General features: G+C 34.1%; 4 protein-coding genes, 2 long non-coding RNA genes and 7 pseudogenes across 7 annotated transcripts in view; 7 read left to right on the top strand and 6 right to left on the bottom strand.

The window, feature by feature from the left end:
- Positions 1-3,683, bottom strand: part of LOC120151048 — an 11,566-nt gene extending 7,883 nt beyond the window's left edge. Inside the window, exon 1 of the long non-coding RNA XR_005518582.1 lies at positions 3,615-3,683. This is a non-coding gene — a long non-coding RNA (uncharacterized LOC120151048). The remainder of the gene's footprint in view (positions 1-3,614) is intronic.
- A 1-nt stretch (position 3,684) lies between these two features.
- On the bottom strand, positions 3,685-6,417 carry LOC120150937 (annotated as a pseudogene).
- A 938-nt stretch (positions 6,418-7,355) lies between these two features.
- Positions 7,356-12,046, top strand: LOC120150869 (annotated as a pseudogene).
- Positions 12,047-31,110: 19,064 nt separating this feature from the next.
- On the top strand, positions 31,111-34,304 carry LOC120150936 (annotated as a pseudogene).
- Positions 34,305-34,930: 626 nt separating this feature from the next.
- Positions 34,931-35,791, bottom strand: LOC120150935 (annotated as a pseudogene).
- A 2,044-nt stretch (positions 35,792-37,835) lies between these two features.
- On the bottom strand, positions 37,836-38,822 carry LOC120151116 (glutathione S-transferase U18-like). Its single transcript, XM_039163662.1, has 2 exons — positions 38,466-38,822; positions 37,836-38,372 (listed from the first exon to the last, which is right to left on the bottom strand). Exons 1-2 carry the CDS (start codon positions 38,784-38,786, stop codon positions 37,986-37,988), a joined length of 708 nt encoding a protein of 235 aa, XP_039019593.1. The 5' UTR covers positions 38,787-38,822; the 3' UTR covers positions 37,836-37,985.
- Positions 38,823-42,169: 3,347 nt separating this feature from the next.
- Positions 42,170-45,301, bottom strand: LOC120150934 (annotated as a pseudogene).
- Positions 45,302-69,453: 24,152 nt separating this feature from the next.
- LOC120150933 lies at positions 69,454-70,362 on the top strand (annotated as a pseudogene).
- Positions 70,363-72,667: 2,305 nt separating this feature from the next.
- On the top strand, positions 72,668-73,592 carry LOC120150932 (annotated as a pseudogene).
- A 4,718-nt stretch (positions 73,593-78,310) lies between these two features.
- On the top strand, positions 78,311-80,008 carry LOC120150795 (glutathione S-transferase U17-like). The gene is made up of 2 exons (XM_039163420.1): positions 78,311-78,710; positions 79,535-80,008. Exons 1-2 carry the CDS (start codon positions 78,384-78,386, stop codon positions 79,919-79,921), a joined length of 714 nt encoding a protein of 237 aa, XP_039019351.1. The 5' UTR covers positions 78,311-78,383; the 3' UTR covers positions 79,922-80,008.
- Positions 80,009-100,596: 20,588 nt separating this feature from the next.
- Positions 100,597-102,884, top strand: LOC120151036. Its single transcript, XM_039163592.1, has 4 exons — positions 100,597-101,314; positions 101,413-101,707; positions 102,639-102,770; positions 102,825-102,884. The coding sequence occupies exons 1-3, from the start codon at positions 100,736-100,738 to the stop codon at positions 102,674-102,676; spliced, it is 912 nt and encodes a 303-aa protein (XP_039019523.1). The 5' UTR covers positions 100,597-100,735; the 3' UTR covers positions 102,677-102,770; positions 102,825-102,884.
- LOC120151037 lies at positions 102,143-102,410 on the top strand. The gene is made up of 2 exons (XR_005518579.1): positions 102,143-102,248; positions 102,310-102,410. It is a non-coding gene; the product is annotated as an uncharacterized LOC120151037 (long non-coding RNA).
- A 905-nt stretch (positions 102,885-103,789) lies between the features above and the next one.
- On the bottom strand, positions 103,790-107,611 carry LOC120151035. 2 transcript variants are annotated; one of them, XM_039163591.1, is made up of 5 exons: positions 106,792-107,611; positions 106,524-106,717; positions 104,469-104,543; positions 104,252-104,384; positions 103,790-104,221 (listed from the first exon to the last, which is right to left on the bottom strand). In XM_039163591.1, the coding sequence occupies exons 1-5, from the start codon at positions 107,480-107,482 to the stop codon at positions 104,019-104,021; spliced, it is 1,296 nt and encodes a 431-aa protein (XP_039019522.1). In that variant the 5' UTR covers positions 107,483-107,611; the 3' UTR covers positions 103,790-104,018. The 2 variants fall into 2 exon arrangements, with proteins under 2 accessions (XP_039019522.1, XP_039019521.1); XM_039163590.1 differs by having other exon boundaries at positions 103,790-104,384.
- Between the last annotated feature and the right edge of the window lie 36,568 nt (positions 107,612-144,179).

Genomic DNA, 144,179 nt, shown 5'->3' with positions numbered 1-144,179 from the left:
GGGTTTACCTATGTTCTACGGAACATATGGACAGTTTTACCTATGTCTTTCGAGACATATGGACAGTATACCTATGTTCTAAGGAACATATGGACAGTTACCGAGGATCTTTATGACCTCTGGACAGTTACCGAGGATCTTTATGACCTCTGGATAGTTACCGGGGTCTTTGTGACCTCTGGATAGGTCCTTCGGGACATTTATATGAGCTGTGGTGACAGCATAGTGGTGCACAACCTCAATAAACTCACATATCTACAGTTCTCACAGGTGCACATGGGCTAATAAGAGATAACATGGAATGTACTGTAGATGATATATGTGTGTTAGTGATTATTGTATATGCTATAAGATATATGATATGAGCTTAATTGATTACGGGTCTTTGTGACCTCTGGATAGGTCCTTCGGGACATTTATATGAGCTGTGGTGACAGCATAGTGGTGCACAACCTCAATAAACTCACATATCTACAGTTCTCACAGGTGCACTGGGCTAATAAGAGATAACATGGAATGTACTGTAGATGATATATGTGTTTAGTGATTATTGTATATGCTATAAGATATATGATATGAGCTTAATTGATTATATGAACAAGAGAATAGAAATATGAAAGGTGCATAGTAGGAATCATTACATGTATATGTGGGTATGATGCTTACATGTGATATGTTAGTAGGAATTGTTCAAGCATGATTACGAGTTAGAGTTTTATTATATGTTTTATGCCTCACTAAGTCAACGACTTAGCGTGTGATTGTTTCACACGTAGGTTACAGAAGTGAGAAGAGTAAAGAGCTAAGAGGAGCAGGACAGGTCAGTTCTCCTTACCCATTGTCAGATCAGAAATATATGTACTGTATATAGTGTAGTTGGCATGTAGTCTAAAGACATAAATTGTATGAACTCTGATATATATTTTGTAAACGTTTTGAATGAGTTAAATGTTATCAAAGTTTTTAAATTACTCACTATTTTATACGAATAAATGTTTGAAAAGTCGATGTGACACTTCGGACTCGTATCCGGATCGGATACGGGTTGGGGGTGTTACATGATTAATAAATATAGGTTTTATTATAATTTTGGCTCGGGTTATATACTCAAAAACCAAAACCAGAAACCCCTTGCGTGAAATCCCTAACCCCTTAACCTTACCCTGTCAGACTCCCTCAATCCGCCTGTTCCGACCGTCGTCAGTGTGCACCGTTACCACCAGCGTGACCGGCGACCTCCCGCGACCAAAATCCCCTATCCCTTCGTCGAATGGTTGCGGCGTTCATCGGAATAGAACGGTTGATGTTTCGACAGAAAAGACCCCACCCGTTCGATTATTCGTGATTTCCACCCGAATTCGACGTCGTATTTCCTCACCGCCACCACCTCTACACTCCTCACCTTCGTCCGCTCAAAACTCGACCGGTGGGTCGAGTTGTCGTCGCCAGTGTGGGTAAGCTCGATTTTATATTTTTGACTAATTTTCTCAATTTTGAATGGATTTTGGTTGGATTTTTGGTTTGTAAATGATGGAGTATGGTAAGTGAAAGAGTCCGAAGTGTTCGATCGTCGCTGCCATGTGCCGCCGTGTGTGCGTGGGGCTCGTCATCACCTAGAAAAACTTCTAGAAACTGTCTAGGTGGACCGAACTGGCCCAAACTGGTTCGAACGGGTCTGTTTGACCCGACCGAGTCAACTTGGATCGAACCAAGTCCACATGAATCGGTCTGACCTGTTGACATTGACCCGAACCGTTGGCTTTGATCGAAACGTTAAATTTTTCGAAAAGTCATATTTTATGTTTTTCGACGTCCTAAGTCTGAATCCTAAGTCTGTTTTGTCAAATTCGAACCCAAAAGCCTTCAAATTGACTGTTAAACCTGAACGTGCATGTGTAATTTAAGTATTTATTTTAGTGTATCTAATTAAATTGAAGGCTCAAAGACTAATTTATGTTATCATTTATTTAAGGTACTCGCGATTCTCCTAACCATTCGTTTGCTCGACCAGATCCCTCCCGATATGTCCGACAACACGAGCTAGTGATTACTCGTATAGTTCTATAACCCTGTTAAATACTTAGTTTAGTATATTACTCTGAGTATAACAATGTTATGATATAATCTAGGTTCGCGTACAACAAAAAAAGCATAGTGAAGCCGGTGCTCGATGGATCTCCCGGACTATTTCATTTTGTGAGGCGTTTCTTGTGTGCCATATAACTGTTTTAAATATCTTTGTTAAATACCATGTGCACATAATTATTTTCTCTGAGTTGAAATGAATTGGTTGTTTTGATTTAACTACTATATGACTTATCTGATTTAAGTATGATTTCTGATTTACTGTATTTTAAATCATGCTTGCTTGACAGATGTTCTCTGGTTACTGTTTTACTGATAAATAAGTATGTTTGAACTCTGATTTCCTGCTACCACTTGTTACTATCTGAAAAGTATTTTTCTTCGGGGTACTCTTGGATCTAGTATGAAGTCTATGCAGGTTCAGCTTCGATCAAACTGGTAATTCATTATATAGGTTCAGATCGATCGAGTTGGTAATTTCTTATGTACCTAAAGCGACCCTTGAGTGGGCTCTTGGGCCCAATGGGCCTAGTGGTAAGACCTTATAGACCTTAAGGTACTCCCTTAGGGTGGCATGTCTGCTATATGCATTGGGTAAGTCCTTATGGGCTTGAGGGCACACCCCTCAGATGGACGCCTATGATTCGGCTAGGGTAAGACCTTATGGACCCAAGGTGCTCTCTTAGGTTGACACCTACACCCTTTGGGTCTAGGGTAAGTCCTTATAGATGCAATTCTGGAGAACTGCATATGGTGTTCGGTTGGAGGGTGATTATGTATTTTAAGCTTAAAAAATGCTACTGATGTTTTCACAACTTGAAACTGAACTGATTTTAGAAACTCAACTATATGTTTTATTTCTGCATTGTTGGAACACACTGAGGTCCCTAGCTCAATCCCCCAAACTTTTCCAATAGGCGACCCGAACCTGGCACTTGGAGGATCAACATATTCGTACATTACCTTTTTGTTGTAATTTTTTTATCTTCCGAGCTACATTTATTTTGGGTGACATATGCATATACTTTAAAAATATTTGTTTTACGACTTATACCGCTTTTGATATTGATGTTATATTTATTTCGAAACTGATTACGGAATATTTTTATTTTACTTAGCCCTTACGGCGACTTTAATTTATTGATATTGAATTTTTAATATTAACAACTTTATTTTTAGGGATGTTTATTCAAAAATATGATTTTAAGTTATTGAAAAATGTTTTGAAAATTTTTATTATCATCAGCTAGATCTGATCGTAACGTATAGACCGAGTCTAGGGGTTACAAAAGGTTACTACTCTTTCTGTGCAGTCGAGTGCGGCTCAAATAGGTCAGTTTTCTTTATTTACAAATTATCATAAACTGTTTTTATCGACTTTAGCTGCAGCAACTAAATATTCTAATAACTCGTTAGATAAAGAGGTTCTGAACTTAGAACAATGCAACAAAAATCAAACTAGATCATATAAAGCTCGGTTAGTCTCCTCAGGTTCCGACACTTCTGATAACACGAAAACAACATCTAACCTTTCCTGCTTGCTGTATAATATTGTTAGTCCTCGTGTGATGCCGTTTGTTTGAACTCGGACAGCACCCGAACTAGCAATTTGTCCCGGTCAGCATCTAAAATATGTCAAATTAATGAAAAACTGGTGGAAACTGTAAAACATACAAAGATGAAGGAAAGAAGTTCCACAGACTAGAAATATAAGGTATTCACATAGATCTATTAGTTAATAGAATGATCCTCTTTAACAAGACATTGACAAATATTGAGAAATAGCCAATACGAGTACCAGTCAAAACAACTTGATGAGTAACATTTATCCCCACAGTCGAAATATCTGCTCTTGTGAACACGATTTGCAGCATCTGATCTCCAAAGATCTGTTATCAATTCAGAATTTGAAGATGTCAGACAGTATATGCAGCCGTGACACTAGCTTACAACAAGATTGAAATGTCAAAATCAGAATAGAAGTTTATATTCAGATTTTTTCATTTCGTGAACACCACCTTCAACTGTTGAAATCATACAAACGTCTAACATCTAAGAAGTAAAAGTTGGATTGGGTAGAAAGAAATTGATAAGGCTAAGAACTGCATATACTCTTCCAACAGTTGCTACTTTTATTCAAGTCAGAAAGGTTTAAATATACTGTAAAAATATTCAGTCTGATGAATTGGTGTAGGAGACGGCAAATAGATACAAAGGCTTTGGGACACTTACATTGGCCTCTGCCGCTGGATTCACATTGCCATTTACTGCAAAAGCGCCACCAAGAAGAGCAATCTGCCCAATGTTTTTAGCAAATGATTGTCTTGTTGAATAGCCTACTCAACATAGAATCATCATGAAATATTAGGGATGTCATTTACAAAGAATGCGACGATAGTACAAATGATCAAGAATCGAACCAGTGCAATATTTGTTAAAGGTCCTAATGCCACCACAGTGACCTTCCCAGGATAAAGGTTTGGTTGCTCAATAAGAAAATCAGGAGCTGACATGTCAATAGGCTTTCCTTGCGGTGGAGGGAAATTTTTATTGCCATGCCCATCCGTACCATGGACAAAATCAGCAATATGAAGTTTTGTACCTTTCTGGATGTAAAACTATTCATCAGTTTAAGTAGAACGACACTACCATAGAAGTTATTGAAAAAATAGTTAATATATATATATTTTTGTGTTTATGGCATCCAACTGCAAAAGTGGGATGACATTTATGATTCATCATTTCATTCAAGTTTTTTATGATAGGTATAATAAAAAAAAGTACCGCACCATTTGAACAGAAACTAACAATTAAATTTAGAAAGTTTGATGTGCTGTGTGATACAGGCATACAGCTAAAGAAACATCTTAGTCACTCTCTAGTCTCAATCCCCAGCCTTGAATCTTATCGATCTTACCCCTTCCAACAACAACACATTCAAAACTTAATTGTTTATGAAAATTTAAATCCAAGAAATTATAATTTTGTCTCAGTTGAAGTTAGATAAAAACTTGGAATAAGATTAATAAATTGGTAGCACTTGCAAATATAATATTGGCCCTGTTAAAACTTCCACCCATCTAGTTTAATATAATAGTTAAAACTTGACAGTATTAAAGTGGAAAGGGTATATTCTTAAATATAGAAATAACAAGGTATGGAGAACACTTGTCAATAGAAGCAAAGACTATTTCATATCATGTTCTCTCTGATTCCAGGTTCAACACCGGCGAGAGAAGGTCAAGGATAATGGATTATGGACTAAAATATTAAATAATCTTATGGATGGCCACAATAGTGTGGATTAGGATACTTACATATATTCGACTTGCTTTTTACCGATTCAAATAACTCGAATTTGGATATTTTAATTAATAAAAGTAGAAGATTTGGTATTAATACTCGGATGCCCATTATCAGAATTTGCTTTACTTTTGGGGATTCAGATTTGGATATTCGAATCTATTATCTGTTTTACTTCTCAAAAAATTTATTCTAAAAATAATTTTGGACTTACTAAATGCAGACTTTTAGTGGATTTGAATATAATTCAATTTAATGTGGGATCATAAACGGATTGGATTTTAAATTGATTTGCAGATCTGGATTTAAATTTATTATTATTCAACCAAGAAATTTTAGGGATCATGAGATATGAAAGGCGAACAAACTAAAGACAGACAAAAAAATTGAGATAGACAAACGATAATAGCACATACAGTGATGGTAACATGTGATCCTTCCGCCACGGGGATATCAGTCCTGTCTGCAACCTCTAACTAGGAGACGATCACTCCAGCAGACAATCCATATCAAATCAATGCCAATCAGTTACAAAAGAAAGATAAATCAGAGCAGAAATAATGAAAAGTTACCAAGTGTAAGGCATTTCTAGTGGCCAAAGTAGCATAGACATTGCCATAAATAGTGGTGAGACCGATGACCTCCACTTCAGGAGATCTGAGTGCTAGAAATATCGCCATGGCATCATCTGCATATCCGATCGGATCACAAAAAACGAAGATCAACATAAGTTCATACAGAAGCATTTAAAGTATAAACAAGGAAGGATAAGTGCAACAGTAGAATTGAAATAGATTCAGAAATAAAATTTAGATTTCTAAAAGAAAAACAGATCAGATAGTTGAATTTGCAATAGTTCTACTTCTAATCGAGTGATATGACATAATTACCGATGCCAGGATCAATGTCTATATGATCTTCTTCGCTCCTTTTGCGCTTCTGCCATTGGATTTCAGAGATTTTTTCTACCTCTTTAGTTTTCTGTCAGACAAGAAAGATTGAAGATGAAGTGAAGATGAGGGAAGGAAAAGAGATAATACAAAAAGTGCTGCAGCTTAGGTGGTAAAGTTGGGTCTGGATAGAGTCTTAAACGGAACTTGTTTGGGTAGTTGGGACAAATTTTCGTGGATATGTTTATAAAATTTTGAAATGGAAAATATATTATTAATAAAAAATATAAAAAATAAATTAAAATATAAATAATTTTAAAATATTAGGGAGCGGTCGTCTTTAATTGCCCTCTCTCGATATATTTTCAATGAGTATTTGATGGAATTAAATATAAAAAATATAATTTATTCAGTTTATGAGTATCATTTTATTATTGAATTTTTAAAAAAATTTAAGTCAAATATAATAGACTCATTTGATTGATTATTTAATTTTATATTTAATTATTTTTTTTACGAATCAAACGATCTCAATAGTTAAGGGATTTGTTGTTAATTTTTAGAGTTCTTATTTTATATGCCGCGTATGTAGACATATGAGCTATTATTGTCAAAGAATTAGAATCTTTAAACAAATACACCTTATATCTACCTAAATTTATTAAAAAATCTAATCATTTATAATATTATCTCAAACTTAGATTAAAATTAAAATTAAAACTTTGGTGAATAAAAACTGTTCAAAGTAATATTATCAAAATACAACAAAAATGAAAGTTGGATGACCACTCTTTGTACTTTATCCAATATTTTCGTTCAAAGAAAAGCAGCAAACTGACACGTGCCATTTCCCTCAAGGATTTTGAATCGGCGGAGCCACCGGAGAGGGGAAAAAAAAGGAACAAAGCTTGTTCCTCGTATTGGCGTTGGCAATTTCTTCATTTTCCCCCTTTTTTTTGGGGGGGGGGGGGGGTGGGGGGAGAAAATCGAAGAGAGATGAAAAGATATAAAACGAAAAACGAATCCAAAACCTAATCTCAGAGACGTTACTTTATGAACCTAATCCATCCAGCTTCACGGATTTGAATCAACTGATCTGATCAGTTTTTATTTGTTTATTTTATCGACTCTACGGTCATTAGTGGAGGAGAAGGAAGGGATCAAGTGAACGGAAGGTGAGGAGTGGAGAGGATGCTGTCAACGGGAGACCTAGACCAGACCTAGACCGTCAAATCGAGCAGCTGATGGAATGTAAGCCGCTTTCGAGGAGGAGGTGAAGGCATTATGCGAACAGGCACGAGAGGTACTGGTGGAGGAATGGAACGTTCAGCGGTGAAGTGTCCAGTAACGGTATGTGGAGATATTCACGGACAGTTTTATGATCTAATAGAGCTGTTTCGGATTGGAGGCAATACGCCTGATACTAATTATCTCTTCATGGGAGATTATGTAGGTCAGTTTGTTTCTTAGTTTTTTTTTTTTTTTTTGCTTAAACTTTTTCAGGATTTGAATTTTGATGTGATTTTAAAATATTTTCAAGGCAGTGTTTCATATATTATTCTTTTTGCATTATATCTTTGTGAAGAATATTGGTGAATATGCTTTGGTCTCTGTTGTGCTTTGCTATTTTTCATCACATTTATGTTTTTCTTATGTAAAATTTTGTGGATTAATCAATGGAGTTTTATATAATCAGATTTGTAGGCACAGATATTTCCTGGCTTTGTTAAAAAGAAATAGGAGCAGTGTTTTGAAAATCAAACCGGACTGATCGGTTTAATCGGAAACAGTTGCCTAGTCCGGTTCAATCTAACACCAGTTGAACTGCTACTAGTGAACAGGTCAGAATCGCTGAACTGTTCGAACCGGACCGGCTGAAAACCGGAAAAAATTGCCAATTTTGTTTTTTTTTAATTAAACCAAACGACGTCGTTTGTTAAACGAGCCAAATCGAATTCGAGTATTGCTGAGCTCGACTCGAACTTGAAAAACTTTAAAAGTAAGCTCAACTCGACTCAAATTCACGAGCTAAAAATTATCAAGTTCGACTCAAACTCGAAATAAAACTTGAACTCAAAAATGCTTGAACTAAAAAAAAAAATTAGAAGATAGATTGAAGCCTAAAATTCGAGCTTAATTGAAATTGAGTAATAGTTCACTCAATGCTCACCAAAAGGCTTCATGATTTTGAATGCCAAATTACATCTATTATTTGTAGAAGTTAGTTGTGATACTATTCTATGTTTCTTAGCCATATGAGATTGTTTTGTTCTCATATTTTTACTCTTTAAACTTTTGGGATGCTCTTATATGTTTCTTAGCCATGTGAGATTATTTTTTTTTAAAAAATTAAACCAAACAATATCATTTTATTATGATTTTTTTAGCCCCAAATTTATTTTTTAATTATAGTTATATAATTATATTTATTATTTAATATGTTTTACCTTAAATATTATATTGTAGTTAATTTGAATCATTTTGTTTCACTTGATTTTATGGTTTTTAACTTATATATGTTATGACTTGCTTTGAATATGACTTGTGATATAAAAAATTATTTTTTATTAAATATTTTTGGTATTTTTATTTAATTTTTAAATAATTATAACGACGTCCGATTCTTCTGACCGATTAAACCAATAAACCAATAACATGGCCGGTTCGCTAACCGGTCCGGTTCTGAAAACCATGAATAGAAGGCATTGGTTACCTTCAATTCTTCATATATTGATAGATTGGTGAATTATTATGCTTAAATTATATGGTATCGAATCCAGTGGTTCTATGTTCTATCTTCATGCTACTGAGTTTGCTGCAAAATTATTGTTTAGTGTCCCTCCTTAGATGCTAAAATTGCTGAGAATTTGGGGTCGGAATAGTGTTTATGCTTCCGGAGCTCCATCTAACCCGTGATACCTAAATTCCTGTTGGGCCAAGTTAGGACATGTGCTGATATTGTCGAGGGATGTTGCTATGGATAAGAAATATTAGCCATTATTAGTGTTCTTGATGTAACAAAATGGTTGTGTCGATCGTCAGCAATTCAGCCCTTCTGTTTTGGGCGAAGAGTCGCAACCGATGGTTCAACGACGTTGGCCGGTGATGAAGAGTGAAGAAGAGTTGAGAGAGAGTCCAAAAGGAAGTGCTAGAAGGATCCTTTTTCTTTCCTGTCATATGGGTTTATATAGCAACCCCTTATGCGTGCTAACGTCAGACCTAAGATTATCATTACCTAGACATAGACCAATAAAGTATATAAATGCATCTGTTAGTCAATAGATTTGGACTCGATAAATCTTTTGGCCATTTGATTTAAGAAATGTTGTATTATGGAGAAATGGAATTCTTATTTTCTGTTTGATTGATCGGTAATCTTATTTTTGATAATTTTTTATTAACAACAATGGATTTTTTTGGGTATATTACCGGGAATGTGATTACCCCGTTCTCTTAGGTATTATTGGATTACCGGTATTTTGGACTAAAATACCTTTAATTTTTTTAAAAAAAAATATCATTCTTCTGTCGTTGAATAATAAAAATTCTACGAAAGTTAAATTACAAATTTATCTTTAAACTATTTTAGATTTATAAAAAAAATCTATAATTAAAATTTTATATAAATTTCAAAATTAAAATAAAATTTTACTCTTTCATTAAACCTATTTATCTTTTTTATTTTATAATATATATATATATATATAAATTTTATGAATTTAATTTTTTTAAAGAAAATATATAAATTAATTATAGTAATATTATAGTAAAATTTAACTTGTTAAAAAAATAAATAATATAAGACAATTGATTAAATATATATTTTAATAATCTTTTATCCCTTTAACCAAACAGGGTAATCTTATATTCTTCCTAAACCAACCAAACACAAAATACAACATTCTCAGTAATCCTATTCCCTAATAATATTTTATTATCACTGGTAATCTTTTATTTTCACTGGTAATCTTACATTCCGTGAACCAAATGCACCTTTGAGTTTAGCAAAGATCTTGTCGAGGGGTTTGTCGGTCGGAAACTTTGTGGGAGAGTCCCTCCAAATCCCCCAAATCCTGATAAACAGGTGGGGGATTTGTATCTCCGTAGGTATAACAAGTGTCAATTACTATATCAATTAAATTGTAGAACCTAGCCTAAGCTTTTAGATGGTTGAGCCTGTGAGATATTGCTAGAAATCAGTTCATTTTATAGTTCTTCCTATTAGTCAAATGACATTGCAGCCGTTTGCAAATTTTGTAATTTGAATGGACTGAGATGTTCTTTTAACCTTTGCTGTATTTGAGCAGATCGTGGATACTACTCGGTTGAGACTGTCACGCTCTTAGTGGCGTTGAAAGTCCGTTATAAAGAGAGAATCACAATTCTAAGAGGAAATCACGAGAGCCGGCAGATAACCCAAGTGTAAGCTCTTTTCACCCAGTTTTCCTCCTTTCTTTTAATGATGTTGTAGTATATACGATTACAAAGAAAACAACATTTAAGCTTTTCTTGGAAGGGTGAAAAGGTGTAAATGAAAAAAAAATTGTTGATCCAATGGTTAAGTTACAAGATTGGAAAGGTGTTACAAAACTTAATCATTGGTAAAAAAAATTTGCTACCATGTAAGGCCTTCATTCTTCCTTTCGAATACCAGCTGATCACCTTCTTTTCAGGTATGGTTTTTATGACGAATGCTTGAGAAAATATGGAAATGCCAATGTGTGGAAGCATTTTACCGACCTGTTTGATTATTTACCGCTCACAGCTCTTATCGAGTGTCAGGTTTGACTCCGACTTAAGCAGACTGTTTAAGTTATTATCATGATGGCTTCTCAAAACCATAGAATTTTGAAATCACAGATCTTTTGTTTGCATGGAGGACTTTCACCGTCTTTGGACACATTAGACAACATTCGAGCATTGGACCGTATACAGGAGTATTTCGAGCGATTCAACTTTCCTTAGTCAGCTTGATCCATTTTAAATTTGCCATATACTTTGAATCTTACACAACCAATAGTTGAGAAAAAATGGCCAACAATTCAAATCTGGACATTGAAATTTATCAGTTTTGTTGCGGTCTATGGTACCACTGAAATTTGTGGTTAAGTTGTCTCAGATCTTTGATGCATTATTTCAAAACTTTATGATGTTTATTCAGTATTTGGTTATTTTGTTTATGTAATCTGGTATTGTGTGGGTCTATTCATGATAGGTTCCCCGTGAAGGACCAATGTGTGATCTCTTGCGGTCTGATCCCGATGACCGATGCGGTTGGGTATATCTCCACGTGGTGCCGGTTATACATTCGGTCAAGATATCGCTGCTCAGTTCAACCATACCAATGGTGTCAGTCTGATTTCACGAGCCCATCAGCTCGTAATGGAAGGATACAACTGGTGTCAGGTGTGAAACCAAACGAACACAATGTTAAGACTTGTTTTCGGACATGTTTTACGGTTGTACAATTATATTGATTACTTATTATGTGCTTTCATTTAGGACAATAACGTGGTCACGGTCTTCGGTGCTCCGAACTATTGTTATCGATGTGGGAACATGGCTGCAATTTTAGAGGTTGGGGAGAATATAGATCAGAAGTTTCTTCAATTCGATCCGGCACCCCGGCAAATCGAGCCCGATGCCACACGCAAGACTCACGATTATTTCTTGTAATCATGTTTATAATATATATGCTAGTAGTTTCTACTTTTTCACCTCGTTTTACCGATGTATGTCTGTGAAAGCTAGAAGCTTTCACGTTGAGTTTTGGTTTATCTCCATTTCATTCTTTGGTGTTTAGAGTTCGTGCAGCTGCTGCGTTGTTAGTAAGGACGTTCAAAATTACTTGACTCGACCAGCCTATATGGATAAAAATTATCGGTATTATTTTTTAGGGTAAAATACACCATTCTTCATTGAACTATACTTTCTGTCTCATTTTATTCATTGTATTTTTAATTTTTCTAACTTATTGAACTTTTGAATTGTTCATGTTTTGATCATTCTGAGTTATTTTATTATTATTTTTGAATGATGTGGTATTTTTTTATTATTTAATTTAAAATAATTGAAATTATAAAATAAAAACAAAAGATGGTTGGACGATGGTTGTTTTACTAGAAAATGTCCCAAAACTCATGAATCTTGATTGAAACGTTTCAACTTCCTCACTTTCGATATCCAATTCGTGAACTTCAGAATAAGTTCCGGCAAAGTGGAGGACGGATTCAGACTCAGAGTGTTGAGATGAACAAGGCCCATGAAATTTGGGATTAAACGACCACCATCTATAGCAATCAGCGGTAGAGTCTGACCACATTCTGTTTTTATTTTATATTTTTAATTATTTTATATTAAATAATAATAAAAAGTTTCACATCATATAAAAATAATAATAAAATAATTCAAGGTTATCAAAACAAAAACAAATCGAAAGTTCAGTGAATAAGTTAAAAAATTAAAAGTGCAATAAATAAAATAAGAAATAGTATAATTTAGTGAAAAATTATGTAATATATTCTATTTTTTAAAATACTCAAATTCTCGGGTTGGGTATATGGTACATTATTTCCCACGGTCCACAGTTTATTTTTCTCTTTTTCACCAAAGAAAAAAAATTCTAATTTTTCAATTTCTCAAATTGTTTTATTTTTAACATTGTAAATTATTTTTAAAATTATTTTTTTTTACCTTAAAACATTCAAAATTTAGTTGTATTCCTTGAAGTCATTGAATTTTGTAATTTAAATTTTTAAATTGTAAATTTGGATTATGTAATATAAAGTTTTATATTTTATATTTTTTTCATGTGATTACTTTTAAAATAATAATAAATAAATATAAAGATAAATTAGATACCTCTTATTTGAAAATATGAGTAATCAAATTTTACGAGTACCTAAATTTAATTAGCTGGGACATTAAAAAAAGCATACATGAAAATTCTGAACCGGACTGATTAATGAACCGGTCATGCTATCGGTTTATTGGTTCAACCGGTCGAATCGGTTCGACTGGTCAGAAGAACCGGACGACGTCATAATTATTTAAAAAATTAAATAAAAATATTTAATAAAAAATAATTTTTTATATCACAAGTCATATTTAAAGCAAGTCATAACATATATAAGTTAAAAACCATAAAATCAAGTGAAACAAAATGATTCAAATTAACTACAACATAATATTTAAGATAAAACATATTAAATAATAAATATAATTATATAACTATAATTAAAAAATAAATTTGGGGTTAAAAAAATCATAACAAACTGATATTGTTTGGTTTAATTTTTTTTTTAAAAACAATCTCACATGGCTAAAAAACATAGAAAAGCATCCCAAAAGTCTAAAGAGTAAAAATATGAGAACAAAACAATCTCACATTGCTAAGAAACATAGAAGCGCATCACAACTAACTTCTATAAATAATAGAGGTAATTTGACATTCAAAATCATAGAGCCTTTTGGTGAGTATTGAGTGAATTATTATTTCACTTCAATCAAGCTCGAATTTTAGGCTTCAATCAAGCTTCTAATTTTTTTTGAGTTCAAGCCTTTTTGAATTCAAGTTCAATATATTTCGAGTTTGAGTTGAACTTGATAATTTTTAGCTTGTGAGTTTGAGTTGAGTTGAGCTTACTTTTAAAGTTTTCAAGTTCGAGTCGAGCTCAGCAATACTCGAGTTCGACTTGGCTCGTTTAACAAACGACGTTTGGTTTAATTTTTTTTATAAAAAAAAAACAAAAATCTCGGTTTTTCCTGGTTTTTTCCGGTTTTCAGCCGGTCCGATTCGAACGGTTCAACGGTTCTGGCCGGTTCACTAATAGCGGTTCAACCGGTTTAGATTGAATCGGACTAAATAACGATTCCCGGTTAAACCGGCCGATCCGATCCGGTTTCAAAACAGAGCCCAGGAGTCAAGTAGCAGCAGTACTGATAAAGGTCCAAATGGCCTTTTTGTCTTTGTTTATTTCTCACAGAAGACAAAAACAGCTACTTTTTTCATTTTTACACAATACTTAAATCATTTATTATTTTCCAAATCCTACACTATATAAATTAGAGGCAATTAGGGATTTGAATCCATTGCCTCTAATTGTTGCAATGAATATTACAACAATAATAATCTCAATTATCAAAAAATGTATAGTTTTTAAACGAGTTATAATATTTAATATATATTTCTATTAAATAATCTTATTAAACATAAAAATCTTACATCAAATGAATTTAAAATAAATATATATTTTATCAATCATAAAATAAATATTTAATTTGATTTATTGATTCAGTGTTGTACTTACACCACCTAAACCACTTGTTTGAATCCCCCAATCTCATGGAGAAGTTTCGTGTGGCAGCCTTTTAATATACGACTAAAGAAAGAGGCTATTAGTTTTGTTGTTTTTTTAATAAATCTGATAAAAAATTATCTAAAACATTATTATTTCTACCATTTTTGTTATTATTGGGCGTTTTACCGATTTTGTTAACATATCCGGTAAAACACTACCTAAAATATTATTTTTATATTTTTGTTGTTATTGGACACTTTACCGGAAATGTTAAAAAAATTAATGTTTTAGGTAGAAATAATAATGTTTTAGATAATTTTTTTACCGGATTTGTTAAAAAAATAAAAAAAAATCGATAACGACTTTCCTTAATTGTATATTAAGACTGGCATACTGTAAAACTTCCCCAATCTCATCCTTATTCATATTTTCCTAAAAAAAATACATCAAGTACAGTTTAAAGTAAATACAATTTTTCAACAATAAAATAAATATTTAATTTGATTTAGTAGTGGTTCAGGTTTTGAATTTAAACAGACATATTTGTATAGTTTGTGCACGTTGTTAATGACTAGAAAAGATTAGAAAAAAAATTATCTTATAATTATTCTAAACTATTCAAAAAAAGAAAAAAATTGATTTAGTGGTTAAGTGTGCTTATGCTTCTTGGGTGTGAGGCCCGTTCTCATCTTTATTTTCATTTTTTTCATCGTCATCATTTAATTTGATAATTAAATTTTTAATCGAAATTATGATCAAATTGATAAAATATAAAAATAATAAGGAATAAATATGTTATTCTCCTAATCAAGATTAATCGATAAAACATGTAAGTAACGATGTTCAAATATTTATTATATAAATTTACTTAATTGTTAATAGAATATCAACAATTTCGTTAACAATGAATTACTGGTAACTTGATTAAAACTAAATTGAAAGACTAGTAATTCAATTTATTTAATAATTAAAATAACATCGATCTTATTATTTAGTTACCAATAAGATAATTTATCTTATATCTTTTGAGAAATGGAATTTTTTGATTTATTAAAGACAACAATACTGTCAAATACCCGAGGAAAGTGACTTGTCCCTAAAGCAATGTAGAATTTATACGCCTAAATATGGTCCCAAATTGTTATTAGTTAAACACATATTCAATGACTCATTTAAGAATGGTCAAGTATAAGCTTGAATAGAACTCATCGAGTGTAGAAAAAGATAAAATTATTATTTTTAAAGGATCCGAGTTCGAATAAATATGTATGAAAATATGTACATTTTATCAATTAATTGAATTGAACATATACTAATTTATAATCATCTCGTACTATTAAAAAAATTTAATCTTCAATGTGAATAAAAGAACAATTAAGCTTCAACATTCAAATTCGTATTATGAGTCTATTATGAAACAATGTTTCATTTTAGAGTAAAAAAAGCTCTAACATTTTATTGATTTGTCATTTGGATCATTATTATTTTTTTAGAGTATTTTAGCCCTCATTGTTTCATTTGGGGGTAAAAGAGTGTAACATCCCAAAGATCGGGTTAGTGACTAAAATGAGAATTTTTGAAATTTGGGAATCAATTTAGGAAAAAATTGAAAAGTTCAAGGATTTAAATAGGAATATTTGAGTGTTAGATTAAATTGTAATTATGGAATGAGTAAGGGGCATTATGGTAATTTAAGCTTAAAAGATATTTTTCCCCTTAATAAAAGTGAAACACGTGGGCTTTGAAGAGTTATCTGGAACTCTTCTTCTTCTTCTTCCTTCCTTCTTCCCGTGTGCTTAAGCTAAAGCCTCAAAGGTGAGTTTTAATTTTGATGGTTAATTCTTGAATGTTTGAGTTGGGTTTTATTCTTTGAGTGTTATATAAGCTTAAGGAAAGCTTAAATTGTCTCAAAACAATAAGATGAAGAAAATACAAGGGATTAAACAGAGGAAGTGAATAAGTTAAAACTTGGAAGAGGGTTCTTTAATGAAGTTTGAGACTAAATTTGACTTGTCAATAGTTGAATTAAGAGATATGAAGTGATAGAATTAAATTTAAAACAAATAGAAATTTTAGTATAATTATTGAATTTCATATGGAAGATAGGATTTTAGGGTTAGAGATGTGATTAATGAGTAGAAATGGCTTTAAGCATGTGCATATGAGTTATGAATATGTAAAGGGTTGAATCATGAAGTATTTGTGAGGAATTGAGTGATTTTTTGGGCTCAAAACATGATTTCTGGGTAGGGTGTATCAGTACACATTCAACAGGTACCAATACACTAAGACCAATTTTGAAGAACATCTTCATGGTGTATCGATACCCCCTTAAAATGAAAATTTTGAATGTAATTTGTGTACCGATACATAGGCAGTGTACCGACACACCAATGAAGGGATGTACTGATACCCTATAGTGTGTACCGGTACATTTCAAAAGGGAAAATAAAAATAGATCTTTCCTTTAATCTAAGAAATGAAAGATTAGAGTATAACAATTGAAATATTGATATGTATCAATACATGATTGTGTAGACATCGATCGAAAGCAAAGTTCGGATAGGACAATAAAGTAAGATTCGCAAGAAAGAACAAGAGCTTGGTAGTGTTTATTGATACCATGTGAGTACATGTTATTAAGTGTACGTGATGTCTAAGGAATTAAGACTTACGATGAGTCTAATTCTGATAATAAATGGCATGAGTATAAGAATACAAGCATGGGGTGATATGATATTTATGAATACAAGAGCATAATTATGTAGCGATATATTGCTAGATGTATATGAGTAAATGCATGTGTCTAATTGTTGAGTGCATCATTCTATGTGAACTATGTGAATGTATGTATGTGTGATAATAGGTTAGGTGATCGTAAGAGATAAAATAAATGATAAAAGACATGTGAAAGTTATATGACTTATATGTGTTTCTATTAGAATGTTACATGATATATTATGTATATTAAATGAGTTATGTGAATATATGATAGTGTAATAAGCTATGTTAAAGATTATAACTGAATTATATGATGGTATAAAAAATGATATGAATTATATATGAAAACATGTATATGTTATGAGATAAGACATATGACTATGAGTTATGTGAAAGAGAATACAAGTAAATGTGAAAAGCTATGTCATACGTGAATGTGATTTACATGGAAATATGCTACGTGAAAGTAAACTATGTGTCTATGTGAAGATGTGAAATGGTATAAGAGATAATGCCCATGTTATGTGTTATGAGAGCTATAGGTATAGTTGGCATGCCAAGATTTGAGGGTTCTACGTGGTCATTCGGGACATATGTGTTCTACGTGGTCCTTCGGGATATATGTGCTCTATGCGGTCCTTCGAGACATAGTGGTCATTCGGGAAAAATTTCTACACGTCCCTAGTGGGATTTATACGAGTTGTGGTGACAGCATTGTACACAGCCTCTATGTACTCACATACCTTAAGTTCTCAGAAGTGTGCATGGGCTTTAAAGATAATAAATAACTTGCTATGTTAATATGTGTGTTCCTCGTGAAATTGTATATGTGATATATGACATGTATAAGTGATAAGTTTAGGATAATATGATGATAATGATAATAAGTGCCTACGTGTATTTATGATATGAGATGCTATGAGTTTGTGTATGATATGATCATAGTAATTTTTCATGTATTGGGTTGATTTAGAGATTATATAATATGTTTATGTCAAGTATATGCTCACATAAAAGAAATGAATTAATGATAATAAAATAAGTAATGATAAGCATGTTTATAATGGTTTAAATGTGTATGTAAGTAGAATGTGTATTATATGATATGTACATGCATTATTAGTTGCATACGTATTTACATATCTCACTAAGTCTATAACTTAGCGTGTAAGTGTCTTACACGTAGGTTCCGGAAAGCGAGAAGAGAAGAGGAGCAAGACATGTCAGTTTCTCCTTACTGAATGTCAGATCAAAAGAAAAATAAATAATATGTATTTTGTCATATATAATCTATTTGACATGTAGTTAAAAGATTGGAATTGTATTCGCTCTGATAAGTTTTAAAAACTCTTTGAGTTAAATTGTATAACTTATGCATTTTGATTTAATAAAAGTTAGAAATGTCATTCTTTTGAAAAAGTAATTGTTTTGTAAAGTCAATGTGACACCTCAGACTCGTATCCGGGTCGGGTATGGGTTGGGGTATTACATTTAATGGTATCAGAGCTAAAGTTTAGCCGATTTTAGGCTTAAACCGAAGGTAAAAGTGTTTTAAAAATGTGTACATGCCAACATAGAGTGAAAATTTCTGATCTGATAGTGTAAGGAGTATGTTGTATTGCTAATAGAATTAGATTGTTAAGTTATAATAGAAGTATGATTATGATGATTTCAAAATGAAGTGAGAGGCGATCATCTTGATTGTGATAACAATTCACCTGCCTTGGCCAGGCAGGATGAAGAGCGAACACCTCAGGAAGTGCCTCATAAGATCAAAGGTTGATTTCAGAAAGTTGAAATCATATTAGAATAGTGATAGAAGATCTTCATTGTTTTGAATCAGAAAAGCGACATGGAGTAGTTTTGTTAGTACGTGGATAAGATAGAATATGGTGAACAAGTGTCACCATAAGAACGTTAAAAAGATTAAAGGATATGGTGAGTATTTGTAGAAGAATTCAAGAATAAGTGCATCAGTGATAAGTGTATAAAATATATAGAGATAGAGTTTATGAATTGAAACAAGAGAATTGTAACGTATATGGATAAAAGTGCAGTTAGATAAGTTGAAGAAAGTGAAGGATTTATAAAAATTTTAAGATGATGAAAAAGGATATGTGTATTGTGATTCGAACAAGGATTTTACAAAGAATAACATTTGTGCAAGGATTGTTGACTATCCGAATTATGAAAATGTTATAAAGATTGATGATCAGGGATAAGTATGAAGGATATGAAAAAAGTACATGAGTATAAAGGAAAATATATGATCCATGTTTTAAGGAGATTTTGATTGCTGGAAGAATAGTTAAATGGAAAATTTAAGATGAAGTTATAGTTTAAAGGATCAAGTATGATAAAGATTATATTGAGACTTGGATTGTAAATATTATTAGAAGTAAGAATGGCATGTCAGATGATGTGAAAGATTAGTTGATTCAATAAAGTGTATGTTTTAATCATTTATGATGAATATTTATGATTTCATTTTGATTAATCATATTTAATTAGAGATATAAAGAAGGATTATATGTATTAAGGATGTTCAAGAAGTAGTCAAGGGATGATGAAATAAAAGTTGGTGATCATTCCAAGGCAATTAGAGGTTAATGAGGAAAGTGAGTAAGTGATGATTTTTTAGTTAAAGAATTGATGAGTAATGTTTACATGATAAATGGTATAATATTAATGTAGAAAGGAAAAAGGTAGTTGAAGAAGTGAAGCAATGAAAGCCAAGTTTGTTAATGATAACTCAAAAGATTAAAGTGAGGAGACAACTAGAGAATATGAATAGGATATGGGTGGACAATATCTTCATCTATTAGTGCAATGAGAATATGAGGCTGAATTTTCTTAAATGAAGGGAGATTTGTAACATCCCAAAGATTGGGTTAATGACTAAAATGAGAATTTTTGAAATTTGGGGATCAATTTAGGAAAAATTGAAAAGTTCAAGGATTTAAATAGGAATATTTCAGTGTTGGATTAAATTGTAATTATGGAATGAGTGAGGGGGCATATGGTAATTTAATCTTAAAAGATATTTTCTCCCTTAATAAGAGTGAAACACGTGGGCTTTGAAGAGTTATCTGTAACTTTTCTTCTTCTTCATTCATTCTTCTCGTGTGCTTAAGCTCAAGCCTCAAAGGTGATTTTTAATTTTGATGGTTAATTCTTGAATGTTTGAGTTGGGTTTTATTCTTTGAGTGTTATATAAGATTAAGGAAAGCTTAAATTGTCTCAAAACAATAAGATAAAGAAAATACAAGGGATTAAAGAGAGGAAGGGAATAAGTGAAATCTTGGAAAAGGGTTCTTTGATGAAGTTTGAGACTAAATTTGACTTATTAATAGTTGAATTAAGAGATATGAAGTGATAAAATTGAATTTAAAACAAATAGAAAATTTAGTATGATTATTGAATTTTATATGGAATATAGGATTTTGGGGTTAGAGATGTGATTAATGAGTAGAAATGGGTTTAAGCATGTGTATATGAGTTATGAATATGTAAAGAGTTGAAACATGAAGTATTTGTGAGGAATTGAGTGAATTTTCGGGCTCAAAACATGATTTCTGGGTAGGGTGTATTGGTACACATTTAACAGGTACCGATACACTAAGACCAATTTTGAAGAACATCTTCATGGTGTATCGATACATTAAGGAGTGTATCGATACCCCCTTGAAACGAAAATTTTGAATATAATTTGTGTACCGATACATAGGCAGTGTACCGATACCCTATAGTGTGTACCGGTACATTTCAAAAGGGAAAATAGAAATAGATCTTTCCTTTAATCTAAGAAATGAAATATTAGAGTATAACTATTGGAATAATGATATGTATCAATACATGATTGTGTAGACATCGATCGAAAGTAAAGTTTAGATAAGACGACAGAGTAAGATTCACAAGAAAAAACAACAAAAGCTTGTTAGTGTTTATTGAAACCATGTGAGTACATGATATTAAGTGTACGTGATGTCTAAGGAACTAATATTTGCGATGAGTCTAATTCCGATAATAGATGACATGAGTATAAGAATACAAACATGGGGTGATATTATATTTATGAATACCATAGCATAATCATGTAGTGATATAGTGCTAGATGTATATGAGTAAATGCATATGTCTAATTGTTGAGTGCATCGTTATATGTGAACTATGTGAATTTATGTATGTGTGATAATAGGTTAGGTGATCATAAGAGATAAAATAAATGATAAAAGATATGTGAAAATGATATGACTTATATGTGTTTCTATTAGAATGTTACATGATATGTTATGTATATTAAATGAGTTATGTGAATATATGACAGTGTAATAAGTTATGTTAAAGGTTATAACAGAATTATGTGATGGTATAAGAAATGATATGAATTATATATGAAAACATATATGTTATGAGATAAGACATATGACTATGAGCTATGTGAAAGAGAATACAAGTAAATGTGAAAAACTATGTGATACGTGAATGTGATTTACATGGAAATATGCTACGTGAAAGTAAACTATGTACCTATGTGAAGATGTGAAATGGTATAAGAGATAATGCCCATGTCATGTGTTATGAGAGCTATAGGTATAGTTGGTATGCCAAAAGCCGAGGGTTCTACATGGTCCTTCGGGACATATGTGTTCTACGTGATCCTTCGGGACATATGTGTTATATGTGGTCCTTTGGGACAAATTTCTACGCGCCCCTAGTTGGATTTATACGAGCTGTGGTGACAACATTGTGCATAACGTCTATGTACTCACATTCCTTAAGTTCTCAGAAGTGTGCATGGGCTTTAAAGATAATAAATAACTTGTTATGTTAATATGTGTGTTCATCGTGAAACGGTATATGTGATATATAACATGTATAAGTGATAAGTTTAGGATAATATGATAATATGATAATAATGATAATAAGTGCCTATGTGTATTTGTGATATAAGATGCTATGAGTTTGTGTATGATATGATCATAGTAATTGTCATGCATTGGGTTGATTTAGAGATTATATAATATGTTTATGTCAAGTATATGCTCATATGAAAGAAATAAAATGATAATAAAATAAGTAATGATAAGCATGTTTGTAATGGTTTAAATATGTATGTAAGTAGGATGTGTATTATATGATATGTACATGCATTATTAGTTGCATATATATTTACATGTCTCACTAAGTCTATGACTTAGCGTGCGTGTAAGTGTCTTACGCGTAGGTTCCGGAAAGCGAGAAGAGGAGAGAAGAGAATAGGAGCAAGACAAGTTAGTTTCTCTTTATCGAAGGTCATATCAGAAGAAAAATGAATAATATGTATTTTGTCATATAGAATCTAGTTGGCATGTAGTTAAAAGATTGGAATTGTATTCGCTCTGATAAGTTTTATAAACTCCTTGTGTTAAATTGTATAACTTATGCATTTTGATTTAATAAAAGTTATAAATGTCATTCTTTTAAAAAAAGTAATTGTTTTGTAAAGTCAATGTGATACATCGAACTCGTATCCGGGTCGAGTACAGGTTGGGGGTGTTATAAAGAGCCCCTATTTTGGAGCGCTAATCATTCGTTAACTAATTGTTTCCTTTTACATAGAGATATTTTTGCCCTAAAATAAAACGTTGGAGATCAAAATGCTAAAAAAAGAATATGAACTAAAAGAACTATTTAATTAAATATTAGGGACCTCTTGTGATATTATGACTAAATATTATTTATGTTTATAATTATATTATATTATAAAATATTTAATTGATTTGATGTCATAAGTCAACATAAAATTATATCGATAACCGGTTAAATAATTAAAGTAGGAATAATTCAGAATTTTGATAATTAAATTGAAAAAAAAAATTAAACTCTACTGATTAACATAGGTGTAAAAACAAAGATTTGCGATGAAATTCGTAATTTATCCTTTTCTAATTTTATTTTTTTATTAGTTTGAGGTAAGTATAAGGTAATATCTGATCAAAAATATTTCTTAATCATTTGATATTGAAATGCTCATATCTCTGGCATTCATGGTGTGATGATTATAGGGTATTATTTTGTTTAATTCATTACTATTAAAAGTTACAAAATGATTTCTTATGACGCTGCTTTGTCAAGGCTCCACTATTAAAAATTACAAAATAGTCACCAAACTATTCATATGTTATCAACTCATTCTTTTTCCGTTAAAAAAATAAACGTCTGTCTGAGTTGGATGTTAACCTGGTGATTGTGATATGATAAAATTATATTTTAATGATGTTACTGGCACCGTTGTTGCTTTCAAGTACTAGCTCAATGACATAATGCTTCAAGCACTAGCTCGACCTATAAAATACAACTCAAACAATTATGAGATCAAATTTTTACCATATCTCAGTGAGTATGTTAATATCTAACTAAGACAACCGTCAAATTTTTAATGGAAAAATAATGAGTTTTAAACATACGAATAGTCAAGTGACTATTTTGTAACTTTTTTTAGTAGTCGATGACTCAACAAAACAACGTCTTATAATTCTAGAATCATTTTATAGCTTTTAATAGTCAGAAAACTCAACAAAACATCATCTTATAATTGTGAGATACTTTAACCTATTTTATTATTGTATTAATCTTAATTAATGATTAACATTTACTAAATTATTGACCTATGAATTATCATGAATTCTGACTAAAAATGGTGGCAGTGGCTGACATGAACACTGACACCTAGGTAAGATTTTATTTGGTGGTGTTTGTTTTTGCAGAGGTAAAATGTATTCAGTCTGCGGACCACATCTGCAGGCATATGCAGCAGAAGAGGTGGACTAAAAGTCTGCAGACTGCAAGAAGAAGACTGCTTGTTTTTTAACGTCTGTAGACTGCTAAAATAAACTGAAATATAAATAAACTGGATTTTTAAACTTAAAAAATTTTTGCAATACATAAATTTAAATAATTTTAGTTTTATAATACTGAAATTTAAATAATCCATACAACTACAATAATAAATTTTTTAAAATAAATCAATCCATATTTTAAAATAAAATTTTCCATATTTTAAAATAAATCAATCCATAATTTAAAATAAATCAATCCATATTTTAAAATAAATCAATCTATATTTTAAAATAAACTTTTCTATATTTTAAAATAAATCAATCCATATTTTAAAATAAATCAATCCATATTTTAAAATAAATCAATCCATATTTTAAAATAAATTTTTCCATATTTTAAAATAAATCAATCAATATTTTAAAATAAATCAATCCATATTTTAAAATAAATCAATCCATATTTTAAAATAAATCAATCCATATTTTAAAATAAATCAATCTATAAATAAATCAATCCATATTTTAAAATAAATTTAAATAATTTTAATTTCTTTGAAGAGGTTTGAAGACCTTTGAAGACATAAAACCATGTATGCACCAAGAAGACCTCGCGCAGACGTTAGAAGAGCTTCTATCTTCTAAAAAACAAACGGTCTACGAAGCTCAATGTCTGCGCATGGTCTGCGCGGCGCAGACATAAGAACTTTGCAGATCTCACACAGTAAAAACAAACACCACCTTAGTCTCTGGAAATCTGTAACTTTCAGTTTTACTGATGAACCGTCAGCTAATTTGGAAAAACCCCCCTCGATAACATTGCCGATTATTTATACTATTTTAATGTAATGTAGCACCAAAGACCCTCGCGCTTAGACTTCTATCTTCTAAAAAAACAAACGGTCTACGAAGCTCAATGTCTGCGCATGGTCTGCGCGGCGCAGACATAACTTTGCAGATCTCACACATAAACAAACAACCACCTTAGTCTCTGGAAATCTGTAACTTTCAGTTTTACTGATGAACCGTCAGCTAATTTGGAAAAACCCCCCTCGATAACATTGCCGATTATTTATACTATATTCTAATGTAATTAATTAAAGGGTAAATTTCACGTTTAACACCTAAACTATCACTATTATTCCGTTTTAATACTTAAACTTTATCTTTTTAAATCATACTTAATGTTTAGTTTAAGTTTCATTTTGATACTACTCCGTAAAAAAATTAATAGAACTATTAACATGATATTTTTTATTTTTAAATGATGACATGTCATTACCAAAATGAAATCTAAACTAAACATTAAGTATGATTTTAAAAAATAAAGTTTATGTATTAAACCAGAACAAAAATGATAGTTTAGGTGTTACACTTGTAATTTACACTTAATTAAATAATTGTTTTATATTATTTTTGATTATTTAGAGTTAATTACCTCACATCTCCCTAGGTTATGACTTTCCTTCTATGTTGGTATTTAAACTTTAGAATATTTTATTTTTCCTTAAACTGTGACTTTTTTTAAATTAACACTCAAACTTTTGATATTTTGGGATGAATTTAAAATAGAGAAAATAACTTCAGTGACCGAAAATACCTTATAATATACGATTTTAACTAACTTTTTTTTGGATTTGCGAAAATGACCAACAAATTCGCAACGCGATCTCGAATTCGCAACGTGAACTCCAATTCCGCAACTCAATTTCCAAATATTCAAAAATAAATACTAACCTTATCGACCTCCCACCACGCAAGATAAAGTTTAGCTTTTCCATTACCCAACATCCGGTCGAAATAGCCATTGTCTTCAACCCCTAATAACACACCCCACCAAGACCGATCAAGAAACAAATGCATATCATCGTCGAGTTTGCATATGTCAGCGTAACACCCCTGGCTCCGCTCATGTAGATAAAAATCAACTGCGGTCTTAGCCCAAAGGGTATTATCCAGAATTGTGTCCGGTAGTGTTCTCCTCTCCACTTCAAATACCGGAATGGTACTGACCGGTAACTCATACGAAAGCCAACTCTCATCCATCATGTCGGGCACTTGAGGGGGTTTATCAATATGTCGACATATTATGCCATGTGAATCGGGCTCTTGAACGGTGGGAGGGACCTCTTGAACGATGACAGGGACCTCTTGAACGGTGGGAGGGGCCTCTTGAAGGATGATAAGGGCCTCTTGAACGATAGGAGAGGCCTCTTGAACGATGACAGGTGAATCGAGCTTCTTCTTACAGAGTCTTGGCACTATTGGGGTGAACGGAGACGTAATGGCACGTGCACGACGTCTGATGCGTGAACCCCATCGTGCAAGAAAAACCCGACATAAAGCATCTACCTTATCGGGATGCTAAAAATAAATTAATACATAAATCAGTAAATAAACAAATAAATAATGCCTAAAAAAGGTTATTTGCATATAATATTAAACAAACTTACCTCATTCTGCAACGATGCAATAATCTCACGTAGAGCGGCTACCTCATCACGTAAAGTAGATTCCTCACCACGTAAAGCACCATTGTCATCGTGTAAAACCTCTACCTCACCACGTAAAGACTGTACCTCATCACGCCATGCATCATTGTCTTCACGTAAAGTACCGACCTCTTCACGTAAAACATTGACCTCATCACATAACTCTCCTAACTCATCCCGTGGAGGTGGAGAACAGGGAGATAAATGTCGTGGCATCTTTGCCGATTGCCTATCATGAGGTGATGGTGGAGAAGAGGCTCGATGATGTGACGGAATAGGTGATGGCTCTCATTGTAGAGGTGTATAATCGTCTCGATCAGGTGATGGCTCTGGGTGAGGTGATGGCTCTCGAAGTGGGGGCTTCTCATCATCTGTGCCATAAAAAAACGCTTACTAGCTTGCCACCAATCAGTGGCAAGCTCAGCCTCTGTGGGTGTCAGCCTCTGTAATGGATAGTTGGCCTCCTAACAATATAAAAGCTCAAACAAAGTTAAACGTCTACTAGTAATAACTTGTTTACATATGGTAATATTTGTGTTAACTTACATCATTCATCGTCGTATATGGTAGTAACTCTTCCCAATCCAACAGTTGGATCCTCTTCCAGAAAATAGCCCTAGGAATATCATTTGAATTTTTGATTGCATATGTCCGCATGCTGGGAAAAGCCTCAAATATCCAAATCTACAAACAATATAATACACAAACATTAGTAATTGTTAAATAATTAATTATAATTTTGAAAACATTATATAGAAATTCTTACCTTAAAGGCCCAAATAAAGCCTGCCAAAGTGTATTTGGAACCATGGCCATGCAAACTTTTTCGGTCCTCAAAGGCAGACGACAACTTTTTTCAGGTAGCTTTCTATATATATGAACCCCACAGAAATAGGTTCCATGCATTTAGGTCATCTACCAATAATATTAGGTCATCTACCAATAATATTAGGTCCTCGGAAATAGGTTGTCTGGCCTCTTTGCCTAAAAAGTCGGCATGCAAAAGTAATAAATGGCATAATCGGACAACATCGAGGTCATCCATCCGAGTAAAACCATCTTTAACAAATAATCTTTTCAAGTCGTCGACGTGTAACTTGGCTTCTCCTTTGCCAGCTCATGAAAAACCCGAGATAACCATGATGGGCGGGCGATATGACTAGTGTACCGACCTACATCATCGTGTCCGAAGCGTAGACCAGTAATTAAGCAAAACTCCTCCCGCCCAAAACAAGTATACGCCGGAGGAAAATGAAACCATATCTCTTCATCACCACGTTGTATCCTCTCGGGTAGATCGTTAGTCATGGTTTGAAGAAACAAATGGGTCAACATAGCATCTCCACCCAGATGTTGTACTTTCAGCCATGGCCCGAAGCAAGTATCCTCAAACAATTTTCTTTGTACAGGTGTAAGCGTCGACGCAATTGTAGTGGCTAGGCTTAATTTATTCCTTAAGGTCAATGAAGCCGAAAAAAATTCTACAAAAATAATAAACATACCAAGTTAGATATACCAAAAACTACAAATTATACACTATAAACAGACATGATATTAAACAGTGAAAACAAAGCCAAATATGTTTCAAACTTGCCCGGTATTCACCCAAATCATTATTCTATCATAGTTCACAAAATGCATCAGATAACATTCCAGAAGTAAGCACTTATATAAACATTTAAAAGGATAACATATAGGTTTAGTGTAGGTTCAAGGACAATATAAAAAGTAGTAGTTTATTCTTGAAACTTAAATTAGCAACACTGTGAAGTTAGTATTTGTCTTTGTTTTTTGGTTGGAGTAATGCAATTCATTAAAGTTTCAATTTGCATAAGAAGAATAGTTTTTGAAACTTAAAATCACAACGCGAAATGAAAATCGCAACGCGAAACTAAAATCGCGTTGCGATTTTCATTTTCGTGATGCGAATTTACGTTTCAAATAGTCTTCTTCAAATTGAAACTTGAATGAATTGCATTACTTCAACCAAAAGACAAAACAAAGACAAATACTAACTTTACAGGGTTAAAGACTAAACAGTTTAGCAGTATTGGCAGCAACCGAATGAATTTACTAAGCAATCTAAGTGAAATGGTTAATCTATTACTGAAATTACCAGTAAATTTATCATCAATTTAAATATGAAAAATCTAATAATAATATAAAAATTTCAAAATAAAAATAATTAAAAAAAACTAACCATCGGTGGTTGATTTTCTATTTTGACCATGGTTGTGATGGTGGCTCTGAGAGATGGAGATAGACAGATTTCGCCGGAGATAGGGACGGATTTTGTCGGAGATGAGGACGGATGTTGTCGTAGAGAGTGAGAGATAGAGATGAGACTGAGTTGTGATTTAGGGTTTTAGGTTATGATTTGCGATTATACTGTTTACATTTGTGTTGCTAAATTAATATTATGTTTCGAATTCGAAAATAAAATTCGCGTTGCGAAAATAAACGTGCTTTGCGAATTTGACTTCTGTGCTGCGAATTATAAATTCGCGTTGCGAATTTGGAAACTGAGTTGCGAATTTAGAGTTCACGTTGCGAATTTGTTGGTCATTTTCGCAAATCCAAAAAAAATTGGTTAAGATCGTATATTATAAGGCATTTTCGGTTACTGAAGTTATTTTCTCTTTAAAATATTCAAAACTTTAGAGATTAATTTTAAAACAAAAGTTACAATTTTAGGATGCATAATGTAATTAACTCGGTTATTTATCATTTTACTGACATATTTTTAAATTCATTAATGGTTAGTTAATTGAATAAATTCATCTACTTTGAGATTTTTTTAATCAAGAGAAATCTTTTTATTCGATTATTCTTGAACAGAGTTCGACCTATCAAACAAAATAAAATTTAATATTTTAATACCTAATTTACTAAGTTATATATTTTATAATTTATATTCACAATTTGTGATTATATATTTTATTAAAATTATTTTTAAATTTTATATTTATATTTTTGACATGTTAAAATTGATTTTGCCGACAAGGAGCCGGGGAAATAGAGAAAGGTAGGTCCACCGGAAACCACCTTCCTGTCCAGAGTTTCACCCCACACGTTTGCCTAACTATATTTAGCCACGTGGCAGTGATTCCTTTATTAATCTAAAATACAAGCAGATCATGAGATGCCTTATAATTAGCTCTACGCAGGCTGCGGCTACCAACCAACAACCATGCCCCATTTCCTTCTCTTCATATTAAAAATGAAATCAGATAGTGCTTTTTTTTAATTAACGTGGGTTGATTTCAAAATAATATTTGTTTGTAAAAATTTTATCAATTTGATAATGAAATAACTTAATATTCCTATAGACGTTGTGCTCAAACATAAAATCTCAAAGTATAACAATCATTTCTTAATTATTAAGGTTATTTAATTCGTACTAATACTTTATTTTTTTTATTGAATTTTAAGAGTATTTTAGTAAAGAGTATTTTAGATGAGATTATGAGAAGAGGGGAAAGTATAAACACATGTTTTAATTTTTTTACAATAAATTTAAATAGAGTATCTATTAAATATCATTTAATTTATTATTTAACCAAATAAGGAGCTTGGTTTAGTGACAAAGGTGGTGCCATGCTCATGTTTGATCCCCCTCTCCTTTTAATAGCTGCTTTAAACAAACATGAATCAGAGATTGACACTTGCCATTATCTTATTGGTCATATATAATTAAATATAAATAATATTAATCATAAACTTATTTATTTTATTTTTAAAAATTTTGACTTGACAGAGCCATCGTCATCATGATCTTTGACATGGACATGCCACGTTAGCTTCCACGTCCACGTGTGTTTGTTGCGTCAGCATCTAGCGTTGACTGTCAGTTAACTGACGGTTTCCATCCATCAAGGGTGATTTTTGCCCCAAAGTTAAATGTTCAGTGGTCAACTGTTCTAAAACAATACAGATAAATTTGACACTACTATCAAATGTTAAGGTTATTTTGTTGCATTATGCCATAAATATATTACAGTAGTTCTTCATTATTCACTTTATGTGATTTCTCTTTTTGTCTTCCTGTAGGTTTTTTTACATGTTCTATTTTCTGATATTAGTAACTTCTTTTGTTTGAATATATGACATTATGACTTACAAGCAAGTCACATTTTCTTTATCCGGATTCTCGTTTTTTATGTATTAATATCCAAAATCTTGCATTTGCTAAGTTGGGATGTGGCATCCAAAAGAACATTCTAGAACATCCCTCCCAAACCCATTTTTGATGGAATCATGATAGGGTAATAACCCTGCTTTTATATATTGGGACGATAATTATCCATATTTTTAGTATTTTATTTGTTTCACTTTGCCTGTTTAAAGATGGGTTTCTTCACAGAATTTCAGCTAGAACATTTTTATTTAGTTACAGGCTTACAGCAGAATAGTTGATGTTTCAAGTTATGAGTGAATATGGTTATTATAGAATTTATGATAGAACAGGTTTTCTTTTAGTTATCTGAATAGCTGATTTTTCAATGATGCCACCTGTGCAGGAAGCCAAGAGTTGTGGTTTGATCCAGTTGCAGGATTTGACTCTGACTGCGACGAGGAATTGGAAAGTGTTCAGGAGGGTATGATAGAGATATTTGTTATTTAAGTAAACTCTTTTTTTCTGTAAGATTATATGATATAGTCACCATTGATTACATACACGTCTATATATACATATATATCATCTTTAAATGGTATTGAAGGTGTATCTCGATCCAGTGTTTCATGTCTAAGAGATGCTAATTATGGAGAAAATTCTTCTTTACCTGGTAATTCTGCACGTAACTCTACTAGTGAGGCTACTAGAAATTCAAATAGTCAAGTCTCGAGTTCAAAGGATGTTAATCCTCAATCAAAGTATGATGGGCCATCAAATGAAGCAAAGCAACTTGTGTTCCTTGATGATATTGCCTCCTCTGTCGATGAAGGTTCCGAAAACGAGGTCGGATTGTTGGATAACTGTGGCATTCTTCCCGGCAATTGTCTACCTTGCCTACCATCTACTGTTCCATCTGATGAAAAGAGAAGATCGCTTAGCTCTAGCCCGCCAAGTGCAAGGAAAAAGGCTGCCTTAAAACTTTCATTCAAATGGAGAGAAGGCCATCCCAATTCTGCCATATGTGAGTATACATCTTATTCATTGAATGGAAATTAGTTGAACTTTATCACCAGACTACTGGATCCATGTAAAATGGTTTTCAGTGAATCATAGATGAGTTTTGGTGATGCATCCCCCCTGATTAGATATGTCTCCTGTTAACATTAGGCACTTCTTCAAGAAGCAGAAATGTTACCTAAACAATAAGTGTTTTCCTGTTAGAATTTTTTCTTTTTCTTTATTAACTCAGTTTCTTCGAAGACGGTTCTTCAGAGACCAAAAGCAGGGTTTCAAGTTCCATTTTGCCCTACAGAAAAGAAAATGTTTGATTGTTGGTCTCATATTGAGCCAGGTTCTTTCAAGGTTCGATCAGGAAATTATTTTAGGTATATAGAACTTTCCCTGGTTAAGTACTTTAATATATATATATATATGTTTGTGTAAATGTTTATTCAAATGGAATATTACTGATATTTATGAAGCAATAGTATACATGAGACTTGAAAGTTAATAGATTTAGACTTCATACAGTTTTTTTTATTTATTGTTAGACTTCATACAGGTGGGTCTTGTATTACATGACTCTTTCTCACTTAACTAGGTAACTATTTGTTTAATTGGCAGAGATAAGAAGAAGGATTCTGCTCCTAACCATTCTGCATATTATCCTTTTGGTGTTGATGTTTTCTTATCTCCACGAAAAATAGATCACATAGCTAGATTTGTTGAACTACCCGTTGTAAGCGATTCAGGGAAACTACCATCTATCCTTGTTGTAAATGTTCAGGTATCTCTCTTGTACAGCTGCCCGTTCCGAACAAGGTTTTATTTCCTTTTGTTCTGTTTTCCTTGGGATGGAAGTACTGCATAATGGTCCATCTCATGAAACATCATCTTTATTCTTATGTCTCATTCTAAAATGGTGCTACATTTTACGGCATGCCACATGAGAAGAAAACTTCTAACTATTTAAAACAGTCTCCCCCCCTCCCCGATCAGTTTAATGTTAACCATTAGTGGCTGTGCAGGTTCCATTGTACCCTCCTGCATTTTTTCATAGTGAAATTGATAGGGAAGGGATGAGTTTTGTTCTGTACTTTAAGCTTTCCGACAGCTACTTGAAGGAGCTTCCACCTCATTTTCTAGAAAACATCAGGGTAAGGCGTATACTTGCTAACTTCTAGATGTAAATTGTCGACAAACATTTTCCCAAGTAATCATGCCGCTAAGAACATAAATTCTATTAGAAATAGAATAGCTATCTCCACACATAATGTTTCAATCATTCCCTTAAATCTTAATTATCATGCCATAAGGCTTTATTTTTTACTAATTTTACTTTTCAAATGTGATTATTTATATGAAGTGTTTGTCTTATTTGTCCATGCTCCTTCATATTGTTGTATTTAGGTGTCGTCTTCATTGATTCTATATTTGTTTTCCTTAAAAACAGAGGTTCGTTGATGAAGTTGAAAAGGTTAAAGGATTCCCTGTAGATACAATTGTCCCATTTCGAGAAAAGGTTGAAAATATTAGGCCGTGTTGCAAATGTGGAAGATCTTCATCTGAGTTCTGCAGAGAGGAAGCTTATGCAGGCATATAACGAAAAGCCTGTTCTTTCACGTCCACGGCATGAGTTCTACTCGGTAAGTCCGTAGTTTATTGTTTCTTATGAATGCAGCATCATCCCGACTATATGTTAAATAAAGTTAGATGCACCTGATAGTATTTCATTCATAAATCCAATTTCCCGTCTTTTATTTTGTGAGTATTACAGCTCAGGAACATATATATACCCGCGATAATAAATTTCCCATCTATCTATACCGATGTTGTTTGGAATCCCCATTAACATAAAGCAAGAAAACATTAAAGAAACACTGTCTCATGATTTCTTTTCGGGCTGACAAAGTCATTTAAATGATTTTTTTTGTAGGGAGAAAATTATTTCGAGATCGATATAGATATGCACAGATTCAGTTACATCTCCAGGAAAGGTTTTGATGCATTTCTAGATAGGCTAAAGCTCAGCATTTTAGACGTTGGACTGACAATTCAGGTAAGTTTAGGTCCCTCCCCTAAACAAGGTTGTCGGAGACTTTTCTCGATTCTAACGTCATTTACTTTCAAACAGGGTAATAAACCCGAAGAGTTGCCTGAGCAGATCTTATGTTGTGTACGGTTGAGTGGCATCGACCACATGAATTATCATCAACTGTGTTTAAGTTGAGATCCCGCAGATATAAGTTCTGAAACATTATGTTTATAGCTATTACTTAAATAAAGAAAAAGGGGGCGGCTAACTTACGAGAAACTTGTGCACCTTCTTTGCTGGCAGTACAATTTCTGAGCTTGTTAGTCTCTAGTACCCAGAGACAAGTAGACTTCTTCATTTGCTTATCTCCCTACTCGGTTGTTATTTAGAGCCTCGCGCCCATTGCCGATGGTTCTTGTTCTCGAGTGTGTGTTTAACTAATATAAATCAACCGTTTTCTTAATCGAAATTCGTCTGTTAGGACCACAATAATTGTGAAGAGAACTGCAGAAATAACTAGTGTAAGCAGAGAGATGTATTGTGATTGTAGCATCTCAGTATTTACATATTAGAAGCATGGCTAGGATAAATATAATTGTGTGAATAATACAATACGTCGTCCGTCTTCAATATCCACCATTGCAAAGCATAGAAATATGGGGGGAAACACTTAAACCAGAGTCGGAACTGCTGAAATCCTTAACCCGAAATCTATTGAAAAAAATACAAATGATAATCAATTTCTAAAGAAACTATTTTTATTAATAAATATTTATCTTTTGCATTATTTGAAACATTTTTTTACTTATTTTTCTCATCAGTGCACAAAGTGAGTATTTTTAATGGGTTTAGATAATTGTTATTTTCTTAATTAATTGACAACGTATATTTATTTTATAGATACAGTTCAAATAATTTAGAAATGTATGTATTAATTTTGGAGAAAGTGCATAATTCAAATAATAATTAAAGCAAAAAAAAATTATAATACCAACTCGAAGAAACGTGCTAGATATCTAATTATAAATTCAAATCTAAAAATTACGATAAAACTATACATATTTTAAAAACACGAATTCATTCATAAAAGACTTGAAATACATAGATAATAATAAATGCACATTGGTTATTACAGATATTATTTTATTTTCTAATAGATCATAACATATTTCAAACATGATTCCTAGATTCATTTAAATAAAAAGTGGTGCAAACATTTTGGACCTTTTGCTCAACCGAATCAAATGGTGGCGGTTCCGCCGCAGCATTCAAGAAACTGGTTCTAAGCTCCATCCCAAAATCAGCAAGCTTATCAATGTCGGGAAAACATCCTTCACCGCCGCATTGGAGGAGAAGCAATCGGCCCACACAGCTAAGCTCGGAGTTTTGGCCTCAGAAAACATCTTGGTCTCCGTAAACTTCTCGATCGTTTTAATCCACGCCAAGAAACTGCCCACCGCAATATCCACGTACCCTAAGTCATCCCCACCAAAGTAAGTTTTCCCTTTGCTCCACTTTTTAAAGGCTTCCTCCAATACGACCGCACCTTCTACACCTCCGCCATCGCCGCCCTTTTGGCTTCCTCCGTTGAACCAACCAACACATTCCTCACGGCCGGGTAAAGCTAAATCACCCCAATAAAAATAAAACATGTTTATTGCGAGTACAAACATAACATATTATTATACAATTGTGTATAACATACCTTGTCGTCGGCATAGGCAGCCCAAAATCGAGAATGGGCGTGTTCGTAGAGATCGGAAGGGAGAATGGAAGGTGCGGAGGTCCAGACCTCGTCGATGTAGTAAACAATGTCAATGATAAGGGACTCCAGATGGGGTTATGGCCATGGATAAGGACGGGGACTTTCTTGTGAACAGGGTTTGATTTGAGAAGAAGCTCGCTTTTGCCTTGCATCATATTTTCTTGTACAAACTCGTAGTTGAGGGATTTTAGGTGAAAGGCGATTCTGACCCTCATCACGAATGGGCTTGACCATGTTCCCTGCACCTTCACTTTGCTGTTGGCCATTTCCTTTGCTCTTGGAACTGCTGCTTTTCGGATGTGTATATGGCGGTGGAGTGATCAGTTTCACACAGACTGATAGTTAGAGATATAAAGAATGTGATATTATTTACAAGTCTCGAGAGAATTTTAGAGATTGGCATAAATTAACTTTCGTGCATTCAACTTGGTTTTTGCAACTTGGAAGGTATTTGTAAGAACAAAGTTAATTGAACATGACCAGCCATTTAAATATTTTAAAGCTTCCGTGCATTTCATGCATTCAATTAATTTTATAAACTGAACATTTCATTCTAAATTGGTCCACAAACTTTTGAACATTTCATTTTCATCTTTAAATTATGACTCTCATTTTAAATAGGTCCCCAAACTTTTGAACATTCCACTTTTATCTTCAAACTATAACCCTCATTCTAAATTAGTCCTTAAATGTTTGAACGTTCCAATTCCATCTTCAAACTATGACTAATTCTAAATTAGTCCTCACACTTTTGAACATTTTAATTACATTCGCAATCTGTGACTCATTCTAAATCGGTCCTCAAACTTTCAAAATTTTAAACATTCCAATTTTATCCTCAAATATTAACCCTGTTCTAAATTATTTCTCAAACTTTTGAACATTTCAATTTCATTCCTAAGCTATCATTATATACTAATCACGTCTGATGTTAATAAAATTGTTAAAAAATTTAACTATCATGTAAATACTTAGGTGTATTATGCAATAATATGACACGACATAAATGATAATTAATGTAAGTTTTAAATAAAAGGCATAATGTCAAAATTATCCCCTAACGTTTGCATGAAGGGTCATTTTGGTTCATATTCTTTTTTTAAAGCACTTTAGCCCTCAACATTTCAATTTTTTGTCAAAATGACTCATGTTAGATGAAAACTGTTAGTTGACTAATGATCAATGCATGTTGCTAATGTGAAATTTCTACATGTGTTAAATTGTCGATGTGTCACATATCAGGTCACCCAATGTGATGATGTAACATATATCACGTCACCCAAATATGGTGATTTAGTATGTGTCACATCACACAAAGTGATGATATGGTATGTAACATGTCACATAAGGTGATGACATGACATGTGACATGTCAACAATTAAACATATGTGAAAATGTTGCGTCAATAACATTAATTAATTATTGATAGTTAGTCAACTAACGATTTTTATCCAACAAGTGTTATTTTAACAAAAAATTGAAACGTTGAGAGATTACTTTTGTCTTTATGCCTAAATAAAATAATGATTTAACTTTTAAACATACAAAAATTATAAATAAATTGAGAGAACAAAAATAAAAATGAATGTGATATAATGTTTATTATTTATGTCACATCGTATTATTATATAATATACATCAATATTTATATGGCAATTATTTTTTCAACTTTTTTTATTAACATGAGACTTGATTAACATATATCAATAACTTAAGAATGAAATTGAATCATTCAAAAGTTTGGAGATCAATTTAGAATGATGGTCAAAATTTAAGGATGAAATTGAAATATTTAAAAGTTTAAAGATTAATTTAAAATGATAGTCATAATTCAAAAATAAAATCAAAATGTTCATAAATTTTAAAATAAAAATCGAGAATGTATGATAGAATTAATTCACTCTATTAATATAAAGTAATTTTTATATTAATTCACTCTATTAAAATAATTGCATTTTGTTTTAAAGTTGCAACAAGTTACTATTAAACTGTTATTATACTAGAAAAGTAACATGTAAATAATATAACATTTATGGAAGAAGAACAATCAAATTTAGGAGAAAAATATAGACTAAAATGATAAATATTTTAAACATGAAATGTTAGATCCATTGAATTGTTTTAAATTATGATCAAATTGATAAATTGTATAAGTTTTAAGAACTACAACTATTATTATATCAAGTTACGCCGATATTATGTCTAATATTTAATGATGTAGTGACTTGTTTATAAGAATATTTTAATTGAGTGATTTATTTATAAGTTTTTAAAAAAGTAATATATTTATTACCAAACTCATAATTAAGTGACTTTAAATGTAGTTTACCCTTTTATTTTCTTTATCATAACATATCTCAAACATAATTCTCAGTTTCACTGAAAGACAAAGTAATGCAAACAAGATCAAAGAAGGTAAAAACACAGTCCAAGATTTTGGACCTTCTGCTCAACCCATATCAATCGGTGGTGGTTGCCGCCGCAGCTTTCAAGAACATGGCTCTAAGCTTCATCCCAAAATCAGCAAGCTTATCAATGTCGGGGAAAACATCCTTCACCGCCGCATGGGAGGAGAAGCAATCGGCCCACGCAGCCAAGCTCGGAGTTTTAGCCTCAGACACCACCTTGGTCTCCGTAAACTTCTCGATCACTTTAATCCACGCCAAGAAACTGCCCACCGCAATATCCACGTACCCTAACTCTTCCCCACCAAAGTAAGTTTTCCCTTTGCTCATCTTTTTAAAAGCTTCCTCCAACACGACCGCACCTTCTAACACCTCCGCCATTGCCGCCCTTTTGGCTTCCTCCGTTGAAACAACCAACACCTTCCTCACGGTAGGGAAAAACTACATCACCACAATAAAAATAAAACATATTTCTCGCGATTACAAACATAACAAAATATTAATATATATATACCGTTGTGTATACATACGTACTTTGTCGTCGGCATAGGCAGCCCAAAATCGAGAATTGGCGCGTTCGTAGGGATCGGAAGGGAGAATGGAAGGTGCGGATGTCCAGACCTCGTCGATGTAGTGAACAATGATAAGGGACTCACAGATGGGGTTATCGCCATGGATAAGAACGGGGACTTTCTTGTGAACGGGGTTTGATTTGAGAAGAAGCTCGCTTTTTCCTTGCATCATATTTTCTTCTACAAACTCGTAGTTGAGGGATTTGAGGTGAAGGGCGATTCTGACCCTCATCACGAATGGGCTTGACCATGTTCCCAACACCTTAACGTTGCTGTCGGCCATTTCCTTTGCTCTTAGATCTGCTGCTGTTTTGATGTGTATATGGTGGTGCAGTGTTGATTATAAGGGTGGAGAGAATTTTTCAGATTGGCCCAGCTCTTTAATTTCCACGGAATACGTGTGCAAGGGATTTTCTTTTTTATTTATAGATTGAGACATTATGCTTAAATATTCTCAAATCCTTTATTATATTTTTTAACGGTATTAATAACCAATACACTCCGTTGACTTTCTTTATGTATATAAAAACAATAAAAACACATATATATTTTTATAGTTAATTACATTATACATCCTCAAACTATGAATCTTATTCTAAATTATTCCTTAAATTTTTGAAAATTTCAATTTCATTCTCAAACTATGAATTATGCTAAATTGGTCCACAAACTTTTGAACATTCTATTTTCATCCTTAAACTGTGACTCTCATTCTAAATTGATCCCCAAACTTTTGAATGTTCCAATTCCATCTTCAAACTATGACTCTAATTCTAAATCAGTCTTCAAACTTTTGAACATTTCAATTTTATCCCAATTCTAAAATAGTCTCCAAACTTTTGAATGTTCCAATTTCATCCTCAATCTGTGACTCATTCTAAATTGGTCCTCAAAGTTTCAAAATTTTAAACATTCAAATTTCATCATCAAATTATGACCCTATTCTAAACTATTTCTCAAACTTTTGAACATTTCAATTTCATTCCTAAGCTATCATTTTATCCTAATCACGTCTTATGTTAACAAAATTGTTAAAAAGTTTAACTATCACATAAATACTTATGTGTATTATGTAATGACATAAATGATCATTAATGTAAGGTTTAAATAAAGGCATAATGCCAAAATTATCCCCCAACGTTTGTATGAATGGTCATTTTGACCCATATTCTTTTTTAGAGCACTTTAACCTTCAATATTTCAATTTTTGGTCAAAATGGCCCTGTTGGATGAAAACTCTTAGTTGACTAATGATCAATGTATGTTGCTTATGTGAAATTTCTACATGTGTTAAATTTTTGATGTGTCACATCTCAGGTCATCCAATCTGATGATGCGGTATGTATCACATTACCCAAGATGATGATATAGTATGTGTCGCGTCACGCAATGCGATGATATGATATATGACATGTCACACAAGGTGATGACATGGCATGTGACATGTTAACAATTAAGTACATATAGAAATGTATCGTTAACAACATTCATTAATTATTGATCGTTAATCAACTAACGATTTTCATCTAACAAGTGTTATTTGGACCAAAAATTAAAACGTTGAGGGATTAATTTTGGCCTTATACCTAAATAAATAACAATGTAACTCTTAAACAAAGAAAAATTATAAACAATTTGACATAATAAAAAAAATAGATGTGATATAATATTTATTATCATTTATGTCAAATAATATATTATTACATAATATACATAAATGTTTATATGACAATTAATATTTTGAGGATTAAGGGTTACTTTTGTCTTTATAATAGGCTCAATTTATCATTTTCACCCCTATCGTATTTTCGTATCAATTCAGCCCTCAAAGTTATTTAATTACATCATTCTATACCCTACTCCTAACTTAAAACCCTAAATCGATAACCCTAAACCCTAAACCCTAAACTCTAAACCATATTTTCTAACTTAAAACCTTCAATTTAGGGTTTTAAGTGAGGGGTATGGTATATAATATTATAATTGAGTAACTTCGAGGGCTAAATTGATGCGAAAATATGATAGGGGCAAAATAATAAATTGAGTCTACTACAGGGACAAAAGTGACCATTAATCCTATTTTTAATATTTTTATTAACATGAGGCATGGTTAACATATGCCAATAATTTAAGAACGGAACTGAAACATTCAAAAGTTTGGAGACTAATTTAGAATGATAGTCATAATTTAAAGATAAAATTAAAATATTTAAAAAAAATCATAATATTTAAAACATTAAAAATTTTGGGATTAATTTAAAATGATAATCATAATTCAGAAATAAAATAAAAATGTTCAAAAAAATTAAAATTAATATCATAAATTTAAAATAAAATTCGAGAATGTTTGATAGAATTAATTCATTCTATTAATATAAAGTAATTTTAATATTAATTCCCAACTGAAACTCACCACCAAAGGATGATGAGTTTGTGAATTCATCATTTATGGACTTAAATGTCTTCTTAAAAAAGTGGATACAAATTCGTAAATAATGTATATTTTAGGAAATTATTTTCTCTTAAAAATTAAAAAAAAAGACGAGTACATAATTTTTTTTATAAAGCACTCATATACGTGGAAGAAAATGTGATAGAAAGTAATACTAATTTAAACGAAATAAAACTATATATATATATATATATATATATATATATATGTAAATATATTTGTTAATTTTAATTTGATTGAATTATTGTCGATATAACATAAGAGAATGTGTAATTAACTTTATTTAATCAAAATATTTATAAGAGAATGTGTAGTTTACTTTGAACAAGTCTGAATAATTTTCTTTTCTTGAAAAAAACAAGTTTGAATGAGTGGATTCTTTATATATTGATCGAGAACATATAACATATAAAATCATTTATATTAAGATTATTCTAAAAATATTTTTAATTACTAATAAGATTATGTTATGTCATGAATTTTAAGAAGATCTAAACATGTTATTCTAAATTCATCTTTATTTGAAAAAAAATTATTGAATCTGTTGCTCCTATTGCTGACAATGTTGCATTATTATCTAAACTCATCTTAAAAAATTGATGATGTTTGAACAAGTCTGAATGAGTTGTGTATATATTGACCAAGAAAAATCTCATACATATATATATATATATATATATATATATATATATGGAATAACGGCTGATTTTTTAAAACCAATTTTTTATTTGAAAAATTTTAAGTCAAATTTATTAATAATATTAAATACTTTTCCTATTATTAACAATATGTTCATTTTTTTAACTTAATCTCATTTTATTCAACTTGATCATTTAATTGACTTTTGTAATATTCTTCTTCTTGTCGATTCGCTTATCTCTTTTATACATTCATCAATAATTTGTCATTAAAACATCTTATTTAAAAATAAAATTATAAATAAATACTATTAGTTTAGATATTATAAAAATTGTTTGATTTATTAAATAATATTACAGATCTTACTTATACATATAAAAAAATATAAATTATATTATTAGAAATTTTTTTATTGAAAACAATTCTGTAAAAGTTACAATTAAATTTAAAGAGAAACTCGAAAAACTCGACTATAAAATTTGAATCTTACAAGAAGAGCCATCAAGTCGATTGACTCAATTTTTTGACTCAGATTTGGTTGAATACTCGCCCCTTGGATAACTGTGGACATAGTTGTTGAAGTAATTAATTAACCAATTGGGGGGTGGGAGAGTTCCCACAATATCTGTCTTACACACCATATATACAGTTTTACCAAAAAGTTGTTTTCTCGAATTTACCACATTGCAAGTGAAAAGTATATCTATTGATTTGTTTTTGGTATATCTGTTGTCATCTCATGTTGCAGCATTGGGGCTTTACTTGATTTACTAATTTATCCCACATGCATAACATTTGTCTCGGTGATTGGTAATGCGCTGTGAAGTAATCCTCTATGCATCCGAACTGGCAAAAATTCAAGCTGTGTTGGTACTCCACTGCCTTTGAACTGTTGAATTTTTCCACCCACATTCCCATGCTCACATCTTCCATCTTGAATAGCTGCAACAATGGTGTTTTTAATCAACGAGTATCGAACCTAATGCTATTTAACGGCCGTTCAGAGAGTAAGTGTAATAAATGGTTCACTTACACGCAACTTGTGTTCCTCAAGCTCGGTTACAATGAACTGTGCAATGTCGGATGAGATTATGTACCCTGGACCATTTGCATAGGGTGGGTAGTCTTCTTCTGGCCATTCCTGGAAACCAAACAAAATATGCAGATTATGATGATGTGTGCATGATGTTATGCACTAAACATGATCGGGATAACGATTAAGATATGATAAGTAATTATAAGTCGGCTGAAGGCTGTGTCGACTCAGGTTAAGACCTAAAGATGTAATCACATGAGTAAACAGTAAGTTATGGCCAAAGCAAGGACATGTTTAGGTACCTACTACTAAAATTCTAAATTCCAAGCCAGTTTACTGTTGTTAAAAAGAAACCTTTCATGCGAATCAATCTAGAGCAAGTATACAAATATCACTAAAATATTACTGATTCCCGCATTTACAGCTCAGGTAGCTTCCGAGAAGCATCGGAAGCAAAATACGGTCCCCCCCACCCCCCAAAAGGATTTGCGGAGTACAGAACGGAAAACACATACCTCATATGCTACTGCCCATTTACCATCGCGCAGGGGTTTGTGGTAATAATTCATATTTCCAACATAAATGCTTTTATCTCCAAACTGCTTTGCTTCCTTAATCACAGAGTCACCTGAACAACTGTATCATCATCACACTTCATAATATATTTTGCTGCCATTGTACGGACCTGTGAACAAAAGCATACATCTGTTTAGGACTTGAGAGTTTACAATAAGAAACAATATATGGCAATTAGGTTTTTATATGCACTAAATCTTATGTTGCTCAAACACGAACTGCATCACGAATATTGGAATATGGATGTGACTGACAAAGGTATGTTCAATTTTGAAGTTTTAACATATATTTGGAGGATTACTCCAAACACCCATGGTTAAATTTGTGTATAACAGTCGTGTTAGACAACATAGACTATATCAGTTAACAAAATTTTAGCAAGAGTTGTCGGATCACCAGAGCGCTCACCCCGTATTCAGAAATGGCAACTGTCTTCAGAACAACTAGGTCATAGTTATCCAAGTAGGGAACTATAACAATATCACCAAAATACTCCGCTTCCTTTTTCAACTCAACATTTACTTCCTTTCTTCCACTCTAAAAAATAAAAGTAAATATATCAAGCATGGGAATTTCCAAAGGAAAGAACCTGTTCCTCCTTCATCTACGCTTACCAGTGCTACAAAAAAGTGAGCAACAACTTTCGAAGACTTTATTAACTGATGCTGCATCCACGACTTTCTCACAGCCATCCTCTCAGTAAAATGATTGCCGGCAGAAAGGATGCCGATAAAAAGCTCTACATCTCCTTCAGGAAGTGTGGGCGTCTTCCATTTACTCAACCTCTCAAGATGCTTTTGTGGATCCAAACTTGGATGTGAATTACGCAAGGAAGCAGCAAATACAGAGTGCACATCAAGGTCACCCTTTAGAGATAACCCGGCAGCATCCTCGAGCACAAATCCCTGTAAATGCCATCAAAAAGTTTACAAGGTGTCATAGCTTTCCATCAAATCATTAAGTCAAAAACATGATGTTACTCACAGTTCGATACGGAAATGAGGTCAGGTGACGCCCATCGACATTGACATGGTAGCCCTCCAAACCAGCTCTCAAAGTGAGAACAAATAACTTTTCCTCCACAAAAGGGTACTGCCAATCTAGTGTCACCTTCTTCTTCCTTCCTATCAATCTGTTTAACCACCATGTAGCCTTTGATTCTTCCGGGCCATCGTCATCGTCCTGAATCCACTTCTTACATTTAACTTCTCCATCAACTACCCAACGAAAGAACTAAACAATCAGCAAATCAGTAAAAAGCATTATATAACTATTTAGGTATCTTTTAAAACACCTCCTTCCCCACAAGATCATAAAGCAACACCATAACCGATTTCACTACCTACCATTATTAAAAAAAAAAAACCTAAAACAACACAACATTTTCAACCTTTTCTCAACCTACATTCTCTCTTTGTTTAGCATTGACTCAAATGCATTGAAAAGTATAAAAGCCATTAAATAAATAACCTGTTTCTTCATCAGCACTAGAATTCCACCCTTCGCACCTCATCGCCGATCCCCACCGCATCCGATAACAAGTATTCTGCTCGATTACCGGCTTCCCGCTCCAATCCCCTTTCAATCTCGGATTGAAATGAAGGATCCGAGGCGGATCCTCGCCGTCCACCGCCTTCAACCCTTGCAATTCCATCATGAACTGCGATACCATCAATGACTCGTCCCCTTCTTTTAAGACTGCAATTTTCGGATCATGTTCTGCATGCGCCCAATGCGGCATCCCGACCACCGTAATATGGGATCCTAACGTTAACCCGCAAGGAAGGACCAAGATCCTCCCCTGGTTCACGAACTCCGACCCGGATAAGGAAATTGAATCCGGGCATGACTCAGTTTTATTTTTGTTTTTGTTTTTCTGTTCGGGTTTCGAACCGGATTTCTTTTGACCTGATTGGAGGTCGTCCCATAGTCTCCTGCCGACAACGAAAGCGTATCGTACGGTTTTCTGTAGCACCGACAATTCGCCTTTGGAACCGATGCTGCCGACAGAGCTCTCATTAAAGAGGAGACCCGAAACTCCGTTGAACTCCCGAATTTTCCCCTCTCCTCCGGCACGACGGACACGGTTCGAAAATGAATTACATTTTTCGATTTTTTTTTAAAACGTTTTACAATATTCGAAAGATATTATTTAAATATTTTTTCACTAATTAATGAATTTTTAAAAATTTATTTATTACAAATATTAAATATAATAAATAATATTATTTATTATAAAATTTAATACTATTATTTTTAAAATATTAAAATAAGATATTTATTATTAAAATATTATTTTTATAATTTTATTAATAAAAATATTATAAATTATATAATTTATTTATTAAAGTAATAGTATTATATTATATTTTAAAAATATTAAGTAGTATATTTTAAATATTTTTATTAAAATATTATTAGATTAATATTAAATATATAATTAATATGATTCATTATTAATAATTTAATAATATTATTTCTATGAAATTAATAAATAATATAAATTTTATTAATAATTTATTATATATTATTAAAATAAAATATAATATTATATTATTATAATATAATTGATTATTTTATTATAACATTAAAAATATAATATTATATTATTAGAAATATTAATAAATATATTTTAAATATTTTAATAATTAATACTTTGATTAAAATGATATTAAAATATTTTATTAATATTAAATTCATAAAATAAAATTATTTTGAGTATTTATTCAGTGAAAAGTTCAGAAAATCAGACTGTAAGTCATTTTCCAGAAAACACAAAGGAAATTCTGTTAATTAAGAAAATGTTTTATGTTGACCAACCAGTTTTCCTCCAACCAAACACTGGAAAATGAGGAAAACTTTTATGTGAAACAAACGGAACCTTAATCATTTACTTTTATTTTCTTGAATTAATATCGTAACTTGTATGATTTTAAAAAATAAAATTTAATTAATAACATTATTAATGAACTTCCATTAAATTTAAATACATGATATTTTAATCATCAAATGTTTGTTTTAAAGATAAAGTTTAATTGTTAATACGTATTCAAATATAATAAAAATTACTTTTTTGAAATAAGAAGCGAGTTAATAATAAAAATTAGAACATTAGTGAGAATAAATCCATAAAATTTAGAGCAATGGGTTAAATCAAAAAAATTTAAAGTGTACAAATAATCATTAAACTAAAATAAAATGATCATTTTACATTTTTACTTATTGAAGTTTCTGAAGTGTCATTAAGCTTTAACAAACTATTATAAAATTATCATTAATTTTTTTGAACAAATATAAAATAATAATTAAATTTACCAAAAAGTATCACTATTTTATAACGTACAACAATTATTTTTATAGTAGTTCGATAAATTTATTGATCATTTTATCTTCCAAAATTTTAGTAATTTTATGTAATTAGGCGTGAGAGACCCTTTTGTAATGAATTCACTGCTAGTTGGTGGCGTTTTTCCCGTAAAATTATTCTAACCCTATATATTTTTCTGTTAGGCATCGTTCAAATTATATTTCTTAATCTAACACCCTTTGCAGTAAGGCGCGTCCTTGCACCGCGTTTTACTCCACGTGGTCGAAAGCGCGCCCCTGCACCGTGCTTTACCCAATGTGTAAAAAATATAGGTACTAATTTTGTAAATATTTTTAAACGAGTGCTAAATTTGTAATTAATTTTTATTATGGTGACATTTATGTAAAAACGTCAATATTATTTATGCTTGGTTTTGAATTGTGCAGACACCGCCCACACCTCGCCACTGTGCCATTTCCATTGCTTAGGCTTTGGATATATGATATAATAGATCAAATATTGGTTTTGGTCAGTCTACTGTGTTCGATTTTAAATTTAGTCATTTTTTATTTGACATACATTGATACTTTACTTCTATTAGGGATGAATAAATAAAAAACCAATTAACTAAATAAGACGAACATGTTTAAATCTATTCTTTTTTATTTCACTTTATTTAGTTTCAATGATCTATTTACTTTAGTTTTGATTTCAACAATTAAAATTAAATAAAATTTTAAGTAATATTACCTACGTTCCACTAACTATGTTCATTATTGGCTTTTTAAAAGTAAAAAAATTAAACTTTGACAACGATTATATTAAAAAAATTAAAAATAAATTGTATAAAATATATATTTCAAAATTACATTGATTAAAGGTTTCGAAATATATTTTTATGTTTTTATCAATAATAAAATTTTAATAATAATGAGTTAAAGTTTAAAAATTTTGACCTAACCGATTCTAGAATATTCTTTTATTAGCTTGGGCTCTATATCCCTGAACTAATATTTTAAATATTTTTTATATTTTTAATTGATAAACTATTTTCGTCTCCTAAAATTTTATAAATTGTTATCCTCCAAAAATTTTAGAATTTACCCTTGGAATTATTGAAATTTCATTTTAATTAGATATTATTTAAATCAAATTATAAGGTGGGCAAATAACTTGACAGACTTCTATTATAATAAAAAAAAGAAACTTGATGAAATAAACAAGATTTAATTACTTGTAAAATATTCAGATAGTTGATAAATAATATGAATTCGAGTTTGAGGCTAGAAAAGACAAAAAAACTTGCAAATGGCACACGTGGGGAGGCGTGGGCGGTTCTGCACAATTCAAAACCAAGGAGAAATAATGTTGACGTTTTTGCATAAATATCATCATAATAGATATTAATTACAAATTTGGCACCCTTTAAAAATATTTACAAAACTAGCACTCGGGTTTTTTACACATTGGGTAAGGCGCGGTGTAGGGGGCGCGCATTCGACCACGTGGCGTAAAACGCGGTGCAGGAGGCATGCCTTCTTGCAAAGGGTGTTAGATTGTGAAATATAATCTGAATGTCTGATAGAAAAATATATAGATTAGGGTGATTTTTGAGAAAAACACCCTGGTTGGCGGGGTTTTTAATAGTTGAAAATTATGTCTTTTTTCATCTATTTGGGAAATGTTCAATCCAAAATGAAAATCACCATATAATTTTATTTTATAAATTGGGGTAAAAGTAGGGCTAGTCCTCCAACCGTTCTTTAAAAATTACAAATTATTATATATTTTATTAATAATTTATTTATTTCTTAATGTTTTAAAAATTTATTTTTAACATAAGATTATGGATTCGTCTCACAATAATCTCATTGAGAAAACAAAAAGTTAAAAGAAAAGTAGGAACAAAAAGTGTCGGGAGTTTGTGGTTGCCATTTTAGTGGAAGAAAACAAAACCATAACTGTGGTTGAAAATAACACTCATCCCTTTCTCAAATAATTAACAACTGCAAAGAATGATAATGTACGTGTTGATGATGTATAAAGTGGGGCATTTCCGAAGAGAAAAATAAAGGGTAAACTACATGTTTAGTAGGTAAACTATTATTTTTATTATGTTTAGATATCTAAATTTTATTTTTTTCAAAATCATACTTAATATTTAGTTTATGTTTCATTTTGATACTCTATTGTTAAAAGCTTAATGGTGATGTCGATGTATCACTATAAGATAATGTCACATCATCATTGAAAAAAATAAAAATAATATCACATCAATAGTTCTGTTAATTTTTAACGGCAAGTGCCAAAATAAAACCTAAACTGAACGTTAGATATGATTTTTTAAAAATAAATTTTAAATATGAAAACGAAACAAAAATAATAATTTACATACTAAACGTGTAGTTTAGCAAAAAAAATTAAACTGAGAATGTTAATGGTAAAGTGTCTCCCTTTTTTTTATTTAACTAGAACTAAATACGGATCAATTTCATATTAGATAATTTTTTAAAGATTAAAATGAATAAAAATAAAGTGTAAAAGATTTAATTTATAATTTAATCTTGTCATTCAAGTTAGTAGATTAAAATGTAAAGTTAATACCCTTATAAGTTTTTTTAAACAATTTCTACGGGGAGGGAGAAGGATAATTTTTGCTCGTATTAAACCACAACCTGAAAAAAATATCAATTAAAAATTTTAACCATATATTCTAAAGATTATTGATTTAATACCTCTATAATTAAATCACTTAATTCTAATCTTAAACTCAGCACTATAATATAAAGTAATCAACATCGTGTTAATGAATATATTGTTTTTTTATATAACATACTAATATCAATATATTATGTTGTATTATTTCCAGATTATCTTTATTTTGATTTTTATATATGATATATATAATAAAATATACCTCACCTATTACTACATACATATAGAAATTATTGAATACCTTGATGGTTAAAGATATTATTATTCTCTTTTGAAGTTATATGTTCGAGCAATTGCCCGTAAAATATATACGTTATCAGTTATTAAAAAAACTTATAAACATATACTACTTTGTAAACTTATAAACATACACTACTTTGTAACTATCTCAAAATATTCAAAAAAATAATATAAAAATAATTTAAATATTATTATTTTTAATCAATCGATACATGCCGGCACAAAATGGCATGAGTGGTCGATAAACTAGTTTCTTTGAAAGGCTCGTATCATATGCCCACATCCTATAATTTATTTTTTCTTTCTATTAGTTTTAGGATTGTAAGTAAAATTTGACAAACTACCCGTGAATTGTTTATATATTATTTATAAAATTTTAAATTAAAAGTTTGTATTTTGAACTGGAAATTATACCGAGTATTCTTAAGACGATGATGCATAGGGAAGTGTCACCGGCTTGAATTATAGAGTGACAAGAAGAAAAAAAGCTTACTTTTTAATGTGGATTAGAAATCGGATTGTTCATAAAGGAATTTGGACTAATTACGTATAAAGGAGGATTTTTGTATAAGTGAGAAAGGTAGGAAAATTAGGAAAACCAAATGAGCAATTAGCCCTTGGAATTTAAATAGGTTGCTCACGTAATCATGTAATTGAGTCCATATTTGTATATTGACATGATATATGGTTAAACCAACTAATTGGCATAATTCAGTTCATTGTGTCAAGTTTGAACTTAATCGAGTGAGAATTCGACTTAATTATGAATAAAAATTAAAATTTTAAATTAAAAATAAAAGATGTAATCCTCCAAACTTGATCCAGATGTGGCGTCGAATCTCAGATATCACATTGACGAGAGTTTATAAAATAATAACCTTATTAGGGACCAATAATAGTTATTAAATCAAGCCTACTTATGTAGGGACTTCATTCTTCCAAAAACAACCATTAAGAGATTGACTCAACTTTGTTCAAGATTTTTCTAGAAGGATTGTGATCAGGGGGCTCGAGGAGCTAGGATTAGCTGGAACTGATTTACAAGCCTAAGAAGGAAAATAGTTTGGGGCTTAGAGAATTGGATACTCGGAACAATGCTTGTATTTTCCAACATATATGGACATTGGAAAGTTTCAAGTGAAAGAAGTTTGGCAAGAGGTGAGGAGAAAGCACGAGCAGGTGCGTTGTGGGGTGGGGGGGGTTCATTATTCCTAGGAATCACAATCTTCTCCTTTATCACATCCTCTTCTTCCCCACATCCCACAGCTAACATGAAATAAAACCTCAAAATTCGACTTGATTTTCTCACAAGGAGAAAACTGCACATTTTGTCCTCCTCATTCTCTCCCTTCTTCAAAGACACCCTTTTAAACTTACTAATTGGACTCCAAATCCCCTACAACAAAGCCCAATCCTTATCTAATAAACCCAACCGTTTGTATTGCGTTTAGAAATTCAAAAGCGCTTTTCTATTAGGCTCAATGGGAAAAAAACAAACAAACAAACTATATCATTTGCTCTCATTTTAGGTGGTTAAAAGCGTTCTTTTATTTCGTTTAATGTAGGTGTCAACGTTTTTAACGATACTATTTTAAGTGTTTGGTTTATTACGACTGTTAAAAAAATCGTTATTTAACACATATCGGGTATATATATTTTTAAATTTATATTAAAAGACTTAAAAATATTATTATTTTTTAGAAAAAATCCTATTTTTTCTAAAATCTAAGGGGGAAAAACTCAAATCCCCAAGACCCTAATCTTAATTCCATTCTCCCTTATTATAACCCTTCCCGGTCGTTGTCGCTCTTACCATCTCCTTTGTTGTGGACCACTTCATCGTCAGCACTTGTCGTGGCCCTTGCCATCGCTGCTCTGACTGTTCAACAACAACATATTTTTTCCCTGTAACTCGAAATGTGCGGGACGAAAGAACTTAACACGGATGCTACACGAGGTATACAATGGCTTTCTGAGGTCAAAATAAACCCACAGACTGAAGAGCTTTCTGATCTATTAGATTACAGTAAGTATACAATCTTCATTGAACAACTAGAGAACGTTTTGGGTGAAAGACTACATTTCCAGTCTATTAATGAGCAGCTTAATTCAGAATTGATGAATAGAACAAGAGACTTTGAGGAAATAAGCAAAGAATGCCTTGATTCAAATGCCATTCAAAAGCTCTTACAAATGTTTAAAAAATATAAACACGGCATGTGTTACATAATAATTTTTTTAATGGCCGTGACAGATCAAATGCCTAAAATAGTAACGTCGAAAATATTATATAATTATATTAAATAAAAAATATTTATACACCTAAAACAGACAGAAGATAGAGTTTAAAATTAAATCTTTTCATTAACAAGCAATAAATAACGCTCATAGATGAAATATATATTCTAAACGTGCTTTTTGAACCAAATTACCAAACGGAAAAGTAAAAAAAAATTGAGCTTTTGCGTTTTACAAAATGCGTTTGGGGCAATTTATATTTTTAACTCCGGCCTAAGAACAAAACTGACTATTTTTTTGGGTCTATTTTTTACTTTTCTTTATTATTATTATTATTAATCATTTTATTATATCACACACACATATTTTTTTTTTCGTAGATAAACAATTTTTTATGTTTGTTATTATTATTATTATTATCAAAATACTAGTAATTTAAAAAGTAATCAAGTTTTTTTAATAAAAATATTTTTTATTTTTAATAAAATATTTTTATCATAATTTAAATTAATATATTATATTTATTATAATATTAAAGAATCTAGATATCATTTAAATGTATATCTTTTAACTTATAATATACTGTCCAAAATAATCATTTATGTCCCTAAACACTTTTTTTTGACAACAATACTAAACAATAATTAATCTAAAAGTACTTCTCAAAAGCATATTTTAAAGCACTTCTCAAAGACAATGTTAACCCTTAAATGTCGACTCATAATTTCTAAATCATTACAAATAAAGATTGTTTTTATTATTTTATTTAAGTTTAGATATACATTTGTTGTTAATGTTATACTATATTTTTTAGATTTATTATTTTTAAATTATATTTAAACTTTTTTAATAAAAGTTAAATAACTTGGTTCCGTTTTCATCACCCGTTGTTAAAAAATTAAGGGTATTACTAACTTGTAATTACAAGATAATGTCATGTCATTATCGGAAAAAATAAAAAAAATATTGCCATGTCAATAGTTCTATTTACTTTTTAACAACAAATACAAAAAAAGAATCAAAATATAACATTAAATGTACTTTTATAATTGAATAATCAAAATAAAACCAAAATAATAGCTCGATGATTAAATACATATTTTACCTATATTTGATGCATGCTTATAATATATATAATTATTGTAGATACGTCATTTCGTCCATAACTTGTTATTATATTATATAATGTATTTACAGTGTAAATTATATTATATATATATATATATATATTTATATTTATTAATTATTTACATTTTTTGTTTTTTCTACAGGTCCAAACATCAAATGGCCCAACAGACCCATCACACGTTTGGATCCAGCGCACCCACACGTGACCAGAACATAACCCAGCTTTGAAACCGTAGGGCAGATTATGGTTTTGAGCGGTTCTCTACAACGCCGCACAGCAGCCAAGGAGCGTCCTACAACCGCACGTTACTCCTCCGACCTTTCCGGTGGACGTGACTCCAAGCCACCCACGTCACGCGGATCTCGCGAGCATCCCCAACAACCCAAACAACCAACAAGTATTAGGATTTCAGTTGAAGTAAAAGTCTTAAAATAGGGTTTTTATTCGATTATAAATAGCATGTAATCATTACTGTATGGGGACGGGGTTTTTTTTTACGAATAGTGAAGAGAAATACAAGCCTTTTTTTTTTTGCACGCATACACACTGCTTTACACGATTTTTTTTCTTTTTGTTCTTTTCTTCACACAAAAATACAAGATATATACAGAGATTTGAACGTTGAAAGAAAAGAAAGAGAAAAAGAGAGGAAGCTATACCTTGTTCCCATTTCGGAAGCCCGACGGTCACCAGAGTTCCAAACTTTCGAAAGGTAAAAGATTAGATCTAGGTGTTAGGGGTCGATTTTTAGCCGAAATAAGTTGGGAATCGGGTTAAGGGTGAGAAAAGGAAATTTTTGGGACCGTTTTGGTCCCTGCGACCGCCGTGCGCCGCCGCACCGGCCGCCGTGGTTATCGCCGTTGACGGGCGACGTTCCCTTCCCCGGCGAGGGAAGGTTGAGAGAGTTTCAACTCTCTCTTTCTTTCTGGTTTTGGAGAAGAGAAGAAAATGAGTTTTAAAGAAAAATGTTGACTTATATAGTAAATCCGCGAGACTTGAAACCCGACCCGTCCGACCCGTGTGACCCGCGCATTTTTAAGATTAAAAGAGTAAAATGTGTTTTGGTCCCCCTCATTTTTATTATATTTGTTTTGCCCCTATTTCTTTTTTTTTCCACGTTAATTTACTTCGAAATCTGGCCTCCAATTTTCGTTTCGTTCAATTTAATCCCCACGCAGTTTAATTCCTTTATTTATTTCTTTTAATTTTCTCATATTTATTTACATTTTACTGTATATACATATTTTTTTAATATATACATATTATTATTTATTATTTATTTCCCTCTTTTCTGATTCTTTCATGTATTTATTACTACTGTTTTTTAATATTTCGTTCTATTATCTATATATACTATTTTTTTTTCGTTATTTTATATATATACATTATACTTATTACTTCATCATCTTTATGTATATTATATTTATTTATGTATATTACCTCTTTTTATATCATTATTTCGTGTATATATATATATATATATATTATTATTATTTTCTTGTACTTTATTTATTTATCTCGTTTTTCCTGTCTATTTTTCTTTCATTTTCATTTTATGTATTTTATTTATTTATTTTCTTTTTACATTTTCTTCATTGTCATTTTGTTTATTTTATACATTGTTTATCTTTATTTTATTGTTTCCTTACCCTTTTTACTTTTCTTGATTCCATTTGTTTTTTTTATTTGTTTTTATTACATTTTTTATCTAACACGTTTCTCGGCTATTTAGGGACACATCTTCAAACAATCATTGGTAAGCAATTTGGATCAATATTTTACCTTGTAATTTAACTTTCAATTTTCTTAATTAAAGACAACTGGAAATTACACAGTACCGAAAGGGCAGTTCAAGGGTGCTAGCCCTTCCTTGACTGTAACCGACTCCCGAATCCGACACATCTCTGATAAGACGCAGATCAGGTAAGAAATAGGGTATCCGATCAACCCATTTATTTTTAAATAAATGATCGGTGGCGACTCCAATCCACATTTTCCTAAGTCGAAGCTCAATTTCGGGGCCCAACCGAAAGACGGTTGCGACAGCTTGGCGACTCTGCTGGGGACACAGGTAAGTGAGTCAGGCTAAGGTAATTTCCAGTTGTCTTTTTAATGAAAAGGGTAAGTTTGAACTTTAAGGTAACATTTCGATCCTTATTACTTACTTTTGGTTATATTTTTTCGAGTAAATAGTTGGACTGACCGTTTTCTAATGATTTCAGTTTTCCAAACTTTTTCATCCAAAGGCTCTATACCCAAGCTCCGAACCCTTTAAGTGGGGGTGAAAGCGACGCATTCATGTGAATTTATTCACCGCATATGCCTAGCAAGTAGCCTTCGGGATTCATATACCTTATGTCTCCGTGTGAATTTATTCTCCGCATAGACATAAGGGAATGTGTCCCCTCGAGTTTAACTTAGTCCACACAAGCCTGTGATGGGTTTAGGACTAAGGGTCTGGTAAGCCCAAGGGGGCACCAGCAAGGAGAACTCGGGTACCGTTTTTAGAACCTAAACCAGGAGACTTCGAAGAAATAGAGCCTACCCCAAAACCACATTCCAAAACCTAGGACAATTGTTTCCTAACCATTTGTTTTTTTCTTATGTTTTTATTGCCATTTATTTCTTGTTATTTTTATTTATTTTTATTTTACTAACCGTTTGCCTTTGTGTTTGTTTTTAGCATTTGCATCATAATAAGAGGCCATTGATCCCTAAAAAGACGTTCATTACGCACAAAATAATCTGAATTAATGGATAAAGGTGTTGTAATACAAGAGATTAAAAACCCTGAGGTACGACTATGGTCCGAGAAGACTCAGAAGGAAAAGGGAGACAGTCTTCAAGACAGCTATGTGTCAGAGCTGGTTAGCTACGCCTCGATCAGCCTAAAGCAGAATGATGTACAAGAGCTCCGGGACATCTGGGACAGTTGGAAGAATGAGGTGAAACAGAAGTTCAGCCAACGGTACGGTGATGTTGCACTTTTGCTTCATGTTAAGATTGATGAGCCCTTAATTAGAGCCTTGGTTCAATTCTGGAACCCGGGATACAGTTGCTTCACTTTTAACCGGGAAGACATGGTGCCCACCATAGAAGAGTACATTACACTGCTGCATTGTGAAAACATCAAACTCGAGCGGGCCTACCTTAAGCACATTAAAAGTCAACCTTTCAAAAATACACTAGCTAAGGTTGCCGGAGTTGATGAAAAATGGGTAACTGACCGAGCTCGATGTAAGGGTAGTGGAGAAGGAATCGCTTAGCTTCATATCAAACAACTAATGAAGCACCATCCTGATGAGTGGAAGACAATAGACCTGTTTGCATTAGGTCTGTATGGTCTAATTTTATTCCCAAAGACCTTGGGATACATCGATGCCACCGTAGTGGAGCTATTCGAACAACTCTCGAGAAGAGTCAATCCAGCACCAGCCATCTTGGCTGAGACCTTTCGATCTCTCAATCATTGCCGAAGAACTGGCGGAGGAAGATTCACCGGGTGCATTCAGCTCCTTCAAGTCTGGATTCACAGCCACTTCTGGAAGACTGACGGGGTTGCCTACCGCCGTTTCAGCACCACCTATTCACCTCTAGGTGAATTTATTACCTTAAAATGGCATGAAGGCGCCTCGAAAGAAAAATGGATGAAGGTCTTTACGCATCTTCAAGACCGAGATATTGTTTGGAGAGCCCCTTGGTTATTCCTCAGTGATGTTCTTTTTCGATGTGGTGACTCCGACACTGTGACCTTACTTGGACTTTGGGGAGCAGTCGGGTATGCTCCGCTATTAGCACTTAGACAATATGGAGCACGTCAGTTTGTCCCAGTAACATGCGGGTTAGCTAGGTCAGAGTTTGAGTATCACGGCGACAGCTATAAGAAGATGATCAAAGAAGTAGCCGATTCGTGGAGGAAAGTATTCCGGATGGATGTTGTAGCTGCCAGAAGTATGCTCACTCCGGATTATGGAGTGGCGAAGATTGAGAAAGAATGACAATATCCCTGTGCCAGACTGTGATGACACCCGGACCATGGAGGAACATCTCAGGCATGTCCCTTCTGAACTCGAGATAGCCAAGACCGAGTTTGAAGCCGTGAATAATGAGCTGAAGCAAAGGATAAAGGAACTTGAAGCTGAACGTTATCAGTGGAAGCTTGATGCTGACTCTCAGAAAGATCGGGCAGAAAAACTGGAAAAGAACAAAAAAGAGTCCGTTTTGAGCTCGAAGACTTGAGAAAGGGGTATCAAGACAAGGTCAAGGATAACTCCAAGTTGAAGGTAACCTCTGAATACTGGAAAGACGAAGCTCATAGCCTGAAAAGGAAGTTCGAGGGGCCTGATGAGAGAGCTTGGAAAGAACAAACAAAGACTGCCCAAAGACGCTTGGCAGATAGTCAATATCAGAACCAACGCTTGAGAGTTCGGGTAGCTGACTTAGAGAAACAGCATGAGAAAGATGGCAAGACGATAGCTGAGTTAGAAGCTATTATAGATGGGTTCAACAGGCAAGCAAACGAGCTTCAGATGGTGCCCTTCGACGGAGGACTACAATGGCGTTTCCGTTGGGAACAAGCACAACGAAGGGTGAGGGCCCGAGACGCAACCATCCGAGATTTCCTGGATCAAGTGCAAAAAGCAGCCCGTCATCTTCACGGCCTAGCAAGGGAAGCTGGTGTGGTTCGACAAGGCATTCAACCAGTGACAGATGAAGGCAGAAGACTTGTCAACATACTGGAAGCTGTTCGGGGTCTAGAGGATTTAGTCCAAATGTACCTTTAATCTGTTTTTATGTCTCTAAAAAAGATAAAATATTTTTGTCTGAATAAGGATTATTTATAATAATGAACACTTTTCTGGATCAATGCCTCCAATTGCATACATCATACATTGCATTTCTTGCATTTTATATCTCATGTTTATTTATTTTATATTTTCCATGTTTTTACATTCGTATTAACTAACAGAACATGTCTCAGACACCGAGCGTACCACCGCAAGCATCAGATACACATCACCCGCACAATACTCGAGCAAAAAAAAGACAAATGGAAGCCAGAATGGAAAAGATCGAAGAGCACATGGCAAGACTTCAAAAGGAACTAGAAGATAAGATGGCTCAGAACAGTGAAAGTACTCTTGAGTCCATCAAGAAAAATCAGGAGTCCTTGGTCGACCAAATCGTAGCCAAGTTATCGGGTCTACAGCAAGCTAGTGCATCAGGGGGCATCTCTTCCGAGGGGGTGGCCATACCACCAACCCCGCAAGTGGTTCTCTCACCCGGAATATTACCCGGGGACGCATCTGCTACTAAAGGGAAAGCAGCACTACCCGGGGACTCATTCGTTGCCAAAGCGAAAGTTGCACCTGCTGTGAAAATACAAACTTCTACAATCATCCCTGATGATCATCCGGATGATTATCACGTCCCAGACTTTGACGAGGAAGATAAAGCTAAAAAGATGGAAGAAAAGATAAAAATATTAGAAGATCAAATAAAGATGGTCCAGGGAGACCATGATTATTATGGAGTGGACGTAATGGAGCTGAGCCTAGTTCCAGACTTGGTGCTTCCACCAAAGTTTAAAGTTCCTGAGTTTGAGAAGTTCGACGGGAACAGTTGCCCTTCAGCCCATATTACTATGTTCTGTCGAAAGATGACAGGATATGGCGGGAATGACCAACTCCTGATCCATTGTTTTCAAGAGAGCCTGTCCGGTTCAGCTATTCGGTGGTACAACCAGCTTAGCCGAACTCATATCAAGACGTGGAAAGACTTAGCCAAGTCTTTCTTGGAGCAGTATAAGCATATCAACGATATGAGACCAGACCGGGTCATGTTACAAAGCCTAGAGAAGAAACACAATGAGAGTTTCCGACAGTACGCACAGAGATGGAGGGATTTATCTGTGCAAGTTCATCCACCTTTAGATGAAAAGGAAACAAGAAAGCTGTTTGTACAGACCTTGAAGGCACCTTACTTCGGGCACTTGGTAGCAATAACGTCGGGAAGTTTCTCAGATTTAGTCATGGCCGGTGAAATGATCGAGTTGGCCATTAAACAAGGAAAGATTGAGGGAGGAGACTCCAGTAAAAACCTCCCATGAAGAACAAAGAGCGAGAGATCAACAATGTAAACACCTACAGTGTCAGCAAGGGGGTTACGATCTCAAGCTCAAATTCCACAGCAGCTGTACCATCCGGTACTTCTAGACAGAACCAGAGAGAACCAAGAAGAGAAAGGGAGCAGTTTGACCCCATTCCCATGTCGTATAAAGAATTATACCAACAGCTCTTCGACACTCATGCAGTGTCGCCTTATCCTATGAATCCAATAAATCCCCCTACCCAAAATGGTATGACGAGAGCGCTCACTGCGAATACCATGGCGGTGTGCAGGGGCATTCGATTGAAAGTTGTCTCGCATTCAAAAGACTTGTGCAACGAATGCGAAACAAAAATTGGATCACTTTCAACTCCGGAGCACCAAACGTCGCCCAGAATCCCTTGCCCAATCATCAGGAGACATGAATCAATGCCGTTACTACCGAAAGGGGCAGGAAAGTTAAATCGAGTGTTTCAGAGATCAAATCTCCTTTGGCCTGGGTATGGAGCCAAATGGTGAAGGTAGGGCTTCTTGCACCATATCCAGATACGACAGAAAATGAAGATGGTAACCATTGTTGTTACCACAACGAAGAAGGACATAAAGTACAAGATTGCCCAGAGTTCAGATCGTTAGTCCAACTCATGATGAACCAGAAAGAGTTGGAGTTTTACGAAGAAATTCAAGATTCTTTGGAAGCAGATGTTTGTGCCACCGGAGAATCATCAGATAGAAAATTTGGTAGGGGTAGTCCTTTGATAATTACCCCTAAGGCAAGCATGACAGTAACAACACCAGCCAAGGTGGTAATCTACGCACCTCGGCCTTTTCAATATAAGGACAATCGGCAAGTGCCATGGAAATACGAGTGTCAGGTGAGTACTTCCGGAGGGGGTAATAGTAAAGTGGGGCAGAGACCACTGGAGCCGTTCAAAGAAGATGTGCTGGTCATCAATGAACCTATAAAGGAGGAAGAAGCTAAAGAGTTCCTCAAGATCTTGAAGCACAGCGAGTACAACATTGTAGAACAGCTCCACAACTTACCTACACGTACTTCAATGCTAGCACTATTTTTAAGTTCGGAAGCACACCGAGAAGCGTTGTTGAATGTCCTTAATCAAACGTTCGTGCCACAAGACATACCAGTCAGCAAGATGGATCGACTGGTGAACAATATTCAAGCTGATAATCTCATCTCGTTTTCAGATGATGAGATTCCATCAGGAGGAAGAGGCCGAACGAAGGCGTTACACATTACTACCTACTGTAAGGGGCACGCTTTACCAAGTGTCTTAATCGATAATGGTTCAGCCCTAAACGTGATGCCTTTGATTACATTGAAGAGGCTACCAATAGATACCTCTCATATGAGAGCTTGTCAGAATGTGGTCCGAGCATTTGATGGGACCAAAAGAGAGGTAATCGGAAAGATTGAGGTACCATTGACCATCGGACCAGCCACCTATGATGTTGAGTTCCTTGTGATGGATATCATGCCGTCCTATAGCTGTCTTTTGGGAAGGCCGTGGATTCATCAAGCAGGTGCAGTACCCTCCACGTTGCACCAGAAAGTTAAATTTGTCATTGACGGGGCCTTGGTAATTATCAACGCTGAGGAAGATATCGTGGCAAGCGTGACCACAGAGGCTCCATACATCGAAGTAGACGAGGAAGCGGTAGAATGTTCGTTCCGCTCCTTGGAGTTTGTTAATGCCACATTCGTGGCAGAAGGAAAAAGAATCCCAAGACCTCGACTCTCCAAATGCACAAGGATGGAGATCAAGCAAACCCTAGGCCGAGGCGCAAGAACCGGGAGAGGTTTTGGGAAATATTTGCAAGGAATGATCAACCCTGTCCATCCTATCCCAAAATTAGACCAATTTGGGCTCGGTTTTCAGCCCGGTTATCATGAAAAGAGAAAGGAAATTCAAAAGAACCGGAAGAGAAGGTTAGCCAGATTGACTGGAAACGAACTCCAATGGAAGCCTATGACATTCCCGCCGCTCTTCAGAACATTCAAGTCAGGTGGTTATGTGTTTGAGACCACCACATCCGAGTTAGAAACGGCTCTGGAAGATCTGAACGTTAATGCCGTGACCACAGAAGATGTTGACAACGGAGATAGATCCGGGATATGCCTTCTGCCACATGGGTTCGTGCCTAGCAGTTGGTCGGTGGAAGAACTACATGTGGTTTACAAGAATCTTTCAGAGTAATATTCGAACTATCCCTATTTGCCTATACCCGGGGCAATAGGTGATCTTTTGTAAGGGTGAATAAATATTTTGTTTAAGTTTAATAAAAGATGCATTTTTCTTTTCTATGGCAAACAAACTTTTCTTTTATTTTTGAATTCATTCTCTGTCTCCTTCATTCCAGTACTTCATTTCCAGTTACTCTCAAAGTTAGTTCTTGACCGTTCCGTGTGGGATATTATCCTCTCACACATGCACATTTTCCTCCTTTCAGGTTCCCAGATAACGATAATGGGGGCACTAATGATCCTGATCCGGAGGTGGATTTTGAATCAACCATTTGTCTTGGGGAATTTGAAGAATGCGATAATGAAGAAGAATACAACTTGCCTACCGAATTGTTGAGAATGATAGAAAAAGAAGAAAAGCAAATACTGCCACATGAGGAGGCGATCGAAATATTAAATTTGGGCACTGAGGAAGATCGAAAGGAGGTTAAAATCGGCACAACTCTTTCGACTGAAGCAAGAAAAAACCTGATAGCCTTACTTCAGGAGTACGAAGATGTGTTTGCTTGGTCGTATCAAGACATGCCGGGACTAGACACAGATATGGTAGTTCACAAACTGTCAATCAAACCAGAATTCAAACCTGTGCAGCAAAAACTGAGAAAAATACGACCAGAAATGCTCCTTAAGATCAAGGAAGAAGTCAAGAAGCAATTTGATGCCGGTTTTCACCAAGTGGCCAAATACCCTGAGTGGGTGGCCAACATAGTGCCTGTGCCGAAGAAGGACGGGAAAGTACGCATGTGTGTCGATTACCGGGACCTTAATAAGGCCAGTCCCAAGGACAACTTTCCTCTGCCACACATAGACACTCTGGTGGACAATACGGCCGGGAACGCCTACTTTTCATTCATGGATGGATTTTCGGGGTACAATCAGATCAAGATGCATCCCGAAGACATGGAAAAGACCACTTTCGTCACAATGTGGGGAACTTTCTGTTACAAAGTGATGCCTTTCGGATTAAAGAATGCTGGGGCAACATATCAGAGAGCTATGGTGACCTTGTTCCACGACATGATGCACAAAGAAATTGAGGTTTATGTCGACGACATGATTGTCAAGGCACAGACCGAGAGTGAACATGTCAAGAATCTGAGGAAGCTCTTCCAGAGATTGAGAAAGTTTCAACTGAGATTAAATCCTAGCAAGTGTACCTTCGGGGTAACATCTGGAAAACTACTAGGCTTTATAGTCAGCAGGAGAGGCATACAGGTCGATCCTGATAAGGTTAAGGCTATCCAGAATCTACCTCCACCACGAACCCAAAAAGAAGTCCGAGGTTTTCTGGGCAGACTAAACTACATAGCTCGGTTCATCTCTCAGTTAACCGACAAATGTGACCCCATCTTTCGTCTCCTCCGAAAGAATAGCCCTGGAGCATGGGATAAAAACTGTCAGACTGCATTTGAGAAGGTAAAAGAGTACTTGTCTCACACTCCTGTCCTGATGTCCCCTATCCTAGGAAAACCTCTGTTCTTGTATCTCTCCATATTCGAGAACTCCATGGGGTGTGTTCTGGGTCAACACGATGAGTCTGGGAAGAAGGAAAGAGCCATCTACTACTTAAGCAAGAAGTTCACCGATTGCGAGGTCCGATATCCTCCTATTGAGAAGGTTTGTTGTGCCCTGATATGGGCTACAAAAAGACTTCGACAATACATGTTGTATCACACCACTTGGCTGATTTCCAAGTTAGACCCACTAAAATATATGATGGGTGTACCTGCTCTATCCGGAAGGTTAGCCCGATGGCAGATGCTTTTGTCTGAATTTGACATCGAATACGTGAGCCAAAAAGCGGTAAAAGGCAGCGCCATATCCGATTTTTTGGCAAGCAGAACTGATGAGAGCTATGAGCCGCTGGACTTTGATTTCCCAGACGAGGACTTAATGGCCATATCTTTAGAGGAAGCAAGCATTTCAACGGATGGTTTCTGGAGAATGCACTTCGATGGGGCATCAAACGCACTAGGACATGGCATCGGGGCAATTCTAGTCTCCCCAGAAGGGAGTCACTACCCATTTACCAGCAGACTGAACTTTGATTGTACCAATAACATGGCAGAATATGAAGCATGTGTCTTGGGAATTCGGGCTGCACTGGGGCAAAATATAAAGACTTTACGGGTGTATGGAGACTCAGCCTTAGTAATCTATCAGCTCCGAGGAGAGTGGGAAACCAAGGATATAAAGCTGTTAGAGTACCGAAAACTAGTGTTGAATCTGCTCGAAGAGTTCGATGAAGTCACCTTCCACTACGTGCCTAGAGAAGAAAATCAAATGGCTGACGCTCTAGCTACCTTGGCAGCCACGTTCAAGGCTGGCGGGGAGTCTGAAATGATGCCAATTAACATGCAGTCGTATGAGTACCCAGATCATTGTTACCAAATTGAAGAAGCAAAGGACACTAAGCCTTGGTACTACGATATTCTGCAGTATATCAAGCATCGGAGTTATCCAGAAAAAACCACTGAAATCGAGAAGAGAACCCTTAGAAGGTTGGCAGCTGGATATGTCCTTGACAGAGAGGTTTTATACAAGAAAAGCCATAACCAAGTTCTGTTAAGGTGCGTCGATGCTGAAGAGGCAAAAATGATAGTGGAAGAAGTACATGATGGGGTTTGTGGAGCACATGCAAATGGGCATATGATGTCAAGACAAATAATGAGATGCGGATATTTTTGGTCCACACTGGAAAGTGATTGCATCAACTATGCTAGGAGATGTCATAAATGTCAGATTTATGGAGACAAGATAAATGTTCCACCCCATCCACTTCATGTAATGACGTCACCATGGCCTTTTTCCGTGTGGGGCATGGACGTTATCGGGCAAATCCATCCGAAGGCTTTGAATGGTCACCGTTTCATTCTCGTAGTAATTGATTATTTCACGAAATGGGTAGAGGCCGCGTCATACGCCAGTGTCACTCAATCCACTATTTGCAAGTTTCTGAAGAAAGAAATTATATGTCGGTATAGTCTACCTGAAAGGATTATCACCGATAACGCAACAAACTTGAACAACAAGATGATGAGTGCTGTTTGCGAACAGTTCAACATAAAACATCACAATTCCACTGCTTACAGACCAAAGATGAACGGAGCAGTAGAAGCAGCAAACAAAAATATTAAGAAGATAGTGGAGAAAACAACTGAAACCTACAAAGACTGGCATGAGAAGTTGCCTTTTGCTTTGTTCGCTTATCGAACCTCGGTACGTACATCGACTGGGGCAACTCCATTTTCACTAGCCTATGGAATGGAAGCAGTGCTACCCATTGAAGTCGAGATTCGTCTCTCAGGGTCTTGTCAGAAGTCAAACTAGATGATGCAGAGTGGGCACAATCCAGATATGATCAGCTTAATCTGATAGATGAAAAAAGACTGAAAGCCATTCATCATGGTCAAATCTATCAGAAACGAATGATCAGAGCACACGACAAAAAGGTGCGCCCGAGAATATTACGTGAAGGGGATCTAGTGTTAAAAAGAATTTGGCCAGTCCAGAAAGATTTCCGAGGAAAATGGACGCCAAATTGGGAAGGACCTTATGTCGTGAAGAAGGCTTTCTCCGGAGGAGCCCTTATCCTGGCTGAAATGGACGGACCTGAGCTGCCACATCCCATTAACTCGGACGCAGTCAAGAAATACTTCGCTTAGGATGAAAACCCGAGAAGGTGTCCTAAGTTGAAAAAAAAAAACGTTTAGGGTGAAAACCCGAAAGGGCGCCCTAAATTAAAAAAAGAAAAAGAGGAAAAAGAAGAGAAAATAAGGTGGGTTCAAGATGAAAACCCGCAAAGGGCGTCTTGCAACTAAGGATGGGTCCAAGTTGAAAACCCGGAAAGGGCAATTTGGATATCAACGGTGGAAACATCCCGGCACATGAATCTTCTACGAACCCAACAAATCGGAGAAATGTTGCACCCTCCCAAACGTTGTCGCATTTTCAAAGATCCTTTGGCAAAGGCTGCACTCAAAGTCACCAAACGGCTTTTCAACTCAGAAGTGCCCACGTTATCGAGATCTAAGACATTCATTTACACATCATTGTGTATTCGTTTTCTAGAATGTTTGCCATGTATTATTTGTTCTTCTCCTCCCTTATAATAAAGACCATCTTTCCTCCAATACCTTTTGAGCATCTTGAATTAGATTTAAACCTAATGGTTTATTTATTTTTATGAAAGATAATCGCATATTGCTGTACAAAGATTCATTGAAAAGCACAGGTACCCAGAAGCCGATCAAGGCTCATGCACATGCTTGAGATGGTTGAGGAGCATCTTTTTCAAAAAAAAAAAAATCATCAAACATTTGAAGAATTTAAGATCAGAGATCGGAACTTCAAGCTCAAGAGTCAACAACGACAGGCCACCGGAGATCGAGATTACTCTCCAGAGCTCAGAATAACATATGTTGCATATGCATTTTAGGCATACCTAAGAGCATGACATCCATAACATCACATATATGCATATCTTTGCAGGTTTTACCCAGAGCCAATTTCAACTTCACAACGAAGGATATTGGACTCCAGACAACGTAAGTTCAACTTCACGACGAAGGGACCGCTGGTTGTCAACAAACATTTCTCAATTTCAGAGCCAATTTCAACTTCACAACGAAGGATATTGGACTCCAGACAACGTAAGTTCAACTTCACGATGAAGGGACCGCTGGTTATCAACAAACATTTCTCAATTTCAGAGCCAATTTCAACTTCACAACGAAGGATATTGGACTCCAGACAACGTAAGTTCAACTTCACGACGAAGGGACCGCTGGTTGTCAACAAACATTTCTCAATTTCAGAGCCAATTTCAACTTCACAACGAAGGATATTGGACTCCAGACAACGTAAGTTCAACTTCACGACGAAGGGACCGCTGGTTGTCAACAAACATTTCTCAATTTCAGAGCCAATTTCAACTTCATAACGAAGGATATTGGACTCCAGACAACGTAAGTTCAACTTCACGACGAAGGGACCGCTGGTTTTCAACAAACATTTCTCAATTTCAGAGCCAATTTCGACTTCACAACGAAGGATATTGGACTCCAGACAACGCAAGTTCAACTTCACGACGAAGGGACCGCTGGTTGTCAACGAACATTTCTCAATTTCAGAGCCAATTTCTGCTTCACAACGAGGGATATGGACTCCAGACAACGCAAGTTCAACTTCACGACGAAGGGACCGCTGGTTGTCAACAAACATTTCTCAATTTCAGAGCCAATTTCAACTTCACAACGAAGGATATTGGACTCGAAACAACACAATTTGCTCGAGAGTAGATTTCAACTCCACGACGGAGGATATCTAACTCGAAGCCAAACTTTACAACGAATGACTCATACTCAGAATCTTCCAGTTTTGACTCAACCTCACGACAAGGGAATCATTTCATGATCAAGAATAGTTGATGTGGACGAAATTTGTGTCTTTTAATCTTTGCTCTATTTTCGTTACACGATAATGAGCAAAGAGGGGCAGCTGTAGACACGTCATTTCGTCCATAACTTGTTATTATATTATATAATGTATTTACAGTGTAAATTATATTATATATATATATATATATTTATATTTATTAATTATTTACATTTTTTGTTTTTTCTACAGGTCCAAACATCAAATGGCCCAACAGACCCATCACACGTTTGGATCCAGCGCACCCACACGTGACCAGAACATAACCCAGCTTTGAAACCGTAGGGCAGATTATGGTTTTGAGCGGTTCTCTACAACGCCGCACAGCAGCCAAGGAGCGTCCTACAACCGCACGTTACTCCTCCGACCTTTCCGGTGGACGTGACTCCAAGCCACCCACGTCACGCGGATCTCGCGAGCATCCCCAACAACCCAAACAACCAACAAGTATTAGGATTTCAGTTGAAGTAAAGTCTAAAATAGGGTTTTTATTCGATTATAAATAGCATGTAATCATTACTGTATGGGGACGGGGTTTTTTTTACGAATAGTGAAGAGAAATACAAGCCTTTTTTTTTTTGCACGCATACACACTGCATTACAGGATTTTTTTTCTTTTTGTTCTTTTCTTCACACAAAATACAAGATATATACAGAGATTTGAACGTTGAAAGAAAAGAAAGAGAAAAAGAGAGGAAGCTATACCTTGTTCCCATTTCGGAAGCCCGACGGTCACCAGAGTTCCAAACTTTCGAAAGGTAAAAGATTAGATCTAGGTGTTAGGGGTCGATTTTTAGCCGAAATAAGTTGGGAATCGGGTTAAGGGTGAGAAAAGGAAATTTTTGGGACCGTTTTGGTCCCTGCGACCGCCGTGCGCCGCCGCACCGGCCGCCGTGGTTATCGCCGTTGACGGGCGACGTTCCCTTCCCCGGCGAGGGAAGGTTGAGAGAGTTTCAACTCTCTCTTTCTTTCTGGTTTTGGAGAAGAGAAGAAAATTTTTAAAGAAAATGTTGACTTATATAGTAAATCCGCGAGACCTGAAACCCGACCCGTCCGACCTGTGTGACCCGCGCATTTTTAAGATTAAAAGAGTAAAATGTGTTTTGGTCCCCCTCATTTTTATTATATTTGTTTTGCCCCTATTTCTTTTTTTTCCACGTTAATTTACTTCGAAATCTGGCCTCCAATTTTCGTTTCGTTCAATTTAATCCCCGCGCAGTTTAATTCCTTTATTTATTCTTTTAATTTTCTCATATTATATTTACATTTTACTGTATACATATTTTTTAATATATACATATTATTTATTTATTATATTTTCCCTCTTTTCTGATTCTTTCATGTATTTATTACTACTGTTTTTAATATTTCGTTCTATTATCTATATATACTATTTTTTCTCGTTATTTTATATATATACATTATACTTATTACTTCATCATCTTTATGTATATTATATTATTTATGTATTACCTCTTTTATATCATTATTTCGTGTATATATATATTATTTATTATTATTTTCTTGTACTTTATTTATTTATCTCGTTTTTCCTGTCTATTTTTCTTTCATTTTCATTTTATGTATTTTATTTATTTATTTTCTTTTTACATTTTCTTCATTGTCATTTTGTTTATTTTATACATTGTTTATCTTTATTTTATTGTTTCCTTACCCTTTTTACTTTTCTTGATTCCATTTGTTTTTTTATTTGTTTTTATTACATTTTTATCTAACACGTTTCTCGGCTATTTAGGGACACATCTTCAAACAATCATTGGTAAGCAATTTGGATCAATATTTTACCTTGTAATTTAACTTTCAATTTTCTTAATTAAAGACAACTGGAAATTACACAGTACCGAAAGGGCAGTTCAAGGGTGCTAGCTCTTCCTTGACTGTAACCGACTCCCGAATCCGACACATCTCTGATAAGACGCATATCAGGTAAGAAATAGGGTATCCGATCAACCCATTTATTTTTAAAAAAATGATCGGTGGCGACTCCAATACACATTTTCCTAAGTCGAAGCTCAATTCCGGGGCCCAACCGAAAGACGGTTGCGACAATTATAATTAATGATTTTCTAACTAATTATTTAATTTAAAAATTCAAAATAAAGAAGAATGAAGGTAACAAAAATAAATAAAATAGTATTAATTAATAAAGATAAATTCGTTATATTTAAAATCCATTTAATTATAATACCTTAGTGGATTAATGTATTTCCATCAAAACTCGAGATTTGTTTTTTCAAACTATAAAAAGATTTTTATTAAGACATCAAGAGGTGTGAATATTTTTTTCTATCATAGAATTTTATATAGTAATATTCTACATTCTCATTATTGTTGAATAAACACCTTCAAATGAAAAAACATGTTACGTGAATATATACCACGTGTTTAATGATAATGTTTAATGCGTTAAACGTCATAAATTAATAAAAGATTAAATCACTCTTATGTAACATTTTAGACGAGAGAATGGGTGATATAATGATGTGAAAGGAGATATCCTCACATTGCTATTTGATAATGATACTTGTATAATCAATCTACCTTGTTTGCCTTGTAAGGTAATAATTGATTATGTGTGGCCTATGGGTATTTGTGTATGATGCAAATATGTAAAACATTCTAATAAATGTTTATAAAATTTGTTATTTCATTAGGGGGAAAATCAAATGCTTCAAAATTAAAGTTACCATCTCATTCTTTATCATTATATATCAATGCATCACCCTATTTTGAAGCAAACACTAAAATTTCCAGGGAGTTGTACTTCTGGTCAGAGGAAAATATTAGAGAATGGCAACGAGTGAAGTGAAAGATCTGGGTACATGGGGGAGTCCATTTGTGAGGAGGCCGAGGATTGCCCTTAACATCAAATGTGTCAAGCATGAATATATCAAAGAGAAGAAGCTATTCGAAGCCAAAAGCGAGCTTCTTCTCCGATCAAACCCGGTTCACAAGAGAGCAGGTTTTAAATCGCGGTCGCGGTCACGTTTTCAGTCAATTCTGATTTACCGTGATTGCGGCCGTCGAGGGCGCTATTACGGGTGTAGCGGATTATTTCACGGACGAAATCATGTTTTCAGACCGTGATTTGAAACCTACAAGAGAGTTCCAGTCCTCATCCATGGAGATCATGAGCCAGTCTGCGAATCTCTCATTATCGTACAATACATCGACGAGACTTGGTCTTCCGGTCCTTCCATTCTCCCTTCCGATTCCAAGGAACGTGCCGTCGCTCATTTTTGGGCTTCATATCTTGACGAAAAGGCCTGCACAATTTCTTCTTTACAAGTTTAGTTGTTTGTTTATGGGGGTTTTAAAACTTCGTTTGTTGTGCAGTGGTGTCCAGCCATGAAAAGCATTGTGACTCATGGAGAGGAAGTAGAGGAAGCAGCAGTAGCACAACTGAAAGAAGGGCTAACTCTAATGGAAGAGGCATTCGGCAAGCAAAGGGAAGGCTTTCTTTGGTGGGGATGAAATCGGGTACCTTGATATCGCATTCGGAAGCTTTTGGGATGGCTGAGGGCGATTGAGATGTTGAATGGGATGAAGCTACTTGACGAGTCCAACACACCAGCTCTGGTTAATTGGGCAGACAGGTTCTGCTCCCATGCCGCTGTGAAGAATGTTATGCCCCATACTCACAAGCTTGCAAAGTTGGCTAAGATGGTTCTACGCAAAGTATTTTTGTCCAAAATATGAGGAGTTAAAAGGTAAATCAAGCACTTTTGAGTTAGGTCTTTGATGCATCTTCTCTGCTTAAATCCATCTTCCTCTCTTATATGATCTTTAAAGATGGTGAATGTAGTTCCTTGATGTATGTTATTTGTATATGTTTTGCCTTTGAGAAGGGATTTCAAGTGGTCATTCAGTTTCTTGAACTGATTGCAGGTATTAGTATGTAGTTAAATGGATATTCATTGTTAGTAAGTATCTGTTCATAAATTTCTTAATTAATTGACAAATCACATACTTGATGTAACTGTTCGAATTTATGACTTCTAAGAAGAAAAACATTCTCTTTTATCACTGACACCACGATGAGTTCAAATGAATATTCATTGTTCATTGATAGGTTCGATTGATCCATGCATTAAACTTTTGTGGTTATTAGTATCTTTCTTCTTTTATGTTGACTTTGTGCTTTGCTTGAACTCATCGAATACACAATTATTCTGCACAAACTTTATGACATTGAAACAATATTAGAGATAATATGAGATCTAGAATTTTTTTTTAAAGTGAACATACATGCATTAATAACAAAAAAAAAATTATATGAGAAGAACATAACTGAAATTTCATAATAAACACAATTAATAAAATAATTAACTGATGGAAGAAAAATCTGATTTTAGAAAAGAGTGAATCTGTCAATTGGAGAAAGAACTTCATGACAACTACAATCACTTAATCGAAATAAAAAAGTTTACACCTAAGGTTGATCATAACATCAAAACACCAACTATAATCCATATTGTTTTGTATAAAGACAGTCCCATCAATGACATTGATTCAAGACAATGGTCACGTCGCCACACCAAAGTAACTCGCCAACAAAACAACACTACAAGCTTCTATAGACCATCCAGTCTAGCAAGTTCAAGCACCAATAAAGAGTTGGTCACGTCCTTTGGTGGGAAGAATGCCATGGACCATGAATTGGGCCTGAATGAATGCACATTTATATACCCAATAAGCTTTAAGTGATATTTTGGGCTTGACTTAATAAAAAGGTTGGTGACATCTTACCAAAGAATATTCTAAAGGATAGTATCTAGACCAATGTGCACATTCATGTGAACACAATACTAAAAAAATAAATGATGATGTGATATAGGTATTTAGAAAATTTATGGGTTTATTTAATCTTTAAGTAAAATTTAAAAATTATTGAAATATTAAAGATTAAAAAGATTAAATATTAAAAATATATTAAAATCACTTCTAATATTTTAATATTTTTTTTATATTTTTTAATATTTTAATATCTTTTGTTTTTTAAGATTAAATAAATCCTTGAAAATTAAAAAAAAGTCCTCGAACTTGTTAAAATAATTTAACTAAGACTCATATTGTATCATCATTCATATGTGGACCATCTCGTCAATATTGTAATCATCATATCAATATCATGTACTTCTACAACATCATAATGGACAACAATAATTTTCATCGATCAAAATATAATATTAATGCAATTTCCGAAATAAAATTAAAAGTAAGAATCAACATTATTTGGTTGACTACATAGAAAAATACTACCCTTAAACTTTATATATGTGATATATCCATAAATTATTATACATATTTTTTGTTGTATCCTCATATACAATAATCATATATATTTATAATTTTTTTTAAATATTTTAGGTGATTACAAGATAATATCTATTCAGAATATCTTTTAACCATTGAAAAACAATACTCCCTTTAACCACAAAAGCCATTTTATGAGTCTAGAACCCATGACCTAAATAAATATGAAGAACATAAATGAAAGCTTGGCCAATCAACCAAATATGTTTGCTATATTATCTCTGAATTTTTTTTTATAGAAGTAACTAGTTTAATTAAAAAGATGAAACATCTAGAATTAAAATAAATGTTTACAACCATAAACGTAAACTAAAACATAATTAGAATATTTTATAACATGGTAATCATATTTAATATGCTTTACATTTAAAAAAAACTTAACTTTATCTTAATAATTATTTATGTATTCATATAATATCATATATTTTGTGTATTTTTGGCCGGTAATAACGTCCAAACGACAAGTAAAAAAACTAAAACCATAGCCCCTCCGGATATGTACGTTTTACCTAACATTGTTCATTTAACAATCATCACAGAGGCATCTCTTCATTTCTATATAATAATTCAACGCTTCTATTTTGAAGCAAGCACTCAAAATTATGGGGATTTGTGCTTTTGTATCAGAGAAATTAAAGCATGGCAACTAGTGAAGTGAAAGTTTTGGGTTCTGGTCAAGTCCATTGTGATGAGGACGAGGATTGCCCTTAACATCAAATCCCTCAACTATGAATATATTGAGGAGAAGTTATCCCAAGGCAGAAGCGAGCTTCTTCTCAAATCAAACCCGGTTTACAAGAAAATCCCAGTCCTCATTCACGGCCATAAACCAATCAGCGAATCTCTCATTATCGTACTGTTGAAAAATCAGGTAAAGAAAACGAAAAGAACATAAGAATTTTAACGAGGTTCGGCAATATGCTTATTTCCTCGATGTCCTAGACGGCGCTAGAATTTTTATTCAATTTCTCATAGGTTTTGGTTACATCTCATTTTATAATAAATAAACTCTAGTATATATTTACAAAAATAATTCTTTACTTATGAGCCATACCTAACACTAACAATACATCGAAGAGACTTGGCCTTCTGCTCCTTCCATATTCCTTCTCACCCCTATGAACGTGCTGTCGCACGCTTTTGGGCAGCATATCTTGACGATAAGGTATTCATATTTCATAGTCTGTAGGTTCATTTTGTGGGGTTAAATTGTTTTGTTTTGCAGTGGTTTCCACTTCCCATCAATGAGAAGTAACTGGTTTGCTGATGGAGAGGAAGCAAAGAAAGAAGCAATAGAGCAGTTGGAAGAAGGGGTGGCTCTAATGGAAGAAGCATTCGGAAAGTGCAGCAAAGGGAAGGCTTTCTTTGGTGGGGATGAAATCGGGTACCTTGATATCGCTTTCGGGAGCTTCTTGGGATGGCTTAGAGTGACCGAGAAGATCAATGGGATAAGGCTGATGGATGAAGCCAAGGCTCCTGTACTGGTTAATTGGGCCGAAAGCTTCTGCTCTCATGCTGCTGTCAAGGATTTTATGCCTGATATCGATAAGCTTACGGAGTTTGGTAAGATGCTTTTTGCCAAATTAAGAGCTGCAGCTGAAACGCATTGAAGCAAAAACATGCTTCTTTGTTTCTTTACTTTTGTGAACAAGAGAGTAACGATTCAAGTTTTCATTTTGATACACCATCATATCTCCATCAAACTGTTAAAAGTAAGTGGGTGACTACCATATACACTACATCACAGAGAATCTCGTCAGTGTAATTCCAAAATTTTGAAAGTGATCAGGGATTGATTAGTTACATTTAATTCGTTATTGTCATTAAGCCACTAATGATATTGCTTAGGATTCATTTGCATGACAATCCACCTAGTATCTCATTATTGTATTGTTATATCTGAAGATTCTTCATCATTATATACGACGTCATCATCAATGTCATCATTATCACGATCAAAATCCAAAGTCATAGTACCATTGAGCCCACAAACATTTAGGTAGTTTTTTTTATTGGGTGTCATTTCGGCTCCCGAGTTTGGTTTAACTATCCAGAACGACCGGGTCGCACACTCGTTGCCTGTGGTGGGTGAGTTCCTAGCGAGGATTTTTGTATACACGATGACTCGAACTCGAAACCTATGATATCAAGCTACTTACTACTTGAATCAACCTCTATTGGTAACATTTAGATAGTTTTTATAATATCATTCGTTTCTTGACATACTATTCAAATATCTACAAAAAAAATAAATAAAGTACACTAACCACATTAATCAATCATTTTGCTTAAAATCAGCAAAATAATACAAACCAACCACTAAATATGAAAACATCATGTAAGAAATAGTTAAAAAAACTAATCAAACAACTTGAAAATAGAAATATAAACAAATACTATTGTGAAAATAAAAATAAAACAAATACTATTGTGAAAAATAGATATGGTCAACACTAGAACCCATCAAGTGACGGCGTTAAAAGAGAATGTTATTCTCTTAAGATCCTAGATTCGAACAATCACATATGTAGGGTGTACGTACATTATCAATTGATTAAGAAAGTTCTGAACAGATACTTCCTTATAATCATCTAAGACAATTCAAAAATTATTGTCAATAATAACATAAAATGAATATAAAAACAACGATATGTTAACAACTAACTTATCACAACTCAAACGAGATTATCTCTAGTGATTACGAGAATCTATCAATATACGGATACCAAACCAAAATTTCAAATCAATAGTAGAACAACAAGATAATAAAATAAAATATTAATTAAAGCATTAATGTCAAATTCAACCTAAAATAGAAAAAAATTACGATACCAAACTAACACAAAACTCAAATATACAAAATAAAAAACCAAATAACTCAACAATTTAAATTGAGTAATTATAAACAAATAGAAATTGATTACCCCGATTTATTTATCAATTTGTAATAGTAAAGTATATCTTATTAATAAATAAAATAAATAAAAAATCCAAATTATAAAGTCAAGAGTTGTTATTAACTCATCCTCATGCTCATCAGTCGTTAATACTCATTACCCAAAATAAATATGTTAGTTGGCATTATCTATCATCACAAATACTCCATACCAAAATAGATACGATAGCAGGTTGATCAATTTGTCCATCTTATTGTACCCACTAGAAATTATGATTCAACTCATTATTGTACCATACTACATATGGCCACTAATAGAAATAAATATTATATTCTGATAGTTAAACTGTGATTCCTCTCGATGTTGCTACTAACTACCGCAAATTAAAAAAAAAACTATAATATGACATGAAAATACATTTTTAAACATCAAGCTTTAAAACTTAACAAAATACATCTACTCTATTGTACTTCATTAAATTTATAAACATAAACATACACGTCACAATACAAGAAAGATGACATGATGAGTAACTTGTCTCAAAGATTAGGTTCTATCCCTACCAAGCACATGAACATAAAGGAAGACATAATACGAGTCTTATTGATTATTCACTTTCCATATTTAAGCATCAAGTGGTATCCATATCATAGTGTCATATTATCATAAATTATAAATCAAACAATCATTACTGATCAATATCACGGAAGAGTACATATACATATCACAATTCATTCCCTAACTAGCCTCCTTTATCTAGCTCATAGAATATCATAAGCCATAAGTAAACTTAAATTGTAACGCATTTTGCCACTGATCTATATCAGTAACATATTCATGTACTTAAGTCATTTTTCTTATTTTGAGTTTATGCGTATCAAATATTAATTAGACATCTGGATAATCTTACACTACTCATAACTATTCAAATCATAATATAATATGCAGTGTTTGTTGCGGAATACGGCTATCGGATAGAACAAAATCGCAATTGATAATTTGAGAAAATAAAAATGAAGATAAAGAAGACACAAACTTTACGTGAAAAACCCCTAAATAATATAGGGTAAAAATCACAGGCAACGGTAGAAGAATTTAACTATGAGAAAATAGGAATTACAACCTCTCTCGATCTAATAAGGAGAAAACAATAACAATTCTCTCTTGATAAAAAGGTAAAAACAACTCTAAAGAAAACTCTCTAAATTCTCTAGTATTGGGAGAAAGCTAGAATAATTTGGGATGATTTTGAAGCTAAATGGGTTAGGTATTTATAGTTGAAGCTTAAGGACTAATCTTGTAAATATCCTAAAGTGCACGGACTAAATTTATAATTTTCTCATTACCCAAATTCAACAAAATCTGCACCTAATTCGGTGCCTACCATTTTTTCAACAATGCACTTTTGGTGCATTTGACTTTTAACAATCTCTCACTTGAAGATTTGATTGGAACAATCATATCTTAACACCATTCTTTCTACCTTATACCTCTTTGTTGTATTCCAATGCTCTTTGCCTGGATTAGCCATGTATCGACTAACCACTCCAACTGCTTGTGCAATGTCTGGTCTTGTACATATCATAGCAAACATTAAACTTCCCACTGCTGATGCATACGGTACTAGAGATATCTCCATCCTCTCTTGTTCACTGCTAGGACTCATACTGGAGGATAATTTGAAGTTAATAGGAAGAGGGGTAGAAATTGGCTTACAATTTTGCATGTTGAATCGTGACAATATCTTTTTCAAGTAATTCTTTTGTGAAAGCCAAATCTTCCTATTACTTCTGTCTTGGTGAATTTGCATCCCTAGAATCTTGTTTGCTGATCCCAAGTCATTCATTTCAAATTCCCTAGCCAAATGTGCCTTCAATTCTTCAATATGATATTTGTTGGGTCCTACAACCAACATGTCATCCACATACAACAACAATATAACAAAATCGTTATCACCAAACCTCTTGAAATAAACACAAGGGTTTGCATTAAAATTGTTGTATCCAAGGCACATAATGAAGGAATCAAATATCTTATACCAACACCTCAGAGCCTGCTTTAGACCGTACAGAGATTTGTTCAACCTGCAAACTAACTTCTTCTTCTTCAAAACGTTCAGGCTGGAACATATAAATATCTTCTTCAAGATTTCCATGAAGAAAAGTTGTTTTAACATCCATGTTGATGATCACTTTGCGAGCAATGGGATCCCACAAGCTATACCCCTTTACTCCATCATCATACCCCAAGAATTTGTATTTATCACATATCTCCTTAGTTGTCTTCTTATCCTCAATGATTCATCTTCAATTTCCACAATGAGATATTTTTTCCATTGAACTTTTCAATATCAAATTTCGTTGACATAACTTTTATTACGGATAGCTCTCACTATTTCACTATTGTGAATAGTTCTCTGGAACCTTTAAAGAATGAGTAATATCTTGTTACTTTCTTATGTTGGAGGATCCACCTTTTGGTGGCAACAACAAAGACAATAAGTAGATATTACACACTCTAATCTGGCTCTGATACCAATTATCGCGGAATACAGCTATCGGATAGAGCAAAATCGCAACTGATAATTTGAGAAAATAAAAATGAAGATAAAGAAGACACAAATTTTACGTGAAAAACCCCTAAATAATATAGGGTAAAAACCATGGGCAACGATAGAAGAATTTAACTATGAGAAAATAAGAATTACAACATCTCTCGATCTAATAAGGAGAAAACAATAACAATTCTCTCTTGATAAAAAGGTAAAAACAACTCTCAAGAAAACTCTCTAAATTCTCTAGTATTGGGAGAAAACTAGAATAATTTAGGATGATTTTGAAGCTAAATGAGTTAGGTATTTATAGTTGAAGCTTAAGGACTAATATTGTAAATATCTTAAAGTACACATACTAAATTTAAAATTTTCTCATTACCCAAATTCAACAAAACTTGCACCTAATTCGGTGCCAACCATTTTTTTTCAACACTGCACTTTTGGTGCATTTGACTTTCAACAGTGTTTATGTTGTTTTCTTAATTTTCAAACATACTCCCTAATCATATCACAATATTGGATTTTTAAGTGTTTTATCGATCATTACTCGTATGGATAATTATCTCAGCGTATCCATAAGGCAACATAAAATATAATATCACTAATGACAAATCATCAACATAATATGGCCACCAAGGCTAATTATCAAAACAGTCACTGAGGCGCACCAAAGCACGCACGGCCACTAAAACCCACTTTCCAAGCACACATAATAAAAATCATTTTATAAATTTTAATAGTTAAAAGAATTAATAAAATAATACTTCATAGTATGGGGACCATTTGTGTATTTTTCCCTTAAGAAAATACTTATTGACAGCAACTTGAGTCTTCCCTGTTTTACTTGTCGGTCACATGCTTTACAACTACAATTCAGCAGGCCCTCATTTCTATATAACCATCACTTCTAGTTTGACCAAACACAAAAAGATAAAGAGATCGGTGGTTCCGATATGGCGAGGAGTGAAGTGAAAGTTTTGGGTACGTGGGCGAGTCAATTTGCGATGAGGCCGAGGATTGCCCTTAACCTCAAATCTGTTAACTATGAATTCATAGAAGAGAAGAAGCTGTTGGAAGACAAAAGCCAGCTTCTTCTCCAATCAAACCCGGTATACAAGAAAGTCCCGGTCTTCTTTCATGGCGATAACAAGCCAATCTGCGAATCTCTTATTATCGTACAGTACATCGACGAGACTTGGTCTTCTGGTCCTTCCATCCTTCCTACCGACCCGTATGAACGTGCCGTCTCTCGTTTCTGGGCTGCATACCTTGACAACACGGTATTCATAATTTCATATTTTTGTTTGTTTGTTTGTTTAATAAATAATTATTTGAAGAAAATCCAACTACTATTCATTTTGGAGATGAGGTAGATCCATCACTTTTTGAATTGTTTTGTTGTGCAGTTAGCGGCGGATCTATGTTTGTTGATTTTGGAATTCGATTTTTTTTGTATTATTTATTTTATTGATTGTATTCCTCCTTAATTTTATTTTTGATTATTTCTTACAAAAATTTTATAGGGTAAAGTATAGAAATGACACTGATTTTAGGATATTATTTTGTTGAGTCATCTGACTATTAAAAGTTATAAAATGATCCTGATAATGATACACTTTGTTGAGTCTCCAATTATTAAAAGTTATAAAATGGTCACCGATTATAGGGTGTTGTTTTGTTGAATCTCTCGACTATTAAAAGTTACAAAATTGTCACTCGACTATTCATTATGTACCAAACTCATATTTTTTTTGTTGAAAAATCGTCTAAGCGAATCGTTAACTGATGAGATAGGATAGTCGTTTGAGTTATGAGATTATATTTTATCATATCTCAGTCAATAGGTTAACGTCCAACTCAAACAAAAAAATTTAACGAAAAAATGACGAGTTTTGGAATTAAATGAATAGTCGTGTAGTCATTTTGTAACTTTAATAGTCGAGGGATTCAATAAAGTAACACTTTATAGTTAAGGATCATTTTATAAATTTTAATAGTTAGGGGACTTAACAAAAATTATCTTATAGTCGGAGGATCATTTATGTATTTTACCCAATTTTATATTGTTAATTTACATTTAAAAATATTTGTGAATCCGTTGTAGTGGTATCCGGCGGTGCAAAGCCTTGGGATTCCACAAGGAGAAGAAGCAAAGAAAGCAGCAATGGCGCTAGTGGAAGAAGGGGTGGCTCTAATGGAAGAAGCATTCGGAAAGTGCAGCAAAGGGAAGGCTTTCTTTGGTGGGGATGAAATCGGGTACCTTGATATCGCTTTTGGGAGCTACTTGGGATGGCTTAGAGTGGCCGAGAAGTTCAATGGCAAGAAGCTGATGGATGAAGCCAAGACTCCTACTCTGGTTAATTGGGCCGAAAGCTTCTGCTCCCATGCCGCTGTCAAGGATTTTATGCCTGATACAGACAAGCTTGCTGAGTATGCTAATATTGTCATTGCCAAAATAATTGCCCTCGGCGTTGCTCCTGAAACGCTTTGAAAACAACACAAAAGTTGTCGAACTAAATAAATATTATATGTGTTTCTTCACTTTTTGTGATGATAAAGGATATATCCCATTTCTCAAGATTTCTTTCCCCTTTTATGATGAATGCAGGGATAGACACAAATGATCCTACGTTAGAGGGCCAACTACGAAAATTTTTGTAGAACAAGAATTTTAATAATTTTAGGGAGTAAAAATAAATTATTAATTGAAAATATAAAAAATATACTAATTTAAAAATTTTAACAGCTCACTCATCCTCATTCAATTAGTCCCTGAATGAATTATCTTATACTAGTTTGGATTGAGGTTGAGTAAGAATATAGAAAAGAAATTAAGTCATGCCTAATTATGATGTTTTTTATTTTTCTTAAGTAACTGAAATTCATCTGACAACATGCATGTTGCTTGGAGATTATGCAAATATTCATTTGTAGTTAGTGCATTTAACTAATGTACAATTTATTCCAATTAATTGCATGTGAAATGTCGAGTTAAGAAGCCAGCTACTAAGCAATATGCAATTTAAATTATATTCCTAGGCAATTGCATGATCTTTGCCCTTGGTGAGCAAAGATGAGTAAAGTTTAAGGTGTGAATTCTTTCTGATGCTATTTAAACTGAATAAAAATATTAAAATTTTAAATATATTTGATTTTATATTTTTATATACTATATTAATAATATTAAACTTAATCAAATAATTTTAGTTAATCAGTAACGTACACATGCATTAGGACAAGTTCTGCATCAACCGCAACCAACCTAAACCTTTTAGTCTAGAAGTATAATTATACCCAAACAGGTATGTAACTATGTAGCATTCTTAACTAGTAATGAGTAGAAGGAAAGCCATAAGATGACCATGTGCGTTTATTCCATTCACTAAACATTGTTTAAAGACTTAGGTATATACATCGAGGGCTCAACTTGTATTAGATATTGTCCTTGCGTGAGTAAGTTCACTATTAACGATCAATTAATCTAATAAGATAAAATACTAGTGTAACATCATCAATACCGGGTTAGTGACTAAATTGTAAGGTTACAAAATTTGATGATTTAAAGTAGAATAATTGAATAGTTCAATGACTTATATGAAATGTTATGTGGGATCAAATTGAAAAGGAGGAATAAAATGATAGTATGGTCTTTTGCAAGGAAAATAATTAAAGGAGATATATATATATATATATATATATATATATATATTAGCTACACGTGGAAGTGAAGGAAGCAAAACACAAGGTTTCCAGAGTTCTCTTCTTCTTTGTACGTGAAGGTCCAAAATCAAAGGTGAGTTCTTGGTTAGTTCATTTCTTGCTGAATTTAAGATTGGTTTATGATTATTGGATGATAATTAAGCTTAAGGAAAGCTTAAATTATCTTAAAGTTAAAAGATGACGAAATTAGGAATGATTAAAGAAAAGAGGTGAATAAGTGAAATCTTGATAGAAATGTATTAATTAGAATTCAAGACTAAATTTGACTTGTCATTAGTGGAATTAAGGAATAGGAAGTGTTAGAATAGGAATTAGAACATGTTGGAAATTTAGTGTGATTCTTGAATGCCATGTAAATGATAGAATTTTGAGTTTAAAGAAGTGATTATGGAGTAGAAATGATTTTAAGTATGTGTATGCAAGTTAGGGATATTAAAGGAGGTGAAAGATGAAGAGTTGAGCTGAAAAGAGAGTGAATTTCTTGCTTAAAATGGAATTTATGGGTTGTGTGCATCGGTACATCTTCAATGTGTACCGATGCACTCTCAAATAAATAAACATCGAATGTAATTAGTGCATCGATGCACCCCCTTACAATGAAAACATCGAATGTGATTTGTGTACCGATGCATAGATAGTGCATCGATGAACATGTTAAGGGATACATCGATACACTGTATAGTGCATCGATGCATACCTTCATTAAGAGATGATAATAGCCTTTCTTTTAGTGTAAGAAGTGATAGTTTGGAATATATCAATTAGTATACTGATATGTATCAATGTATTACGATGTAGATTTAGAGCATAATTCTATTCCGAAACAATCGAAGGATTAAGATTGAGTCAAATCAGACAAGGCTAAGGTGAGTGCATATCCTAGATAGAATTGTATTGAGATAAGACTCACGATGAGTCTATCTCTTATAGTGATTCCATGCATAATTCATTCATGCTTTAACATGATATCATATGAATGAATGTCATTATAAGAGAATCCTTCCAGGTATGTGAAATAATAGAAATGATCATATGAATTGACTTATGTGTTTACATGGACAATGATGAAAGTGATATGAAATGAGGAATATATTTATAATTAAGCCCATGTTATTTAATATGAGAGCTGTATGTATAATTGGCATGCCAAGAGTCGAGGGATTTACAGTGGTCCTTCGGGACATAGTGGTCCTTCGGGACATAGTGGTCCTTCGGGACATAGAGGTCCTTCGGGACATAGTGGTCCTTCGAGACATAGTGGTCTTTCGGGACAAATATTCAGTGCCTCTAGTGGGATTTTATTCAAGTTGTGGTGACAACATTGTGCACAACTTCAGTGTACTCACGTACCTTCTGTTCTCAATAATGTACATGGGCAATCCAAAGATAAATTAAAGTGAAACTGGCATAAGAATATAAGCTTCATATGTGCATGGCATAATCATATATATTATAGTGTAATAGATGCATGCAAGTTGAAATGTCATGATCAAATGGTACGAATGCATGTTCATTAATTTAGTGTTATATCTATATATTCATATTATGCCTCACTAAGTCTATGACTTAGCGTGTAAGTGATTTACACATAGGTACCAAGGAACAAAAAGAACAGAATTAGGAGTGGCAAGGATTGCGTCACTACTAGAAGATCAGATCAGAAGTAACTGATATAGTATGTATTTTATTGTGTATAGTGTGTTGGCATGTAAGAAATATATTAGTTACAAATGCTCTGATCTGTTTTGTTTTAGTTTGGTTAACTTATGTAAATAAACCACTTTTATTTTAATGAAAGTTTTAAATTTCCTTGATTTTCGTCAAGAGTCAATGTTTGAAAAGTCAATGTGACACCTCAGACTTGTATCCGGAGTCTAGTGTGTCCTATAAAGTATACATGCCAAAATAGTGAAACCTGATATAATAGTAAGTATGATGTTTTGCTAATAGAATATATATGGTTATGTTCTTATAGATGTCCAAACATGGTAGCTCTAGAAGTGAAGCGGGAGATGATAGGCCCGCTGAAAGTAGTAATTCACCTGCTTTGGCCAGGTAGAGTGAAGAACAGGCACCCTCTGAAGTGCTTGTGAGTGATCAAAATGTGTTATTCAGAACACTGGACGCGGTATTGGCGCGATTCCAACCTTCTGTTACTTTAACTCCAAGAATGAATATTGTAAAGGAGTTGAAGGGTTTAAGAGCATTAGAGTTTAGAGGTGAAGCCGAAGAAGGTCCTGTTGCTGCGGACCTTTGGCTTAATGATGTGAAAATTATGCTTGAGGGACTTCATTGTTCTGATGTTGACAAGCTGGATGGAGTAGTCTCCTTGCTCCGAGGGCAAGCAAAGATTTGGTGGACCAACGTTACCTTGAGAATGACAAGTGATTAGGTAACTTGGTCCTTGTTCTTAGAAGAGTTCAAGCATAAATATATCAGAAATCAATTCATCCGATAAATGAAGCAAGAGTTCATGAATCTGAAGAAATGGAACTGTACAGTGTAAGAGTACGAATGTGAATTCAACAAGTTAAGCCGCTTCGCTGTTGAGTTAATTCCTACAGAAAAGGATGCTTGCGAGTGGTTTATTGAGGGATTGCGTCCTCGTTTGAAAGAGATGCTTATTGCGTTGAACTTATATTCATTTCAAGAAGTGGTGAATCGTGCTAAAGCTCTGGAAAGAGCTCAGAATGAGAGGTTCGAAGATTTCCAAGCTCAGACATCGAAAAGATCGGGTACACCATCGAGTGTTGCACCATCAAAAAGGGGCAGAGATGCTGGTTCTCGACCTCAAGCTAGATCAGAGTCAGTGGTATCCTCTGCGAGGGGATCAAATCCGATGAGGGGACAACAAACTCAGTCAGCGGTATTGAAAACATTTTGATGTTTCGATATAACAAACTAAGTATAAATGAATTTTAAGATTTTACAAAAGATTTTCTTAATATATTCGATTTAATTATTCGAATATCAAAATATTACTCCAAGTCTTTTAAAGATCTATTTCAATCCTTACTAAATTGTAAAATTGTGTTTTAATCTTAAAATGTTTTTTGAAACAATTTTCACAAAATATTTCGAACAAAAAACAAGCCTAAAATCAATTTTTCAGGTAAGTGTACCGATGCATAAATCAATGCATCGATGCACCCTTATTTAATTGAACATTGAATGGCTTTTATGTACTGATTCACATACCATGCATCGATGCACTCCATGTATTATTAAACATCGAATTGATTTTATGCACCGATGCACAAGCAATGCATCGATGCACCCCGGCTATTTTGAATCATCGAAGTATATTTGTGCACTGATGCACACCCCAGTGCACCGATGCACTTGGTCAGCCAACGGTCAAAATATTTGAATTTTACACTTGGTGCACCGATGCACCTTGTCTATACATCGATGCATCCCACGCTCCCAACCAGATTATTAATTATTTTCACAAAAAAAATGGATCCATTGACTCCACTAATGATCCCCAACGTTCAGAATCAATTGAAGGAGTATTTAAACAAGCTTAGAAGCCATTGATCAACAATAAGAAACAAGAATCAAGAGAGAATCAAAGAGAAAGCATCAAACCTCAAGTTTGAGCAATTTCAAGCCAAATTTCATTCAATATTCATCTTTGCTTTCAAGAACACTTATTGTGCTCAATTATATTATTCTTGAGTGTTCTTTCTTTGTTCTAGAATTGTGCAAACATCTTTCCTTGTGAGGATTTTCTTGTAAGTTTGCAAAATTTGTATTATTCTCTTTGGGGGAGAGTGTTCTCAAGAATTTGGGGTATAATTCTTGAGGGATTTGTAAGGTTACTCTTTGTCCTCAAAAGAAAGACAAATTAGTGAATTTGTGGAAAATCCTTAGTGTGGATAGCTAAGGTAGTGGACGTAGACTTTGGTTGAGAAATTTGAACCACTCTAAATAGTTGTGCAGTTATTTTCAATTTTCTGCAAAAGCTTCCACCGAAATTTTAATTGCCAATTCACCCCCCTCTTGGTTATATTCGTCGATCGATTAACTCAACAATTGGTATCAAAGCCTCACTCATTTGAAGGTTTAATAACCTCTTGAGTCGATTCGGGAAGAGTTACATCGATATTCAAGTCATCAATGGCCGACGCTTCAAACTCCGACTTCGTTCTCGATTCAATGCCCGTCAACAAGCCTCTTTTCTTCAATGGAGATCACTATGCCTATTGGAAGAATAGAATGATGTACTTCATTCAACCAAGTGACATGGGAGCATGAAATGTCATAGAATATGGATACATCAAACCTTCAACTCACCCAAGATTGTGGAGAGAATAAGAGACAAGAATATTCCAGCTCAACTCCAAAGCCATCCATATTATTTTTGTGCTCTTGGACCAGATGAATATGGAAGAGTTTCATCTTGTACAACCGCCAAAGAAATATGGGACAAACTACATGTCACTCATGAAGGCACCTACGAGGTAAAATAATATAAAATTAGTCTTCTAACTCATAGTTATGAAAATTTCAGGATGAAACCGGATAAAGACATCAAAACTATGACGGATAGATTTTCCACGATTGTCATTGGATATCATTCAAATCTTGTGAGGAAGTTGGTTTAGTCATTTCCAAAATGGCAATGGAAATTATCGAGGCTATGAACTTAAAGTCCTTAACCCCTGAAGAACTAATCGGTTCACTCATCACTTATAAAATGATGCTTCAAGATGAGGTAGACCTTGATAAGATTGATGAGACGCCAAAGGAGAAGAAGAATAAGAAGAACGTTGGAGTTGCTCTCAAATCCACAAAAAACGAGAGTGATTCGGATGAAGATGACGATGATGAGGAAATGGCATTATTTGCCAAACGGTTCAGAAAATTAATGAGGCCCAACCGAGGAAGAAAATTCAAATGAAATGAAGGCTTCAAAACTGAACCAAATGAGAAGGACTTGATCATTTGCTACGAATGTAAAAAACCGGGGCATGTCAAATACAATTGCCCTCAATTAAAGAAAAATGGTCAATCAAAAAAGAAGCACAAGGCTCATGTAGCTACATGGAGCGATGAAGAAGGCTCCGATAAAGAGGAACAAGAAGCAACAAACTTGTTCTTGATGGCTATCGGGGAAAACTCTCAGGTAACCTCTGACTCATTCGATTTGGAAGATTTATCTTATGATGAGCTATTAGAGGATTATAATGGGTTGGCTTCGGATTATAAGACTCTATTTTCAAAATACAAAAATGATATTTCAAAATTGAAAAATAAAAACAGTCTTATGTCCAAAACCAACAAGGAGCTTGAAAGTAAGATTAAAGAATTACAAATCAAAATTGATGATTTTGAAAAGAAAAATAATGATTTGCATAACTTACTTTCAAAAGTTCATGATGATCATCAAAAGAAAATTGATGATCTTAAAGCTTCTTTTGATAAAGTTGGAACAAAACGTTTTGGAAATGGAGAAAGTTCAAACTCCAACTTTGTTAGAAAAAGTTTTAAAAAACTATAATCATAGAGGTCCCCGAAGAACCTCTAATGGAAAAATCGTTAGAAGTATATGGGTTCCTAAAGATCTCATTACTACTAAAGATAAGGATATCCTACACAAATGGATACCTAAGGGGACTAGGATTTTGGAAACTAATGAATATGGACCCAAAAGAATTTGGGTACCAAAAATAAAAAATTAATCTATGCTTGTAGGGAAAGGAGCATTGCTACAAGGCACGGGAAACAAACTCAAACTCATGGTACCTCGATAGTGGATGCTCAAGACACATGACCGAAGATAAGAGCCGGTTCATAGAGCTTAACACCAAAAATGGAGGAGAAGTGACTTTTGGTGATAATTCAAAAGGTCACATTGAAGGTATAGACACTATAGGTAATACCTCTTCCATACAAATTAAGAATATCTTATATGTGAATGGATTAAATCATAATCTATTGAGTATTAGTCAATTGTACGATATATATGGTGCATTAAGATTCTATATATATGACTAATTTATGCCTAGTTACTAAGGATGAGCATGATAATTGGTTATGGCATAGGAGACTAGGACATGCTAGTATGAGTGTTTTGCAACGACTAATTCAAGGAGATTTAGTTCGAGGGTTGCATAAACTAAAATTTGATAATGATAAAATATGTGATGCTTGTGCTAAAGGAAAACAAAAGCGAGTTTCTTTTAAATCAATTAATGACGTATCCACTAGTAGAGTATTACAATTGATCCATTTAGATCTTTTTGGGCCATCTAGAACTACTAACTTGGGTGGAAAACAATATGCATTTGTATTGGTAGATGACTATTCTAGATATACTTGGGTTCTATTCTTAAGTACTAAAGATGAAGCATTAGAAAAATTCATTACGTTTTCAAAAGTAATCCAAAACGAAAAAGGTTACTCTATAACTAGTGTTAGAAGTGATCATGAAACTGAATTTGAAAATCTTGGATTTACTAAATTTTGTAATTCTAATGGTATTAACCATAATTTTTCAGCACCTAGAACCCCTCAACAAAATAGAGTTGTTGATAGGAAAAATCGAACTTTAGAAGAAATGACTAGAATATTGCTTTGTGAAAACAATTTGCCAAAATATTTTTGGGCGGAAGCCACAAATACCGCTTGTTATGTTATTAATCGAGTAATGATTAGGCCTATTTGAAGAAAACTCCATATGAACTTTTTAAAATGAAAAGCCTAACATTAGCTATTTTCATCCTTTTGGATGTAAATGTTTTATTTTAAACAACGTAAAGACAATCTTGGAAAATTTGATGCTAAAAGTGATGAAAGATTTTTCTGGGTTATTCCTTAAATTTAAAGCTTATCGAGTATTTAATAAAGAACTTTAGTTATAGAAGAGTCTATACATGTTGTTTTCGATGATAATCTCCTTCTGAGGAAGGATTCTTGTGTGAATGATGATATATGTATTATAAACATAAATAACGTTGGACATGACGTTGGAGAACCATCATCAATGGAATAAATGAAAAATGAGGAAACTCAAGATCCTCTCGAAAATCCAACCATTGAAGAAATGGAAGTCTCTTATCCAAGGGAATACAACTATGTCAAGGATGGTGAAATAATAGGTGATCCATCCAAAGGGGTAACAACTCGATCTTCTCTTAGAAATATATGTAATTGTGTTGCATTTATTTCATGCATAAAGCCTAAGAATATTAAAGAATCATTAAATGATGAACATTGGATTATGGCTATGCAAGAAGAGTTAAATCAATTTGAGAGAAGTAAAGTATGAACATTAGTTGAAAGACCTAGTAATAAGTCTACTGTAGGTACTAGATGGGTATTTAGGAATAAGCTTGATGAAAGTGGTAATATAGTGAGAAACAAGGCTAGACTTGTTGCTCCATGCTATACTCAAGAAGAAGGCATAGATTATGATGAAACATATGCTCTCGTAGCTAGGATGGAAGCAATTAGAATGCTATTAGCATTTGCATGTTTCAATGAATTTAAATTATATCAAATGGATGTTAAAAGTGCATTTTTAAATGGTTTTATAAAAGAAGAAGTGTATGTGGAACAACCTCCTGGTTTTGAAGATTCAAAATTTCCAAATCATGTTCTTAAATTGACAAAAGCGCTTTATGGTTTAAAATAAGCTCCTAGATCTTGGTATGAAAGATTGTCAAACTTTTTAATTGAAAAAGGTTTTTCAAAAGGGAATATTGACACTACATTGTTTTTAAAGCATAAAGGTAAAGATTTATTAGTAGTTCAAATTTATGTTAATGATATAATATTTGGTTCTACTAATGATGTTATTTGCCGAGAATTTTCTAAGCTAATGCAAAGTGAATTCGAGATGTGCATGATGGGGGAGCTCTCATTTTTCTTGGGACTCCAAATCAAGCAAAGAAAATATGACATCTTCATCAATCAAACTAAGCACGTCAGAGATATGCTCAAGAAGTTTGGATTGAAAAATGAGAAACCTCATGACACTCCAATGAGCTCATCAACAAAGCTTTACAAAGATGAAGGAGGTAAATGTGTGGATATTAAATTATATAGGTCAATGATTGGCTCTTTGTTTTATCTAACTGCAAGTAGACCAGACATTATGTTTAGTATTTTCTTATATGCTAGATTTCAATAATGTCCTAAGGAATCACATTTACTAGCTGTTAAGAGAATCTTTAGATACCTTAAGGACACTCCTAGTTTAGGACTTTGGTATCATAGAGACTCTAACTTTAGCTTGTATGCCTTCTCTGATGCGGATTATGGATGATGCAAATTAGATAGGAAAAGTACCTCCGATACTTGTCAATTCATTGGAAATATGTTGATTTCTTGGTTTTCAAAAAACAAAATTGTGTTGCATTATCTACCACTGAAGCGGAATACATTTCAGCCGATAGTTGTTGTGCACAAGTTTTATGGATGAAACAACAACTTTTTTATTATGAAGTTGAAGTAGGTACCATTCCTATCAAGTGGGACAATACTAGTGTTATTTGTCTCACTAAAAATCTCATCTAACACTATAGAACTAAGCACATTGAAATTAGACATCATTTCATTAGAGATCATGTCACTAAAAAAGATATAGTTCTAGAATATGTTGATACTTTGCACCAATTAGCGGATATCTTTACAAAACCTTTAGACAAATAAAGATTTTGGACTCTTAGGAGGGAATTAGGTTTAACTGACCTATTTTCACTTAGTGTTTAAAATAATTTTAGCACTTTTAATTAGAAATGAAAAATGCTTATTAAAAATAACACTTTTGAGTGCATTCTTGCTATTAGTTAGGGGGAGTTTATGATTCTTAGTGAAAATTAACTACATGTCAAATAATGTTTAAAGATAGATATGATTGATTGAACATGATTAATTTTCAATATATGAGTCGCCTATACCACTAGAGCTAATTAATTTAGCACTTTGAGTGATTAAAACAGATTTTTGACATTTTTGTGCATAATGCATTGATACACTAAATAGTGCATCGATGCATCCCTTTGAATGTGCATCGATACATAATGAATATGCACCGATGCACTCCTTGAATGTGCATTGATGCACACTGCCTTGCGTCGATACACACTGCCTTGCATCGATACATACGTCGGGTTTTGGGTTTAAATGCCCTATTTTCTTCTTTGTTTTAAAACCTTAACCCTAAAACTCTCTCTATCGCCACTCCTCTCTCTCTCACCACTCTCAAAACTGCTTCAAAACCAACGTTTTTTTTATCGAAATTCGTTCACATTTCAACTACAAATCGTGCTTCAATCATTAAATCGAGCTTCAATCATTAAATCGTGCAAAACAACATCTCATTCTCGCAAAATAAAAAAATTTCAAGGTAAATATTTCAAAACCTCTATTTTAATGATTTATGAACTTAGAATTAGTTTTGATTAGTTCTAGGTTGAAAATATTATCGGGCATTGATTATTTAGTGTTTAGAAACTAAATTTTACAACTAATTTCATCAAAAACTCACAATTTATCAATTGATTTTTGAATTTTCGAAATAAAAAATCGAAAAACTTAATTTTAAATTTGATGTTTTTGTTATGATTTGAAAACTACACATTGATTTTTCAAACGATGTTTTCAAAAAATTTCAAAAACTTTTCCCATTAGGATTCGGTTTAGAGAACCTTGAAATATTGCGAACTCAATTGAGTTTTGGGATTGATTATATTGCATACATGTTTTTAAATTTGCAGGTTATCTATCCTATTCTAATTTCTCAAACCATGTCCAACCCTAAATGCCTTAGAACCTCTTCGAGTAGTTCTAACCGACCTCCTAATCCTATTTCTCCTCAACCTCAAAATCCAAACCCGAACATAACCATTATGAACTCCTGTTTTAATGTACCTGGTCATCATAGAGAAGAGCGATACCATAGGTACCATAACTGTTTTGAGTCTTATAAAATCCGAGAAGAGCATATACCCTCGATTCAAGCTATGGAAGATATAAATTTCCAATATCTTCCTATCCTTCGCTCTTAGAAATTTGATAAACTTTGTCACCTTCAACCTATTGTCTATCACCAATTAGTCCGCATTTTCTACTCTAATGCGACATGTATCCAAAACGAGCGACAAACTGGGACTATAGGAATTAGATCCTACCTTTTAGGACAATTTGTTCATGTCAACTCCGAGACTATCGCTAAGCAGTTTGGACTAGATGACGATGGTTTATATAATAAGAAAGAGATTGTGGCATCTTTTTATCTATCTAATGCTAGTGTTAGTACTTTACGGTCTCATCATGACTGATTCATTCATTTGATGATCTCTTGGTGGTTTAGACCATCCGGAGGTAGGTACTCCACTCTTCGTGTCAGGGACTTATGGTGGATAAATTGTATCCAACATGAAAAGAAAATAAATTTGCCACAGATTTTCTTTAGTGAGATAGTAGATACCATTAACGTTGTTCCCCCCAAACATGTAGAAACGTTAGTTTATGGATGTCTACTCAGTAATTTGTTTATCAAACTAGGTCTTAATGTTTCTCTCGACATCCCCATCCCTCTTCAAAACCAAATTAACCTCACTTCATTAAAGAAATCTGATTGGAAACAAGATGAGAAAACTGGCCAATGGGTTTTTTGACCTAATAAGCAAACTCCGGGAGCCAGTTCTTCACGAACTCCTCATGCACCTAGCTCCTATCATGCTCCACCTCCTCCGACACCCGCAGCAGACGATGATCCCGAACTTCAAGAGCTTTTTCATCATATCGACGATCACGTACAAGGCGATAAGCCAGCACCGGCACAGTAAGAGGATCAAGTGCCTCCTTACTTTTGGTCATTCATGGAGACATTTGATCTCAGGTTTGCATCCATCGAGTCCTAGTTATCTTTTATGAAGGCTCAACAACGGGAGATGAACGACCGTTTAGATGCGCTCACACTTGAGATGCGAGCACGTTATCCTCCTCTTCCCGATCCTCCGATGGAGTAGATCTTTCCTTGCCATGCTTTCTTGGATTTAGAACTTGCATTGATAAAACATTTTGATGTTATTGGATTGTTTTATTTTGGATGTTTATATGTTTGGATTTATGTTTTGGATGGTTGGATATTTGAACTTAATACATATTTGGTTTGTTTGAATTTTTATCTTAATTTTTGCATCATTTAGACATATATGACCAATACTCAATTACACATTTATTTATGAATATTGTTTTATGAAACTATTGGCTAACATTTCTCTTGCTTGTGATCTTATCAACTTAAAGTTTTAAATTACTAAAATCAATTGGCTAAAATTTTAAATTCTTGATTAAAAATGTTTTAGAGTCTTTTTTGATTTAACAAAAAGGGGGAGAAAGATATGTTATAGTAAGGGGAGTAAATTTTCAAAATTGTTTACAAAAACTATTTTCAAAGAAAATATTAAAAAATTACTCAAGTATGTTGTTATATCAAAAAGGGAGAGATTGTTGAAAGCATTTTGATGTTCCGATATAACAAACTAAGTATAAATGAATTTTAAGATTTTACAAAAGATTTTCTTAATATATTCGATTTAATTATTCGAATATCAAAATATTACTCCAAGTCTTTCAAAGATCTATTTCAATCTTTACTAAAGTGTAAAATTGTGTTTTAATCTTAAAATGTTTTTTGAAACAATTTTCACAAAATATTTCGAACCAAAAACAAGCCTAAAATCAAATTTTCAGGTAAGTGTACCGATGCATAAATCAAAGCATCGAAGCACCATTGTTTTAATTGAACATCAAATGGTTTTTATGTACCGATGCACATACCATGCATCGATGCACTCCATGTATTATTAAAACATCGAATTGATTTTATGCACCGATGCACAAGCAATGCATCGATGCACCCCGGCTATTTTGAATCATCGAAGTATATTTGTGCACCGATGCATACCCCAGTGCACCGATGTACTTGGTCAGCCAATAATCTAAATATTTGAATTTTACACTTGATGCACCGATGCACCTTGTCTTTGCATCGATGCACCTTGTCTTTGCATCGATGCACCTTGTCTTTGCATCGATGCATCCCACGCTCCCAACCAGATTATTAATTGTTTTCACGCAAAATCGGCTCCATTGACTCCACTAATGATCCCCAACGTTCAAAATCAATTGAAGGAGTATTTAAACAAGCTTAGAAGCCATTGATCAACAACAAGAAACAAGAATCAAGAGAGAATCAAATAGAAAACATCAAACCTCAAGTTTGAGCAATTTCAAGCCAAATTTCATTCAATATTCATCCTTGCTTTCAAGAACACTTATTGTGCTCAATTATATTATTCTTGAGTGTTCTTTCTTTGTTCTAGAATTGTGCAAACATCTTTTCTTGTGAGGATTTTCTTGTAAGTTTGCAAAATTTGAATTGCTCTCTTTGGGGGAGAGTGTTCTCAAGAATTTGGGGTATAATTCTTGAGAGATTTGTAAGGTTACTCTTTGTACTCAAAAGAAAGACAAATTAGTGAATTTGTGGGAAATCCTTAGTGTGGATAGCTAAGGTAGTGGACGTAGACTTTGGTTGAGAAAGTTGAACCACTCTAAATCGTTGTGCAATTATTTTCAATTTTCTGCAAAAGCTTCCACCGAAATTTTAATTGCCAATTCACCCCCTCTTGGCTATATTCGTCGATCGATTAACTCAACAAGCGGGATCTAGAGCTGGGAGATCTAACCTGAGCCAAGTTAGACAATGTCCACATTGTGGAAGGAATTATTCGGGGATATGTAGAATGATTTCTGGAGCCTACTTTAAATGTGAGGACACCGGGTATTTTGTTCGGGATTGTCCTATGATAGCGGGGGAATCTGCGCAGCCAGAGAGATTTGCTTCTGCTACTCAGAGGGGAAAATGTAGAGGCAGAGGAAGAAGTCAGTCAGAGTCATCAACTCCACAAGAGATACGCTTCACAGCTCGGGTGTATAATTTCAAGACTAGTGAGGATCGAGATGACCCTGAGATTATAACAGATACCTTTCAACTGTATGACAAGAATGTTTTATATTGATTGATTCATGGTCTACTTATTCTTACATTTGTAGTAAGTTAGTGAGAGAATTGAATATTCAGTTAGAAGCTACTAGCAATGAGGTGATAGTGACTACTCCATTAGGGCACAATGCTCGGGTCAATATGGTGTGTCGAGGGTGTCCCATACGGATTCAGGGAATTGAATTCCCTGCTAATCTGATGTAATTATCTTTTGATGAATTCGAGGTGATAGTGGGAATGGACTGGTTATATCGTTACTATGCTAATGTTGACTGTAGACTGAAAAGAGTAACGTTGAGAAGTCCAGAATGGATAGAAGTCGTGGTATTTAGTGAAGGATGAAATCAATTGGCAAACGTAATCTCAGTGATGTCGACAAAGAAGTTAATATTACAGGGATGTCAAGGGTTCATTGCTAATGTGCTGAATATTAGAGCTATATAGAAGGGGATTGAAGAAATTCCTATAGTCAAAGAGTTTCCCGACGTATTCCCTGCAGAGTTACCAGGCTTGCCTCCAGATAGAGAGGTAGAATTTCATATTGAAGTAATGTCGGGAACTGCACCTATTGTCATGGCCCCATACAGAATGGCCGCAAAAAAATTGTAAGAATTAAATAATCAATTACAAGAATTGCTGGACAAAGGGTTTATAAGACCGAGTGTCTCGCCATGGGGAGCTCCAGTTTTGTTCGTCAGAAAGAAAGATGGATTAATGCGTCTTTGCATTGATTATAGACAACTCAATAAAGTGACCATCAAGAATAAGTATCATCTCCCTCGGATTGATGATTTATTTGATCAGTTAAAGGGAGCTTCAGTGTTCTCAAAGATTGATTTACGTTCTGGTTACCATCAACTAAAGATTCAAGATAAAGATATTTCGAAGACAACTTTTAGAACGAGATATGGTCACTATGAGTTTATTGTGATGCTGTTTGGAGTTACGAATACACCAGCTACTTTCATGGATCTCACGAACAGATTATTCCAATCTATTTGGATCAGTTCGTAGTGGTGTTCATTGACGATATTCTATTGTATTCAAGGTCCAAAGAAGAACATAGTTCATACTTGACGATGGTGTTACAGATTTTACGAGAAAAGAATCTTTATGCTAAACTCTCTAAATGTGAATTCTGGTTGAATGAAGTGACGTTCATTGGACATGTAATTTCTGAACAAGGAATTCGAGTAGATCCTCAGAAAGTAAAATCTATTCTCGAGTGGGAAGTTCCAAAGAATGTGTCAGAAGTTCAGAGTTTTCTGGGGTTAGTTGGTTATTACCGAAGGTTCGTTAAAAACTTCTCGATAATAGCATTACCCCTAACTAAGTTATTGAGGAAAGAGGTAAAATTTTCTTGGACTCTGGAGTGCCAAAAGGGTTTTGAAAAGTTAAAGAAGATTTTGACAGAAGCTTCAGTGCTAGTTCAACCTGAATCTGGAAAGAATTTTATAGTGTATAGTGATACATCTTATAATGGCTTGGGATGCGTGTTAATGCAAGAAGGTAAAGTGGTAGCGTATGTATCAAGACAATTAAAACTGCACGAAAAGAATTATCCAACGCACGATCTGGAGATGGCTACAGTAGTGTTTGCTCTTAAAATCTGGTGTCACTATTTGTATGGTGAAAGATGTTATTTATATACATATCACAAGAGTTTGAAGTACTTGATGACTCATAAAGAGTTGAATTTAAGATAGAATAGATGGGTGAAATTCTTAAAGGATTACGATGTAGTGATCGATTTTCATCCGGGGAAAGCAAATGTGATAGCGGATGCCTTAAGTCGAAAGACGTTTGCAGCCTTATGAGCTATGAAGCCAGACTATCGTTAAGTAGAGATGGTGATATCTGTGCGGAATTGACTCTCAAGCCATCATGGCTAGATAGAATTAAAGAATTGCAAGCTAGAGATGAAAAGTGTTCAAAGAAGGTACATCAGATAATGAATGGAGAGTTTACTGATTATGAAATGAAGGCTGATGGGAACCTGTGTTATCATGGGAGATTAGAGATTCCGGACAATGATGAATTAAAGAATGATTTATTAACGGAAGCTCACTGTAGTTCATTGACGATGCATCCTGGAGGAAACAAAATGTATATGGATCTCAAGAATCGATATTGGTGGCCTGGAATGAAGAGGGACATTACGGAATTTGTATCCAAGTGTTTGACATGTCAGCAAGTAAAAGCTGAGCATCAGGTTCCGTCAGGACTATTGCAACCAACGTCGATTCCTCAGTGGAAATGGTAGAATGTAACAATAGATTTTGTAACGGGATTACCTTTAACTCCAAATAAAAGAGATTCCATATGGGTGATTGTAGACAGATTGACTAAGTCAGCTCATTTTATTCTGGTACGAGTTAATTTTTCCATGGATAAGTATGCAGAGTTGTATATCAGGGAGATTATACGTCTACATGGTGTACCTGTTTCTATTATTTCGGATCGAGATCCTAGATTCACTTCATGGTTTTGGAAGTCATTACATAGAGCGTTGGGAACTCAATTGAACTTCAGTACAACGTTTCATCCTCAAATCGATGGACAATCCGAGCGAGCAATCCAAATTTGGAGGATACGTTGAGAGCTTGTGTTATCGAGTTCAAAGGATCGTGGGAGAGGTACTTGCCACTTTCTGAGTTTGCTTACAATAATAGTTATCAATCAAGCATCAAAATGGCTCCCTATGAAGCTCTTTATGGAAGAAGATGTCGTACACCCCTAAATTGGTATGAACTTAAGGATCGAGAAGTTCTTGGTCCTGAATTAATTCAGGAAGTGGAAGAGAAAGTGCATGTGATCCAGAATAATTTCAAAGCTGCAGCTGATAGTCAGAAATCTTATGCAGACTTAAAAAGAAAAGAAATTGAGTTTCAAGTGGGAGATAAAGTGTTTTTAAAAGTGTCTCCATGAAAGAAAGTTTTGAGGTTTAGACGTAACGAAAACTTAGTCCTAGATTCATCGGACCGTATGAGATCATAAAAGAGTTAGACCAGTGGCATATCAACTGGCTTTACCACTTGAGATGGAAAAGATTCATGATGTCTTCCATGTCTCAATGCTTCAGAAATATCGATCTGATCCCTCCCACATTGTGACTCCAGAAGAGATTGAGATTCAACCGGATTTGACGTATAAAGAATAACTGGTTCAAATATTAGCTCATGAGATTAAACAACTAAGGAACAAGACTATTCCATTGGTTAAAGTCTTGTGGAGGAATCATAAAGTAGAGGAAGCAACATGGGAGCGTGAAGAAGCATGAGGAAGCAGTACCCCCATCTCTTTGTGCAATGAAAATTCGAGGACGAATTTTCTTAAGGGGAGATTTGTAACATCCTCAATACCGGGTTAGTGATTAAATTGTAAGATTACGGAATTTGATGATTTAAAGTAGAATAATTGAATAGTTCAAGGACTTATATGAAATGTTATGTAGGATCAAATTGAAAAGAATGAGAAATAGAAGGATATTATGGTCTTTTGCAAGGAAAATAATTAAAGGATATATATATATATATATATATATATATATATATATATATATACTACACGTGGAAGTGAAGGAAGCAAAACACAAGGTTTCCAGAGTTCTCTTCTCCTATCTTCTTCTTTGTACATGAAGGTCCAAATCAAAGTAAGTTCTTGGTTAGTTCATTTCTTGCTGAATTTAAGATTGGTTTATGATTATTGGATGATAATTAAGCTTAAGGAAAGCTTAAGTTATCTTAAATTTAAAAGATGATGGAATTAGAAAGGATTAAAGAAAAGAGGTGAATAAGTGAAATCTTGATAGAAAAGTATTAATTAGATTTCAAGACTAAATTTGACTTGTCATTAGTGGAATTAAGGAATATGAAGTGTTAGAATAGGAATTAGAACATGTTTGAAATTTAGTGTGATTTTGAATGCCATGTAAATGATAGAATTTTGAGTTTAAAGAAGTGATTATGGAGTAGAAATGATTTTAAGTATGTGTATGCAAGTTAGGAATATTAAAGGAGGTGAAAGATAAAGAGTTGATCTGAAAAGATAGTGAATTTCGTGCTTAAAATGGAATTTCTGGGTTGTGTGCATCGGTACATCTTCAATGTGTACCGATGCACTCTCAAATAAATAAACATCGAATGTAATTAGTGCATCGATGCACCCCTTAAAATGAAATATCGAATGTGATTTGTGTACCGATGCATAGATAGTGCATCGATGCACATGTTAAGGGATGCATCGATACACTGCATAGTGCATCGATACATACATTCATTAAGAGATGAAAATAACCTTTCTTTTAGTGTAAGAAGTGATAGTTTGGAATATATCAATTAGTATACTGATATGTATCAATGTATTACGATGTAGATTTAGAGCGTAATCTTGTTCCGAAACAATCGAAGGATTAAGATCGAGTCAAATCAAACAAGGCTAAGGTGAATGCATATCCTAGATAGAATTGTATTGAGATAATACTTGCGACGAGTCTATCTCTTATAGTTGAATTTGTGATTCCATATTCATGCATATGCATACATACATATATATATGTTAATGTTATAGTGATTCCATGCATAATTCATTCATGCTTTAACATGATATTATATGAATGAATGCCATTATAAGAGAATCATTCCAGGTATGTGAAATCATGGAAATGATAATATGAAGTGACTTGTGTGTTTACATGGACAGTGATGAAAGAGATATGAAATGAGGAATGTATTTATAATTAAGCACATGTTATTTAATATGAGAGCTGTAGGTATAATTGGCATGCCAAAAGTCGAGGGATTTACAGTGGTCCTTCGGGACATAGTGGTCCTTCGAGACATAGTGGTCCTTCGGGACAAATATTCAGCGCCTTAGTGGGATTTTATTCGAGCTGTGGTGACATCATTGTGCACAACATCGGTGTACTCACGTACCTTCTGTTCTCAATAATGTACATGGGCAATCCAAAGATAAATTAAAGTGAAACTGGCATAAGAATATAAGCTTCATGCATGGCATAATCATATATATTATAGTGTAATTTGAAATGTCATGATCAAATGGTAAGAATGCATGTTCATGAATTTAGTGTTATATTTATATATTCATATTATGCCTCACTAAGTCTATGCTTAGTGTGTAAGTGATTTACACGTAGGTACCAAGGAACAAGAAGAACAAAATTAAGAGTGGCAAGGACAGCGTCACTACTAGAAGATCATATCAGAAGTAACTGATATAGTATGTATTTTGTTGTGTATAGTGTGTTGACATGTAAGAAATATGTTAGTTACGAATGCTCTGATCGGTTTTGTTTTAGTTTGGTCAACTTATGTAAATAAACCACTTTTATTTTAATGAAAGTTTTAAATTTCCTTGATTTTCGTCAAGAGTCAATGTTTGAAAAGTCAATGTGACACCTCAGACTCGTATCCGGGTTGGGTATGGGTTGAGGGTGTTACAACTAGATTCGTTAAATAAGGTCAGGAGTTTGAATTCTGATGTTTGCGAATGGATCAAACTGAGTTGGGAGGATTGACCCCATAATACACTTATGTAAAATCTAATTGCATTAATCGGTAAATAGATCATATATTAATGATTAAATTCTCAAAAAAATTATTAACTTGGATTAAAATAATAATATCAAAATTTATCCTTAATCAAAATCTAAAATATAATTAATATATTTATAATATATATAAATATATAATCAATTTCAACCCCAATTTAATTTTAGTAGAATTGTTCATGGCAGGACAACTCTCAAACCAATTAATCTTACCCAATTGAATTTGTGTTCACATTTAACTTTATGACATGTGGATCAGATATGCTCGAACTAAAAACAAACTATTTAAATTATATATCTTATTAATGTATTAGTATTATTTTATTAATGTAATAAAAGTTAATAATTCAATAATTTGATTATAATAAATAATAATATAAATAATTAAAATATAACAATCGATAGATTGATAAACTTATTGAATGACCTACTGATAAAAAAAGAGAATGTTGATATGAGATTTTAAATTCCAATAATGGCGTTCATATGATATTTATGTATTATTAATAAATTAAATAAATTAAATAAATATTATTTTATAAATTCGATCAAGATAATAAAAGATATCAAACAAAAGTATCATCGGATATAATTTATCCTAATTTTCCCGGGTTACTTCGTTCTTACAAAACAAAGAAACAGTTGACTATTGGACAGAGGTGATCTAAACAGCCCAAAATGGACCCACCACGTGCGTAAAACACTGCTCGGAGCAAACTTAGGCGAAATCCTCGACATAAAAAATGAAGGTAATTTGCCGCGTTATTCCCCGGTATGTGCTTGTTCTTTTCTACAACGGCTGGCTCCCACTGTCATGGGATCTAGCTTCACACCACTTGCCCTCATTTACTAGGAAGTATCGCCATTTTTTGAGACACCGAAAAAAAAAACAGTTTTTGAATATATAAAGATCTAATCTTTGTTGTTTCACTTGCTCTTCGTTCTTCCTTTGTTTTCACCAGCTAAAATCCAACAACACGGGAACGGTAATGGATTTGTTCCTGAACGCCAAATCGGTGCGTCTACGCAGCCACCACGACAAATATCTTCTCGCCGAGGAAGACGAAGAATCCGTCACTCAAGACCGAAATGGATCCTCCAAAAACGCCCGATGGACCGTCGAGTTCGTGCCCGGTTCTCAAAACATTATCCGCCTCAAAAGCTCTTACAACAAGTATCTTACTGCTTCGAACCAGCCTTATTTACTTGGGATGACCGGTCGGAAAGTGATTCAAACACTGCCTAGGAGGCTCGACTCATCGGTCGAGTGGGAACCCATCAGAGAAGGATCTCTGGTTAAGCTAAAAACCCGGTACGGGAACTTTTTGAGAGGCAATGGAGGGTTACCGCCTTGGAGGAACTCGGTGACTCACGATATTCCTCATCGGACATCTACTCAAGATTGGGTATTGTGGGGTGTTGATATTGTGGAGATTCAAGAAAAGCCTCTGGCAAGTAATCAACAGCTATCGTTCCCTTCTACTCTTCCTCATGCAGATTCATTGGACTTTGAATCCACTTCACCTTCTTTGATTTCAGGCAAATCTGGGCATTTTTCAAGACAAGAGGTTTGAAGATCAGAACTTTAAACTTCGTTTTTACATAATTTAACTCTTTGGCTCAATTGGGTTGTTTTTAAATGATTCGATTTCCATTTTTTTTGTAGTCAAGTGATTCTTATGTGGGATCTCCACCAAAATCCGAAGGAAGAACAATATACTTCCATGTTGCAGATAATAGTACTGGTGAAGTTGATGATGAGGCTATTGAGGGATACTCTTTCAGTTTTAAGGGTAATGGTGTTGATGAACTGACTCAGAAATTAAAGGAAGAGACGGGGCTTGATGATGTTGTGGTGTGTACTCGCAGTCCTTTGAATGGAAAGCTCTTTCCTCTTCGCTTACAGCTTCCTCCTAACAATGCAGATATGCATGTTGTTGTAGTTCCATCAGCATCAAAGGGTTAGACTTCTCTTCTCTGATTTTTCTATACCACATGCATAGTAAATCCCTCTCTTCCATTGGTTATTCATGCCGAATTTCAAGGTCAAGAACTTACGAAGTCAATGCTTTAAACGATACACTATGTTCATATTTCGATATGGCTTCTTATGTAGCTGTTTTATTCATCTACCATTTCTGTTCTATTTGGTGATTGTGACTTGCAATGAACAACAATCGCATATGTCGACTTGTCAAGAATTCGGAAATGTGATTCTATCATGTTGATCCAAACACATCTTCTCAATCTTAGCATCAAATATGCATTTAGCATTAAGTGTTGAGGTATATGATTAGTACTCGAAAACATGTCTATCGGAGTGCAGTGGTTTTCCGTGCTTCTCGTAAGCCCATCTATCATATATGGTTTTAAGTCTAAGCACAAGTGATAGGCATTTTACCTTCTCTAGTTTATATTTTGTTTTGAGGTTTAATTATTTTACATAGGTTCTTTACTACTTTCCCTGGTAGCTTCCCAAAATTCTTAGTCATTTAAACTACAGTGTTATCCCGTGATTAATTTTATTGCTCATAGCATAGGCACTTAACTGTACTAAATGGAGGGTACTTTAATGCTATATAGCGAGGTGTTGAGAATGAATGTTTCGTGCGAGCATTAGCATATATGATCGGATTAGGCTTAGAAAACAGAGTTAATCTACTGCAGAAACTAAATTTAGTGATTCCATAATCAGTATGATTGTGCATTAGAAAGCTAAATAGACTAAAACTAGTTGTTTCATCATTTGGTACATGTCGAGCATTGAAAATTATTTAAACTTGCCGTGATAGACCAAACTTTTGACTGGAATTTACTCAGTTGGATATAACATGGTTTCTTGTGATCAACATTACTCATCTTGCAGTACCTTTTATCTTTTGTATGTTTCAGTGGCAAGAGATTTTGCAAAACAAGGAATAAATCCGTGAGCTAAATCCAGGTAATGCCACGGTTCTTCAAAATCAACATGCTCTGTACATCCTACTCAAACTCTTCTTATAATAGCTAAAGGTATTCGGTGAGGCTCCTACATTGTGGTTTTCTCCGGAAATAAGTCGGGTGAAGACCTGTAGAGAGTACTGATCCTGCTATGAGAGAAGGTCATCGTTTCAAGCTGCTCGATACTTGCTTCCTTACGTGCCTAGTTGATTGTTTTTCGATGAGATGTTTCTGCCAAACTCTTCGAATTCAAGATATTGATGATATGATTAATTATTTTTCTCCAAATTTTCGCATTTACTTAAAAAATTCCCATTCTTAAGGTCTTACACCGAGATTTTGTTGCAAATTAGTGCATATTTATTGAATGGAATTATATAGGTTGTTTTCAGTTCCTTCTCTGTGAACTTGTAATAATTATGTTGTCGTTGGCATTTTGGAACATAAAACTTGTGCAGCAGACTGCAAAAATCAAGAAGCTTGTAAGAACACCGGTATCCATAAGTTATCAACCAGAATATGGTTGAACCACTAGAAACTTCTCCCTGCAACAAACTCCCTGCAACAGAGCAGATACGACATGCTTTCGTGATGCAGAATCAGAACTCGAATATACGAATCAATATACAATAAATATTTCAGGATCATGTTTACATAAATCATGTAAATGATAAAATCATACAGATGCAGATGTCAACACATAAAAATATTCTTTTACAAGAATTTAACACATGATAGATATGAATAAACCAATCACCCTCAATGGTTAAAAGGATAATCATTATTCTTAGAGATCCAATGTTCAAGCACATCTACAAGAGTATTTAAATATTTATTGTTAAATGATTAAGAATATTTATGGAACAGATATATCTTGTGCACAAGGCTTTGGGTTGAGTGTAATGAGGTGTTGGGGTATTGCTGTGGATATATCAAAAGTTTCTATCAAGTATGGTGTCAACATTTATTGGATTCTGTGCAGAGTTATTATTTTCAGGTTTATTGCTATTCGAGTCAATATTATCCTGGACATTGTTCTTAGGTTTGATACATCTGCGGAATATATTATTAGCCGGGAAGGAAGCATAAGCATTTGGCATCTCAAGTGCTCAACGGCCTTGTATTGACAAATCTACAGGGAAATGGCATTTCATCATCCCCTGGAGATTCTTCACATAAATATTATTCAGTTGAACTACAAAAATGAAGTTAAAAGGGTGTTCCGGATATACGATATCGACATCAACCCACATTTAAACCATGTTTCACGCAAAAAGCACAAAAAAGTACAATTCTATCGCCGATCTGGAAAAATGGATCTGACGGACACTGTCATGAGGCAACTCCAACATCATCCGACGGATTACCACCCTGAACGGCTGAGCCCTGGTTGTAGGCATGGCCTCCGCCTCTACTGCCTCTGCCCCTGTTGTTATATTGGTTCCTAGAATAATAGTTGCCAGGCTGATCATAATATTGGTTCTGCCCATTCTGGTAGCTTACAGCTCCCCTCCCACTGCCTCGACCTCCACGACCAGCCCTACGGCCACCCCCAGTACCTCGACCACCTCTTTGGTTCTGATATGGTCTTCGAGGAACATATTGTTGTTCCTTGGATTCTAAATTATCTTCCTGTAGTTTGCCATGTTCTTGTTGAACTGTAATATCCTCTGCATGGTTCTCTTTCTCCAAATTATCCTGCAGAGTACAAGCCTGCAATATTAAAATTCAAATGTATAAAATCCTGAAGGAAGAAATAGCGTTAAAGCTAACTGAAAGAACCTGCTGAAATTCCTCCGTACTATTATATTGATTGTCACCAGTTTCAGCATCTTGATAATTTGACGAGTCGTCTTCCTACAGATCGTAAGAAAATAGCTTGAAAACATAACACAAATTGGATGATAAAACTAACAGGGTGACAGCTTCAAATGCAATTTTAACATTTATGCTAATGCCAGCACAAATGACAACGCGTGCCCCATCCTGATAACATTTCTACTTGAAAATTCCCAGTTACACGCTACATTTCTAATTTCTCACAGCTTCTTGGGACAATTCTCTGTGCTTATTTATGAATTCCTTCACAACGACTTGAATGCCCTGGACGATCTTGTTTTAGTTGGGTTCCATTAGTAAATCTTTAAGCCAAGGTACGAACCTATCCTACACAACCCAACCCATTATTCATTACCTAGTAATACTGAAGTGAAACCACGACATCAACTCTTTAGGCTAAAATACACCACCTCGCCAAAAATTTGCCGTCTTTTCTTACCGACTAAACTGCAAGATTTTGCAGCTAAAGAAACCAAATTTGTATACTTCCCTTTAGGGAAAAAAGGAAAAAGAATCTAAAACAAAATTTTCCTTTGCCAAATTCGCCTTATATAGATTGAACCTGTCTGGCACCAATTTTATCAGGAGCGACCAAAAACACAACATGCCTCTTGGAAAACAATTCTAAAGGACAGGATGGTTGCTAAGCAAAAATTCGTAGCAGGAATGAAAAATATTAGAAGTAAAGGGACAATCGAAAAAATGAATTGTATCAAAAATGTCATCCATTCCAATGATCAACAACAAGGAATGAATAAATTGCAAGTAAGATGAGTAAGAATCCCACCAACTGACAACTGCCCATTACATCAGATCTTTCATCAAGAGTTACCATTGATATAGCTGAGCTCCCCACAATATATGACCAACAACTACATAGAACTTCCAAGAATTTCAAATAACCATCCATTATGTATCAACCTTTTTACAAATCTTTCCACCCCAACCCAGTACTTTCCTCTGTAACTCAGGTTCCAACTATTTCCTATTTAGCTGTCTTACACTAGGTTTCATCGTTAACAAAAGAAAACCTTGCTTAAACAACCTCTTTCCTTCTAAGAAAAATAGAGGACAGTATATGAGGTTGATCTGTCATTACGGCTAAAAACATTTGTGTATCTTATTCATATAAAAAAGAACACTTAATAGAGTTCAATAATGTTGATGTCTGAAAGATTTAGCAACCAGTGCAAATGGTTAATATTTTCCTCCAGTCTTAAAGCATAAATGATCCATAGTTTCAAACAACACCAAATAACAATGATATTAACCAACACATATTGACCTGCGGCAAACATGATTATTCACAGTTTTAAAAACTTTTATCTGCTGTAGCACACAGGATAGGAATTTCTTTCTGAAGCATGGAAACACGAACACTCACTGTTTCAATCACTTGTATTTGCTATGGCACACAGGAACACGATATCTTGCTAGACATGCTGACTAAGTCTACTACATAGTCGTCTCAACCTTTTTTGCATAAATTCAAATCAAAAGAACTCATGTTTAAACAACCTTTTGTGCATACAGGATATAGATATAGATTCACAATCTAATTCTGATGCAGGATACAAATACAGGGACAAAGAAAACTGATAGCTACAATGATCGATAGACAATTAGAAATCCAAGAGAGGAAAATGCTATTACTCTAAAACATATATATGAATAAGCTTAAACTCTCTAATGTCAATGCAGTAACTCTTAACTTCACATATACAAAAATAAAAAAATAAAAAAATAATTTACTGGGTTGCTGCCACAATTTAAACTCTATTTCTCCAACATTTAGTAACTATTAACTTATATATAAAGAAACTTAAGGTATTTGCATCAAATGAAACAAATTAACATTAATTTCGGTGGCGACGAGCATAAAGGACAAAGGGAAGCCAAAGTTTTTATACTAAAACACATATCAGAAGCAAAATGCAAGTTAAATCCAATAACCAAATACCCTACACCCTTTATTTTAAACCAAAACAAAGTTAACACCTTTGGCTGGTACTGCTCGGTTGAATCTTCCACCTGGACAGGGACTGGAATGAGCACACTGTGCACTGGAACCTGGAAAGAAGTATAAGTCCCAGCAGCAGCAGCAGCCACTTCAACAGGATCCTTAATCTCCGGCGTTGTTGTAAAATAATCCAAAGACATTATCTTGTTAAGCCTCTGTCTCAACCCAGCATCTGCAGCAAATAACCTCCCAATTCAGAAAATCCAGAATTAAAATACCTACGAAATGATTAGATTCGATTATTACATGAAATGTCGACATTGGGATCAATCGGCTGGTCGGAGTTAGAAAGCCAAAGATTAGCATGTTGGGCGCAGCGTTGCAAAGCGTTTTTATGAGACACACTAGAATCAGTAGGTCGTGAAGTCAGATGTCCACTGAGCATCGCAATCAAATCCAAATCTTTCTCACTAAGCAGATCGGTAGCGTCGTCAGTCACGTAATCGTACGTTAAGCAACAGCCTCTCTCGTGGATTCTAGTCAGCATGGTCGAGGTAAACTGATTCTGAGACTTGACATCGAACAATAACCCGAAATAGAGAAGGTTAAGCAGATCCTCGATTTCATGATTGGGCTCATTGGATTGTTGTTCTTTGGTTTCGATTTTGTCCGGATGGGCTTCTGAAGTTGTTTCTTCAGGTGAGATGTTTTGTCGCTGTAAGGCGAGTGAGATTTCTTCGGAGACGGCGGCAGAAAGAGGCTGGCGAAGCTTCTCGAGTTCATCGATGAGGGCGGAGACGGCGGGTTTGGAACGGAGGACTTCTTCTTGTTCTTTGTTCAAAGGTTTGCCTTGGGAGACGGATTCTTCCATCTGGAGGATGCGATTGTATTTCTTGCGTAGGGCGCGGAGGCGTTTGCTGATGAAACTAAGGACGGGGCCCTCCGAAATTGTGGCTGTTGCGTCGGAAGAAACGGTTGCTGCGGCGGCAGTCGCCATTGCGGGATTGCTGTGTTGGTAGTGCTGGGTGGGTGATTGGAGTTTAGAAAGAGCACATGGGGGAGGCACTGGTGTGGTGGAGCGGCGGGATGAGGTACTTTTGGAAAGGAAGGGAACAAGTAAAAATTATTTTTATTTTTATTTTTAATTTGAATATACATTATATTATCTATCGTAAACTACCATAGCCATCATCGTTTTGATTTTGTTATTTTTTATTATTAAAATTATAAAATTAATCTTCTTAACATATTAAAAACCAATTATTTTTCAATTTTACCTCTAAATTAAAGAGAAAACAATTTAATCTTATATTTTTGTTGTATTCACTTTTACCTTCTTAACAAAAAGACTAAAAATTCTATTAATTTTAGAATTCAATCAAAATTTTCATCACCACTCATCATTATTATTTATAATTAATGACGTTATTTAAATTTTAAAATTTTAAATTCATTACTTTTTAATCTTTAAACGTAAATTGAATGTTCTTTAATCTTTCTGGTTGACAATATGTAATTCAACACTTAATGAATATAACCAATAAGAAGACTAAAAAGTATTAGTAGCATGTGGCACAAAGTAAATGACTGTAGCAAAGAAAATAGTGAGTTGTCATCTTTGATCAAGATTGTAAGCTTGGTAAGTAGCCTTAAACTTTAAATTAAAAGCTTGAGTCATCCACGTAAGTTGCCATCTTTGATTAATATTGTTTAATGTGGAATGTGTTGATAAAATGTATGATTTTTCTGGAAGCTCAAGAAGATTTGGTGGAATCATCCTGTTTATATGCTTTGTGTAATTGGTTTGAGTACATAAATTGTATTAAATGCTTAAATTATGGTCAAACTGATTAGCATACTATTCGATAATGTATGTGTTACATGTTTCATTGTTTTATTTCGATGATTGTATGTTTGATGTGTGAATTGTCATGTTCAATAAGTGTGAGTGAGCTTAATGCTTCATTCAATTGTTATTAAGATATATGCTGATACTGTGAAATGGTTATTTACCAATATTTCGATAAATTTATAATGAGTCTTTGGTTATTAGTTTAGTTTCGGGTACAACTACCATGTCATAAGGTTTAGTGTTTGTGTACAAATTTTTTATAGATTTCAATCTTGATGAGGCAGAGGGATTAGGACAAGATGAAGGGATGACTAGTGTATTTGTATCTTATCAATACTTGGTGAGGAGGTGAGATATGAGTATTCGAAAGCTACTAATAAATCATCAGACTAAAGTCGATAAAAATACATCTAAATACTCTGATAATACTGTGAAACTTATATATTACTATTTAGTGGTTGCTTTATTACGATATCATGCTAAATGTTTATGTTTTGTTATATAGTTATAATTTGATTTGTTTTATTTTAACTACCTCACTAAGCTTCCTTAAGATTATTTTATTTGTTTTACTATGTTTGCATAAGCTTGATTTTCATAGTTTAATTTAAATTGTATTTTAAAGTTCATAAGTTAATTTACACTTTTTACTATTAATTTTTATTTCTGAACTTATGGGATAGTGGCAATGGCTTGTAAAACTTATTATATTTTGAGTATTTCGTTAATTATGGTTGTGTTGCTATGTATATATTAAAGTTAAATGACGGACCCAATTTAGTTAAATTGTATTTTTTTTTACCACTTTTGAATGAACTACAATGGTAGGAACTAAAGGCCATCTCCAGTCCTCATCTCTACTGTACAATATCACTATCTCTACTGTACAATATCTATATCTTCACTTTAAAGATGAAACAATAATTCATCTCCAGTACTATCTTTACATTACCATCAACTCTACTTTATTCACAATATTTAACTATTATAATATTGATTTTGCAAATATAAAATAAAGCATATACATTTCTAATAAATATCAAGATAAAAAAACATAAATAAAACATTCATAAATAACATTGCGAAAATACAAATAAATAAGAAAATTACAATTCATAATAATAATGCGAAAAAACATAAGTTACATAATTATATATGTTAATTCTCGGAATTAGAATATTCATTCCACAAATGCTCAATTAGTGCATTTCGTATAGAAAAATGAGCAGTTGCATCTTTGATTTGTCTAAATCGGGTAAGGAATTCTTGAAATTGAGTCTCCTCATCTTCAACAAATTCGACATTCGGAGGTGGCCCATCTCTTTCTTCTACAATTGGAGAATTAAGACCTCGTTCATCCTCGATTATCATATTATGCAAGCAGCCATAATATCTTTCAAATCATTTTTGCTCCAAAAACATGCTGGATTTGTCACAATTGCAAATCGACTTTGAAGAACTCCAAATGCACGTTCGACATCCTTTCGATATGCTTCTTGTTTTGTCGCAAAATATTTCTTTTTGGGACCAATTGGCTCATGGATAGTTTGCACAAGAGTCGCCCATTTAGGGTATATACCATCAGCTAGATAATACCCCATATTGTACTCTTTTCCACAAACGAGTGCAGTTTCTTCACTGCCTCCAGAATATATTTCAGATTCCGTTAACCATTCGTTGTTTCATTTGAAATCAATTTAAGCAACGATGAAAATATTAGTACACGTGGTTCTTCTTCCCAGCGACCATAGGGTGTAAAAAAATCCAAAGCAAAAAGGAAGCAAATCGAAGAAGACTTTATTCTTGCAAATTCCTTCAATGAATCAACGGAAAAGCTTCGGGAAACATTATCTTTATCAAAGGCACAAAGGGATCTTGCTCTTCAACTGGAAAAGGAAAGAATAGAGGCCATAAATAGAAGGTCTGAAATTGCACAATTGAGGAGAGAGGACAAGATTCTAGCGATGGATCCAGATACCATTCCTGACCTCGAACGACGCTACTATTTTCGAAACGAACAACAAAAAATTCTTCAGAAATGAAAAGAAGAACAACCAACCTCTACTACTTTTAATGTGTTTGGAATGAACTTTGATGATCTTGGAGGGAGTCTGTCTGATTATTAGTTAAATTGTTGTGTTTGAGTTGTTGGTTAAAATGTTGTTTGAGTTTTATTAGTATTTTTTATGTTTTTATATTTGTTGTAGTTTTTATGTTTCAAAAAATTAGTATGTTTATTTATCTAATTTCAATGTATTTTTATCTATCTTGCAATTTAATATACTTGAATTTAAAAAAAATCAGAAAAATTACAAAAAAAATAGTTTTTTAACTTATCTAATTCCAATGTATTTTTATCTATCTTGCAATTTAATCTACTTGAATTAAAAAATCATAAAAAAATACAAAAATCATAAAAATTTAAAAAAAAATAGTATGTTTATTTATCTAATTTCAATGTATTTTTATCTATCTTGCAATTTATTCTACTTGAATTTAAAAAAATCAAAAAAATAACAAAAAAAAAAAAAGAAAAGAAATTGTAGCACAGCTACAGTGCCGTGCTACATCGCAGATCGCCACAATGAAGATGGTTTTTGGCGATGGGCTGGAGAGAATACTATCTCCAAAGTGTAGCAGCATTGGAGATGCCCAAATATATTTGATATTTTAGTTCTTAAATGAGTGTTTGATAAATATTTGAATGTTTAGTCGTGTAATTTAATTTTAATTCAACTTTAATTAAGTTCTAATTAGTTAATCTGAGATTCTTGATTTAATTTATAATTAAGTTAGGTTAGGGTGTTACGTTACATAAGTAAAGAATGCAATGATACATGTTTTAAATGATTGACCGGTAATTAAGGTAAAAAGACTAATGACTATACTTTGTAAATTTATAAAATGAATAAAATTTGATTGGAAATTTGACATAGTTGATGATCAAATTAATGAATAAAATTTTGTATATAACTTTCTTGTTAGGATCTAAATGTAAATGTATGTGGGGTGTATTCCGATGTTAAGAATTGTAGGTTGCTTGATGTTTAAGAAGATGTTTAGGATTTCTTGTGATTTAAAAAGGCCAAATTGTTAATCTAAGTATCGATGCCAGAAATTAATAAGAATTGTTTTCTCATTTTAAATATGGTTTTGGTATCAAAAATTGTGTAGGAGTATCGATATAATTGTGATAATATCAATACCCAAATAAGAGTATTGACTGTAGACACACATTTTTGTCCGGGTTATAAATATTATATTATAATTATTAATATTATATTATATTATAACTATTATTGTTATTATTATAATAATTAAAATTATAATTATTATTAATATTATTATTAATATTGCTTATGTTTTTATTGCTTGCAGGCTTTACTACAAGCCCAAATCAAGCCCAAATGAGTCCAAACCAGCTGGAGGCCTGTCTCAAGCCCAATGGACAACAGTTGCATGCAAAGAAAAAGAGAGAGAAGTTAACATTGGTTTTTAGCAGTTTGTAAAGATATACTGGGGGAGGGGGATTTCACACAAGAAACAGAGAGAACAAGAAAGGAAGGAAAACATTTCGAAAGAAAAATATATTTGATATCAGTAATTTTACAAGTGCAAAAAAAGTGCCAAAGGAAATATTGTTGTAATCTTACAATTGAAAAACAAATAAAGCAATAAAGGTATGTTTTTCGAGGAATTATTCTCCAATTTCTTTATTTTTCCAGTTCGTTTTTTTGTTTTTGTTTTTTTATGTATGTGTGATTGTTGTTTAAAACTAAAATTTGAGAGGGATTACGACTTACCTAGACTACCCGAAAACCAATGGTGCCTTGTTGACTCAATTTATTCTATGTGGTGGTTCCATTGTCAAGGAAAAGGCGAGATTTAATTTAGCAAAACCAGAATAAAGTAAGAAGAGAGCAGTCGATTTACTTAGTGGAGGAGTCGAACGCCAAAGTTGAAGTCATCGGCTCGAACGATTGGAAGGTTCTGTCCCAAATAGTGGTTATCTCCTTTAAGTTTTCTATAGTAGAGGGAATAAAAGAGTTAGTACGTTACCTTGCTAGGTCGGATTCTCGTCGGAGTAATGAAGTCTTGGTCGTGTGTAAGCTGAGTGGGAGTTGAATATAGCGTTGAGTCGGGGTTGACTTACAGTTGAGAAACAGTAGCGTTGGGGATCTCGGCCAGTAGTGTCGTGGCCTTTGGAAGTCGATGTTCACGTGAGAGGTATGCACGAGAGAGAGAGTTGTTGCAAACAATCACAAATTTCGTGCGTTAAACGTTATGAATGCTTTTGCTGAAGCCATTGTTAAATTGTATATTCGTTGGCAGATCTTAAGAAAGAGGGAAATGGAAATGCAAGAAAGGGAGGGGTGAGAAAGCCAATTGAGGCTGAGTTGTTTAGTTTAGAGTTAGGTTAGGTTTAGGTTTTAATTAGATTATATTAAAGTTTTGGGTTAATTATTCATTTGGTCACTAACGCTTTAGGTGTAAACTATCTCTAGATCCTCCTAAGTTTAACGTTTTTTCTTTATAATTTAGTCACCTGCAGGGCTTGATTTTTGAATTTTTTTATTTGTCTCGACTTAGTTATTTCCAGTTTTTGTTTTAGTTAATGTTTTTAGTTATTTAGGTTTAAGTTCCTTGTTCGTTTTTATTTAAGTCTCTGTTTTAATTTTTAGTCAGCATGTTTAATTTTACGTATGTTTAAATTTTTAGTTACTACTTTTGTTAATATAGATGTATATATATTTTTTAAAAATTTATAGTTTAATATGCCATGTTTATTTTTTATATTTGAGTCACATTTGTACATTATAAGTTAATATCACATTTGTACATTATAGGTTAATATGCATGGTTATAGTTTTTAATTTTAAATATATGTATATAATTGTTTTTGTATATCACGTTGTATGCTATTTTTAATTTTGTTTAGTTAATTTTGGCATGACATTTTACAATTTGTATGATATCCTCATGTGCATAACTCGACATATTACATAATTGGATTAAGGGTAATACACTTTTAATTTAAAATTGTTTTAAGTGGGTTGTCATAACGTATTTGAGGTCTGCTTTTAATGATTTTAAAATAAAAGTGTATCCCATTAGTGACGCTAAAAATTGATCCATCACTTTAAAATTTGGGAATGGAAGAAAAAGAAATGTTCGGCTATTTAAATTTATCAAGAAAAAGTTGTTATAGCTTTTAAGATCTGGTCTCGATATTTGTAAATAATTGAACATTCTTTATCTTTCTAAAACGACTTGGTAATTTTAATTTAATTTATTTGGGTGATTTTGAATATTATTAAATTCACATCTTTGTTTTATGGGATCAAAAATCAAATTAAGTTCGAATTTGTAAAGTTCATTGCAAAGCCGTTAATTAATCGACTGGGTACCGATTTAGGGCGTTGTGGGGGTGCTATTCATTCCTCACTCGTAACCGACTCCCGAACTCGATTTTGGTAATGCATACTTTAACTTGTTGTTTTAATTAATTAATTTTTATTTAAAATAAAAAAAATGTTTTTGGGTTCCCAATCACATCCTAATCAAAGATTGGTGGCGACTCTTCGAACCATATTTTTCTATTGTAAACGAAATCCCAAATTTTTCGAAACGAGAGGTTTTTTAAATTGCATTTGTTTTTAAATTAAAAATAAATTGAAAGAGATAAATCAAAAATTGATGTGGTTTCAAAATCTCACCTTCTAGGGAAAAAATCGTTTCGACAGCTTGGCGACTCTGCTGGGGATTTTTTTAAAGAGTCAGGTCGATAGTCAATTAATTAATTGTCTTTGCAATTGAAAATTATAAATTCGTTTTAATTTGGTTTTTGATCCCTTGTTTGGTTTTTAATAAGTTTTGTTTGTATTTTGATTTTTTTAATTTAATTCGATTAACTAATAAATAGTTGTACTGATTTGTTTGCTAATGGTTTCAAATTAATTGTGTGAAATGGGAATTGATTTGAGTGTTTTGTGATTGCGTGTTTTTCGCTTTTCCTCACACACTGCATAACTGCATTTTCATGACATGAGCTAAAACCCCGCTCCGTCCTATTTAAGTAGGAGTGAGAGACTATGCCCTCGTATGGTTTTCACATCAGCATGGGATAGTGGATTGCTCCTGGAGCTCACGCCTTATGGTCCTCGTGATGCTATTCACCTTCGCATGGACATAAGGAGGTGTGTTCCCTCGAAATTGAACTCGATCCCCTAAAGCCTGTGATGGGCCAGGATTGAGGGTTCGGCAGCCTAAGGGGGTACCAACAAGGACAATTCGAGAACCTATTACTTTAGAACCGAACCCAGCATATAGTGAACATAGAACCCGAACTTAGGTCGAGCCTAACCCGAACCTTAAGAGTCCCGTGAGGAGGGTACACAAGGAAAAGCTTTTTGAGTCATTTATTTTCACTTTTCGAATAAATACATGCGAACTAGAAATCATGTGGTTAGGTTTATTTGTCAAGCAAGCATGCAAATTAGATATCATGCGGTTAGGGTTTTAATGTTCAAACAAAGCATGGGGGTAGATAGCATGTTGGGTAGGATCTACTAAAGTATGATTGGGTAGCCAGCATGTGAGGGTAGGTTTTATTTAATGATTATGATACTTATTATTGATATTATGTGCACTAACCCATTTTTGTTCTATGTCTATTTTATTTTGATTTTATTGCATTCGCATCTTCATGTCATCACAAGGTGTTAATTCGCAAGTGATTGACTAATAAGAAGGTTGGACATATTGAAACAAGAAATTTTCAACCATGTAGTCAAAACCGGGAGATCCAAAGATGTTCAAATGATCCATGAAGAAGGACATCCGATGAATGAAGAAATATGAAGCTGATTGAAGACTTTCTTTAAAGGAGTGAAGGCCAAGATATTCCCTCAGAAGATAGATATAGTTATACCAAGGACAAGAAGACCCTTCACAAAGACATGAAGATCACTTTGTATTGAAAGTAAAAATGAATACCTCAAGATTCAATTTAAGGACATCTGGCCTCATCAAAGGTGATAAAGTACACCGACAACTTTGGGTGCAATATTAGATTCCATGAAGAGTACGGCTCAATGAAATGAAGAAATGAAAAATCACATTTATATTTTGACTACATGGTATACTGAATTCTTGTTATCTAAATGAAGGTTGTTCTATGGTGGTCACTTTTGGAATTAACACCTTGTGCATTTGCATTTGCATTCTTATTAGCATTAATTTATTTATTATTTTGTTATTGTTGCCTTTTGTCATTTTGTTATCTCATTTGTACTAACTTGTTTCTATGTTGTTTTTTCTCTTTGTCCGCATTGCATAATCATGACATATTCAAAAGTTGTTGATTTGTGAGTGGTCATCATAGTAAAATGTTTTCATGACGGACAGGGGGTTTCGTGATCAAACAGACTATAACACAGTCAAGAAATGGCATCCTGAGAAAGCTTAGAAAATAGTGGAGAGTTGCACACATAAAGATCATATGTTTGACGAAGAGCACAATAAGATAAGAGAGATAAAAGAGCAAATGTCCAAGATGATGGATAGAATAGATATTTTGTCCAAAGGAAGAGAGACTTCTACAAAAGTAAAGAAAGAACTCAATGAAAACAATCTCCAGGTGTCAAATACGCAAGGGACTACTTTAGAACCTGTTGATTCTAGTCAGTATGAGAAATCACGCACAATCATTGTTCATATCAACAAGTTGTTTGAAAATGCCAAGGAAATAGTGGCAACTATAGAAGTTCATAAGGATAAAAAGAAGCCATGCAGTCAGAACTCGTTGGTGTTTGATAGTCTACTCCCAACATCGGGAGAAATAAATTTGGAAACTCCAATTCAACCCAAGTTGAGAGGTGGCTCTCGTTGTGATTCCATCCCAATATCATATAAGGAATTGTATGATGAACTGTTAGAAGCCTGAGAAGTGGCCCCGCATTATGTGAAACCTTTGCAACCTCCATATCCAAGTTGGTATGACGTCAACGTTCATTGTGAATATCATACTGGAGTTCAAGGACATTCTATTGAGAATTGTTCTACCTTCAAACGTCGAGTCCAACTTCTACTAGATCATGGAGTATTGGAGTTTGAATAGAAAGGACAACCTAGTGTGGTAACGGATTATCCTGTTGGGCTCGAACCAAAAGTGACCAAAAGTAAGGGTATCAGTGAGGACATCCAGAAAGAAGATTATTTGCCAAAATATGAGGTTTAGATTCACCATTTAAGGAGTGAAAATGATAAATTGAGTAGAGAGATGGAAGCCATGCGGGATAGTTTTCAAATGATCAGTCAAGCTTTTAAATTTGCTGGTATAGGAAATGTCTCAGAGGAGTGGATAATAGGGGTCACTAAACTTAAAAATGATGTTGAACAGTTGAGAAGAATTGCAAGGTGCACGAAGGTCGAGCCGAGAATTTTTCTCATGATTTACAAATTGCAGAAAAAGACGCAATATAGTTATTGATAATTTGGGAAGATATCAGGCCGAAAATCAGATGTTGAATAGGTCCATTGCCAATATGGAAATGTCATATCAACGCCACAAGCGAGAGAATGGCGCTGAGCTAGAAGCCATTAGAGCCAAGAACAAGAAGTTGATGAAGATTGTGGATGATTGTAGTGATCTTATACAAGAGCTTCATAACCACAATGACTTTTTTACAAGGAAGATTCAACAGCAGTGTCTACAGCTCCGAGAATCGGCACTCAAGATAGAGAAAAGAGACAACGTCATGAAAGAAGCTATGACCCAAGCAAGCAATGTGGCTCACAAATAGGTTGATTTAGCTGGCTTTGCAAGAGAATTGAAGAAGATTGACAACTCGACCCCCGAGATGAGTGGAAATTAAATTGGCTTCTGAAGGAGATAAAAAAAATTAGATTGAAAGTGTCCGTTATATGTAAAGTTTGTTTGATGTACCGAAACTTTTATGTTCAATGAAAATTATTTTAAGATGATCACTCTGGATGACACCTTTTGTATTTGCATTTGGCATTTTCATTTGCATTGCATGTATTTATTTAAGCATTTTACATGCATTAATTATAAAAACACGAAATAACTTATGGAAGGTTATGTGACAGTAATAGCAAGATCATTCATTCATACTATTCCTCATCGTCATGAACAAACAAATATAAGCAATGGAGCAATCTAATGAGAAATTACAAGATCAGCTACAAGAGTAGTTAGTCGGGTCACAACAAGATATGAGGAATCAAGCATCGGGTTCTCTGCAAGGGGTATCAAATCAAATGATCCAGATGTTGGCAACTAAGGCTGTTGATAGAGAGGAAATCGTTGATAAAGGATACCAGTTTTACCAAACTAATACGTCGAGAATCATAACCTACCCTGGAGCATCTAACTCAAACCAAGGGAAGAGCCTCGTCAATTATGAGCAATTTAAAGACAAATTCAGGTGGTTGAATAAAGCCATTAAAGATATGAAAGTTGTTAATGCCCCTCACAAGGAGTTAGAAGCTAGAGAACTCAGTTTGGTCTCTGATTTGGTCATCCCATATGAATTTAGGGTGCCTAATTTTGAAAAATATGATGGAACTAGTTGTCCCCTAATTCATCTAAAGATGTTTTGTAGAAATATGGAAGGGTACCTAAATAATGACAATCTATTGATTCATTAATTCCATGATAGTCTTGCTGGGCCAGCTATAGTATGGTATAACTGTTTGAACAAAGAACAGATCAAGGCATGGGTTAACTTAGCTGATGCTTTTTTGGGACAATATCAATATGTTAAAGGCTTAACCCCAAAATGTCATGACCTTCAAAGGATAAGAATAAAAGCTATTGTGAGCTTTAAAGAATATGCCGTGGCAGCACAAGTTTAGCCTCCTTTGTTAGAAGAATAAATATCATATATGTTTCACGAATCTCTTCCAGCTCCTTTCTTTGAGTTAATGCTGGGAAAGTCGACGAATAACTTCAAGGATCTTATGACAGATGGGGAGTTAATTGAGGATGCAATCAGTAAAGAAAACTTGAAAGACACTTCTAAAAACCCAACCGATCAAAAGGAACAAGCTGATGAGGTGAATGAATGTTACGTCTAGAGCTCTCATAGCCGTAAAAGAAAAGGGGCAGCGGTTTACTCGAGACGTCCAAAGAAAGTCCCAAGATCGAAAAATGCTTTGAAAGTGTTCCAAACTCCTATCTCATATCTGTATCCTCATTTGATTAAAGGTCAATACCTCACACCGAGACCAGTGAAAGTGCAACCAGGCCCTTCTGCTCACAGTTATGATCAAGATAGTGTCTGTGATTTCCACTTGGGGGCATTGGGACATTGTACGGGAAATTGTAGGCCACTGTTAAAGGAGATAGAGATGCTTGTGGAAAATGGGACGTTGACAGAGGAATTGGTGGAACAGTGGATAACGAGCTTGAGTGGGGCATCAAAGAACAATATGTAGCATCTGTTTGAGTTAAGTACCACGATATTAGATGGGTAATGGGGCATCCTAGGTAGGAAGAGATCATTTCATTCTATCATGAAGCTTTATTCCATTTGCAACATCATGTTTGAACTTGTTTTTCATCATTTCTCAGTTTGTTTTTTATAATGACATTTAAATGAATTCATACTAATTTAAAGATGGTGAGCATTGAATTAAATTTGCGATTTGAAATTCTTTGAATATCAATTGAATAAAAAAAACTCTGTAAATGGTCAGAGATATTGTTCTTTGACAAAGTGACATGATTGAAACCTGATAAAACAAGGACCCTGGACCTTACCCCTAGAATATAAATCGAACACCATTCCCTTTCTTGTAGGATATAACCTTCTCCTCTTATAAGGGAATGAACAAGAGGCTTGATATTCAGGTATGCATAGGAACGGACAACATGGGGCATCTTTTGTGTATGATGTTACAAAACCGACTAGATTACACTTTTGTTGATGACGTTCAATGATAATTATGATCTTTACGGATGGAATAGTCGAGTAGATGAGTCTAGTTTAGGTCAGTTGCTTGGGAACTGAACTCTAACGATGAGATTTTCTGACTTTCAACAACACCTAGACTATGACAAGTTCTTCTTGACAATCATAAGAAATTGGACCCATATACCATATTATAATATTATATGTATACAATAAAGCTTGAGTTGTCCCTCTAGAGCAATTGGTTAAATGCCCCAGGCTTAATGGATAGAATTTAACTACCCTGATAAAGGTGATTATATTATATGTACACAATAAAGCTGAGATATTCCGCTAAGGCAATTGGTTATAGAGGAAATTCGAAAGCCCTGACTTTATGAATAGATTATATTCAAACCATGACCTTGATGGGTACTTGGCAATTCGATGTATACTCTACTGTGATTGTCAAGTCAAAGACTTCGTGATGAGATGAACCCTTCAGCTAGCCCGATAAAGGCAAATTACAATAAAATTGATTTCAGCTAGCCAGGCAATGGAAAATTAAATCAATTTTATGAATAAGGAGTTTCGGTAAAGATGGACTAAGGGAGTTGAGGAACACCTGTTATAGTCAATTTCACACGAGCACTCAGGAATTTCATTTTTAGACAGATATTTTTGCACTGCCTTTGTTAGAGGAGTCTACAAGCTTGAACAAATGAAAGATTTCAGAGAACTGAAATAGAAGTGTTCTAGAAAGTCTAGTAATTGATTATGCTAGTTGCGTCATTTTGTCTGTATCCGATTAAAATACCAAGCCAGAAGGAGGAGTATGTTGTGATGTTCACAAGGACCGAGAAAGAAATGTAATTTTGTTGGCCGAGACCTTAAAAAATAGAGAAAATAACCTCAGTGACCAAAAATGCCTTATAATATACGATTTTAACCAACTTTTTTTGGATTTGCCAAAATGACCAACTAAATCGCAATGCGATCGATAATTCGCAACGCGATCTCTGGTATCGCAAATCAGTTTCCAGATTCGTAACGCGATTTTGACTATCGCATTGCGATTTCCCAAATTTGCGTTGCGATTTTCCTGATTCGCAATGCGAATACGTAAATCGCAACGCGATTACGTAAATCGCAACGCGCGAATACGTAAATCGCAATGCGAATCTGTAAATCGCAACGAGATTTTGACTATCGCAATACTGAATTTCAGATTCGCAACGCGATTCTGACTATCGCATTGCGATTTCCCAAATTCGCGTTGCGATTTTCCTAATTCGTAATGCGATTACGTAAATCGCAATGCGAATACGTAAAATCGTAATACGATTACATAAATCGCAATGCGAATACGTAAATCGCAATGCGAATACGTAAATCGCAATGCGAATCTGACTATCGCAATGCGAATCTGACTATCGCAATGCGATTTACATAGCGCCATTCGTATTAACGCGTATTTTTTTTTTCAAATTCCAAACACGAATATATTAATATATCGGAACGCTAAACCGTCCATAGTATATCCCGTAATCGCAACTCATAACCTAAAACCCTAAATCACAACTGAGTCTCATCTCCATCTCTCACTCTCTAAGGCGACATCCGTCCCCATCTCCGACGAAATCAGTCCCCACGACAATAACAATCTCCATCTCTGGCGAAATCATTCACGGTCAGAAATGGAAAATCAACCAAATCAACCACCGAGGGTTAGTTTTTTTAATTATTTTTATTTTGATATTTTTGTATTATTATTAGGTTTTTCATATTGAAATTGATGATAAGTTTACTGGTGTTTTCAATAATAGATTAACCATTTCACTTAGATTACTTATTATATTCATTCGATTGCTGCCAATACTGCTAAACTGTTTAGTCTTTAACCCTGTGAAGTTAGTATTTGTCTTTGTTTTGTCTTTTGGTTGAAGTAATGCAATCCATTCAAGTTTCTTTCAATTTTAGTATTTGAAACCGAGAATGACTATCGCAACGAGTGAATCGCAACGCGAAAATAACTATCGCAATGCGAATTTGACTATCGCAACGAGAGAATCGCAATGCGATTTTTATTTCGCGTTGCGATTCTTCCGTTGCGATAGTCAAATTCGCGTTGCGATAGTCATTTTCGTGTTGCAATTTTCATTTTCGTGTTGCAATTTAAAGTTTCAGAAACTATTCTTCTTCTGCAAATTGAAACTTGAATGAATTGCATTACTTCAACCAAAAAAATAAATACTAAATTCACAGTGTTGCAAATTTAAGTTTGAAGAATAAACTACTACTCTTTATTGTTCATATCTTCACAGTGTAGTTTTTGGTATATCTAAATTGGTATGTTTATTGTTTTTGCAGAACTTTTATTCGGCTCAATTGAACTTAAGAAATAAACTAAGCCTGACCAAAATAATTGCGTCGAAGCTTTCACCTGCACAAAGAAAAATATTTGAGGATACTTGCTTCGGGCCATGGCTGAAAGTACAACATCTGGGTGGAGATACTATGTTGACCCATCTGTTTCTTCAAACCATTACTAGCGATCTACCAGAGACTATACAACGTCGTGATGAAGATATATGGTTTGATTTTTCACCGGCGTATACGTGTTTTGGGCGGGAGGAATTTTGCTTAATCACCGGTCTACGCTTCGGACACGATGATGTAGATCGGTACACTAGACATATTACCCGCCTATCATGGTTTTCCCGGGTTTTTCCTGAGCAGTCAACGAAGAAGTCGAATTTACACGTGGAAGACTTGACGAGATTATTGAATAAGAAAGATGGTTTTACTCAGATGGATGACGTCGATGTTGTCCGAGTATGCCTTCTAATACTTTTGCAAGCCGACTTTTTAGGCAGAGAGGCCCGACAACCTATTCCTAATGATCTAATTAATTGTAGAGACCTAATGCAGAACCTGTTTCCGTGGGGTTCGTATCTATGGAGAGCTACATGGAATAAGTTGTCGTCTGCCTTTAATGATCGGAAAAGTTTGCGTGGCGATGGTTCCAAATACACTTGTCAGGCTTTATTTGGGCCTTAAGGTAATAATTTTTATATAATGTTTCCAAATTATAATTATTCTTTAACAATTATAATGTTTGTTATTATATTGTTGTAGATTTGGATATTTGAGGCCTTTCCCGCCATGCAAATATGCATTAAAAACTTCTAATGATATTCCTAGGGCTATTTCCTGAAGAGGAACGGTCCTTGCAGCAATGGAAGATTTACTACCGTATACTACAATAAATAATGTAAATTAACACAAATACTACCATATGTTTATAAACAAGTTATTACTAGCACACGTTTAAATTGTTTGAGCTTTTTATTGTTAGGAGTCCAACACTCCATTACAGAGGCTGACACCGGAAGCTGAGCTTGCCACTGATTGGTGGCAACTATTAAGCTTTTTTTTATGGCACGGATGATGAGCAGCCACCACTTCAAGCCATCACCTCACTCAGAGCCATCACCTGATCGACCCGATACCGCCAAGATGCCACGACGTTTATCTCCCTTTTCTCCCCTCCACCTCCACGAGATGAGTTAGGGGAGTTACGTAATGAGGTCAATGCCTTGCGTGAGGAGGTCGGTACTTTACGCGATGACAATTGTGCATGTGCGGTGTACTTTATGTGGTGAGGTAGCAGCTCTACGTGAGATTGTAGCATCGTTGCAAAATGAGGTTCATACTCTACGCAACGAGGTAAGTTTAATATTTTTCATATTTAACTTGATGATAAATTTACTTGTAATTTCACTTAGATTGCTTAGTAAATTCATTCGGTTGCTTCCAATACTGTTTAACTGTTTATTCTTTAACCCTGTGAAGTTAGTATTTGTTTTTGGTTGTCTTTTGGTTGAAGTAATGCAATCCATTCAAGTTTTAATTTGCAGAAGAAGAATAGTTTACTATCGCAATGCAAAAATGACTATCGCAACGCGAAAATGACTATCGCAACGAGAGAATCGCAATACGAAAATGACTATCGCAATGCGAAAATGACTATCGCAATGCAAAAATGACTATCGCAATGCGAAAATGACTATCGCAACGAAAGAATCGCAATGCAAAATGAAATTGCGATTCTCTCGTTGCGATAGTCAAATTCGCATTGCGATAGTCATTTTCGCATTGCGATAGTCATTTTCTCAGCACTAAACCTATATGTTGTCCTTTTAAATGTTTATATAAGTGCTTACTCTGGAATATTATCTATGCATTTTGTGAACAATGATATAATAAGACTTGGGTGAATACCATGCAAGTTTGAAATATATTTGTCTTTGTTCTCACTGTTTAATATCATGTTGTTTATTTACTGATTTATGTATTAATTTTTTTAGCGGCCCGCTAAGGTGGATGCTCTACGTCGGATTTTTCTTGCAAGACGGAGTTCAACACAGACGGCGTGCACGTGCCATTACGCTCCGTTCACTCCAATAGTGCGAAGAATCCGTAAGAAAAATCCCGACTCACCTTCATCGTTCAAGAGGCCTCCCCTATCGTTCAAGAGGCCCTATCATCCCTCAAGAGTCCCCTCCCACCGTTCAAGAGGCCACTGTCATCGTTGAAGAGGTCCCTCCAACATTCTAGAGCCGATTCACACGGCGTAATATATCAATTATTGAGAAGCCCCCTCACGTACGGACATGATGGTGACTGTTGGCTTTTATATAGTTACCGGACAGTACCATTCGGCAGATGAAGTGGAGAGGAAACAACTACCGGAAAACAATCTGGATATACCATTTGGGCTAAGACCGCAGTTGATTTTTATCTACATGAGCGGATTACGGTCTTGGTGGGGTGTATTATTAGGGGTTGAAGACAACGGCTATTTCGATGGGGGGTAAGTCTTATATTTCTTATATTTCAGTTTGATTATTTTTTTTATTTATGTAATTCACTAATATATGTCTTTTTTTGTAAAGCATATTGATGCATGGGTGACACGTCTTTTAATTGTAAGGAAATTGAAGAAAAATATTAAAAAAATGCGATATACAATTATGCCGACGTCTTTTCACGTAGTTCACTTGAAGAATCAACGACATGAATTATATGTGTTGGCTAATGGACAAGCTAAACTTTATCCGCATAGTGGGGGTCGATAAGGTTAGTATTTGTTTAAATATTTTAAAGGTGTTCATAAATAAGTGCAATTTGAATTATTACATTTCGATGCATGTGTTTATCCCTGTTTTGGACCGTACTCATTGGCTTCTCGTCGAGCTTTAGCTCCATCCCTAAAGACAATAGATATGACAGCATGATAAATTACATATCATTGTCTGATTTGAGAGATATGATTAAGGGATAGAGCTCTCATTTGGCTAAATTCTTGGATGCAATTGATTATTGGACTAAGTCTGGAACAAGAAGCCAAGAAGTTCAATGTTACAGTTATCAGAGATGAGACGCGCCATAACAAACGAAGGAAGCCAGGGGATTGTGGTCCTCTCGTATGCATGTGCTTGGAGCGTTTGACGACAGGAAGTACATATTTTCTACCTCCCACCGATAGAGATAGAGGTGCAGTAGGCTTGTGGTTTCGGCATTTTATGGCTAGAGCGATATATGCGAGACGCTGCCTACCTGCATCGCGTTATGAAAGTGTCCATAAACAATTTGTAAGTCAAATGCAAGTGTTGTTAAACATATTTACTCTTTTTGGTTTGAAAATGTTTGGTTAAGTAGCTAGAATTGAATAATTTGGTGTTTATAGGTTTTAGATGTGTAGAAAGTGTTGTTGATTCAATGTTTGGTGTAGGTTAATCCTGAAGTGAGCTGCGTGAAATGGATGTATGGGTGCAAAAGTTGATTTCTTATTATTTTTGATTGTTTAATTGATTTGTAAAAGATGATTTGTAAATGTTGATTTGTTTAATTGATGTGTACATAATATTTGTGCTCGTTTAATTTATTGAAATGTAATAGTTGATTTGTTGATTTTAATATGCATTATGTTGAATGCAAAACAGACTATCGCAACGCGAAAATGACTATCGCACCGAGAGAATCGCAATGCGAATTCGCGTTGCGATTTTCATTTTCGCATTGCGATTCACTCGTTGCGATTTTCATTTCGCATTGCGATTTTCATTTCGCATTGCGATTTTCATTTCGCATTGCGATTTTCATTTCGCATTGCGATTCTCTCGTTGCGATAGTCATTTCCGTGTTGCGATAGTCAATTCCGCATTGCGATAGTCATTTCCGTGTTGCGATAGTCATATTCGCGTTACGATTTCCGCGTTGCGATAGTCAAATAAATGTCTAATAAGTGATCACAACTGAACATATCATAGCAATGTTCAAACTCAAGTTACTAATATATGCCTAACTGAAAATGTTAAAAGTTCACACATAATATACACATAATACAACGTTTTGCATTTAAAAATCACCTAAGTTAACAGTCCCAAAGGTGAAGCCGGTTGTGATTGGGATTTTGATGAGGATCCATATTTTGGTAGAAAAAATGATTGTGATGGCACTGGTGATCCACATGTCAACCTTGTATGACCACTTTCCTTGCACCGACTACATGTCGATCTCTTCTTCTCTTCACCCTTAGACGGTATACGATCGTGACTTTTTGGTCGGCCAGGTAGCCTTCTGTCCATGGTTGGTGGCAAAACTATTTGTAAGTCATCTGGTATGTCCCACTCAGAAGGATGTGGAATAGGGTAGACAATCTCGCCATAAGTCTATCGATATACTTCTGTAGTGTAGCAATCCATAGCGTATGCGCTTGAATCATCTTGGTTTAGATGAAGAGAAACTTTTATAACATGGCCACACGGATAACCAGATGTTTGCCATTTCATACAACTACACGTCTTTGCATTTAGATCGACAAGCCCATTTAAGTTATTATCCAGTACTTCAAACAAAGTGTTTGAACATGGTTCAACTCTCCATGACGTTGACTTCACAACACGTTTCGTTATCTTTTTTCTGTCCATGGTGTAACACGATGTTCCAATGTTCCTGTAAATTTAAATAAATAATACTTAGTAAAATATATGATAAGTTACGAATTTAAAGAAATAATACATGCATGGTTTCTTTTCTTGTAGTACCACTGTTGAATAGAGGCTCGAAAAAAACTCCATTAACATAGTAATGGGTAATTTCCGGGAATGACGACTTAGAGCGTTGATTGATTCTGCACTATTAGACGTCATGAAACCATATCTTGCTCCAAGTTGATGTACTATTGACCATCTTTCAAACCCGACATATTCTAGTGTTTGAGCACACTGAGGCAAAACACGTCTTAAACAGTTTATATGCTTATTAAAATCCACTTCCCGATAAGCTTTTACAGCCTTCCAGTATGTCCATTTTGTGATTTTTTATACCAGCAGACCTTGATTTTAGATTTCTATACAAATGAACACCACAAAGTCCATGAAAAGCATCTGGGAAACACCTTCTAACAGCGTTATCAATTGAGTTTGCCCTATCGTATATGATTTTCAGATTGCTAATAGGACCTATGCAATCCCTAAGATGCCCCATAAACCATGTCTATGAATCAGAGGTTTCAGATTTTCCAACCTCGTAAGCTATTGCCAGTATCCCATTGTTAGCATCCATGGCTACTGCTAATAAGTTTACTCCAAAGTATCGACCTTTTAAATGTGCTCCGTCAACTATAATAACTGGGCGCATGTAATTAATAAACGAACGAATCTACAAAATCATATACACAAGAAATATAATCATTTAAATGTGAAATGCATGTAACTAACAAAAATGAGTCAACAAAATTATGTTGATTTACTAACCGCAGCAACAATGGCGATAAACAGCAACTCAAAGCGTCCATCTCTATCTGTTTTGATATGTGTTACCGACCCAGGATTTTTCAGCTTTAAATTATGACAATAAGCCGACAGTTGGGCAAACGATGCTTCTGGCCCTTCCAACAATTCCAAGGCATAACATTTGGCTCTCCAAGCTTGAGAATATGAGATACTAATCTTGAACCGAGCATTCATGTCAGTCATAATTTCATGTCCCCGATATACCCTACCATTCAAAAATATTAACTCAGCCAGAAAACCACCCAACACCTTTTTGTTTGCCTGTCTATGGTGAGGAAAAACTTGGGTTCTTGAACATGTATGTTTATCAATAAAAGTCCTAACTTGAAACATTTCGCAATCTTTTATCCTCTTTGCAATCATACTCCACATACAGTTTTTGTCAATCATACACCTTGTTTCGAAACGATCTTTGCTTGATTTGTTAACTTTTAGTTGATAGCCATCTTCCACACATTTCGTATACAAAGCTATCTTCAAGTCTTCCTTTGTATCAAAACAATCATCTTTCTTGATACGAATAATTTTTGTGTAACAATCAACTGCTATCTTTACCAACTCTTCTTCCGGTATCTGAAGTAATTCTGGCATATTCCAGTTATACTCCCGTGGCATTTTCTTCGGGGACTTTTCTTTGGGGATTTCTTCTTCTTCTTTTTCTTCTTCAGTGTTATATGAATTACAGAATGGATGTTCAACATGTTCATTTACAGTTGTAACTTCCTCCTCATTATCATCAACAACATTTTCCTCGGTAACGGCTGTTTCATCATCAAAATTTGGGTATTGACCAATATCAAAATCATTACACGCAGGGTCTGTTTCTTCTTCTGAAAAATCATCAAAATCCGAGTATTGAGCAAGATCAAAGTCCGGGTATTGACCAAGATCAAATTTCTAATACTGACTAGCACTCACAATTTTTTCTGTTGGCTCATCATCGTCTAACTGGTCAATACGAAAATCAGAATTTGGTGCTGAAAGTTGATTGGGATTTGGATTAGGGAAAGGTTGTGGGTTTTGAGATTGTGTTTGGTATTGGAAATGTGGTGAAACAATATTTGCTTGGTGATGAAATTGTGGTGGAACCATTAAATTTTTAGCACCATAAACTGGGGTTGAAAAACTTAGTTGATTACTACCCGCTACTGACCCAACTTCACTACTTCTAGGTTCAATAACATACAATGTAACATCATCACTTGAAACACTAATGTAAGCAATGAATCGTTCAACATCTTCATTGTCGGTTAACAAATAAACTTTACCATTTCTCTGATAAGATAGCCTAAATCCACTTAGGGGCTCTAAATTCAATTTATTTGCAACACGTAACATTAGAGTTTCATAAGTTAACTTTTTTAAAGACAGTTTTAGTTGAAGATTCATGGGTAAAGGCATATATTTGTAAAACACCATGAACATTCTCTCATGACCCTGCAAAACACAAATCTATCCAAACATGATCAACATTAGATGATTTCATTATTGTAAATTAATTTACTAAACAAACGAGCTGCGAAACTAAAACCTGTTGCCGGATGGGGAAGGATGTCGTTGGATATAGGAACAGATGTTACCGGAGAGAGTGATAGATGGAGATGGAATGAGTTACGATTTAGGGATTTAGGTTATGAGTTGCTGCTGCTGCGTAGTTATATACCCAAAACATTTGTGTTACGAAATTAAAACCTGTTGCGAATTCAGAAATCAAGTTGCGAATTTGAAATTCAGTGTTGCGATAGTCAGAATCTCGTTGCGATTTACGTATTCGCGTTGCGATTTACATATTTGCATTGCGAATCAGGAAAATCGCAACGCGAATTTGGGAAATCGCAATGCGATAGTCAGAATCGCGTTGCGAATCTGGAAACTGATTTGTGATACCGGAGATCGCGTTGCGAATTATCGATCGCATTGCGATTTAGTTGGTCATTTTGGCAAATCCAAAAAAAGTTGGTTAAAATCGTATATTATAAGGCATTTTTGGTCACTGAGGTTATTTTCTCTAAAAAATAAGAAGCCAACCCATCATTTTGACACTTGTCAAAGAGCTATAACTTTGAAAACATTAAAGAAGCTATTGATTCTTTTGATATTCTGTGAACTCATGTTTTTGATTTGATTCGATTGTGATCCTGAATTGAGGGGTAATGTTTTATAAAAAATTTCATTCTTTGATCCCTAAAATAAAAGAAAGGGGAAAAATATTTTCAAACAGAACAGTCTCAAATGTGTAAAGTCCTTGAATTTAGTAAGGCTTATTTTACCTCTGTTGTAGAAAAAAATAAATGATGTCAGTATTTCACAGTATTAAAAGCAAGTGGTCTTAGAGATTAGAAGGACTAAAGAATAAAATTTGTAACATTTCCTTGTGACATTGCCAATAACCCATCAAGAAGAAGATGATCTTATTATTCAGAAGGGGCACATATTACAGCTTATATAAAATGCAAGACATTTTGTTAGAAGAATTGATCACTTCTTAAGTGTTTATGACAATGTGAAGGGATTCCCTCAAACTACTTGATAACATTACTGTGTAGTGACACCAGAATGAGAACATTCAAGTTAGGATATGTTGGGCACGAAGAAATCTATGAGTACCCACTTTGGGGCATGACCAGAAACCCAGATCATGTTGGGATGACAAGATTCAGACTAAGAAGATATTGAGAATGAGTCTCACAACTTGAAGTGTCAGGGGCTGACCATGAATTTGAGTGGAGCTTACCTTGTAAAGCAAACCGATTTACGTATTCGCGTTGCGATTTACGTATCGCGTTGCGATTTACATTGCGAATCAGGAAAATCGCAACGCGAATTTGGGAAATCGCAATGCGATAGTCAGAATCGCGTTGCGAATCTGGAAACTGATTGTGATACCGGAGATCGCGTTGCGAATTATCGATCGCATTGCGATTTAGTTGGTCATTTGGCAAATCCAAAAAAAGTTGGTTAAAATCGTATATTATTAAGGCATTTTTGGTCACTGAGGTTATTTTCTCTAAAAATAAGAAGCCAACCCATCAATTTGACACTTGTCAAGAGCTATAACTTTGAAAACATTAAAGAAGCTATTGATTCTTTTGATTCTGTAAACTCATGTTTTGATTTGATTCGATTGTGATCCTGAATTGAGGGGTAATGTTTTATAAAAAATTTCATTCTTTGATCCCCTAAAATAAAAGAAAGGGGAAAATATTTCAAACAGAACAGTCTCAAATGTGTAAAGTCCTTGAATTTAGTAAGGCTTATTTTACCTCTGTTGTAGAAAAAAATAAATGATGTCAGTATTTCACAGTATTAAAAGCAAGTGGTCTGAGAGATTAGAAGGACTAAAGAATAAAACTTGTAACATTTCCTTGTGACATTGCCAATAACCCATCAAGAAGAAGATGATCTTATTATTCAAAAGGGGCACATATTACAGCTTATATAAAATGCAAGACATTTTGTTAGAAGAATTGATCACTTCTTAAGTGTTTATGACAATGTGAAGGGATGGCCTCAAACTACTTGATAACATTACTGTGTAGTGACACCAGAATGAGAACATTCAAGTTAGGATATGTTGGGCACGAAGAAATCTATGAGTACCCACTTTGGGGCATGACCAGAAACCCAGATCATGTTGGGATGACAAGATTCAGACTAAGAAGATATTGAGAATGAGTCTCACAACTTGAAGTGTCAGGGGCAGACCATGAATTTGAGTGGAGCTTACCTTGTAAAGCAAACCAACCGAGCATCAATTAATGGCAGAGTCCTGAAAGAACAGCTCAGAAAGCGTAATTGAGCCAAGGACGGAAATGGGACAACACAGTCGTATTTCTGACCATAGCAAGAAGTTGAAAGAGAAGATAATTTCTCCGAAATGAAGATAGAAAACGAAGACAACAAGAAGATAAAAGAAGATCAGAAGGCTCTTCAAAAATGCAAGTTGGAAATTATGAGTTGTTATACGGATATTTAAAGCAAACCCTGGAGAGGAATGATCAAGTAGAAGAAGACTAAGTTTGCCACTTTGAAGTCAAATAAAGATTGAATCGATATTTATGCATTCATGAGAACATCATTTGCATAAAAGAAAATGCATTACACTGATACATTTAATTGCATTCGTGTTTCATGCATAAACACATAGTTTTGACAAATCTTCAGTGAAAAGAGAAGATACAGGATGTTAAAATCCCGACAATTGAAAGGTAGAAGTTAAACATCAAATACATGGAATCATGTTTAAAGAGGCAGAACCTAGGAACACAGGGGTCAATCCACAGAGGAAGCATTGCTTTCAAGCGGGGCACGTGGACCGATCATTAAGTCATTTTTATGAAGTGAAATGAGAAGGATTTCTCATTAAAATATGAAATTTGAGATTTTGAAAAATAAGTAAGGTTTCTTACCCAGTAAACAATTTAAGTCCTTTGGGCCATCAGTAAGTCCTTCAGACCATCAGTAAGTCTTTCGAGCATGATGATCAAATCCTTCGAGTCATCTGTGAGCCTTTAGAGCAAGATGCCAAGTCCTTCGGGCTATCCATAAGACGTTAGGGTAGGATATTTTCACATGAGTTTGAAAAATAAGAAAGTGATGTTTTAAGAAAATGAAACCTTTGAAAACTAAGAAGGATTTTTTTCCAAAATTTCACACTTAGTAAGTCTTTCGGTCCATCAATGAGTCTTTCGAGCATGATGCTTAAATCCTTAGGGCCATCAGTAAGTCTTTCGAGCATGATGATTAAATCATTCGGGTAATTATTAACCCTTCACAGAAGAGTAGTGAAGCAAACCCATCAGTAAGTGCCATCAGAAGTCTTTCGAGCATGATGATCCTTCGGATAATTTGTAAGCCTTCACCGAATAGTAGTGAAGCAAATTCATCAGTAAGTCTTTCGAGCATGATGATGAAATCCTTCGGGTCATTTGTAAGTCTTTCGAGCAAGATGATAAGTCATCCGAGCCATTTTAAGCCTTCTCAGAAGAGTGTTGGAGCAAACCATCAGATCATCAGATGTGGGAGGAAAGTGAAGGTTCTTGAGTACAAAGAAGCAGATCAATTGATTAAAAGGAAATGTGCACGAGGAGTCATTAATCAATTCAAAGTCCCAGGAAGAGAGAGGTTCAAATGACAGCCAAGTCCAAAAAGATTCTCATATCTAGTTGTTGTTTGACCTTCAAAGTTGAGCCTTCATGGAAGAATAGTGAATCGAACCCGCAGGCAGAAGATTGTTCGAGTTCTACTCCCTAAAGCAAGAGGGAAGAAACCCGTAGGCAGAATATTGTTCGAGTTCTACTCCCTGAAGCAAGAGGGAGCAAACCCACTGATCGAAGATTGTTCAAAGAAGAGGGAGCAGATCTCTCATCAAGTTTCAAAGCACGAAGATGGAACTGGACAAAAACACACTGTCTTTTTTATCTTTGCCCTATTCTTGTTAACACAAGAATAGGCAAAGAGGTGCAGCTGTAGACACCCATTTTTGTTCGGGTTATAAATATTATATTATAATTATTAATATTATATTATAACTATTATTGTTATTATTATAATAATTAAAATTATAATTATTATTAATATTGCTTATGTTTTTATTGCTTGCAGGCTTTACAACAAGCCTAAATCAAGCCCAAATGAGTCCAAACCAGCTGGAGGCCCATCTCAAGTCCAATGGACAACAGTTGCATGCAGAGAAAAAAAAGAGAAGTTAACGTTGGTTTTTAGCAGTTTGTAAAGATATACTGGGGGAGGGGGATTTCACACAAGAAACAGAGAGAACAACAAAGGAAGGAAAGCATTTCGAAAGAAAAATATATTAGCTATCAGTAATTTTACAAGTGCAAAAAGAGTGCCAAAGGAAATACTGTTGTAATCTTACAATTGAAAAACAAATAAAGCAACAAAGGTATGTTTTTCGAGGAATTATTCTCCAATTTCTTTATTTTTCCAGTTCGTTTTTTTTTGTTTTTTTATGTATGTGTGATTGTTGTTTAAAACTAAAATTTGAGAAGGATTAGGACTTACCTAGACTGCCCGAACACCAATGGTGCCTTGTTGACTCCATTTATTCTATGTGGTGGTTCCATTGTCAAGGAAAAGGTGAGATTTAATTTAGAAAAACCAGAATAAAGTAAGAAGAGAGCAGTCGATTTACTTAGTGGAGGATTCGAACGCCAAAGTTGAAGTCATCGGTTCGAACGATTGGAAGGTTATGTCCCAAATAGCGGTTATCTCCTTTAAGTTTTCTAGAGTAGAGAGAATAAAAGAGTTAGTCTGTTACCTTGCTAGGTTGGATTCTCGTCGGAGTAATGAAGTCTTGGTCGTGTGTAAGCTGAGTGGGAGTTGAATATAGCGTTGAGTCGGGGCTGACTTACGGTTGAGAAGCAGTAGCATTGGGGATCTCGGCCAGCAATGTCGTGGCCTTTGGAAGTCGATGTTCACGTGAGAGGTATGCACGAGAGAGAGAGTTGCTTCACACAATCACAAATTTCGTGCGTTAAACGTTATGAATGCTTTTACTGAAGCCATTGTTAAATTGTATATTCATTGGCAGATCTTAAGAAATAGGGAAATGGAAATGCAAGAAAAGGAGGGGTGAGAAAGCCAATTGTGGCTGAATTGTTTAGTTTAGAGTTAGGTTAGGTTTAGGTTTTAATTAGATTACATATTAAAGTTTTGGGTTAATTATTCATTTGGTCACTAACACTTTAGGTGTAAACTATCTCTAGATCCTCCTAAGTTTAACATTTTTTTATAATTTAGTCACCTGCAGGGATTGATTTTTGAATTTTTTTATTTGTCTCGAATTAGTTATTTTCCAATTTTGGTTTTAGTTATTGTTTTGAGTTATTTAGGTTTAAGTTCCTTGTTCGTTTTTATTTAAGTCTATGTTTTAATTTTTAGTCATCATGTTTAATTTTACGTATGTTTAAATTTTTAGTTACTACTTTTGTTAATATGGATGTATATATATATATTTTTAAAATTTATAGTTTAATATGCCATGTTTATTTTTTATATTTGAGTCACATTTGTACATTATAGGTTAATATCACATTTGTACATTATAGGTTAATATGCATGGTTATAGTTTTTAATTTTAAATATATGTATATAATTTTTTTGTATATCACGTTGTATGTTATTTTTAATTTTGTTTAGTTAATTTTGGCATGACATCCTTTTTTGCACAATTTGTATAATATCATCATGTGCATAACTCGACATATTACATAATTGGATTAAACGTAATACACTTTTAATTTAAAATTGTTTTAAGTGGGTTGTCATAACGCATTTGAGGTCCGCTTTTAATGATTTTAAAATAAAAGTGTATCTCATTAGTGACGCCTAAAAATTGATCTATCACTTTAAATTTGGGAATGAAAGAAAAAGAAATGTTCGGCTATTTAAATTTATCGAGAAAATGTTGTTATAGCTTTTAAGATATGGTCTCTATATTTGTAAATAACCGAACATTCATTATCTTTCTAAAATGACTTGGTAATTTTAATTTAATTTATTTGGGTGCTTTTGAATATTATTAAATTCACATCTTTGTTTTATGGGATCAAAAATCAAATTAAGTTTGAATTTGTAAAGTTCATTGCAAAACCGTTAATTAATCGACTATGTACCGATTTAGGGCATTGTGGGGGGTGCTAATCATTCCTCACTCGTAATCGACTCCCGAACTCGATTTTGGTAACGCAGACTTTAACTTGTTGTTTTAATTAAAATTAATTTTTATTTAAAATAACAAAAATGTTTTTGGGTGCCCAATCACACCCTAATCAAAGATTGGTGGCGACTCTTCGAACCATATTTTTCTATTGTAAACGAAATCCCAAAATTTTCGAAATGAAAGGTTTTTTAAATTGCATTTGTTTTTAAATTAAAAATCAATTGAAAGAGATAAATCAAAAATTGACGTGGTTTTCAAAATCTCACCTTTTAGGGAAAAAATCGTTTCGACATTGACACCATGAATTTAATATCAATTTTAAGAGTTTTGAATGTAAAATCAAAATCTATGCCTCAAGGATGATATTAATACATATGTGTCTTATTTGTCAAATTAATTAATTTCTTGAGCCTTAAGTCATCTATTTGTTTCCTTTACTCATACTAGTCCTTAAATGCTATGAAATGTAAATATGATAATCTGCGATGTTAGTTTTCGAAACGTAGTAATTTGATATCGATATTTAAGAGTTGAAGGCCTTTTAATATCAATATTGGATGTTAGGTTTGAATATCCAGAAGGTTGATATTGATACCCGAAATTAGTGAGAATGCGAAATAAAAGCGAAAAAATAATCCCCGAAATTGATAACGGAGTTCAACCAATTTTTGCTTACGTCTCCGGACTGCTGCAGATCTTTTACTAAGAGAGAAAATTTACAGGTGTTTACAAAACACTCATTTTCCACCATGGCCTTCCATTTTCTGAAGGTATCAAAGACTTCTGATTTTTTCTTCAGAAAATAAACCCACACCTTCCTTGTAGAATCATCGATGAATGTGACATAATATAATGAGCCTGCAAGAGATAAAACTGGAGATGGTCCCCATCAGTATGAACCAACTCTAACTTTTCTGCCTTGGGTGTCTTGCCAATCTTTGCAAAACTGACTTTCTTTTGTTTGCCAAAGATGCAATCCTCGCATAGTCCGACATCTACACTCTTTAGATCTGGCAGCTTCCCTTTTGACAAAAGTGTCTTCATCCCTTTCTCGCTCATATGGCCAAGCCATAGGTTTGATATTCCATTAGCATCTACTACTACAATGATATTCGCTAAATTTGAGGTTACATAGAGAGTACCAGTCTTCTTACCACGAGTAATGACGAGTGCTCCTTTGGTAATCTTCCATTCACAGCATGAAAAGGTTGTGATATATCCTTCTCCATCAAGCTGTCCTACAGAAATTAAATTTCTTTTGAGGCCAGGAATATGTCCTACAGAAATCAAATTTCTTTTGAGGCCAGGAATATGTCTTACTCCTTTCAGCGTCTAGGTGGTCTGGTTTGGCAACTTTAATCGGATGTCTCCTTTTCCGACGATCTTCAAGGTTTCAATATCAGCTAGATGAACCTTCCCAAAATCACCACTGACATAGTTCTCCATGATTTCTCGGTATGGGGTGGAGTGGAAAGATGCTCCTGAATCTAAGATCCATGATTCAATCGGACTATTGATGCTTAGAATCATGGCATCACCTGTATCCTCTGTCACGTTGGCAGATTCCTGTGAACCGATATTTTTCTTTGGTGTTCGACAATCTTTTTTAAAGTGACCATTCTTGCCGCAATTATAACAGGTAAAATCTTTCTTTCCTGTTCTTGATTTTCCCCTTCTGGATTTGGATCTTCCACGATTTGAATTTCTTTCTGAAGTTCTCCCTCTGGACTCCGTATGCAAGGCTGAGGAGGTTGATGCTTCACCCGATTCTCTCCGTTGAATTTCTTCGCTTAGTACCAGATCCCGAACATTGTCGAATTTCAATTTACTATTTCTCGACGAGCTGCTAAGTGTTATAACAGTAGCATTCCAACTATCTGGTAGATATGATAAGAGAATTAAAGCTCGAACTTCATCATCGAATTTAATTTCCATGGAACTCAACTGGGTTGTGATTGTGTTGAGTTCATTTAGGTGTTGAGCCACTGATGCCCATTCCGCCATCCGCAAATTGAACAATCGCCTCATCAAATGAACTTTGTTTGAGGCCGATGGCTTCCATACATACTGGATAGAGCCGCCATAAGACCCGCCGTGGTCTTTTCCTTTGCTATGTTGAAAGCAACATTGCAGGATAACGTCAGTCGGATAACTCCTAGGGCTTGTCTGTCGAGAAGAGCCCAGTCTTCATTCTTCATGCCCTCTGGTTGCTTTCCTGAGAGAGTTGATATAGATTTTTCTGGTACAAAAAATCTTCAATCTGCATCTTCCAAAAGCCAAAGTCCGCACAATCGAACTTTTCAATTTTCACATTCCTTTCGTCTGCAGCCATCGCTCCCACTCGAATCTGGCTTCTTTAGATCGTTCTGACTATTTTCGCGAACCGCCGTGTATTAGAACACCTCCGTCGACAAATTCGTATCGCCGACAAAATTTCACTATTCATGTGAATAGTAATAAATAGTAGCCTCGCAAAAATTGTCAAAATTCACAACCAAAAGCTCTGATTACCATTTATTGGGAAATAAATAGAGTACGAGTAATTTCCCTATAACCAGATTAGTGAGAATGTGAAATAAAAGCGGAAAAAATAATACCCGAAATTGATAACGGAGTTCAGCCAATTTTGCTTACGTCTCCGGACTGCTGCAGATCTTTTACTAAGAGAGAAAATTTACAGGTGTTTACAAAACACTTACTACTCACAAGAAAACTCTTTAGTATTGGGAGAAAGAAAATTTAGAGGTATTTACAAAACACTTACTACAAATCGTTTAAAATTGAATTAACTATAAAATTTAAAGAAGTTATAATTTAATTTCATTAATTTTAAAATTGAATGATATTAAAATTTTATTTTAAAACGGACAGAATCCTAAAATGTAATTAAACCAGTATATTTTGGGAGGAATAAGGGTTTAATTGTAATAATTTTAAAAATATTAGTAACCTAAAACTAGACTTGGTAAACTTGATTCGAACCAATTTACCCGACCTAATATCTGATATTAACACGAACATAATGATTAAATTTGATCCGAAACATGAATCATACCCAATCCAAAATTTAGCTTAACCGATATGAACTCATATCAATTTGATCCGAACCAAAATTAACCAGAACTTAATTTAACACGATCGAAAGTAACCCGAACAAGATCTATAAATAAACTTTAATAAAAATATTAAATTTATAATTGAAAATAAAATTTTGTTTCTTTATCAAATATTTGTCATTATAAATTTTCCGTACAAGATCAATATAAAATTTTGGTAACAAGCTCTAACATGCATTATAAAATTTATAATTGAAAATAAATTTCCCTTTCTCTTATTCTCTTTGTTTGATCAACAAACTGAAAAAGTAATGAAGACACCAATTCCAAAAGATTTAAACAAACTTCAGACAATTAGGTAACTGTTGAGTTAATCGATCGACGAATCGGCCAAGAGGGGGTGAATTGGCAATAAAAATTTTGGTGGAAGCTTTTGCAGAAAATTAAAAATATTTGCACAGCGATTTAGAGTGGTTCGACTTTCTCAACTAAAGTGTACGTCCACTACCTTAGCTATCCACACTAAGGATTTTACAACAAATTCACTAATTTGTTCTTTCTTTTGAGGACAAAGAGTAACCTTACAACTCCCTCAAGAATTATACCCCAAATTCTTGAGAACACTCTCTCCCAAAGAGAAGATTACAAATTTCGCAATCTTACAGAAAAACCTCACAATGCAATATGTTTGCACAATTCTAGAACAAAGAAAGAACACTAAAAAATAATACAATTGAGTACAAGGGGTGTTCTTGAAAGCAAAATGAATATTGAATGGAAAATAGGCTTGAATTTGCTCAAACTTGATGTTTAAGGCTTTCTCTTTGTTTTTCTCACAATTGTTGTTGATCAATGGCTCCTAAGGTTGTTTAAATACACCTTGGATCACTTCTGAACGTTGGAGATCATTGGTGAAGTCAATAGAGCCGTTATTGTGTAATTATCATTTAAAAATCTGGTTGGGAGCGTAGGTGCATTGAAACACTCTCAAGGGTGCATCAATACACTATGTATAAAATTCAAATATTTCAACTGTTAGTTGACCTAGTGCATCGATACACTTGGGGTGCATCGGTACACTAATTACATTCGATGTTTCAAAAGAGTCAGGAGTGTATCGATGCATGATCTGTGCATCGGTACATAAAATGCATTCGATGTTTCAATAAAATCAGGAGTGCATCGATGCATAGTTGTGCATCGGTACACAAAATGTATTCGAATTAGGGTGTGCATCGATCCATCCAAGAGTGCATCGGTACATCCCTTTATAAAATTGATTTTTGGCTCGATTTTGGTTCGAAATACTTTGTAAAAATTGTTTCAAAAATATTTTAAGTTTAAAAACACAATTTTACACTTTAGTAAGGATTGGAATTGACCTTTGAAAAACTTGGAGTAATATTTTGATATTCGAATAATTTAATCGAATATACTTAAAAAAAAGATTATAAAATCTTAAAATTCAATAACACTTAATTTGTTATATCGAAACATCAAAATGTTTTCAACAATCTCTCCCTTTTTGATATAACAAAACATTTAAGTAATTTTAAGATTTTCTTTGAAAATCATTTTTAAATCAATTTTGAAAATTACTCCCCCTTTCTATATTCTCCCCCTTTTTGTTAAATCAAAAAGAATCTATAAACGTTTTTAAAACAAAATTTTGTAAGAATATAACCAATTGATTTAAAATTTAATGTTTAAGCTGCTAAGATCACAATATAGAAAGATTAGCCATTAGTTCCATAAATCAATATTCATAATATGATATGGTAATTGGACATATTTCAACTAATATGTAAATGATGCAAAACTAATAAACATTAAGTCCAAATTAAAAATTCAACCAAACTAACTATATAAATATAAGCATTTAAGTTCAAACATTTCCAAACATCCATATCAAATTCAAACATTCAAACATCCAAAATATATCAATCCAAAAACATCCAAAATGTTTTAACAATGAGTCCTAAGTTCAATCAAAGAAAACTAAAGCCTGAAAAAGATCTAATCGTCCATCGGTGGACCAGTAGGAGATAAATGTGCCCATATATTGGCCACATGACGAGTAAGTGCGTCGACCCTCTCGTCCATAGCATCGAAACGATGATTCATCACTTCATTGTTAGTAGTTAAATGCGACTCGATGGAAGCAAACCTCATGTCAAGAGTCTCCATAAACGATCGGAAATATGGAGGCATCTGACTTTCTTGATGTGTCGGCTCATCCTTGGGTACGTGTTCGTCAATATCGTACAAAAGAGCTTCAGGCTCTGGATCTTCATCCTCTGCCGGTGTTGGAGGAGCTCGTGAAGAGCTAGCTCCCGGTGTTTTCTCGATGGATCGAACCCATTGATCCTTGTCCACAGACCATCCTGATTTCTTTAAGGATGTGAAATTTATTTGGTTCTTGATAGAGATGGGAATATCAAGCGTGACCCTAAGCTCGAGTTTGATAAACAAATTACTAAGGATACAACCGTAAACTAAAGTTTCAACATTTTTGGATGGGCAGTGTTTACGGTATCTACTAATTCATTGAAAATGATATGTCACAAATTTATTTGCTTTTTATGTTGGATACAATGTATCCACCCTATATCTAAGACTCTAAGGGAGGAAAACCTACCTCCGGATGGTCTAAACCACCAAGAGATGATCAAGTGTAGAAAACGCTCGTGATGCATCCTTAAAGTACTTACACTAGCTTTGGCTTTATAAGGTGTTGTCACAGTCTCTTTTTCATTATCTAAACCTATGTTATATAGTCCAAAATGGGTAGCAAATGTGTCGGAGTCAATATAAACGAATTGACCTAGAATATAGGATCGAATTCCTATGGTTTTGGTGTGAGCTTTGTTTTGGACAAACCACATTAGAATAGAAAATGCGGACTAGTTGGTGATAAACGATAGGTGTGAGGTGAAAGATTTTATCAAATTTCCATGATCGAAGGGTAGGAATATTCAAAATTCATATCGACCATGACTTGAATAGAGGGGATACGCTCTTCCCGAATTTTATATGATTGGAAAAAATTTATGTACCTATGGTAGAGGTTTTCTCTACGACCGGGTTGGTTAAAACATGAATTGAGAATGGTCATATTTGGATCATTCGGGTTTGTATTTGGATTGGGTGGAGGAATAGGAGGTCAATTTTGAGGTTGGTTTGAAGACCGACTAGAGGATGACCTAGCGCGTTTGGACATGATTAAAAGTAAGGTCACCTGCAAATTTGAAACACATGTATGCAATACAATCAATCCCAAAACTCAATATGAGTCCTCAATATTCAAGGTTCTCTAAACTGAATCCTAATGGGCAACATTTTGAAAACTATTTTGAAAAATAATATTTGAAAATCAATATATAGTTTTCAAAAGCAACATAATTAATTCAAGAACATCAAATTTTAAAATAAAAACAATAATTTTTGATTTTTTATTTCGAATTTAAAAAAATTACAAAATTGTGTGGTTTTGATGAAATTAGTTGTAAAATCTAGTTTAGAAACATAATATGAATAATGCCCGACATCTAATTCAACCTAGAACTAATCAAATCCAGTCCTAAGTTCAAAAATTAATAAAATAGTGGTTTTAGAAAATTTACCTTGAAAAATCAGATTTGAGAGAGATTAGATGTTGTTTGCACGATTTAATGATAGTAGAGGATTGGGAGTTGAAAAGCAAGTTGATTCTGACTTAAAATCGATGATTTGAAGCAATGGAGTGATTTGGAGAGAAGAAGGGCGTACGACGACAATGAGAGAGTTTTTAGGTTTTAGGCAAAATGATAATATTTGAGATTTTAAGCCTAAACCCCGACGAGTGTATCGGTACACTGCATAGTGTATCGATACACATTCAAGGCATGCATTAGTGCACCTTCATAGTGTATCGATGTACATTCAAGGAATGCATCCATACACTTTCATAGTGTATCGATGCACTGTGCACAAAAATGTTAAAATCCATTTTAAACACTTAAAAATGCTAAACTAATTAGCTCTAGTGGTATTGGCAACTCATATATTGAAAATTAACAATGTTCAATCAAATAAAACTATTTTTAAATTTCATTTGAACATACAATTAATTTTCACTAAAGATCATAAACTCCCCTAACTATTAGCAAATAATGTAATCAAAAATATTATTTTTATAAGCATTTTTTCAAAAATAATCAAAGGTGCTAAAATTATTTTAAACGCTAAGTCAAGGTAGGTTTGTTAAACCTAATTCTCTCCTAATTGTCCAAAATCTCTCTTTATCTAACGTTTTTGTAAAAAATATCTGCTAATTGATGCAAAGTATCAACATATTCTAGAACTATATCTCCTTTAGTGACATGATCTCTAATGAAATGATGTCTAATTTCAATGTGCTCAGTTCTAGAGTGTTGGATGGGATTTTTAGTGAGACAAATAGCAATAGTATTGTCACACTTGATAGGTATGGTACTAACTTTAATTACATAATCTAAAAGTTGTTGTTTCATCCATAAAACTTGTGCACAACAACTACCGGCTGAAATGTATTATGTTTTTCCTAGGAATTGGCAAGTACCGGAGGTGCTTTTCCTATCTATTTTGCATCCTCCATAATCCACATCAGAGAAGGTATGCAAGCTAAAGCTAGAGTCTCTAGGATACCAAAGTCCTAAACTAGGAGTGTCCTTAAGGTATCTAAAGATTATCTTAACGGCTAGTATATGTGATTCCTTAGGGCATGATTGAAATCTAGCACATAAGCAAACACTAAACATTATGTCCAGTCTACTTGCGGTTAGTTATAGCAAAGAACCAATCATTGACCTATATAATTTAACATCCACACATTTACCTCATTCATTTTTGTCAAGCTTTGTTGATGAGCTCATTGGAGTGGCATGAGGTTTCCCATTTTCCAATCCAAATTTCTTGAGCATATCCTTGACGTATTTTGCTTGATTGATGAAGATGCCATCTTTTCTTTGCTTGATTTGGAGTCCCAAGAAAAATGAGAGCTCCCCCATCATGCTCATCTCGAATTCACTCTGCATTAGCTTAAAAAATTCTTGGCAAAGAGCATCATTAGTAGAACAAAATATTATATCATCAATATAAATTTGAACTACAAATAAATCTTTACCTTTATGCTTTAAAACAATGTAGTGTTAACATTCCCTTTTGAAAAACCTTTTTCAATTAAAAAGTTTGACAATCTTTCATACCAAGCTCTAGGAGCTTGTTTTAAACCATAAAGCGCTTTTGTCAATTTAAAAATATGATCTGAAAATTTTGGATCTAAAAAATTTTGAATCTTCAAAACCAGGAGGTTGTTCCACATACACTTCTTCTTTTATAAAACCATTTAAAAATGTACTTTAACATCCATTTGATATAATTTGAATTCATGAAAACATGCAAATGCTAATAACATTCTTATTGCTTCTATCCTAGCTACGGGAGCGTATGTTTCATCGTAGTCTATGCCCTCTTCTTGAGTATAGCCTTGAGCAACAAGTCTAGCCTTGTTCCTCACTATATTACCACTTTCATCAAGCTTATTCCTAAATACCCATCTAGTACCTATAGTAGATATATTACTAGGCCTTTCAAATAATGTTGATACTTTACTTCTCTCAAATTGATTTAACTCTTCTTGCATAGCCATAATCCAATTTTCATCATCTAATGCTTATTTGATATTCTTAGGCTCTATGTATGAAATAAATGCAACATAATTACATATATTTCTAAGAGAAGATCGAGTTGTTACCCATTTCTCTTGACATAGTTGTATTCTCTTGGGTAAGAAACTTCCCTTTCTTCAATGGTTGGATTCTCGAGAACATCGCGAGTTTCCTCATTTTTCGTTTCTTTCTTTGATGATGGTTCTCCAACGTCATGTCTAACGTCATTTGCTTTTACAATACCTATGTCATCATCAACACAAGAATTCTTCCTCGAAAGGGTATTATCATCGAAAACAACATGCATAGACTCTTCTACAACTAAAGTTCTTTTATTTAATACCCGATAAGCTTTAGAATTTAAGGAATAACCCAGAAAAATTCCTTCATCACTTTTAGCATCAAATTTGCCAAGATTTTCTTTACCGATGTTTAAAACAAAGCATTTACATCCAAAAGAATGAAAATAGCTAATATTAGAATTTTTATTTTTGAAAAGTTCATATGAAGTATTCTTTAAAATTGGCCTAATCATTACTCGGTTTATAACATAACAAGCGGTATTTGTGACTTCTGCCCAAAAATATTTTGGCAAATTGTTTTCACAAAGCATGGTTCTAATCATTTCTTCTAAAGA

The sequence above is a fragment of the Hibiscus syriacus genome, unplaced genomic scaffold (assembly GCF_006381635.1).
Source record: "Hibiscus syriacus cultivar Baekdansim isolate YM2019G1 unplaced genomic scaffold, ASM638163v2 tig00111027_pilon, whole genome shotgun sequence".
NCBI lineage: Eukaryota > Viridiplantae > Streptophyta > Magnoliopsida > Malvales > Malvaceae > Hibiscus > Hibiscus syriacus.
This window is presented reverse-complemented; position numbering and strand designations above follow the sequence as displayed.

Bases quoted from the DNA above. Each gene is read 5' to 3' on its own strand.
- LOC120151035 (XM_039163590.1), bottom strand. From the start codon at position 107,482: ATGGCGACTGCCGCCGCAGCAACCGTTTCTTCCGACGCAACAGCCACA. The intron at 106,718-106,791 runs GTAATAATCGAA...TATTTGCTGCAG, and splicing joins TCCCAATGTCGACATTTCAT to ATGCTGGGTTGAGACAGAGG. The intron at 104,544-106,523 runs GTGTTAACTTTG...TACGATCTGTAG, and splicing joins CCGAGCAGTACCAGCCAAAG to GAAGACGACTCGTCAAATTA.
- LOC120151036 (XM_039163592.1), top strand. From the start codon at position 100,736: ATGGATTTGTTCCTGAACGCCAAATCGGTGCGTCTACGCAGCCACCAC. The intron at 101,315-101,412 runs GTTTGAAGATCA...TTTTTTTTGTAG, and splicing joins GGCATTTTTCAAGACAAGAG to TCAAGTGATTCTTATGTGGG. The intron at 101,708-102,638 runs GTTAGACTTCTC...TGTATGTTTCAG, and splicing joins AGTTCCATCAGCATCAAAGG to TGGCAAGAGATTTTGCAAAA.
- LOC120151116 (XM_039163662.1), bottom strand. From the start codon at position 38,786: ATGGCCGACAGCAACGTTAAGGTGTTGGGAACATGGTCAAGCCCATTC. The intron at 38,373-38,465 runs GTACGTATGTAT...GTGGTGATGTAG, and splicing joins CTGCCTATGCCGACGACAAA to TTTTTCCCTACCGTGAGGAA.
- LOC120150795 (XM_039163420.1), top strand. From the start codon at position 78,384: ATGGCGAGGAGTGAAGTGAAAGTTTTGGGTACGTGGGCGAGTCAATTT. The intron at 78,711-79,534 runs GTATTCATAATT...AATCCGTTGTAG, and splicing joins CTGCATACCTTGACAACACG to TGGTATCCGGCGGTGCAAAG.